Raw genomic sequence first — 122,811 nt, 5'->3', positions numbered from 1 at the left:
ACTATTTCCAGGACAAGAGGCAGCATGCTTCTAAAAACCAGCAGCTGGAAAACAGCAGCAAGAGAGGGGCATTGTGCTCATGCCCCACCTGTAGACATCCCAAAATTGTCTGGCTGGCCACCAACAAGGCAGTTGTATTATGTTCAATCCTAGCTCCCTGACAAGCATAGCCAAACAGGCATTTGCTAGACCTACATTTTTTGGCATGCATTGAAAGCACCGTCAGGACATGCCTCTAAACAAATGCAATGTGCGATACCTCCCTCTGTCCTGCTGCAGCACAGGTCAGCCAGACCCAGGTTATTCTGGCAACGCGCTGGAAGGGGTAAGAGAGGAGTCACATATGCTTATCTCCTCTTCATCACTAATTGGGGCTACAGAGAGCACAGTCGGCACCCAAGCTCCATCTGCTGAGTGCCGACAGTGCCTGGAGCCATCTCCACAGCTCCAGTGCTTTATGCATCATGCAGCAACCTAGGACTGAATGCATCAAGCTGGGGAGAAAGGAAGAGCAGCGCACTTGCCTCTGCGGGCAGTAAGCTCTCTGTGCTGTGCAGAACAGTGCAGCTTTCAGTATCCAATCTGCATCCTACTTGGAGAGGCTAAATAAATAGGGGAAAGGAGCAGAGGATAAGTGCCAACCAACAGCTGCTGGCCCTCAGAATCACACTAAGACATAGGGATCTAATGTGTCTTAAAAGGGGTGCAAGTCAGATCCCCAGGGGTGAAGAACCTGTGGCTCTGTAGATGTTGTTAGACTCCCAAATCCCAGCTGCCACAGCCTGCATGACAAATGGTCAAGGATGATGGGAGAATTGTAGTAAAAAGGTAAAGGTATAGGACCTCTGGATGGTTAAGTCCAGTCAAAGGAGACTATGGGCTGCGGTGCTCATCTCGCTTCAGGACAAGGGAGCTGGTGTTTCTCCACTTCAGCTTTCTGGGTCATGTGGCCAGCATGACTAAACCGCTTCTGGCACAACTGAACACCATGACAGAAGCAAGGGCACACAGTAATGTTGTTTACCTTCCTGCCACAGCAGTACCTATTTATCTACTTGCGCTGGTGTGCTTTCGAACTGCTAGGCTGGCAAGTTCAAGAGGCTCAGTGGCTTAGACCACAGCGCCACCCGCACAATATATGGCACAGAACCACCTGTCGCCTACCACAGCATTACAACTTCCAGTCTTTTTGTCGCTATGTGCCTCAGCCACTTAAGAGGTCCATAGGTTGTTCTTACCTGGGGATACTGGAATGTGGCTCAAAGAGCAGGGTTGGGAACAAAGCGCTGTTATTGCCAGACCTAATTAAGCTTTGTTAAGATGACGAATTCCCTTGGCCTTCTTCTACTGCCCAATTAGCGCCTTGTCCAGACGCACCTCTCATGCAAGCCACACAGTAGGGTGTAGATAAATGTTGGCAGCCATAGCGTAGGGACAACACCTGTGTTTGAGACACCGCTTCCTCATGCTCTGTTTGAGACAGAACAGGGCTGCCGATTCCAGGGACTGAACCTGGGACCTTCTGTATGTAAGGCGGAGGCTCTAACACTGGTCCATCCCCCTATGTAGGTTTATAGTACCATTTGCCTCATACAATAAAGGGACTCAGTCTTAAGTCCTGTAGCTTCCCACTGCACTTTGTACCACAGCAAGATACTACATAGGAGAAAGTGGATCTACACAATTTGGACATCAAATTCCTTAAAGTCTAGCAACAGAAGCAACTTGCTGCGACATGGACTACCCCTGCTCACTCAACTATGCTAGGTTGGCACCTATTGAAAATGAGAATACGTCTCTCTCTCTCTCTCTCTCTCTCTCTCTGGAAACTGTTAACTAAAAATGGTTCAATACGCCACATTTGAGGGACATTTTAAATAACAGCACTGTACAAAACCGTTTAGCCCTCTCAGTCATTTTCCCAACAGAGCGAACATGGAGGATGTACGGTAAATCCGAAGTCACATGACACACTTTGAAAAGGGACTGGCGCTTCAGGAACGAGCAACACCTGCTTTTCACAATTACTTTATTGTCATGATTACAAAAGTGCTGATTTAGTTGCTCTGGCTCTTTGACCCCGCAGAGTCATTACCATCTGGAATGACGCTTCACACCCGGGGGGGGTTACTGGTGGGGGGGCACCACATGCCGGCAAAACAAAGGCCAGCAGAAACAAGGGACAAATGGCCGATACGACAATCATTTCATTAGGCGTGGGCCGGATCCAGAGGCATTTTTTTAAAAAAAAAAATCAGTGCTATAGAACCGGGCCTTGACAACATCACAGAAAAAGCAAGGCAATGCGGAAAGATTTCACAGCCATCTAGGCTCCCTCCAAAGCCGCCAAGAGGCTCAGAGGAACTGCCAGAGGATAAATCGGGCAGGGAGTAGGGAAAGTTTGGCAGCTTAAGAGGCACACAATGTCCATTTGTGACACCTACTCTAGAGTAAACCTAGTAAACAGAGGGCCTCCCCCTGCCCATGCCACGGGTCTAAATATGGACCATGTTCTCCCTGTCCCAGATCCTCCGTGAAGGCCTTGCCAACTTACGACAGCCCCCCCCCCCATCATATGCCAAGAGGCCTGCTCACTTGGGGTACATGAGAAGCGGAGGAGGTGTCACAAGGGATTCAAATGTTCTCTCCCCCTGGCTGAGCTAACTTGGCTCTTGCTAGTTAGAGGAATACCTCAGAAATCTATTCTCTGCTCTCATTAGTGCCCCTCCCCCAGGAGGCCCTTTGGTTTCAGGAGGCTTTGGCTGAACAAGGTTAAAGTGAGAAGCAAAATGAAGGAGGCAAGGCTTGCTAGGCCTTCCGTAGACTGCGGTGTTGCTTGCCCTATGCTACCACTACTACCAGTCACAGTTAAATACAAGGGGCCATCTGTGCCTCATACAGCAGACCTGAGGGTTAAGAAGAGACTGAGGTAGGATAAAGGGAGGAGGCCGGACGCAGTGAGGGAAACCTTGTGTTCGTAGAAACATTTAAAAATATGGGACGCTGAAGGGTAAGAAGGAAAAGGTGCCTGCCAGGTGTATTGCTATCGACAGCCCCACCATTAACTAATAGAACCCCTCTCCAGTTCACTTGTAAACATTTAAAAATGGACAGAGAACCTTATTATTATTATTAAGTTTCTACCTCCCTGCATGGAGATGCACGTCTGCTCCAGAAGAGCAGGGGAGAAAGCAGTGCTCAGCATGGCAAGGTGACTGGGAGATGGGAGGCCGTGGCACCCAACTCCCCCCCCCCTCCCCAAAGAAACAACAAAGGAGACTGAGAGGACAGAGAAAGATGGTGGTATTGCAGAAGAGGCAAGTTACTGCCCATGGCACAGCGCAGGAGCAACTTCAGTCTTGCAGAGCTCCCATAGTGAGTGGTAGGAAATGTTGCAATGCCGACGGGCAAGACAAGGGCATTCGTGGGGCTGTTGGGCATTGAGAGGAGATGCTGTGGGGTCAGCAGGGTTACTACTGCACGGCAGACAGTATTGTGGTGCTGCTGATAACGGCAAGGAATGGAGGCTCCAGTGAACTGCTGGGCATAGGAGAAAGGCATTGTGGGAAGAGGTTGGCCGCTCACTGCTACTGGGCACTAAAGGAGAGAGTTCTGATTGGCTGTCTGTCATACCATCAGGCACCAAGCAATGCCAAAGGGTTGGCTAGCAGCTGTGAGAAACTGTCAGGCACTGAAAGGGGGCATTCTGCGAGAGTTCAGCTGGTGCCGCAGCACTAAAAAGGGCACTGTTAATAATGCCTCACCTTGGCAAAGGAATATTGTGTGATACCCGGGCATTGTGGGGGTCGTAGTGTCCAAGCCCTCCCCGCCCCCGGTCCTCCAGGTTTATGCTTCTGACTAAGGCAGGCCCTCTTCTCCCTCAGGCCAACACTTTGATCCCAAAATATTTGCGCAGCTGCTCCAGGAAAACAAAGGTGAGCACCGTATGAGGGACCAAGCGGACGCCAGCAGGAACAAGGCCCTGGAAGAGGAAATTGGTTATGGTCAGCTTCTGTCAATCCTGGAATCGTGGCCGCAAGCAGCACAGCTAGATGAAGGAGGGAAGGTGGGGCTTGAAAACGAGGCAGCTGGCAAAGGGTCCCAGTGGAGAGAAGCCCAGATTTTGATCCCATGCGTCTACTCCAGTATCTGGAGTCATATGAGGCTTTTTCACTCACCTGGCATCACCTAAAGGCCAGGTAGCCTAGCATGCAGCTGTAGCACTTGAGCAGGGGGAGGGATGCAATGGAGGCAGTGGAGCCATCTTGGGAATAGGGAGGCAAGCTGGAGAAGCACAGTGGCTGGGGACCAAAAGGGCAGGAATGCAGGACTAGGAAGGGCTAGGAGTTGTGCTGTCTGCATTGTGTGCCTGGTCTACTTGGTGCAATCACCCATCGATGCTTCTGCTGCATCTGCATTACCTTATAAAATGCCAGTGGCCCAAGCTTGGCTGTTTCCATTGCACAGTGCACGACACCCTGAGAGAGAATGAGAAAGAAGTCAGCCCATGCCCAGGCAGATCCCATTCCTCTCCTTACAAGGCTCAATCTCTGCCAGTCACAAACTGATGAAGCGCTGCAGCAGCCAGTATGATGCTCAGGGGCATGGCACCAAGCAGCAGCAAAAGAAAAAACAGAAAGCTGGCCAGAAGGCCAGTGATATCTATAGGATGATGCTTAGTTCAAGCAACCAATGAATCAAGAGACTGGAAATCAGGACAGCCATTGACAGGGATCAGATCACTCACCCGATACTCCCCCTGGGAGTTCATAAGGCGTGTCTTCAGCACATCCAAGGGCTGACACAGGAATGTGGCACATCCTCCCTGCAATGAAAAGGGGTGTGTGGGTGTGTGTGATGGCAGCAGAGCCTTTTTGAAATCCTGGGTTACAGGGCATGGCGTGAATGTCACTACAAGCATGCCCACTTGATAAGCTAGTTATCAACTGACATACTGCTACGTGGTAGTTGGAGGAAAGGGCGATATCTCACCCCACCGCTGTGTTAAGAGTAGAAATCCAGTGATGAAGCAGGGGAGTGGCAAGGCATTTCTCTCTAGTTGCAGACCACTGGTTTACCAAACAGTTACTGGTACCTAAAATTAGTGTGTGGCGTGTGCTGTGTTTTTAAGCCATGGAGCAGAATAAATGGGTAGAGGCCACAAAATCATCTTGCATGATCTGCACTGGAATATATAGTTCCCTGAAGCACCTCCTTCATAGTGCCCCAGACCTTAAAGAACGCCATCCCTCTATCCAGCTAATTCTCTTTCTCACCAACCTTTCAAAGCCTTCTATAAAACCAACTTCTTGGGCAAAACTGTTTCAGAATCACAACAGCCTCTTCTACACTGCAGTGCCTGCTATTAGCCCTACCTTCCCTTTTACCTTTTCCCCTTTGTCAAACCTTGCTCTCTCCATTAGTCCTCAATCCAGAGGCTCATGGTCTTATTCATTCCAAACAGCACCCAGGTCCAAGCAGATGCTCAGTAATGTAACAGCTTTACAAAGGAGCTACAAAGCAGTCATGAGCCTAGTACAGGCTTAAACAGTTTATGGTCCTCACCAAGCCCAAAACAAGCCCCAGTCAAGTATGGTAGATACTTCACCACCTACCACCCTCCCCCATATTTTTACAATCTCAGGCAGGTCAAACATTGTGTTTATATTGGAACATTACCACTTGTGCAGGTCTGGTTAACATAAGAGATAACTCTTATGGCTCAATTGCCAGACAATCCAACTTTAAATGATGAGCTTTCTGGGTTTGAAATGCTATCTTTGCAGGGAAGGACTAGGACCTTCATAACAATCCATTCTTGGTAGCTCCATGGACTTTGACTTTGGACCTCCATCTCCCAAGAAGGTGGAACAAGCATCATGGCTTTAACCCCAATGAATACAAACACACAAACAAAATAAAATCCTTGACTTTGCACCCACAGCCAGGTATCCACTTACAGCAATAAAGCTGGCCAAGAAATGGGTGAGAATATTGTCGGAGAGGAAACCGGTCCCAAGAACCAACTGCTTAGCCTGGTCGTAGCAGGAGAGCTGCAGAGAAGCAGAAAGATATGAGACTGGCCCCAAATCTCCCAGCACTCATGAGCAAGCAGAGAGACTGGCCCTGAAACGGAGTGTCCATTCTCTGTTGAACCACAAGGGATCAGGCAAGACAGCGACACCAGCCCCTGCAGTGTATCAGGAGGACAAGTGGCAAAAGTGTGACTAATCCTCAGCCCTCTCGGACAAATCTCCTGTCTCATCAGTACTGCCAGGGAGACAAGGAAGTTGTAGGCCTAATCCGGGGAAACTTGGGGCTCTCTAGACCAGTGTTTCCCAACCTTGTGCCTCCAGATGTTTTTGGCCTACAACTCCCATCATCCCTAGCTAGCAAGACCAGTGGTCAGGGATGATGGGAGTTGTAGGCCAAAAACATCTGGAGGCACAAGGTTGGGAAACACTGCTCTAGACTACCAACCCTTGTTATTATCTTTGCTGGCTGGGAGTGATGAGAGTCCAATAGCATCTGGAGGGCTGCAGGTTCCCTACCCCTGTCCTAACCCATCTTTAAAAGCTCTAAGCCAATATGCTGAGGACACAGGTGGACTGGGAAATATAGGATCTCATTCTCCAGCCTACACTGGGTCACTTGTGCCTTTACACCCTTTTGCACAAATCTCTCACCTTGAGAAAACAATTGCTACAGAGCCTGACCTCTCCTCTCACCCCCACCCCCTTGCAGCCCCAGAGACAGGAGAGACAGTACGAAGGAACCTACAAACTAACCTGTTAAACTTGGGCCCAGAGACTAAGAGAAGCCTTCAAACATTTTAACATTTTGAGTCAAAAGCTATTAGTGCTGTCTGCAGGTTTTGCAAATACATGCTGCCTTCTGCATCCTGCTGTCTGAACGCAGCTGCCTATAGCCTCCCAGTGGGAAGACTGGCTCTTGTGGGGAGGTTATGCCTGGACTAGAAATCTTACCTCGCATCAACTGCAGAGCGGGTGTCTCTTCCATTACATCTGACTGTAACAGGACAGGATTTCTACTAAATCCTATTTTCCCTCCCCAGGTGGCTAGAGAACATGTCAATTGATTTCATGCCTGGGGTGAAATCAATATGCACACATGTAGGCTGGATTTAGGTGCACAGACATAAGCAACTATGGATCTTTTTTGTATCACTACCTGTCCAACAGTAACCAGGGCCCCTCGACTTGCTGCCATTGAAGCTCCCGAAAACAATTTCTTCACACCCTCTGCAAAGACAAAAGGGATTCAAGGCATGGGGGTATACACTAGGTTGCACAGTCTACAAACAGCAGTGCTTTTCTGCTCGTCAACTCTTCAGAAACCACAGCCTCCCAGCCCCTAAGACACTGCACAGGAATAGATATTCTCTATTGCTCCCAAAGATACAGGAATGATGTTATAATCTACTAGGTGCTTAGAAAGCAGAGCCAATCCATAAAAGACTTCACTGTATTCTAGCACAGGTTGGTTTTAAAAGGTTATGGAATAGCTCCTCATTTAGCCAAAGCCAGACGATCAGAAGCTCTGATAGGGCAGAGATACTGATGCCCCATCACAATAAAGTATCTGTGGTTGGAAGATTAAAATATAAATCTGTGGTTAGAAATCAAAGCATCAGAGCAGATAAGATCTCCAATTAGATGCCTGTGGAAGAGAGAACACTGCTCAAACTAATCAGGGACAGAGGACAGGGGCAGTTGCTCAGACTGGGTCTCTCTGCTCTTGCACAGTTTCACTTTTTGAAACCCAGTCCAGCTGCCAATCTATGAGCACTTGCCTGGGGGCAAGCCACAGTGGAGCTGAACCAATGAAGGCTGCATGACTTGTAGACTCTGCTCCTTGCCTTTTCTCCTCAATTTCCAGAGCAACATGGAGCAGGAAGCTACCATTCCTCATCCTTCCACTGGACTTTAAAGGCAGGAGGGGTGGGTCTTATTTTCTCCACTTGCCAATCTCCCTCTCCCCCCATTGCCCCCCTCTAACACACACAAAGGAACAACCCTTTTAGTCTCCTCTCTTCCTTTTCCCTGGGCCCCATATGCTTGTTCTCTGTGACGCTCTAGAAGCCAAGTATGTGGTCAACTCTGAATTCTACCCGTGTGAACTCCAGGTCACCATATTCCTCTGCACTTCCCATCAGCTTACTCACCCCTCTCCCTTCCAAACGTTCAGCGGCTGCCAGACTCAAGAGGAGCTTGCAAGTGGCTCCCATCACTGATCCCAAAGAGCCGCTAAACAAAGGCTGTACCTGCAACTTTCGCAAGCTCTCATCATGCCACCAGCTTTACTTCCAGGTAGTTTGCCTTGGGTGGTGTTGCCCCTTCTCCTGGCACTGGTTTTGCCAGCTTCCTGGCACCGGGACTGGCCTGTAACCTAACAGCTACCCCTTCCGTATAGAAAAGGTGGCAGAGGCTGCAGCAGATTCTTCCCAAGGCCAATTTCTTTCATTCAGGGTGAGCTCCCTGTGGCCTCTCAGAAGCTCAAACTAGCCACACTGCGCGCTGGCCAAATCCTTACCTTCACGAAGCACCCGATACAACCCATCCAGAGCATGTGAGTAGCTAGAAAGCAAAGAGAGACCATATTAGACACCTAAACCCATCTTGCTGCAGCTGCTACTTCTGCTGGCCACACCAGACAGAAGGCTGCAACTATAGACTCTTCCAGATCTAGTAGGGACTTATAGAACCCTGGGCTTTGGTCGCCAGGGGGTGCTGTCCTGATTCAGAAAGGTGTCTTTGAGCTTCAAACAATTGGAATTTGAGGATCCATGCTGCCCCTCTGTGGCCATGCAGCTTCAATACAACTCTTTTCGGAGGGATAAAGGCTTTCACTGGGTCCGCCTCCTTAATACTATTATTTGCCTCTCCCGCACTTGTGCATCTCCTGTGCAATCCCCCTCTGCAATCTGGACACTCACTTGCGCCGCAGATGCACCGGCTGCTTCATGTCATTCTGCATCCTGTGGAGGGAAAAGCATCACAGCGTTAAGGACACTTTCATGAGGGCAGGGAGACAAAAGCCTTTCCCAAATCACACACACCCCCGCCACCATAGGATGCTGAGTTTGCCCCAGAGCAAGGCGAACCACAGAGACAATGGGCTAAATTCTGTGTAGCTGTTCAGAATTTTGTGATCATATACCTGAAGGAGCATCTCCACCCCATCGTTCAGCCCAGACACTGAGATCCAGCGCCGAGGGCCTTTTGGCGGTTCCCTCCCTGTGAGAAGTGAGGTTACAGGGAACCAGGTAGAGGGCCTTCTCGGTAGTGGCGCCCGCCCTGTGGAATGCCCTCCCATCAGATGTCAAGGAAATGACCAACTATCTGACTTTTAGAAGACATCTGAAGGGAAGTTTTTAATGTTTGGTGTTTTTAATATTCTGTTGGGAGCCACCCAAAGTTGCTTGGTGAACCCAGCCAGATGGGAGGGGTATAAATAGTACATCATCATCATTATTGAGTTGGAAGGAGCCCCATGGATAATCTAATCCAGCCCCCTGCAACACAGGAATATGCAGCTGGGATCAAACCTGCAGCCTTGGCATTTTCAGCACCATGCTCTAACTCACTGAGCTATCCAGCTAGCACTAAGCAGATTTCTCTGTCAGCAGAAGCATTTCTGATGGTGAAATGATCAGCCCCCCCTCCCCCCGCATGCTGCTGCAGGGACTCTCCAAACCCCCCTGCCCCCCCCAGCCAATTTAAGGGGGCACGAAGAGGGAAAACACCACTGAACTGGCGGAAGTCCTTGTGTGGGCTTATCCAGCCCCATGGAATGTCCCCGAGTTCAGTAGGGGTGTGAAGAGTCAAGTGAACAGGTCACAGGGAGCTGAACTGGGCAAGATTGAAGCACAGCCATAGGGAAAGGGGAAGGAGACCACTGACCTGACATTCACCATGTCCGCTGGGGTCCCCACGAACCCACCGGTGAAACCTGCAACCAGAGAACAGCAGGTGAAAGGGGACTGTGCAGCCTGCACTGGCGTGGCCCGTCATCCTGCGCTTGCCAAGCCCCAGCTCACCTCCTACTGCACCTAGCAGCACCTTCTGGTAGAAGGGCATTGGCCCCTGGGCACCCTGGCTCAAGTGGTCCCGCACAGTCTCATAGATGGCAAAGCGGGTGAGGGAGTACGTCATCTGGAGAAGCAGAAAGAGTCAGAGCAGGTTGGCAGCACGCTCTCAGGCCCTGGTCCTGCCCAGCACAGGGCAATCGCTCATCAGAATCACCGTTCAGCCATGGCATCAGCTTGGCAATGCCGCAGCCCCTGCGCTGGCATGGCCACAGCCTTTGCATTATGGCGTTTGTGCCCTTAAAAGCCATGGCAGCAGTGTCCTTTTCGCCAATCAACAGGCACCACCCGGTATATATGCAAGAGGTGCGGCCCCAAGTGAAGCCCTCTTCTTCCCCGAACCCTGCTTGCCATAGCAGAGGCCAACCCTAACACCCAACTATTCAGGAATCATAGATTCTGCAAGCAGAATGATATTCAAGCAGGGCTTATGGTGGCTGCAGAAATCAATGTGACGTTATTACAGAGCATTATTGCAAGCGTTATTGCAAGGATTGAGAATTCCCTTGCAGAGTGGTGGGAGAAGCAACAGTGTGCCGGGAGTGGAGGGAGCCATTGTGAGTGTCAGTGTGCTGCTAATAAACAAGATATTAAGAAGGAAGAGGGATACAATTCAAGAAGCTGTCGCTTTTCTCAGCTTCTCCTCATCTGAACAAGATGCCTGACTCATCAAAGTCTTGGGGAGGACATAGCTTAGAAGCACATGCCTAATTTCAGAAATTCCTAGTCTAAAAACCTGCTTGACCTTCTCAGATGGCAAGGGCTATTGGATCCTTATATTCTATTGACAATATTCTGTGGGATTTTTGCCGTTAACTGTGACCAAATGGCCTCTCAGTTTCAGAGACTGCAACTCGACCTAATTTACAAAGCTCTGTCCGTGAAGCCAAACAGAGTCTCAGTGTTAAATCTGTGGAATACGCTTTGAAGGGTGCTGGAAGAAGCTGCAGAACTCTCACGGGTAGTGTGACGGAACCAAAAAGCTGGCATGGGAAGCCAGACGAAAGGAGCAGGACTGAACAGACAGGGGTAAAGCAATCGTTGCAGCGGCCCAACAACTCACCTGCCGGCAGAGGGAGGCACTAAGCCCACTGTAGAGGGCCAGGAAGCCATCGTTGCGAATCACACGCAAGGCCATGCCCGTCATGCGCATCTTCACTTCCTGCTGGGTTTGCAGGTGGACCTAGAGGCAAGGAAAGCAGGTAGCAAACAGGTCAGGCTGGATTTGCCAGGCTCTTCGTTCTCCGAGGGATATTCCAGGGGGGCCAGGGCAAGGAAAAGATTAAGCAGCCATGGCCCATGCACCTCTGATAGAGCAAACAAATGAAACTGCAACTCCACGTCAACAAGATCTCAGGAATTCATTGTAAACATCCACTTTGAATCTTCTACTCCAAGAATACTGCCCACCAGAGCTTAAGAAGAGATTCTTTCTATTTTTAAAGCTATGACTGATTTTTTTTCCCCTAGAGACAATCCCTTTGCATAAGAATTTATATTTTGCTATCCTGCTCCACTCTCCCCCATAAAATGTGGGAAAGGATTCCTAACTTCTGGTTTCCTTGCTTTTACAAAACCCTTTCCCCTCCATCGGTACATGTGGCTTGCCCAACAAAACCTACTCCTTCCAGAAATACAAGCCTTACCTCCCAGCTATCTCCCCCAATTCCTCCCAGATATTACCCCCCCCCCAGTGAGCTGTAAGAAGATTCCTGCATTCTTCACCCCATAACCTAATGGGTGCTATTTTATTTTGGATGTTTTTGCAATCACAGCTGCGAGGCACTTGTTCCAGCCATGGCAAGGGGCTCCCCTGAACAGTCTGGTGCCTGCATCCACAGACGAATGCGGACCCATCTGCTTCTGTAGTTTAGAAATGCAGGTCAACATTGGTTTCCCAGATTACTATCCCACCTGCAAGCACCCTGACCTCGCAGTGGAGCAGCTCGTGTTTATAGTACTGTACAGCCAACTTGGTGAGAATTTAGGTGAAAGGCTGCCACGTTGATAAAAATAAAAAATAAAACTTTGGCAGGGCCATTGGCCAACCAGCCCTTATCCCGACGAAGGGGAGAGGTCAATTCAAGCAACAAGAGGATGTAGCCTACACAAGTTCTGAATTGGACCCAGAAATGAAATAGTACAAAACACTTGCACTTCTCAACACTGGCCTTCTCCCATCCTGCATGATATTACTGTAAGGAACAAGGAGTCCAAGCAATTATCTGACTGGAGGTTCTTGAATGCAAATGTACCAATGTTTTATAGGCAGCTGGGGATAGCTTAGTTGGTAGAGCAAGAGACTCTTAAATCTCCGGGTTGTGGGTTCTAGCCTCACATTGGGCGAAATATCCCTGCATTGCAAGGGATTGGACGAGGTGACTCTTGTGGTCCCTTCCAACTCTATAGTGATTCTATGTTGGTTAGAGTGTTGGATTAGCAGCTGGGAGACCAGGGTTCAAATCCTCACTTGGCCGCAGAGCCAGGCACTACCCTCACAGGGTTGTCCTGGGCATTAAATGAGCAGGGAAACCATGTACTTGAGTTTTTGGGAGAAAAGCAATAAATAAAATAAAATATATTATATATATAAATTTAAATACATTTAATTTAAATAAATAAAAGCAATCAATCAATCAATCAATCAATCAATCCAAGAGCCTTCTAGGAGCAGGGGTTAGAGTTCAACAACAACAAGACCCACAGCTTCGCCATTTTTGGTAAGACCCACCCTTTTAAGAAGCAAGTGGACTGAAGCAGCCCCCGGTGGAAACACACATCAGCTGAGGCTGCAGAAGTACCAGTAGCCAGGAGAGGGCAGTGAAGCGGAGGACAGCAGCTGAGATGGGCAGTGTTCCCAGGCAGCCAGTGACAGCTCAAAGATCCCATTGTGAAGGATGAAGCTGGAATGTGCTCATCAAGCAGCTGGCAGGCCCAGCAGTGACACAGGGAAAGCAAACGATGGAGGCTCAAATCTGCAGGAATCTCCAGGGTTAGCAGCTTCATGCTGGCATTAGTGTGCCCCTGCCAGACCATAACAAGGGAAAAGAATGTTCCCACCCCATTAGGGACCAGGGCTAAGTATGCAGAATGCTCAGGGAGAGGCGGGTGGAGTGGGTGAGAATCTCAGAACAGGCCTTGCCTGGTAACTTGTCAGTGGCTGGGCAGAAAAACTTCACAGCCCCACAAACTCCCCTCCTAAGAAAGCTATCTTTCAAATTTATTGAGTTTGACCAGTCCATCCCCTTTCTGTCAGATCTAAAGTAGCCTGTGGGGCAGACTTGGGCCATGTACACACCATACATTCCCACCCCCACAGAATCCTGGGAATTGCAGTTTGATAAGGGTGCTGAGAACTGTAAGTCTGTGAGGGAGTAAACTAGGGTTCCCAGGATTCTCTAAGGTGTGTAAGTGTGTTTCAGATGTATGTTGTGTATGCAGCCTTTGACATTTGACTTTGAAGAGCAAGGACCAAAGCTGGGGACACCTTGGTGCCATGATGAGTAACACCTCAGAGACCACTTTTGCTGGAGTGGGCAACCTTATGCCCCGAGGACTGCATGCATCTTTTGGCCTAAGTTCATGCAGGTGACAAAGGGATGGGGAAAGGGGCAGGGGCCGGGCCAGGCAGAAAGAAAGGTGGAAACAGGATGTAGCCTCACTTATCACCAATGTGTGGCCCCTGACAGATACCCCTGAGAAATAGGCCCTAGACAGAGAAAGGCAGTTGGCAGATCTCTTGTCTAGGTACACAAAAAATAAATGCAGGACAGTTGGGTAATAAAAGGGCTTAGAAAAGTTATCATTAAAATCCCAAGCAGGCTTCTGTGTGGAGCTCTAGACAGCAGCCAGGAGAGGTCTGTTGACACTGGTCTCTTCCTGGATTATAGGACAAATTTGACTAACTGGCACAGCTCGAAAAAGCCCACATGAGGACTGCTACTAGTGCAATGGGGCTTTCTCCCCTCTCCTCACCTCACGTTCCCCAAATTGGCTTGTGGGGAAAATCAGGAGAACCCTTAGAACAGCACATGGGGGAGGAAAGGGAGGACTGTTCCCTTGAGCAAACAAAAATGCTTGCCTTGCCAGAATGTTTGTTTTAGTGCGACATTTGAATTCTTCCTCATGTTTTGGCCTCCCTCTTCCTTCCTTTCTGATTGGCTTGCCCCATGTCAAGGACGAATGTGTTTCGCGTACATTTGAGGAACCTTGGATTCTGTTTTTAAAACAGAAAACAAAAAAACTTAAGAACACCCACTATGACGACTAATGTATCTGAGAAATAACAGCAATAAAGATTACAAGGCAAAAGAAAATAATTTAAGTGTATCCATTCAACAGAGTACAGGAAAACACTGCATCTGCTGATCAGGGCTGCATGCCAGAGATCATTAAGAAAAACTCTTAATGGCCCCACTGACCTTGGACATGCCGCTTTCCCTCTGTGTGCTTGCCTTTCAAGGCAGAAACTACGGTATTTGGCCACTTGTGAGGGGTCTGCACAATGCCAGAAGTTCAGAATCGTGGCTGAATGGGGCCTCTGCTTTTTGCAGGCCTCCATTCATACCAGGAGATACTGCCACTGAATTCAAGCTGTTATCTTGGAAGTCCTCACTTCCAAACCAACACAATTAGGCCTCAGTCTCTCAAACCAAGAAAACGCTGTGCAAATTCTGTATCACTTGACACATAGTAGAAGCTAGAAACCAGACAGGCTATACCTGTTTTACAAGTACAGTACAGTAATATTTAACAGAGCAGGGGCCCAACTACTGTGATGATAATTATGCCTTGATCTGTGCTCTCTAATTCGTAGTGGAGAATGCTAGCTGGTCAAATTATACTACACATAATGGAGTTAACTGTTCAGGGGTCCTTTACCTTTACCTTACATAGAATGAACTGGAAATGAGGGGGAGGTGTCTGTTCTCGTTTTTGTATTTTTATGTTTCGAACTTGCCCTGTGATCTTCAGCTGAATACAAATTTAATCAATCAATCAATCTGAACAGACTCAAGACTGTTGCCTTCAGTTAGCTCCTTGGGCACTGCTTCCTGGAAGGCAGCCAACGGCCGTCTGGCCAGAGGGAGCCACTACAGGGCATACAGCGGCAGCAGATGCCAGTCTGCTGTGCCCAGGAAACGAGACACCAAGGGGTGCCAGCCAGGGCCAGAATACCAACCGCAGGCCACGTCTCTTGCCTGGGAAACGGGGTACATCTGTGCACCACGGTGGTGGTGGTGGTGCCCAGGCAGTTCCAACTTCCTAGTTATCAACGGAGCCAAAATGGCAGATAGAAATCATTGTAAAGGGGGGGGGAGAGGAGAAAAGGGAAATGCCGCGCCACTGTCAACCCCCTATAGTCTCCAACCCAGAGTGGGGGTGGGCTAAGGAAGTGTCTCCTCGCCTTGCCGTCGCTCGCGCTGCCTTAGACGTAAATGGTAGGTTAGAGGTGAAGAACCTCTCCTTAGAGCACTTTGCTGTTCAGCCACCTTTGCCTGCAGCCAAGCGGGGAAAGGAAGCGGCGCAAGGAATTCCCAAGCTGCAAAGGAAACACGCGGCAATATTGAAGCGGAGGGGGCGGCGAGAGACAAATAGCAGGGATGGGGCCAGCAGAGATCAGCGCAGGGGAGCCCAGGGGGAAGAAGGGAGGCAGAGGGCCGGAGAGGGATTTTAGGGGCCAGGTCCCCCCATCCGTCGCCGGGGAAAGGAGTGCCCCGTCTTCTTTCCTGGCGGGTTTCTCTAACGCAAAGACGCACCTTGAGCAGGTCTAGCGGGTGGGTGCAGCAGGCTGCCCCGCACGAGGCCAGGCCTCCGAAGTACCAGCGGGACACGCGTTTCTCCACCATCGCGCCGCCGGCTCTGCGTGGCTGCTGCTGCTGCTCCTCACCTCCCCGCTGCACGGACCCGGGAAGCCCGGCCGCCGCCTCCTCCTGCTCACCGCCGCCGCTCCCTGCACTGAACCGACGAGGCCTTAAAGGGGCAACGCCCGCCATGGGAGGGACGCCTTAAAAGAGCAACGCGGAGGCCCGGCTGGGTGTACCGGGGAGGGAGAGTAACCGGGAGAGGGTACGCAGCCTTTCTCCGCTCAGGGGAGCCCCCGTCTTTGTCCGCCCCCGCGCATTCCGGCTTCTGGACAATCACCTTTCGACGACGGATTCTGCAGCGTCGGGCGCCGCTGATCTCCGCTGCCCGCCAAGATCATGGCTAATCTGGAAGGAAATCCCAGCTCTGTTTAAATCGAGCAGCCAAGCTGCTGCTGACTCCTTCGTTGAAAATTCACACACAGTTCCTCGCCCCCCCCCCACTCCTTTTTTGGGTTTTGTGGTACAGTACAGATAGGGAGGAGGAATTAAAGAACCTTTTAATGAGGGTGAAAGAGGAGAGCGCGAAATATGGTCTGAAGCTCAACATAAAAAAAAAAACACTGGTCCCATCGCCTCCTGGCAAATAGAAGGGGAAGAAATGGAGGCAGTGAGAGATTTTACTTTCTTGGGTTCCATGGTCACTGCAGATGGTGACAGCAGTCACAAAATTAAAAGATGCCTGCTTCTTGGGAGAAAAGCAATGACAAACCTAGACAGCATCTTAAAAAGCAGAGATCGCCTTGCCGACAAAGGTCGGTATAGTTAAAGCTATGGTTTTCCCAGTAGTGATGTATGGAAGTGAGAGCTGGAGCATAAAGAAGGCTGATCACTGAAGAATTGATGCTTTTGAATTATGGTGCTGGAGGAGACTCTTGAGAGTCCCATGGACTGCAAGAAGATCAAACCGATCCATTCTGAAGGAAATCAGCCCTGGGTGCTCACTGGAAGGACAGGTCCTGAAGCTGAGACTCCAATACTTTGGCCGCCTCATGAGAAGAGAAGACTCCCTGGAAAAGACCCTGATGTTGGGAAAGATGGAGGGCACAAGGAGAAGGGGACGACAGAGGACAAGATGGTTGGACAGTGTTCTCGAAGCTACGAACATGAGTCTGACCAAACTGCAGGAGGCAGTGGAAGACAGGAGTGCCTGGCGTGCTCTGGTCCAGGGGGTCATGAAGTGTTGGACATGACTAAACAACAACAAATAGATAGGTCAAACACAATTGCAAAAGGAGAAGAGTGCACTAGCGGGCAACAACAACTCCCTGTCAAGTGTATATTTGGCGGCAAACCTGGATTTGTTCTTGCGTTACATCAGCCAAACACTTATTGTACATAACGCCATTGTAGTTTCTTGTTCTACATATGACTTTCGGAGTGCTGAGAGAAATGTTTATTGTGAAAATGTGTGTTCCTAGCGCAGGTGGATATTTTTGCAGCCTTGTAACAGACATGATTGGCATCAAAATACCAGCCCTTATGTCTCTTGCCCCCTCCTTCCTCCTCATTTAAGAACTTACCCTTTCCAGGTAAGTTCTTGAAGAAGTGTGCATGCACACGAAAGCTCATACCAAGAACTGACTTAGTTGGTCTTTAAGGTGCTACTGGAAGGAATTTTTTTTGTTTTGACTATGGCAGACCAACACGGCTACCTATCTGTTTCCAGGGAATGTTTGTTAAGAAAAAACTGTTGGCAGTGACTGTTTGCAATATCTGAAAAACCTGTTTACAATATTAAGCCCACATCTCAAAGCCGTGTCATATTGCCTCAATCACACTATCTTTCATTGGCAACAGTCCTTGTATTCATAGGCCAGGTCTATGGATATTTACTCAGATGCAAGTCCTACTGTGTTTATTGACGTTTAGGATTGCAGGGAGCTGAATGCCAGAGAAGATGGCATCCCCTTGGCAAATTCTATACACAGTGAAGGGCAACCATCACACTGGGTATCCTCATCATATGGAGCAGAAATATTCACTAATATGATGGCACTAGATAAGAACTGTTGAAGGCACAGGCCAGCATCATTCAGCCCAAAAGCATAATCTGTTTCCACTCTTGGCTGCAAGCTATCAAGTGGCTTGCACGTGCGCATAAACTGGTCCTCAAAATTCAATAGGATCCTAGAGATTTGCTCCCTTCAGGAAAAACAAAAAACAAAACAACCCACCACATTCCCAAGCAGGCATGTGTTTGTTATAGACATCTTGTCTCTAACTCCAGGATAGCAAAGAGATCAAACTCCACTGTTAGGCTGAACTCCCATTCTTGGTGAGTCACACTTGTCCAAAACAGGAAATGGTGGACCTTAGGGTGAAGGGTGGGAATTGATTAATAATTTTTATAACATATAATTCTTAACTAGCACCAAAGTGTGCTCTGACAAAATATTACTTACCTTGAGCCAACACCTGAATTATCAAAGCACTGTTGTACCAGCGCCAGCTCTAGCTCAAAATCTGCTCTCTATCAGTGTTCACTTTCTTAACACATCAAAGCGCAAACAGTATGATCCTCCTATCCCTGAGCTACGTGCTTTCTGGCCAGCGATAAGATGGTTCCTAATTTCCCTTGCACTGACAGAGACTGAAGATACAACAGTCTAGTGAAACCAAGCAGACTTGTAGGCTTTGTGGGGGCCCACAGTTGTCAGAGTGAGACCATTAGCCCTTGAATTACGTATGTGATCTGACAGAGCACCACACTGTATTGTCCTATGAGTCTGCTGGTTTCTCATCTTCTCAGCTAGGAGTGTGATAGCTGGGATCCAGGCCGGTTCATGTGCTAATCCTATGCTGGTGCAGTGAGCAATGGCTTTACCTAGAACAGGAGTGGCTAATGTAGTGCTCTCATGGCCAAGGATGATGGTTGTTGTGGTCCAACTTTGAGCACCCCTGACCTAGATTTCTGGGTTCATGTTGAGTAGGAAAAAGGCATAGTGGGCCAGGCCTCTGGGAGACAAGGGTCCAGTTATAGAGCTCTTTGGATCAGATCCTGCCACTTTTCTTCCAGTCCTGTGGTCACTGGCTTTGCCTGAGATGAGGATCAAATTTACTGGCTTTGCCCGAGATGAGGGTCAACATTTTTCTCATTGCTTTACACTTTCCCTGAGCTACTATAGTTTGTTGACCTGCCTCTTGAAAGCTTCCTGGCAGTGTTTATTTGCCCACACTCTCTGTCCCCATCCACTTACCCTCACCTCTCGCAATAAACTTCTCTTCTCCCACTGCACCTTGAAACCAACACAAACATATTCTGTATTGTGATCTGAATGTTATCAGCTGCTCTACCCTAGCCAACCTCTTCTCTTGGGGAGCCTGTGGCCTAACATTCCATATATGGACCTTCTGCTATGTACTGGGCCGTGGATTCAGATGGCTCTGGCAACCAGAATGGCACTCCCACTTTCCTTGTCTAAATGGTAGCCTGAATGCTGCTGATGTTCCTTCATGCTGTTGTTCTAATGCTGGCTGTTTGGGCTGGCAGGGGATTTGAGTTCCTTTGGATGAAAAACCTTGGGAGCGCTTGTATGTTGGAGTACTTGTTGTTGATGGGCCTTGACCTATTCCAGTGGAAGTGCTGGCTACCTCATAGTTTTGTCTGTTGCATGTAGAGAGAACATATGAAACCACCTTACATGAAGTCAGAACATTAGTCCATCCAGTTCAGTACTGTCTTGTTTGGACTGGCCGTGGCTCTCCAGTATTTCTGATATCCCAGAGATTGAAGCTAGGACCTGTATGTGGGAGGGGCAGGAGTGGGGTGTTCTGTGACATTTGTACCATTGCTGCAGGTTGATGTGCCCACCATGCACGGCTAGTGTCAGTTGGCAGAGATGCAAGTGAAACACCCACAGGCTACTGGATCTTGTTTCTGTAACTCTTCTTGAATTTAGGATTGTAAACAGTAGTCTTGCCATAGCAGCCACTGCCACAGTGGCACTACAGCACCTTTAGTAGAAAGGAGCACCTAAATATGTGCCTGACTACAATTGCACTATGCAGCATCTCAGAGATGTCTGAAGCTGAAGGCAATGTAGAAAACTGTGGAAATTTAATTTTGTGTGTTTCTAGCCCCCAGTGTGCAAAAGCATGGAAATACATGGGCAGGGTCAAATAAATGTTTCTAAACATTTCCTTCATTTTGTATTATTTGTTGCATTTAAAAAACAAAAAACCCAGAAATCAAAGCTGATTGAAAGTCGAATGTTAGCATCATGCTCTTCTCTGAGCTGGCCAGGGACACTGTTTATTGTTCAACCTTCTCTTCAAAAGCATCCCTTCCCACTCCACTCCCCGCAAACTGCTTTAAGAGCACACACCTTGATGGATGTACTAACAAGAGCGATGCAATAGAGTTCTTTACTTCACTGGACACAGGAAGCAGGAAACCACATATTTTTGTTTAAAACAAAACGGCATTTAGACACACAGTATGGTTACGAGGGAGGAATTTGGAGTGCTTTAGCCATTTTAATATTTTCTCCCCACTATTAATACACCTGCCAACTTTGGAGGATGCAGCTGCCTCCCTCCACACTCACGGCCTCCTATAAGTGATGTATGTGACCGCAGAAAGTAATCAGGGCTTCCTAGTATGTGGAATTTCTTGCAAGAGGGCATGGCTGTATCCACAGAGGACTACATCATAGCACAGGTTCTGTGCACAACCGCTGTGATGCATAGGACAAAAATATCCTAAACTAGTTCCTTCACTGGGAATATTTGGCATTTTGTAGTGAACTGATTTAATGGAAAATGCCTAATAAGAGACATTCAAGAAAGAAAGAAAAACCAAACTCCATGCTTTTTAGCAAAAGGCCTATGCAATTGGCCACTTCCAGGATAGACTGCTTGGAACAAACTAGCTTTTATGAGGCTGAGGAAGGCAAGAAAGCAAAAGTGGTCAAATATGGCATTACTTTCCATACCCCCCCACCTGCCAAATAGAACTCAGGAACAAGTCAAGGTGAAAGGTGTGACAATATGGCCTTTGGACTAATAACCCAGCTTGTTTCACTGGGTGTCTTATCTAAAACCAACTGAGAAGATCAATTCTGGCCACTTCAAAACGGTGTAGCGAAAAGGAACACACTGTCATTTATGAAGAGAACATGGAACAGGCTGAAAGAGGTTCACTGTGTCCCAGAGGCCCTTCCCTTTGTGCTCCACTCCTTCTAAGAACGGTCTCTTCCAAGCACTGACTCCCCTCATCCCTTGAAACAGGAGCTCCTGTTTGGATAGATTTAGCTGCCCAATTTTCATTTGGTGAAGCTACAAGCCAGCGAGGGCCCGGCAGTAAGAAAAGCCGAGTTGCCTATAAATCACATCCGATGGGGTTGAGGGAAGGAGTGTAAAACTGATCCACTTGTAACAGAGAACAGCCAGGAGTTCTGGAAGATGGCCAGAGAGATTTTCCCACGAGCTCAGGTTCTTGGTGCAGAAAACAGGTGGAAAGAAACAGGGCAACTAGTATTACTCAGGGTATCTATGCATGGTGCGGACCTACACAATGCATTGTCCCTGCCCAGGATTACCTGGTGCAGAAAAACCTGTCATATAAGTTAATATCCTGAGGAGAAAAGAGATCAGGCTTTTTCACATTCAATCTCTTTCATGGGGAGGAACAGCTCATGATGTGGAAAGCTGCCTGCAATGCAAGGCAGGTCCCTGGACCACTACACTTCTATGTTGAGTGGTTAGTCATCACCATGCTTCGTCAACATGCTTCTCCCCAACCCGGGCTACAATTCCCATCACAGTATCAAAGAACTGAAGAGTCTGAAGGGACTCAGAGGGACATCTAGCCTAACCCCCTTCAATGCAGGAATCTCAACTAAAGCACCCGTGACAGATGGCCATCCAACCTCTGCTTAAAAACCTCCAAGGAAGGAGAGTCCACAGCCTCCCAGTCAACTGGGAAGGCTGTCCTTGTGGGTCATGTTAGAAACTGCAGCTAAGAGAGTGGCCCTGAATACCACCAAGAGACCCTAAGATGAGTGGCTAGCAGGATCTGGTGCAAAAACGCACAAACCAGGGAGCCCTTCCAGGTGAGGAGGGACACTGGTATGCAAGAAAGTCTGCTCACACAACACTTGTTCTAAAGGCATTTGCCCCCGTGTATACTCTTTATAGATTCAGTTCCTTGCAGTGTTGGTACAAACAACAGACCCCCATTGTGCCGAAGACATTCATCCCACACTGGGCCATCTCAGTGGACAACCACATTGCAGAGAAAACAAGGCGGGGCACAGCTTCATGGAACTGCACAGCATCCCACCACCACCAGTCAGCAGGCAAATAAAAGCTTCAGGTGGGTGACAGAGCGCAGGACTTTCCCCTGCTCTGCTTTAGTCCTTTGGCTGCCGATGCCAACCGTTACTCCAGAACGACAGTCCCTCCTGCTGCCTCCAGAGCAGCTTTGATTTTCTCCGCTTCCTCTTTAGAGATGTGTGCCTTGATCTCTTGAGGAAGAGACTCTACCAACTTTTTCGCCTGCAAGAGATAAGAGAGCCACTCCAGTTAGCCACGGAAAGGGATAACGCTGAACCCAAGAAGCTGCTGCCTGCTCCCACTAGTATGGGACCCTCTGTGACTTCGCCCTTATCTCCCCACTTGGCAGATCACGCAGCCTAGAAGATGAGCCAAGCAGAAGCGTTTCCTAGGCTGAAGCGGCAGTATTAATTTTCAGCTGGCCAAGTTCCTGGCAAGAAACAGTAAGCCATTTCTGACCAGAGTCCAAATGCTTAGAAGAATCCTCTTTGGAGCATCATGATTCACAAGGGACTTGCCACACTAGCTGGTACTATCTCAAAGGATGCAAATTCGCTTCTACTAACTCTGCATTAGCTCCTCACTTTCCTCATGTGAACGTTCCTTTGGCAGCTCATCTCTTTGTAATTTGCTGCCCCCAAGTGGTATGACCAAGGGCTCATCCACTCTTCACCTGACCTGTATTGTGTACCGATTCATTTCCCCTGATTACCATGTACTGATTAAAGGTCCATGGGCTTTCCTCATTGTTCTGCAACTATGCCTTGTGAAAATTTGATCTTTCCCACTGAATCAGATCTTTTTTGATGGATGTGCAGAAAATCCAAAGAGAGATTTTGCTTAATGGAGCTTCAATTCAGCAGGTAGGATCAGATTTTCGGAAGGCACAGCCACAAAAAAGAAAAGCTCCCGGACCCAGGGGAATAAATTGGTACACAATACAATCAAAGAACAGGTCAAGCAAAATGTGCATTTGCTCTAAGTACTGACTGCAGACCTCTTGTGGATATATCAGACAAGAGGCAGAGAGCAAGGAGGTACCACCATTAAATGCACAAAAGTAGCCCAAGTAGATGGGGCAACTTGATAATTAAGTTCTGTATGGCATAAGTAAAAGGAAACATGCCTCCCTCAAGCCTTTAGCACATTCACCTGTTAAGTCAGCCTTGAGCACCATCTGCTTACCTGGACAAGGTTTAAGCCTTGCATACAATTCTTCACCTCCTTGATAAGTTTCACCTTATCTGCAGCATTCAATTCAGTCAACTTGACTGTAAAATTTATCTTCTCCGGCTTCTTGGGGACAAAATCCTCTTCAGCTTCCTAGCAAAAAAGATAAAAACCCACTCACAATTGGCAACAGGAGCCTGACCCTCACATCCCTGAAGTTTCATTAGCCAATGGTAGTACCAAAGTACCAAATACAGAGGGAAGATCTAACAAAACTTGCACCAGCTACTCCATTATTTCCCCTAAATTCTTGTGTTGGGCTGCAAGACCATTGCTGAATCTTTATTTTTACTTAACCATAATGTATATAGCACTTGACTGCAACAAAACCGTTATGCAGTTTACAAGAAATGAAAACCATCAATGAAAAGTTAGAAGCAAGTAGTTAAAACATTTAAGAGTTGATCAAAATCAACAGTAAGCTAGAAAGAAGATTAAAACATCTCACCATCTATGCTAGTTCTCCTTTAATGATGAAGGAATAGAGACAGTAGGTCAGCCCAAAAGCCTTGCCTTAACTGAACACCAGCTTTTTATTACTGGAAGTGGCCCAATGAGCATATCTAATCAGTTACTGGAAGTAATAGCAGGCAAATTGTTATTGACTTTAAAGGCCCAGCATATGGACCAGAAACTTCTGATTGTCCATAATGGGAAATAGGTGGCGTGCCAAATGGACATTTCATCTGCTCCACAAATGCTCAAGATCTTAACCAATGTAATACAAGCAGGCAATTTTCACTAACCTGCTGCTGTCCAGATGTTTTGGACTACAGCTCCAGATGGCAGTTGCAGTCGAAGACATCTGGAGGGCACCAGGTTGGCAAACGCTGATCTAAGGCTACAAGGGAGAAGTATCATAATGTTGTATAAGTAACCTCCTTTGAGAAAGGAGACTTGGATGGGGAAATCTTCACATTTAAGGAGCACTTGCCTGCAGCTTTGGAAGTGTTTGCATGCAGTTTACGCAAATCCCTGCATTTTTTTTGTGATGGGAAGTTGATCTCAAAACAGAGCTACTATAAAGACTGTCTTGACATGGTACTTAGAAAATCTTAATAAGGGGAATGGGTCACAGAAAGGTGTGGCCCCAAGGGGCAACGTATAGTGGGAAGAAAAGAGGGAGGGGATGGGAGGGGGGGTGTGGGATGGTAAAGTGCGTGTTCTTTGACATAGCGTGTGCGCGGGGTTGTTTCTGCGTCACTTGGACAGGTTCTCTTTCTATTTGCTTGTTATGTTTCCTTGGTGGTGTGAGAGGCTGGGGTGGCCTAGGATGTGGTTGACTGTCTTTGGTTGGCTGCAGTGGGATTTGTTTGTGCGTGTGTGACGGGCCAAGGGGCAACGTATTAATGCCAAATCAACTGTCAACAAAACATCTACCACTGAGTATTTAATTCTAGTGAACGCTACTGACCAGGAATATAGAACTAAGAACTCAGTGCATAATTCAAGCTGACCTGTTTTGATCCAACAGCTCCCATCTTGATTCTTGATGTAGTATCAGCCCTGAGATGTCAACTGCAGTAAGAGTTATTACAACTATCTGCCCAATCTTAGGTAAAGGGTTTTAACATCCATGTCCAGGCTTCCCTATCACCTGCAGCTCAGGTCTTTGTGATGTCCACAATAATGGCAGGGTTATCCTTGGTTATTGCAGGCCCAACACATCATGTGCTAGATTTAAATTGTTGCAGTGGCCTGAAAATATGTGATGCAATGGCACCCTCTTTTTCAGGGACAAACTACTCATGATTTTGCCTTTACACATGGACCCCTGGAACTGAACCTCACATAAGTGGCAGGCCCACTGCACTGGTGTTAGTGCTATTTACTCTTTAGATAGCTTAATGGCTTTGTGTGGCTTTTATATACAGTAAATGGTATTTTGGTTCTGAACATCTTATTTCTTAAGAGTTCATAAGACAGGGTATGTAAATAAATAAATGTGGCAAGATGATTGCGATACCAAGCACAACCACAACCCCTATTAGCAGAGAACTTTTCTCACCCCTGCATTCCCATCTCCAGTTCCTGAGTTTGTTATACACCAGTAACATCCAGGAAAATGTCATCTGACGAGTTAGCAACACTGAAACAACCTTTTCCATGACACTGCAGCAGAACTAACAGGCTGGCTGCATGCTTAGTCCAACAACCTCAAGCAACCAACATGCCTGTTATGTAATACTTTGGTGCCTTCACACACAACTCTCTCAACAGAATGCTCATTTGTAGGGCTGCTGAAGTTTTTCATTCAGACATTTGCCCAGCTACAGCTGCTACTCAGCCCTGTCGGAAATCAAGCCTTTATCAGAAGCTGGCAACTCTCCCAGGCACCCGGCATGATTCCCTGTTGACCTCCCTGGCTGCATTCCCCAGCAAGATCCAGGCAAGGTCGCAATAGGCGATCCTTCTCAGCGTGAGAAGAACACACCCCTCTTTCCTGCCCCCTGGCAGGGGAAAGAGATAGACAGAAACGTATTTACATGCCTTTATTTCTGTCTTTGCAGCGTTACAAAAAACATGACTGCTCTCTTCAAACTCCAGCAGTCTAGAAGCAAACACTTCCTGGACAGGAACAAACGGAAGAGCTCATATTACACTCTGAGCTAATTCCGGTGCTTCGCACTGTGAATTGACTGTCCCTCTGTTTCCCACGGGCAGTCCCAACATTCCCATCATGTTTACTTTTCAAGCTAGCACTTTGCAGCTGCATTGCATCCATATCGTAACAAGCCCAAATAAACAGCAAGTGAAAAGGACGATCCCTTACGGGAGTTGCTGCTTGTGCTGGTGGCATCATCCCAGCCATTGGCATGAGTCCCATATCTTGGATCTTGAGGGTTTTCTGAAGAAAAAGACAGTGTTAGAGAAATATTAAGCCTTCTTATATATCGTATGCATCACAGAAGTTGGGGAAGGAATTCTAAAGCACCCCATCCCACTGTTACAGAAAAAGAGAAAGACATGACCAACAATGAGCTGTCTGCTGCCCCATCTTTCCCTAGTACAGCAATCACTCTGCTTCCCATGCAAACATTGGCACCTTCAGCAGTTCATTGAGGTCAGAAATCTCCAGTAGGGTGAGGCTGGCAATGTCTTGAACTAGCTGCTGAATCTTGGGCGAGTACTCCTTGGGAACATTATCAAGAGGCGGAGTTGCCAAGGCTTCACTTCGCTGTGAGCTGGTAGTCTTCAGCATCCTAACAGCACATGCTCGTGGCTGATGCTGCCTGTAAAAAAATCAACAAAGAGTTTGTCAGCACTTCATTGTTCACAACATAAAGACCTGTGCAAGCAGCAAATGAACGAAAAAATGAGAACAGATGTGCTTCAGGAGAAACAGCAAGGCCAACCAAGTGAGAAGAAAGGGTGATATAAACATGGTTTGGTGTAGGTGCTGTGGAAAAGGGGAAGAAGCAACACCTCTCGGCAGAGACAAAACTGTAGTGTAATTTTAAAAACAAATGTAAGGAGATGTCCATTTTATTGTTGTTGTTTAGTCGTGTCCGAATCTTCGTGACCCCATGGACCAGAGCACGCCAGGCACTCCTGTCTTCCACTGCCTCCCGCAGTTTGGTCAAACTCATGCTGGTAGCTTCGAGAACACTGTCCAACCATTTTGTCCTCTTCTCCTTGTGCCCTCCATCTTTCCCAACATCAGGGTCTTTTCCAGGGAGTCTTCTCTTCTCATGAGGTGGCCAAAGTATTGGAGCCTCAGCTTCAGGATCTGTCCTTTCAGTGAGCACTCAGGGCTGATTTCCTTCAGAATGTCCATATTACTAAAAGGCATTTTTAAAAGCTTGAAGTGTTTTCCAACGTGAGGAATAGAGAAATTTGTTTTTGCACTATTGAGCTCCACAGTGGGATAACTCAAGAGCAGATAGTTGTCAACAGAGCAGGTGAAGTGCAGGGTGGACTGGCTTCAATCTTGCATGGTCTACTCTAATTTTCAAAAAGGAAGTCCTCTGCTCCACAAAGCAAGAATGTATATTCATATCTTAATAAGGCTTAAGTAATCTCAAATGTGCCTTCTTATTTATAAACATAAAAATTATCTTGGAACAGATCAAGAGCCAGCTAATCCAGTGTTTCCCAACCTTGTGCCTCCAGATGTTTTTGGCCTACAACTCCCATCATCCCTAGCTAGCAAGACCAGTGGTCAGGGATGATGGGAGTTGTAGGCCAAAAACATCTGGAGGCACAAGGTTGGGAATCTACCATTTTTTGTCAAAAACGGTCCAGACAGTTCACAGCTTCTATCTTCCGGTTCTACCCGGACTATTTCTCAAACTTGCTGTTTGTGACTGAAAACTGGATATTGAGGGGGGGGGGAGCGACACCTGCAGAGATAGCACTAGGTTGTCCAGCAGAAACTGGCCAGTGGCTGACCTTCTCTTGGTGTTGCAGGGGGTTGGACTAGATGACCCTTGGGAACCCCATCCTTCGTTCAGTTTTAAGCTCCTACCCACTCCTAGCCTACTGACTAAAAGCAGGAGCCAGGAAGCAGGACGTTTCTGGTTTTAAGTCTCGCCTCAGCCATAAAAACCAGCAGGTCGGCCTTTGGCAAACTTGCCACTACCAGCTTCGCGCCCTCGATGGTGATATGGGGTTAGCCTTTCAGAGCTGTTGCGGGCACCACCAAACGGGAAGCACCCGAAGCAGCTTTGAACATTCCACGGCGGAGTAAGCGCGCGTGGGCGCCTCATCCCTCACGCGGGAGAGGCGGGATTCCGCTGGGAGTTTGGCACGTGAACTCGCCTAACCTCGACCTCTTTCGGGCCCCTCGGCGCCCCGAGGAACCGCCCAGCCCACCTCCCGCCTCTTGCATACCGCAGCAGCAGGCGGATAGCGGTCCCGAGCCGGCCCGCGGGCAACATGGCCATGGCGGCAGCTCCAGGAGGCGGGCAGGACGGAGACACACCGGCGCTCTCCTCTGTCTCCGGCGTGCGAGCGGCAGAGGACGCCGAGGGAACGCTCTGCCCGCTCCGTCTCTCTGATCCAGCGGGGTGCACCTATCGCGGCCGAGTTTGATCGATGGCGCTCTAGGCGGCCCACCTTGCATCTCCGTGATTGACGGAGGTGACGTTCGGGCCGCTTCCCACCCTTACACAATGCCGCGCTAGGGATGAAGACTCTATGGCAGGCGTTGCTGCGCTCAGCGGCGGCTGCAGACGCGTTTGTTAGCAACGGCGGAGGTCGCGCGGGATTTGGGAGCGTGTTTTCTTTGCGCGGGAAGAGGAAGGAGCGTTTGGAGCCCGTGGAATGGAGGCGGTGTAAACTGTAAAATGGGTGTAAAATGGTGTTCCCGGAACGTGCCGCTAAGCTCTTCAGAGGTGGTTGTTTGATTCGTTTAGCAAGGAGACCGGTGGGATTAAAAAGCTGGGAAGGCATAATTTGATATTACCAAGTGCACATGCTAACAGCACGGCCTCGGGGCCGCTGACAATTAAAATTCGGCCTAGCAAATCACGGGTTGTTTACAAAGCTGATAATTAAGCTAAGGCTGCAGCCTTGAAACACTTGGGAGCAAGCCCTATTGGATTCAGTGGGACCTACTACTGAGTAAACAATAATTTCCAAAAGGATTTTGGTGATGTACAGAATTAGTCTTGACTTACATTTTTTTTGTAATTTGATATATACCAGCGTGCTGGATATGTACAGAACACAAAGATGTGCAACCTAACTTGGCTTGAATCCAGAATTAGCTTTGTGTTTCACCCAGTCTGCCTTCTTGAAACAAAGGGCTTTTTGTGTGGGAGAGATGCAGAGACAAGGATTTGCATTAGTTTGATTTTAGCCAATGCTGATAAGAACTGAAAGTTTTTAGAAACAGACTTGCCCACCAGACACCACAAATGAAGAACTCCATGGGAAAAGCTCCCAAAGAATGCTGCATACCAGAAGCCCCACAGCAGAGCTCATCCTGCCCCCTGAAGGCTTTATCAGTATTATTAACAAGGTGCCTTTTTGTATTGTTTTTCAATGCCTGCTAAAACCTTTTTCTTTAGACAAGCATGCATTAATGTGATCCTTCACAATAAAATGAAGTTGTACTTTTTAGTTTCAGCAGTTCCATTTCTTGACCTCTTATACAGTGAGTGATGGTCGCAAGTCTCAGCACTGTTGATTTAGAACACATTCCTGATTCAGGAGCATTGCAGCCAGCCTAGTACCGACAGCTGGCACTGATCTTAATAGCCCACAAAACAAACTCCTAGACGAAAGTGATCTTGTATAATAATGCTGTTCAAGTTATGTATTACTGTATTGCATTTGCATATAAATAAAATCTAACAAAAAACCCAACAGAAACAAGATCCCAAAGGCAACATGTTTCTGAATAAAAACAACAGGATTCTGTGGCCCCTTAAAAGGCAACCATCTTATTGCAGCATGATGAGTATTTGATCAGCCTACTTTGTAGAATAGATCATCAGGTGTATGAAGCAAGCACGCAGCTCAGAGGTCTGTACAAAATATCCCAGTGAAAACATTGTGTTGAATCTTGCAGCAGGATTGTCTGAGCTGCAGGTGCAAGGGCAACACGTGCCTTTCCTGCTGTAGCCAAGTGCATCTTAGTGTAATCTCCTTTGCTTTAATAAATCTAGCTTAGGGCATCATTGTAGGGCTGGAGATATCAGAAAGCAAACAGAATCCCGGGAGAAGAGAACAGAGCCTATCTCCAGAAAAGATGCTAGTTTCACCAATGGCTGAGAGAAACAAGGAAACCATCCTCGAGGTGTTGGCTGACTATGTGGATGACACAAGCTCAGCTTTTGGGCTTGAACTGGGATCTGGCACAGGACAGCATGTGGTGCACTTTGCCCAGGCCTTGCCCACAGTCATCTGGCAACCCTCAGAGATCAGCCCAGCTTCTCAGCGGAGGTACACTAGGGCCTGTGGTGACAGCAAGGGATGGGTGTTGTAGTGGCGTGTAGACCATGCTTTGCCTTGGCCCCAGCAGAATGTTGGCACAAAATCTGCACTAAAAAGAACTGGCTCTTAGTCCTTGTTTATAGTCAGCCAAAAGGGACTGTCAAAAACCATATGGCAGCTTGTGTTCAGTAGACTGAAAATGCCTTTCCAAGAAATAGCTAGACTGTTCTGCATTGGACAGATCCTAGCTGTGCATATATTCTTGGTAAGCAAGAAAGGCTGAAGCAGTAACGACATGTGCACATTTAAACGGAATAATGAGAACTTCTTGGTGGCAACCTGTGTTGGACTATAGAATAATCTGGCAATAAAACAGTATATGCCAAGGTAGATGCATTTTTTAAAAACTTGGTTTTAATAACTGGTGTTGCTTTGACTGCTTAGCCTGGGTCTGTGGATTGTGGGTAGATTAAAATTATCATGGTTAATGTGCACTAGATTACAGTATGAGAAATGAGGATTTTTTTTTAGAGTTGTTGTATGATAAACATGAACAAACGGTTGACGAGCGTCCAAGGGCTTTTCCAGACGTTCCTTCATTACATTTTATTTTATTGTTAGCTATTCCTGAAATTTACAATTTGCAAAACATGCGCAAGGGTGAGGATAAAATTGTAACAGCATTTCGTAGGTGGCATCTTGGCCTGTGCAAAAATCATCTGGCACAAACAGCTTAAGTCAACAGATGGAGTAAAGAGGGTGTTGTGTGGGGTATTCCTTTTCAAATAGCAATAACATTTCTAATAGTCATTGCTCACCAAGAGGTGTTGGGAGGGATGAGGACAGAAACTGAAGGGCATAAAATGGCATGGGATATTGTGCCAGTGTGCTGTATTGCTTGTTGCTAGCGTCACATACACATGTGATTGAGTGCCTGTGTCATTTACACTGACCATAATTCATAGAGCAGTCACATCTGAAATCTTAGCGCTGTCACTTGGAAAAATCAAAATGTGTCCACCCCTTTAACTTGGAGAATCAATGTTGGATGCATATATCATACCCTTGCCTAGCCTTTCTCTGGTTCAGCATCCCACTATATTGCCTGACTGTATTTCAAACCCAGTGCTGCTTTTTTGTGGGGCCAGAGGGAAGGAAACTGGAGAAAGTAGTTATCCCCTTTTTTATTATGGCTTTACACACAAAAATAAGAATCTTCCATCTTCTCCCACAGCATCTCTGCTTACATCCAAGCCACCAAGGTGACCAATGTCCGAGAACCCCTTGCCATAGATGTAACACAGCCATGGGACCAGTGGGCTGGCTTGAGTCAAGGCTGTTGTGACTTCATCATTATTATTAACCTGCTGCATATGACTGATCAAGGCCTGGAGGTATGACAAAGCACTTAGGTCAATATTACGGAAACTGACCTCTGCAAAGGAACTTATTCAACAGAGAACCTTTTGTGTTACAGGGAATGTTTAAAGGCATAGGGCAACTGCTGAAACCTGGAGGCATTTGCTTGGCCTATGGGGTGAGTATAGGAAAACCATCCATTACAGCTTAAGCTCAGTGGGAAGGCAATCACAGGCAAAGTCCGGGCTTGCCAGGATTCCCCATCTGACCTGCAAGGTCATATTTCATTACATCTAGGTATGGGTGGGGTATGCCAGAAGTCTTGATTTGTGCAGCTCTCAAAGTGCCCGACCACCAGCTTGTTGTTGGGAGCCTTTGAATTGATGTGCAAAACAGTAGCCCCAAGTATCACTCTCCTCCACATCAGCCAACAGGAAGGCCGAGTGCTTCTGCGTATTGCTCTGTTCGGATGCCCAAGCCCAGCACTAAGCAGTATCCACCAACGCCCCTGCATCAACTTGATGGAAAGGGAGAACCTTAAGGTTGGAAAGCAGCTCATATTTTGATCCAGTTCTGCCACAAGACTTCTTGCTCTTCCGTGACCGTGCTCATGAGTCTTACAGCACAATGCCTCCTCAGAAGTAAATCCTACTGAATTCAATGGGGCTTGCTCAAGGATCACTGATGTTAGGCTTGTTGCCTTCATTCTAGACCTTTGGCCTAAGAGCCCCATAGAATGCTGGCCCGGAGTTAATTCCCACTCTGCTTCCACTCCACAGCCCTTCGCCGTTAATGGGATCATCCTTCCAGAGTGCAATGTGCAACTGAATAACATGCTCCAGGCCAGGTATGTTAGAGCTGAAGGACATCTCTTGTCTTCCTTGTGGTGACCACCAAAGGCCTAGTGAAATCAAGGCAGGGTGGGGGAAGGCTACTCGGAAAGCTCCCATTGATTTATTTCCTCACTATTTACTTGTTGTGTAATAGCATGGAAGATGGACAACAGGGCAAGATTGTGTTAGGTGATGAAGATGAGCTACAGGCAGAGGCCGTGTTTAGCCTTTAGCCTACTGTTTTTCCTCCCTCGGGAAAGGCTCTAAAGATTTTGTTGTGACGAGGCCATGTTCTATTTTAACACATTATACTTTTTAAACGGCAGAAATCCTGAGTGGGGACTGAGGGATGTGGAGGAGCTTCGTCAACTGGCAAACACTAATGCACTGCGGCTCGAGCGCATGGTAAGAGGCTGAGGTCAGCCTACAATATTGTAGGGGGCAATGAAATAGAACTGCAGAAACCACAACCACCACTTCCCACTCTTGCTCTTTGTTTCCTGGGGAGGGGGATCCCACCAGCTCTGCAGTTTCTCCCATAGGCTTCCATTTTGCTCATCCTCCCTCATGCAATGACTCGGCGCCTATTTTTCTTCCTCAGCTGGAGATGCCTGAATACACCAAATGTTTGATCTTTCGGCGGAGGGAGTTATGATCTCTGGTTACGGAAAAGTCAAAGGAGGACTGCCCTATTTATATGTATGGGTGTGGAAATTAAATTAAGAAAAAGAAATGGATGTTTCTGCAGCTTCTTTGGGGAAGGGGGGGGGGAGAGAACGTTTTCAGAATGGCTTCAAAAAATTCTATTCTCTGTGCTGCCCCAGGATGACAAATGCCTCCTGTACCCAGTTGCATACACTGGTGGTCACAACCCACCAACTAGTTCTGCAGAGACAGAAACTTTTAACCCAAGGCCTATGAGGAAGCACAGACTGAAAAAAGTTTTAAATACTTTATTGTCACTGGTTCCATTCTGTCTACACCAGCACTAAACACAAGAGATGAGTCTTCAAAAGCAGCGAGCATAAGTAGGGAAGAGGAAGGGGAGAAGAAACGCAGGCCTGGAGCAGGCTGTGTTCAATGTCGTGGGTTCTTCAAAGGGACTGAGAAGAGACATGGAGGGCTGTGAGATCATGGAGGGGGAGGGGGCAGTGGTGTTCGAGGTGAAGGCCACTTGATTGGCAAGATGCAACCATAGAATGTACTAAAGGGGAGGTGGGGAGAAGGATGTTGGCCCAGATCATGCTGTGGGCTGGACCCATTTACTCTGGCTTTGGAGCATGCTTAAATGCAGTTTCCAATGAGAAGAGCAGCTCTCCAACCTGTAACGGCGCACATAGGAGGCACTCCTTGAGAATTCTGCTCTGCTACCCAGCCAACACAAAGCTAGGAGGATCAGGCAGTGGGCTACTCTCTCCACAGCCAAGGAACAGTGTATAAGGTTATTTGAGCACAGGTGTCTCTCGCTCCTCCCAGAAGGCTCACTTAGTGAGGGATGGAGGGGGGAGGTACAGGTAGCCAACAGGAAACTACCTAGGACAGCGGGGGCTCAGCTCTCCGTTCCCCAGGGTGGGGATGGCGCAAGGTAATAGCAATGGTGTAGCGAGTACAGCAGTGACCAACAGATGGTAGTGTTACAATGTCTTAGAAACCCACCCCTCCCTTTCCTCACAAGCCAAGAGATTAGTCAAAGGAGATCAGCTGAGCCTCTCCGCTGCCGCCTTGTGCCTGTTGCACCTGCACTGGAGCCTGCTGAGGCTGCTGCTGCTGCTGGGGAGGTCCTCCAGGAGGTGCCATCTGTAAGGAGGCAAACAGGGAAGCGAGTAAGGAGGCCATGTTTAAAAAGGCACCCTCCTCCCCCATTTAAAGCTACTGTAGATAACGGTCCTCCAACCCATGGATTGGCACAGAGGCTAAAAAGCCAAACAATGTTGAGCTGAAGCAAATCAGGGCATCAGCCTAACATAAAATGAAGAAGTTGCCAAAACAGTTGCCCCCATAGTGGCTGGTCGAAGACTCACCTGCTGATACATAGGCTGCTGTCCTGACAGGTAAGGCTGCTGGGGTGGCAGGTTACTCAAACCCTGTTCCTGGCCAGGGAGGGTTGACATGAGGTTCTGGCAGGAAAAGAAGAGGGCATATGACTTTCCGCCAATCCACATGGCTCCATTCATAACAGGAGTCAGCCTGGAGCTTAGGGGTGGCTTTGCTGCCTCTATGCACATACAAGAATTCCCCTTCAGTCCTGTCTGCTGGCTGCCCTCACACTGGACACTGGAGAAGGGGCACAGCGCAACAGTTTCAAGGAGTCTCTCACCTGCATATTGTAGGGCTGGTAGCCCATGGAGACCGACTGATTGCCCATGTAACCCTGTGGTGCTTGTGTCATGGCTGGGATCGCCTGGGTCTGGGAAGGGGCAGCTGCGTTCTGAAAGGTAAAGGAGGCAGGAATGGGTGAGAAGTCTAGACAAACTTCAACACACAGGCAAGAACACACAGGGAGAAACTTTTGCTACTTGCAAGCTGGCAAAGACTATTTATATTCCACTCTTCTTCCAAGGAGATCAAGGCGGCATGTACAGTCCTCTCCACTTTATTAACATAGGTGCTATAGGTAAGACGGAGAGCTTGCTACTTGCACTGTGCTTGATGGCTATGAGAAGACTTGAACCTGGACTTCCCGGGTCCAAATCCAAATGCTTGAACCACAGCACACATAATGTGATGAACTGGACTGTAGTCCATTGAAGCTGATGCAATGATTATTATTTTTTGTCTTTTATGTTGCCACAAGGCTCCGTTATTTTTGCTGCAATAGACTTAATTTGGCTACCCTTCCGAAAATGGTTTAAAATAGGTGCTTCAGCTAAATAATAACAGAAGCATCACCACTAGAATGATTCGAATTTGGATCTTCTCCGTCCTAGTCAAACACTAAAGACATCACCACACTGGCTTGAACTCTCCCCCCTCCACTTTCACAGCAGCACATATAATCTGCTGGGATTTAATCCCCTGATTTGGGGCAGTGGAAATTTAGGCTGTGGGTCAAACTTGCCTGGTAGCCTTGGGTGGGTGTAGGTTGGTAGGAAGAGTAGGCAGGATTCGTGGTGGGCACAGCCTGCCCTTGCGGAGCTGCCTGGGCATTATTAGTGCTTGCTGAGTACATGTAGGTGCTCACCATGTTGGGATCTGAAATACAGATGAAATAGGAGAAAAGGACAGCCTTCTGAGACCAGGCCAGGTAGCCCAGTATCCCGTTTCAGGTGCTTTCAGCTAACACATTCCCCCTCCATCCTATTGCTCTTACCTGTTCCTGCCACAGGCATTGCAGTGTATGGTCCGGTGCTGCCCTGGGCAGGCTGGCTCATGTACACTGTGTGCATAGGTGAGCCCTCCACAGAGCCTGCTGGGCTGAAGGTGCCTGGGAAGCTTGTGGGGCCTGATGGCTGGTAGATCACCCCGCCAGCAGGAGGCATGGCCTGCAGCTAGAGAGACAGGAAGCAGGTTAAGAGAGGGACGGTGACTTGGCTGATGTATTTGCAAAGAGAACAGCCACAGAAGGGAAGAGGAGGAGGGATTCTCGGCCTCTCCACCCGTCATACCTGAGCATACGGCAAGGAGAAAGCAGGCATCTGGGCCCGCATTTGGATCGTTTGCTTCTGCTGCTCCAGCCGCAGCTGGCGCTCCTTCTCTTGCTCCTGAAGGCGCTGGATCGCCAACTGCCGTTGCATCTCCAGGTATTCCTACAAGTTGGAGAAGCACATGGGATGCGTTACAACACAGGAGCCATGGGGCTTCATGCTTTACTAGGCTGCACCACTTGCAAACCCATTTTGCAGAGGGTAGGTGTAGCTTTTGTACCGGACACACTTGGCACCGGCCACCTCACCTGTTTCTTCTGCCGCATAATCTCAAGCTTCTGGGCTAGCTGGATCTGGCGCTGGCGCTCGGCCTCCTCGGCAGCGCGGCGCAGCTTCTCCCTGTGTTCCTCCCGCAGAGCGTTCAGGGCTCCCCGCGCATCCCGGATCTGGGCAAGTTTATCTTGAAGTCCCTCATAGTACACTAGGCAGGGGGAAGGGGCGAAAAAAGGCGCTGTCAGAAGCCCCACCCCCGTGAGATCCACAGAAGGTATAGCTCCCACCTCGAGGAAAGCAGGCCAGACTCCTCAGCGTGGGCCAAAGGCATCACGCCATCTTCCCTTCCTTCCCACCCCAAAAAGTGGAAAGGAAGCCCCAATGCCCATTTTGGTTCAACGCAAGGAAGCCAATTAACCGCCTATGATTTAATGGGGAGAGAGGTGATCCCAACCGTGCTACAAGCTCCTCCCGCAGGTCTCTACCCCCATTAAGGGCCGGGGCCCTGGGAACTTACAGCGGCGCTCATCCAACTGGTTCAGCAGCTCCAGGAGCTGAGGGTGCATGCTGTTGATGGACTGGAAGAGCGAGAGCACGGCGGAGTCATTGGTGATGCTCCGGCCCCGCAGGTGGTTGCTCTTCATGCGGTTGACGAAGGTGGTGACGGCGTTCTGCAGAGCCTTCAGGAACTGGTCGTGGCTCTCGTCTGTCTCACCGTTTTGGTATTGCTGCTGGGGAGACCATCAGAGAGAGATGGGGAGACCATTAACTGGAAGCCGCAATTCCAACTAAGTTAAAGCTCAACAGAGTTCATTTTTCAATGTGGCTTCAGCTGCCTTGGGTTACCCCTGTCCTGTTTCCCTGCAAAGCGATGCATCTCCTGTAAAAACCTTAAACCTCCAGACTGTTCAAATGCAGCACAGAAAGCTTGCCGCACTCTGTGCCCGGCCTCCTTTAATCCCGCTGCTCACATTGGAGAAAGAAACAGCAGTTGGCAACCATTTCAGGGAAAAACCAAACAAACCCAGCGGCTGAGTCTAATTCTGCCTTACTGTGGAGCATCCTAAGAACACACAGAAAGGGAAGGCTGCTCTTACCTCCACCACACTGAGCGGGGCAGGCTGGACCTCAGTGTTCTGGGTTGCTGGCTCCCCCATGGATAGCGGGGCTGAAGGGGTGGGGCTCTTGCGCACCTCCTCCTGCTTCTTCTCCCAGTAGTTGCGGTTCAGGTACCGAGCCAACTGCAAGGAGATGTTGGGAAACAGGAAGCAAGCTGGTTGTCACTAGCCAGGGTGTTGCTGATACCAGCGAACTACAAAATGGCTTATGGGGATGGGGGGGTCTTACCTCAGGGTCAATGTCCTCGGCCAGAGGTGCAGAGGAGTTCTGAAATAAGACACATATCACAGGATTAAGCACCCATGCAAAGATGGGTGCCCCCACTGCCTCCCCTTCTCTTAGGAGATCAAGCTTGAAACGCTGCCTGTTTCAAGCTTCAAGGCATGAGGGGACTCGTGAGCAGAAGGAGCTGCTGAAGCAAGGTGAGAGGAAAAGCCAACACACATTCTCTTCCTCTCCCATGGACATTGTTGGACTTACCAAAGAACCAAAGAATGTTCATGACACAGGAGAAGTGTCTAAATGGCAAAAGGGGAAATCTCTCCAGGCGGGTGGGCACTTACCACAGGTGAGGAATAGAGGGTGTTGACTGGTGGAGCCGATGAGGTGACTGGTGTCGGCTCAGCCTTGGGGTATGTGGAATACGTGCTTTTCTGTCTCTGCAGAGGAAAAGCAAGAGGGAGAACGATATAGGAATGCTTCACCGATTCCTGAACTTGCACAGCAAGCCAGGAACCACTTTTGCAGTCGGCCAGCAAGCCAGAAGCTGATCGGGAATGAAGCATGAAGCATGCCTCCTGACAGTTACCAGCCACATCTGGGCATCTCAGAATGGCACAAACAAGTGTGCAGTTAGTGATGAAATTAAGATTCACCCAGAATCAGCATGGTCTTTATCTGCTCTTAATTAGACAACAAAATGGGAAAGTTAGTGCAGCATTTTAATTAACTGAACACGACATAACGTGTATGTTTCCTGGAATCGCTTCTGGTAGTTACAAAACCCAATTGGCAAAGTACCCCAAAATTAAAATGCCTCCTTTTGGCAGGGGGAAGACGACATCAGCACAAGTTTCCCATATTTGAGGGCTAGGCTGTTGCAGTGAAAGAGGGAGTTTATGCAGAACACTGAGCTACCTAAGCTCTTTGGGCGCTACAAGGCAGTCAACCCTGCGGGGTACCTTTGAGTATTAATGTCACAGGAATCCCCCCCTAATTCTCAAGACACAAACCATCCTTTCCTTCTCCTCTGCCTCTGACTGGGAGAGTGCAATGGCCAGCTGCAGCTCCTCCTCCTCCTGCAGGGCAGTTTCATCACGCTTGGGAGGCAGCTGAGGGCAGAAGAAACAGCAGTCACTGTAACCTGGGTGAAGAGGTGACAGGTGAAGCAGGAGCCCCTTCCCTTGCCATCACAGCCAAGTGCTCACCTGGGACTGCTGGGAAAGAGGGCTGGTCAGGTACTCAGGAGGAAGCTCCGTGGTTGCAGTTCCTTTCCCTTCTGCTTTCCTGTGTATACAGAGAAGCCAGGATCATGACCACAGCTGAACTGTAATCTGGTGGTTGGCCAGGGGTTTGGGGGAAAGAGAGGACCGCTCAACACCTGCTCTATTGTAGCATCTGTTGAACTGCAATAAGCCAATTAGCTCTTTCTCTTTAAGCTGCAACTTGCCAGACTACAGTGGAACCTTGGTTCTCAAACTTAATCCGTTCAACTCCCGAAACAGTTCGAAAACCAAGGCACAGCTTCCTATTGGCTGCAGGAGCTTCCTGAACTCAAGCAGAAACAGGGTTGGACGTTCGGCTTCTGGAAAACGTTCAAAACCGGAACACTTACTTCCGAGCTTTCGGCATTCGGGAGCCAAAACGTACTAGTATCAAGGCATTCAAGAACCAAGGTACGACTGTATTCAGTTTACTGTTAGAAGAATAACAACTCTTTCCCTCCAGAGTCTGTACATGTAGAAAGAAAGGCTGCCAAACCCCCCCCCCCCAATCCTTCCCCAACCTTTCCGTGCCAATGACCCTCTTCATTAGCTGAGCTCCGATACTTACTTGTTGAGATGCTCGTAGCAGGGCTCACACACTCGTACTTCCTTCTCTATGCCGAACTTGGGAATGGTGGAATACTTGGAGGAGCACTTCCCACAGAAAATCTGCCCGCATGCCCGGCAGTGGTGCTGCGAACACAGGGAGAGGTTGAGAATAGAAGCCCACTAGAATTTAAATCTCACGGCCACCACCTCCTCTTGCTGCCATTATAACATGGCTCTGTGTCATGTCAGCTGCCACAGGAAAGAAGCTGCAGGTTGGGACAGGGAGCTGCACCACTCACCTTACGAGTCACCACCCCAAACTGGACTCTGCACCGGTGACACTCCTCTGCGTCCACCCAGTCTGGGGCCTGCCGCACAGAAACAAAGCAAGTATTGGGTAACAAAAAGGCCGTCACAAAGCCTGGAAGTATGTAGGGTGTGGTTGTGTGAGAGAGAGACCCGTGTGAGGGCCTTCTCAGTTGTGGCACCCTCCATGTGGAATTTCCCTGCCTCTGGAAATCTACCAGGTGTCCTTCCTACTTCAGTTACATAGGTTGCTTAAAATGCACTAAGGCAGGCATGTCCAAAGTCCATCTCAGGAGCCTAGTCTGGCCCCTGTGGCAGTATATGTCCTGGGGCAAAATCCTTTAAAAAGCTCAACAATTCTGGGTGGCCCTCATGCATGTTCACTACATCAAATCTGGCCCTCTTTGGAAAAAAGTTTGGGCACCCCTGGGGTATGAGCAATCTGATTCCGTAACAATCTATTAGAAGGATTTACTTTCTGCTGTTGCTTTTAATGTTGGCTTTAGTTCTGCGCATTTTTTTACCTTTTGTGAACCGCTCTGGGATGCTGTTGTGAAGAACATTATAAAAACGAGATAAGCAAGTAAGTAACACAATTAGCTTCTCTTACTTCCCACAGCCCACAATGTACAAATCAAATGGGATACTTTCTATTTTTGCTATCACCCACCCCCAGGCAGCTGGATTTTCACTGGAGACTGATTCAGCCCAAACTCAGCAACAGAAGTACCAAGACATATGTGAGGCGTGCCCCTTTCCCAACTGGGACACTCACCCTTTCCGCTGCAAACATGGCATCACTCTCCTTGAATTCTGGGAAAACGTGACCTGCAGGAAGATCAACAATGTCACTCTGTTGGGCTCTTCAACCACTGGCACCTGCTGGTACTTGGGATGGGGGCACCAAGTGACAGACCTGAGAAGCTGTGCACACAAGCCATTCACTTGCTCACCACGTTCCCTTTCCCAACCAAAGAAAACATGACATCCCCACAAGGGACTGAAGGGATGAGGCTAGAGCGATTGGCCTAGACTGGCCTTCCAGAATTAAGTCCAACAAACCGCCTGACCCATAGTCCAACATACCATAATATCACAAGTGACAAAGATCACAGGAATTCTTCTCGGCTCTGGAAGCTACGGTGTTCTGTTAGGGCTTATACCTAAAACACTGACATGCTACATGGAAGCTGGTCATTGCTGTTTCTTAAAACAAATGCACCAGTGTGCTTTCTCCAGATCCCCAACTGAACATACTAAGTCTTCCTCCCCGTCCCCCTCCCTTCTTCACAGCACAGGTCACTCATCCTTACCTTCAACCTTCATGATCTGGTAAGTGTCCTGCACCACCTTGTACTTGGGTTCATTGCGGAAGGCATGAGCCCATGCCTGGATCAAGTACAGGATCTTGTTGCGAACATTGGCTTCAACTTGTCTCTGTAGAAATGTGCAGAGCCAGGATCAGGCAATATGCCCAATGGAAACGAACCCACAATCTTCCAAGGGAACAGCGTAAGTGCAGTTTAATTGGGAAATGACATTTGGAGCAATGTCCCTTGCCATCTAGTATCAGAAACCCAACCTCAGTTATTCCCTCTGCTCGCTACCTGCATATTCATCTTCTACTAGGGGTGGGAAGGACAGAAAGAGTGGTTTTCCTTGTAAATTTTCTCCTGCTGGAAAGGAACTCAATGTTTGGCCTATGAGGGTGCTTCACTGTTTATAAATTTGGATTTCTTTTTCTTTAAACAGCTGTTTACAGAGAGGAGAAACAACCCAAAAGCTCCTACCTTCAGCAATTCCTTCAACTCCTCCATGGTCTGTTTGTTAGCTACTTCATCGTGAACTGTTTGACCACAGTTCTTTACCACAGATTCCAAGACCTACAAGGAAAATATATTCATGAACATGAACTGCCCCTGAACAAATATCCAAAGAGGTGCCTTGCTGGATCAGGCCAAAGGCCTATATAGTCAAGTATCCTGTTTCCCCCAGTAGCCAACCAGATGTCCATGGAAATACCACCAGCGACAAATACAAATGCAACAGCCCTTTCCCCCAGTTTTCCCCCAGAGGACTGATATTGAGAGGCATACCGCCTCTGGTATTAGAGGAACTGATAGCTTTATCCTCCAGGAATCGGTCTAATCCCCTTTTAATGTTGCCCTAGTTCAGGGGTCAGCAACCCGCGGCTCCGGAGCCGCATGTGGCTCTTTTACACCTTTGCTGCGGCTCCGGGGCGGATACTAGCGAGGGGAGGAGGCGCATTGTGCGCCCCGACACTCCCCACTGTGGCGGGCGCCGTACTGGCTGTGACGCCGCATGGTGGCGATGCGTGCGTTAGTCACACACCGTCCCGCCCGCTGTCAGATCGGAGGGCAGCGGCGCGCATGCAATGGTTTTGCGGCTCCCACTTTTTTTTCTTCGGAAACGGGTCCAAGTGGCTCTTTTTGTCTTAAAGGTTGCAGACCCCTGCCCTAGTTAAAAGTAATTAGCAGCAGAAGTTCTGGTCCTCCTTTGAACAAAAAGTGAGCTGGCTGCACATCTCCCTCGCAAGGTTAGGGAAAGAAAGCTTCTCTCATTGACCTGGGAGAGTGACTACACCCTGAGGAAGTTGTGTTCACTTTAGCTTACCTCTAGTGCGTAGAGAGCCACATGTGGATTCTTGTCGTTGACTTTCTTCTTTATTGCACCAACAGCATATTTAGCCCTGGACAACAAAATGCGAAGAATAACAACTCAGTCTAACGGCAGCATACAAGGACCAGTTGTCATTCTGAAGCCACCCCCAAATCCCTGCTCTCATGAAATATAATAGCAGCACTTATAATGGAAGACGAAAAGGTGTCAATATGTGTCAAGATTCGAAGCTAAATTATTTGACTAATCTACGATAACTATTCCATTTACCAATCAAAATCACTGATGTGTGAGGCAGTGAATATCTTGCACGTCTGAGTTACTACGTAATGCAGAAACTGCTGTGTGATGAAAGAATATGCTTCATTTTCTTAAGTATCAGTAGTTGTAGAAAACACTTGGAAATACATGCAGTGCCTTCTCTACCTATTCTTTTCTACAGATACCTTCCTTGTCAAATATTTTCAGACAATTTCGTTATTAAAACAGAACACACAGAACCAAGCCAATATAAGCAAACATAATTGTCACATTATTATTATTATTTTCCTTTTGCACAAGAGCTGGAACTTCTTTGTTGACAGCATGTCTCTAGTTTCACAGGACAAGAAACCCACAAAACAATTTCCTCATCTCCTTCAGCAGAGGACATATAACTAGAAAAGCAGATCTTGTATGGAGTTTTAACAGTTGTTCTGTTAGCAAATACACTAATAAATACACTGGGATGAGATGGAATTTTAATATCCAAAAAGACTGACTTTAATAGATGACTTAATTGACTATCCTGAAAATCCATTTTTCTGAAGAAAATTTACAGCTACTCAGAAGATATACCTTCCACACACTAAGCTGAACCAATGCTCACACCAGTATAACACGACAGTGCTCAGCAACACCAAGTCCTTCTCAGTAAACAATGACAGCAGCCAAATTGTTGGGGGCCACCAGAAATCACCTGGTGGGGGGGGGGTCCACACATGGCACACATGTTTTCTACCTCTGCATTAGTTTCATAGACACAGAGCATGCCATAGTAGCAACAATGTTGGCTTTGGATGTGGAAACCCCCAGGTTCAAATTTTTGCTCACCCTTGAGGCTCAAAGGATGAACCTGGGCAACCACAAATACTCAACTTACTCTACCGCAAAGGGCAGTTGCGAGGTTAAAATGTGGGACAGCTCAGTGTCCTAAACCTATCAATAAACCTTGATGCTTATGGAGTGAAGAAAGATTGATGCAGGCATCAGCACTTACTGGGTGTCACCCTGACGAATCATATCGCAAATCTGGAGGATGGACTCCCAGTCTGTCTCCAGCAGCAGCTGACTGGTAGCTTTATCTGAAATACATTGAAATAACCATGAACCATTCAGGTCAAATGCTAATATAGTTATTTGCTTTGGGAGTCTGTTGAACAAATAAGCCATACTTGGTATTTGTTGGCAGAGTACACCAGAAATTTGAGAACCTAGAGCATTTTGTTTTGTGACCTACTGTTCACCTAACAGTATCTTGCAAAATATCTTACATGTCTATGCTTGGCATCAGCCCTTTGTATGTGGATTATAATTTTATTGAGTAATTTAATTTATTGAGTTGCATGGAATGGATGGTGAGTGGGATTGGGTGAGTGGTTGTATGAATGATGTGCATTATTTTGGTTGAAATTTTATGTTGTACTATATTGTCTTGTAACATTCTCTGGCTTTATAATTGATATTATGTTTATGATGTATGATATATAGAAATGGATATTGTTTATGAATTTGTTTTGTTTATATAAAAATCATTTTATATGGTTTTTATTTTAAATATTGTGTTTCTAAATTTATTTTTATCTATTGCAAACTGTTGAGATTTTCATATAGTTTGCAATCTGTAAATGGAAACAACTGTTATGTTGCTGCTAAATGGTGGCCCCTTACGGAGAGCATTTCTAACCCCCAATAGCACAGTCAATATTACTTGCAGAGCACACTTGCTGTCTAGTGACCCTGCCCATGTCCAACTCTGCCATCCACAAAGCCTAATTATTTGCAACTGCTTCTGTGAATTTTCATCGTCTCACTTAATTGCCAAAAATTTTACTGTAAGCTTCTTTGACTTATTTCTCTTTCTTTTGCTTATGTTACTTTAAAGTTCATTGTTCATGGACAGCACTATATAAAAATTGGCAAAGGAGCTCATAATCTAATGACAATTGTGTGCCCATCCCCCATACCCTTTTCTTGTTTTCTGGTAAGCAATGTTATTGCCACCCCCACAGCAGCTGACACATTTCAAACTCCTTCCCCATGTGACATCTGCCCTAAATGCACCACTGTGTGCTCTCTTGACTCAGTCAGCTGAGAGTTTTGTTCTTGCCCTGTCACTTCCTGGATTGTTAGTCACCTTGCAGAGCCTGATTTTAGTAATAGCGGTGAGATCAGCAGTGTTGTACTGCAAAAGCATAAAGCTTTTCATTTCTCAAAAGACTGTTAAGTTTCCCCCAGAATTCAAAAAGGGCCAGATTAGTCAGTTAAACAAACACCAGTGATAACCCCTTCATTCGTCACTGAATATGTGCTTTTGTGTGTGTGTGTGTGTGTGTGTGACTTGTTTATTTTTCTAAGGGTTGTATCCAATGCTATTTGTGTTCAGAGTATATCCACTGAGCTTTCTGAACGTGGCTTAGATCCAATGCACCCACACCGAGTAGGGCGAACACTGGTTAAAACCCCAAACTCCCATTTTCGAGATCAAAGGGCAGCAAAAGGAATGTTGTTATCTTGTCTGTGTCTGGCAGAGGAAGTCGGTTACAGCTGCTAGGCCCAAACACGGTTTTGTTTTTACGTTGGGAGCTTCAATCTGGGCGTATGTGGGGCGACCATAGTAAATAACCATAGGGAAATTAATAGGGGCGGGATGGGGGATGGGCAGCGAACAGAGAAGCAGCTTTCAGATAGAAAAAACCTATTTGGCTTCCAGCGTAATGGGAGCTGAAAAGGGAGGTCCTCCGCGGAGGAGCTCCGGGCTTCCACGTTCCCCACAGGAGCTCAGCCCGAAGAAGCGCAGCATCGGGCGAAGGTGCGAGGGGAGCGAAGCTGGGGAAGGGTCAGAACACCCCACCCAGGTATTTGGGGTCACAGGTCAAGAGTGCAGGTCGCTGCCGGGACTCCCTCCCGCGCCCAGTACCTAGAAGCCGCTCGAAGGTGCCGCCGCCTCGCCCCATGGCGATCTCCGTCCAAGAGCAGGTAGCACCGACCGCTGGATCTGGTTCGCCTCGGAAACCCGCTTCCGCAGCCTAGGCCCCGCTTCCGGCTTCCGCGGAGCGCCGAGGCGGGACTTCCGGCGGCAGCCATTTGGCGATTGGCGGACGTGGCGACCGGAGCGGCTTGTCGGTCCAGAAACGGATGGTTTCGTGGCGGGGAGGAAGCGGCCGCCTCTGGTTGCTATGGTGATGGCCAGCGGCGGCGGCGGCGGCTCCACTTACTTGCTTCTGGGGGGTTCGGGCGCGGGCAAGACCCTGCTGGTGAAGCGGCTGCAGAATATCCCCTCGTGGCTGGATGGAGGGCCAGGGATGGGGGGGCAGGTGGTCGGTCTAGCCGGGCCGAAAAGGCGGAGGAGGAAGCGGGGAGGCTGCCTAGGGTGGTGGGTGAGCTGTATCTCTCTGGCCTGTGTGGTGTAGTGGTTAAGAGCGGTGGACTCCTAATCTGGTGAACTGGGTTTGATTCCCCGCTCCTCCACATGCAGCTGCTGGGTGACCTTGGGCCAGTCACACTTCTCTGAAGTCTCTCAACCCCACTCACCTCACAGAGTGTTTGTTGTGGGGGAGGGAGGGAAAGGAGATTGTTAGCCGCTTTGAGACTCCTTCGGGTAGTGATAAAGCAGGATATCAAATCCAAACTCCTCCTCTTCTTCTTGTGCCCCTCTTGCTGGTCATCCATGCCTGCCTGGCAGTGCGACTGGGCACGAGTTGGGGCAAAAGCCGTGGAGGGAGGGAGAGGAGATAGTTCCTGGTGACAGAAAGTTAAGTATGGTGGGAGGCTGGCTTCATGACAACAGACCCTTCCCGTGAGGGTTGCTGTATTTTGAAAAGCAAAACTTTAGTGACTTCCACTTTTAACTATGGATCACTATGATGACTACCAATGAAAAAAAGAGGACATGTGGTGGGAAAAGAGGACATATGGCAACCCCACTCCAATCCTCTCTCCTGGGGGTTGAAGGGAACCCCTTGCACCTGTTTGGGCTCTGACTGTGCTGTGTTGTACCGAACCTTTCTCCATTCCATTCCCACCACTTTCCTTAACAGTCTCTGCACAGCTGAGTTCCAAAGATGGTGCCAAAGACCTTGGGGAGCCACCAGCTACTCTGCCTACGGTATGGCCTTTCTTGTCTTTGGTTTGGTTCTTGTGGCTCAGCAGATGGGGCTCAGCTGTAGAGCATGTGCTCTTCAAGTAGAAGGTGCCAGCAGGTTTGCTCCTGAACATCTTGTTCAAAGGATCTTGAGTAGCATCAATAGGAAAGAATCACTGTCAGCCTGAGTAAATATTGCCCAGCTAGCCCACCAACAGTATGACTTGGCATAAAGCAGTTTCTTGTATTCCGATTGGTACAGGATGTTGTGGTACCCAGATTAGAGATGATATACTGCTCCTGAAGGGAAGACGTGGCAAAATCTTTGACAGAAGCAAATTGTGGTAAAGATAAGGGCATTGCTGTGGTCACACTAGCTAATGTTTTACACTTCTGTCGTCAATGAAATCAAAATTCATTGAGCAAAATTCGTCAATGAAATTGAACACTGTATATACAGATTGGTTTATTTCAGAGTGGTTTTTGCTTGTGTGATAATGGCCTGTAGGTGGCTCTCAGGGAGTTGTTGTTCTAAGACAGGCCCCAACCTCTTCCTATAGTTTCTGCTGTGATTACCTTTGTTGCATTTTGTCGCTCTTCTTGGTACAAAGGATACACTTCTTATATACCGTATTTTTCGCCCTATAGGACGCCCTTTTTCCCCTCCAAAAATGAAGGGGAAATGTGTGTGCGTCCTATGGGGCGAATGCAGGCTTTCACTGAAGCCTGGAGAGTGAGAGGGGTCGGTGCGCACCGACCCCTCGCTCTCCAGGCTTCAGGAAGCTGTCCGCAAGCCGTGGGAGGGCAGCTCTCCCACGGCTTGTGGAGAGCTGCCTGCACCCTGAAGCCTGGGGGCGCGCTGAGCCATGTGTATAGCTTACACATGGCTGTGTGTTGTAGTCGGCTTACAGTTCGTTGCACACTGCAAAACTATTATCACGTTACCCTGTCCCCAGCCTCCTGCAAGTATTAATATTGCTCCAAATATTTTCAAAATAAGCTTGGAGAAGCTCAGCAACTTTGGGAAAAGAAGCAATTGTACACAAGGAGAGGACATAGTTCAGTGGTATGTTTAAGGCAAGACCACATTCAGCATTTTGGGGTTTCTGGGCAACACACCATCAATAAAAACAACCAAGAAACTTTTAGTGCTCTTAAGACACTGGTTAAAACTATTGAAACTATTAAGCACAGTGGTTTTGATCACACAAACATTCCTAGAGCCCTCTGCCCAGATGAGTCATGTAAATACAGTGGTACCTCAGGTTACATACGCTTCAGGTTACAGACTCCGCTAACCCAGAAATAGTGCTTCAGGTTAAGAACTTTGCTTAAGGATGAGAACAGAAATTGTGCTCTGGCGGCGTGTCGGCAGCAGGAGGCCCCATTATCTAAACTGGTGCTTCAGGTTAAGAACAGTTTCAGGTTAAGTACGGACCTCCAGAATGAATTAAGTACTTAACCTGAGGTACCACTGTAAACTAAACCTCAAACCAAATTAGTTTGTTTTAAAACAACACTTTGACCAACTCTCTGTGATGTAGCTAAAGGGTAGCTTCACCATTCTCTATACCAGTACTCCCTGGGAACACTGTTATTTCATACCCCACAGCTCTTAGGTTACCTACACAAAATGACACTTTTACAGTCTGCATTAGTCCACAGCAGGCTGCTTGATCCATGAGATGTGTACAGTGTGACCCCATAAATGTCTACTGAGAAGCAAATCCCATTGAATTCAGTGGAACTTGCTGCCAGTAGAAGACTTCAAACCTATGCACGTATTTGGGAGTAAGACACATTGAGTTCTTTAACTTCCAACTAAGTATGCACAGGATTGCACTGTCATTATAAGGCAGCAGTAGCTTGTTTTGAGAATTGTAACAGCATCTCCAGCTTATCAGGCCTTTTAAGTGAATGGAAGAGCTCCAATCAGATTCTTCTAGTGCCAAAAGTTGAGTCATGCTTGACAGAAGTACCTGGACCAATCCCTTTGCCTGTGTTGTGAATAACAGCTCAGTTACCCACCAGCGTACAAGTCTAATTGGTGGTTGTCCCTTTGCAGGTTGGCACAAACCTTACTGACCTTCAAATACGAAAGAAAATCACAATTCGTGAACTGGGAGGATGCATGGGCCCCATCTGGTCTAGTTATTACAGTGACTGTTGCTGCGTCCTGGTAAGGGAAATCTGTCCACTCCTGTGGCTGTTTGCTGCTCTTAATTACTTACTTTCATTAAAAATGAAAGCATAGGGTCTGAAGAGCCTGGAACATCAGCACGTCCTGCACCTGCTTCTTGGCAGCCCTATGTACTATACTTCCACTTAGAAAAAATAACTCAAATTTCTAGAAAATCTTGCTCTGACCAGAGAATAACTAGGCAGTTCGTATGCTGCAGCACCTCAGTGGTTCATGCATATTTCCAAATTCTTCTGGCTATGCTGTGTTGGAAAACTCTGGAACTTTAGTTTTTCACTTTGGGGCTCCCTTTGAATCATTCTCTTTTTCTTTCTGTCCCTCCTGCAGTACATGATTGATGCTGCTAAGCCTACGCAAATCTCCTCATCCTGCATTCAGCTTCTGTCACTTCTTTCTGCTGAGCAGCTAGCATCAGTCCCTGTACTCATCATTTTCAACAAGATGTAAGTGATATTTAACTTTAATCTCTGTGCAGGGGACTCTGGAAGAGGGGGAGCAGAATTTGATGGGCTTCAGTGACTATTAGTAGCCAATGGCAAGGCAGTGGGATGATGAGAGTTATAAGAATGGGGATATTTTAATTTTCAGTTGATTTGCAACCTGCTCACAATGTTCCACTGCAGGGCTTTTTATTGGAAAGTTCAGCAGGCAGTAAAAAGTGTGTGACTACTGTTTTCTCTCTCTACTTGGACTTTAGTGACCTACCCTGCTATATGTCCCTTGTGGAGATGAAGTCATTGTTCCGAATCCAGGATATCATTGCCTGTGCCAAGCAGCCCATCACTGTTGTAGAGACCAGTGCGCGTGATGGCAATGGCTTATCCAATGTGATGCAGTGGTTTCATTCTACAACCCAATGTGATTGAAGCTGGAGATTGCTCTCACCTCAGGTACCTTGGTTGGACATGGAGCAGCAGAAAGAGACCTAGGCAACAGTCCTAGTCTTATCACTTAGGAAGCGGCAGCTAGCAAAATTTATAGCCAGCAAAACTTAATAGTTCCCTGCAGGCAGTGGGAACAACATTGCTGCTATGGACTTTGGATGTAGTTTGAACCCAAAAGTAAATATTTTCCTATTTAAATCATTCAGTATATTGCCTCTTCTGTTCTGCATGTGCTACTAGGATGCCGGAAGAGAATGCTTCTATGGAAGGGAAGGACAAACTACATGTCTGTCTCATCCATTTATTTTAATTAAGGTCTTCATTTCTCACAGTCCAAGTTCCCATGGCGTCTGTGCCAGTTCTAAATTCCTTCTGTGGCTTAGAGCCTCTTTGCAGGATACTTTGTTCATGCAATGAATGCAGAGTTGTTAACAAAGAATCCAAAAGGTACCTCTTGGTTTCAGGGATATTGTAACTTTTACACAATATAATATAAAATAAATTTCTCCCTTCAGGTATTCACACAACAGCAGTTGCAACTGGCCTGTGGAATGTGGTTGTATGTCGAGGGCACCTATTTGATTATATGTGGCGTGAAACTTACCTTCTGCCATATCCTTTTGTGACATTATTAGCTGCATGTCATTCTCACTAACCATTGTCGCTTACACCAAACCCCATGCCCCTTGCTTCATCTGCTACAATGGCAAGATCTTGGATTAACAGAATGGTGAAAAGGCAAAAGATCCATTTGTCCATCCATCCTGTACATCAGTGAAGAAGCGACTTGCTTGGACCAATTTTCTGTGCCGAGCCCTGCCTCCTTTTGCCCAGAATCAATCACAGACTTTGGGCCATGTGAAGGAGGTGACACTTTGAAAGTTTAAAAATAGCCACCCCTCTCATCCTTTAAAAACCTGATGGAATAAAAGCAGTGTGACTAATTTTTAGACGGTTAGGACAGAACCAATCTGGGTAGTTTCCTTGGGAAGGTATTTTGAGCTAAGTAGTGTAACACTGCCAGGAAAAGAGCTTTAAATGTTCAGGAAATGGTCCAGAAGCAATTGGGGGGAGGGGAATCAAACAAAGATACATTTAAGCATAAAAGTACATTTAAACTAAGGAATCTTGAAAAAGATGATGGTGATCTGTTATATTATCATCAGCTATAATCTATGCTATTTTTCTGACAATTATTGTCTCTCAAAGCTACTCAGATCAATAATAATGAAAAGATGTACTGCCACCAGGCTCACAAACAAGGGGAACAGCAAAAGAGGAAAGGATGGGGCAGGGGAGAAGGTGAAGGGGCGAAACCAAATCTTCACAAGTAGAATCACAGAATTGTAGTGTTGGGAGGGACCCTGAGGTTCATTTAGTCCAACTCCTGCAATGCAGGAATATGCAATGCAGGAATATGCTGCTGTCCCATACAGGGATCGAACCTGTCACCTTGGCGTTATCAGCACCAAACTCTAACCAACTGAGCTATCCAGGCTTCATGAACAGCTGTAATTGGGTAGTTTTTCAAAAGAAAATGTTTTTAATAACATCAAATCAAGATGTCCTGGTAAAAACGGCATCCTGCCAACAAATGTCTTACAATCCTCTTATTGTGCTTCAATGGCCCTATAAATCCACTGTGCAAAGCCCAAAAGGAAGGGCCATTACAATTCTTAAAAATTCAGTGTTTGGTCCTTCTCTTTTAAATATCATTAGTTTCTGTATGCTTCAAGTACTTGGGTCCAGCTCAAGGAACATTTCAATTTGCCTGTTCATGGAAGCTGGAACTGCCAGCCAATATTAAGAAGGGATGTTATTGGGCTGAAGATGGATGAGATTCTCATGATCTTCTGAACGCAGAAAAGCTTGAAGGCAGACAAGAGGAGACCGACATTTCCAGCAGCATGGGCTATTCCTCAGAGCATTCCTAGAGCAGCCGACATCAATCCTCCATCTCACAAGGAGCATTTCAGGCAAAGGTTCATCTTGCCCATCCACTGATATACTGCTGGATTGAAAGGGAAATTTCAGCTGCCATTGTTATTAGAGAACTGGTTTTATTTTTGCAATCAGAATAATGGTCCTAAATATGCACCACTCAGCAACAACACCTATATTTTTCAGTCCTTCCTTTTAGCGCTCTTTTACATTCCTCACTTACCAGAATGGCTGTTAGTAACACACCCTCCACCTCTAATCTTGCTTGTAAATTATTGCCTTGGGAGTGTGCTGGGAAGTGAACAGAAGAGCTAAGAGATTGCCAGCATCCAAGGACAAACAAGATGCAACAGTGGCACAATCCTGTGTTAGCGGATCATGCCAAATTCCTATTAAGCAGAGTTGTGGTCATTTAAAATGAAACCTAGGCGAGACAGCAGTACTAAGCCCTTCTCCCACCTGCTCTCCCCCCAATTTATTTTTGGCAGGCACTGTTTCTGATGGAAGAAAAAAACAACTTGGAGAAAAGTACAGGCAGAGCAAAAGTTCAGCACCCCTCCCACTTTCCTGTGCTGCACTTTAAATTGCTCCCCTGCCCTGTTTCATAGGAAATTGATAGCAATCTGATTCCCTCCAATCTGCTACCATCATATCTTGCTTGCCCCCAAGGTCCTGCAATTTACTTCCATCAATTTGATTTCCTAGTGAAATACATTTTCAAAAATGGACTGCATTTCCTTTCTCTCTGTGTGTACATATGCATACATTAAGCAGTAACAGGAGAGAGCGCTGCAACACAGCCAAGCTTGTCTCGTTACCAGTCTCTGCAGATGTTTTGCTTATATAAAATCCACACATAAGCAGGGTGAGTGGGGGGGGGGAGTATGCAAAGCTCTTGCCATCCTCATCACCTCCCAGAAACTGCAGGGCCAGTCTCCTGTATTCATGGAGGCTCCCTGCACAATTCAGGACAAGGGAAGACTCAAGGTGCTTTGATGCATCATTCAAAAGCACCCAGTCTGCCAGGCACAAACTGCACAGGCAAGAAGCCACAAGCTATGTGGGCTTAGGGGTCATCGGGTAAGCAGGAAGCAAAGGGAGAGGAGAAAAAGTTTCCTAATAACCAGCATGTTTTGGACCTCTTGGGTCCTTCATCAGGAAGTTACAAACTTTTGTTATACTGTCTCCACTTTCCTTTTACAGTACCTTTTTCTCCTACCTTTTTGCTTCCTCTAGCCCACCCCATTAGCCTCCGCTGCACCTGGATGGGCTCAGTGTAAGGTGTACACTAGCTTTGGCTAAGGCACCAGTCCATTATATATGTGCTACCCAGCCAAGCAGCTTGGCAGCAGCATCTTGTCAGTTCCATGGAGCTCCTCAATAGTCTTACCTCACCTTCAACTGCCCCCAAAGCCTTACCTCATCTTCAGTTGCTGCATTCTCATTTCCCATATATAGTATGAAGCTTCTGAATGAGAAACATCTTGTCTTCCCCTTCCTGGAACGTTAGAGACATTAAGGTGAGTTGCGGGAAAGTGGCTTTCTTGAACAAATGCTAGTGATGTTAGGAATCTATATAAAAGGTTGAAACAAATGTGATCTGTGCTCACTTCATCCAGCTCAAGGAAACGTTTCCATTTGCCTTTCCATGGAAGCTGGGATTGCTTGCAATTGGTAAGAATGGACATTCTGGGACTGAAGGTGGATGAGATTACTGTGAAATTTCCTGAACAGGAAGAAGCTTGAAGGGAGGCAACAAGAGACTGACATTTTCAGCAGCATGGGCTTGTTTGCCATTCCTGGAGGGCTTAAAATCTATTCTGCCACCTTCCAAGAAGCATTTCAGGCAGATAATAAAAGTTTGTAATGCTCATTGCTTTTTCCTAACTGCTGTAGGCATTTACTGCAAGTTTAATCTATTTATTGTTAGTGAAGTGTCCTGCCATTATGACTAGCATTATTCATGCAGACAAAGGGACTGTTCACAGCAGGAACCTAATGTGGAAGATGCATCTGTAGAATTTTGTATACAAGCACTTTGTGTGAGCACACACATATACACAGCCGTCTTCAGAAATATCTTTCAATGGAAGCTGAGAAACCAAGTATGCTTCTATTGCACTGCATTTCACCACAGGGGAAATAATCCTCCATTCATTCATTCATGGAAAGAAACAGACTGCAGCCCATTTGCTTTGGTTCCAATAAATTCCAAGAACTAAGGGCCCAGTTCTTAAGACCCACTCAGCATGGTACTCATATTCTCTGACAAAGCAGGAATTAGCAGCACTTTCAGGTCTCGGAACTACGCCGGAGAAAGCAGACTCCACTCACATTGGCAATCTGCTCCTTCAGCAGGGTAATGATTTTCCGCTGACCTTTCACCACTTGGAAGTTGAGGTAGATCACAGCTCTGCAAAATCACAAAGGAATGGGACAGAATGAGCACACAGAGATGTTAAGTGAGAAATGTGCAGAAGAGTAATATGCACACCAGGGATGTGGAACAGATTGGTGACAGAACTGATCCATCATGCTCTTGTGATCCATTGCGCAGTCAGAAATCCTGGGTGTTGGCGCATCTAAAATACTCCTTCCCATGAGTATGTTGGTGCCTCAGCCTCTGACAGCTTTGAGATGCACATTCCATTAGGTATGGATAGCTGGACACAGAAACACCCCCAAATTTCCTTCTCTGGATTGCATCGTAACTGGATTACGTAACACAGGGGTAACTAATGTGGTGCCCCTCCAAATGTTGTGCAACTTCCATCAGCCCCAGCCAGGTGGCCAGTTGCCGCAGATGTTGGAAATGGGAATCCAGCAACAAATGAAGGCCACCAAATAGGAAATTGTGGTGGCGTTGGAACAGCATATGGCATCAACAGTGGTAAAGAAAAACTTGAAATGTGCAGGTTATATTTACAGGTTTAGTAAGTTGCATTAGTGCTAGCTTAAGAGGTACCCCAGCTTGATAAGGGGAGGTGTCCCACAGTGGAAGCCATCAACCTTTTACAGAAGAGAACAGCTGATGCTACTGAAGCTGAACTATGCTGAGAACAGGGCACACACTCAGCCTTCCTTCCAATTATATCACAGGTTGAGGTATATGCCATTCCTGGTAAACCCTGTACGGTATTCACCAAACCACTTTGATTTTTTTGGGTTGGAAAGGGAGAAACCATCTATGGCTTTCTAAGCATAGATAAATAATGGAGTCTTTCCAACTTACAGCAAAATTCCAGCAATCAAAAACAGGAAGAAGCTATTTTGGATCAGGTGCTGGTGGATCCAGGTAAACCAGGTGAGGTTTGGGTTGGATTTCTCCAGCTTCAGAACCCAGGTCTTCCCAGACTCATAGATGGTCTCGTGGTCTCGGAAGGGTCCACATATCTTAGATGGTTTAACTCTGGATGGACAAAGAGCAGCTCAGCATCAAAGAGCTATTCAAAGGACTGTTGCTCTACTTGGCATACAAAAGCTACACACCTAATCATTTTGTTTTTACAACATTTATACACCATTTCTTGATAATTTACAAAGCCATTGGTAGCATAAAAATGTAAGTTCAAAGGTGAGCGTCACTGATTATTTGGCCAAAATGACACCACAAGAGGGAGATACCAGCAGGCTCAAAAAAACCTAAAGGTTTGCAGAAATGCAAAAACGAAACAACCTTTAGACAGAAACCAAAACAAAAGATAGAAGAATAAGAACTGATTGTGCTCAGCAGCCATGGAATGCTGACTGACTGTCTGAGTTAAAGAAAACAATAGAAAAATGGGTGGGAGGGGAATGGAATATCATGCAGAAGACCATGGCTGACTGAACAGGAGTACTCCACTGTGCAACCTTTTACTGCAGGCCCCACATGGGTTTAACTAATAACTGATTGTGTAAATGTCTGAATATTCAGCTGCCTGCAGTAGCTAGAGGCCCCTTTTCAACTACAGGCAACTCCCCATTTATGTACATTCAAGGCACCCGCCACCGCACATGCACGCATTACAGCAAACCCAGAAGTGGCCCAAAAAGGGGCAAAAACAGCAAACATGGCGCAAGAACAGAATCTAGCATGGGCCTTGGCAATTGCAATCCCAGAAACACTTGCACTGACCTCTGTGGCCTATGGAGAGTTTGAGCATGGAGGTTTAGAGGGTCTTTGCAGACTTTTCAATGGTGTTCCCAATATTCAAGATTTCACTTAAGCGTGCAGACCCACATAAATGGGGAGTTGCCTGCACTTCTCTTATATGCCAATTTGCACAAAGACAAGTTTTTAATATGTTACCTATTCTGTACCATACCATAATTTATTTAGCAGTATCAAAACAGGTGCACATGTCTGCCAGAATGAAAGCAAAAATCCTTAATTATGTTTGACCCCCGCCCCCATATGGAAAGAGTGGTTTACAGTATGTCCTATGAGCAGGATTGCCACATGCAAGACTTCTGACACATTCTTCAAAGGAACAGCAAGAAATTGTATGTTTAAAAAAAGCAGCACATCAGAGGCTGCAAAGGCAGCATGCTCACCAGCATCAGAGAAGTCATTCAGACTTTAGTGCCTTGATGGTAGACTAGTGTGGCTGCACTCGCACTAGGTGGAAGATGAGCTTTTATGAGCGAGGGAGCAGTGGAGACTAGTAACAAGGTGCCTTTCAGGTGGGCATGGGGACAAGTTTTGCAGAAGAATGGGACAGAGAAGCCCAAACGGGCAGGATGTTTTGATATCAGATATCATGGGTGAGAGAACTGGAATTAAGAGAATAGTGGCAAAAGATCCAGCAGTCACAGCATTCCTCTAACACCTGGAATGTAACTGCAGTCAGTTACAACTGAACAGAAAATCTACTCACGCCCAGATGGTGTAGGAGAGGAATATGGAGGCACCCAGGAAAGAAGGGAAGCACAGCAAGGTGATGAAAATGGTGCTCATGTGAGATGCACGCCAGGGTTTACTGGGAGACTGGCAATTTCTCATCAAGCTGGTCTAGGAGGGTGGAAAAAATACAGAGTTTAAACTAGCTTACTCACTCTCCTAACAACAGCAACTTCTGAGTGGGACTCAGCCATACAGAACTTAATCCATTCTGGAGGTCTGTTCTTAACCTGAAACTGTTCTTAACCTGAAGCACCACTTTAGCTAATGGGGCCTCCCACTGTGCCACTGCTGCGCGATTTCTGTCCTCATCCTGAAGCAAAGTTCTTAACCCGAGGTACTATTTCTGGGTTAGCGGAGTCTGTAACCTGAAGCGTATGTAACCCGAGGTACCACTGTATACTGAAGAAGACTGACCGCAGCAAGCACTTTAAAGGGCAACGTGCTTCTAGAATCTTGCAGAAAGAAAAGCAACCCAGTGGGGAAATGGCCAATGGGAAAAGCAATAAGCACCCCTTCTCTCCCACTGCTTTTCTGCTCAGAATTGCACCTCCCAAAGCTATTTTTCATTTAAAAACGGGAGTGGGGATTATAATATAATACACTTCTATACACATGCATTTGACTCTCAGCTTCTCATGACTGATAAAAGTACAATCTAGGTTACTTCCCGCTGGTCAAGGACCTCTGTCAGGTTTCCATTTCCTTTAATTGTCTTCGGGACAGAGCGAAGGCAGTCTGGGAGGCAAGTCCACTCAGTGTGCTTTGCTAGCTTGTCTCCACCTCAATTTCTCTGTCCACAAAACTTCCATAAGCCAACCCTCTGCTAATGCATGTCGCCTCAGTGCAGTGGAAAGTGTATTAGTGCCCGTTGGAGATGGGCAGATAAATTACCTTCTTAATATAGAACAGGAGCAGCAACTTGAAGATTTGGACAACAGGGAGGAGTGGGGCAAAGAAGACTCCCAGCCTGGGCGGGGGGGACAAAAAGGAGAGATCAGTAGTTTACTTAAGCTGAGCTTGTAAACCCCTGCACATTTTTGCACCAGAATCTCAAATTATGCAACCAGAATCCTGTGAAGTATTTTACATTATTCAATCTAGTTTCTGGCTTTTAAAGGAGGTGGAATTCTTTAGCAGAGTCTGAAAGAAATGAATGCACAGAAAGACTGAAGGTGGAGATGGATGGGCTGCAAAGGGGTCCATGATAAGGAGCTGTGCTTGACCTAGAGGCTCCACCCCATTGCATGTTTTTGTGGTGTGGCAATCCTATTTTAAAAGTTTGAATGATATAAAATAGGGTAAAAATACTGCAAATAAACAACCAACAACAGGGTGCAGATGTGCAGCAGTACCTGAAAGACTGTGGCAGCGGAGATTTAAAGGAAATTTAAAGCTTTCCTGCTTCAAAGTGGTTAATTAGGATTGTTTAATTTACTGCTGGTCTTGATATTTGTTTTAATAGGATTGCTATTTGCAAAACCTGCAGCTCGAAGGTAGAACAAGATGCTTTGCATGCATAAGTCCCAGGCTTTTTCAGGTAAGGCTGTGAAAACCTTAGAAAGCCCCTGCCGGTCAGTGTAGACAATATCAAGTAGGTGGTCCAGTGGCCTAATTCAGTACAAGGCAGCTTCCTCTGTTAACATATGTCATTGCACTAAAAGCCACCCTGAGCAGCTCACATGAGACAGGGTGTAGATGTTTTAAATAAAATGCATGAGATCTAAAGATCCTCTGCCTTCTTCAAAAACAGATTAGTGCTCTTATCTGCAGGGTGAACAGAATGTAAGACTATAACATGAATATGGAAAGGGAAAAGAAGTGACCCAGCAAAAAAAATGGAAGCGGGCATCTCTCACCAGGTCAAGGTTTGTCCATAAATGAGCTCCAGAACATTTCGAGCAATGTCAAACTCAGGCCTCCGCTTACTCTGTAGCTTCTTCTCCAAAATAACCCTGAGTTAGTCAGAGAGAGAGAGAGAGAAATAGATTGGGTTGTATCCCATGAAGTCATCGCACAAGGGGGACAAGTTCTGCTCACATCTGCTCTGAGGATTCCCCAACCCTCTGGAGCAGATTCTGTGGGGTGTAGGGGAAGGAGATGCTCCATTGTGCCCATTGAAGTAGTTCTATTTATGCAATGACTTTACTGGATTCAACCCAGGACACAGCTATACAGCTGCAGATACAATGTTATAAGTGCATTATACAAATGTGACAGTAGATGGTGCTGGTGAGCTTATGGCAAATTCAATATATTTTTCAAAACGCTTTTTTAAAAAGCATTTTTGTATGTGTCTAGATTCCACCCCAGTCAGTCCAAATTGCAAAGCAGAGCTTTGCCAGAGTAAGTTTTGGCATTTGGGAAAGGGATTGGCCTGATAATTACCTCCACATCAGCTCTGCGAAGAAGGTGTCCAAGAGACAGAAGATGAAATCCATCACCACCAAGCGGTAGAGCTCTTGCCCCACAAAGTTCTCCCAGCACTGTGGAAAAATGGGCAAAATGGAGAGGTGTTTCTCTTTCTGGAGTTTTTGGCCAACCAGTTTCTTCTATCTGCTGTTGCTTCAGACAACCCTAGCAACAGAGGTTGAGTCCATCCCTGCTATGTGCAACGTGCCAGCAAAAAGATGACATTTTGCCTCTTGCTTTTGAAGGGGCAGGGCTCTATTTGCTGCAGGTTAAAACAAGGGAAAGCAACGCCAGCCTGCCTTTGCTGCAGCCGGTCAACTCTCCTCCTGTTCCACAAGATACTTTGCATTGTTCCAGTTTTAGCATGCCCAATGAACGGATTTAAGAAACTAATATTTGGCATAAATAAAGTTTAAAAGGTTATTCAAAGTACCAGAAAAGGTTTCCTGCTGCAAAGACCTTTCCCATTTCTCATGAGCTATTTGCTGGAAATTATGAACCATCCGAGTGGGGGGCCACTTTGTTCCAAGTACACAAAGCCACCTTTTTTGTGCCTGGCTTGGTTCAGTATGATAAAACCACAGAAGACCAGCAGTTGCTGGAAATGTCCCAGCAGCAGCTTCACTTGCCCTCCATTCACACTGACCTCCATTTCCGAAGTCGTCTCTTTCCTGCTCAGCCAGTGATAACACAGCAACCCTAAGATAACCATCTTCAGAATTAAGTTCCTGAAGACAAAAAGAAAAAGAAAGAAAAAGAGGAAAGGAATTTCCTAAGAAACAATATTCTGAGGAAGAAAATTGTTTCCAAGTTAGATCAACTAAACCCACCCACTCCACCTCCAATTGCCAGAATGTTACCTGGAGAATCTGGTCACATCCACAGCATGCATTTAAAGCACATGGCTCCCCCCGCCCAAGATTCCTGGGAGATGAATTTGTTTAAATGGGTGCTGGGAATTGTAGCTCTGTAAGAGGTACGCTAGAGTTCCCAGGATTCTTTGGCGGAACCCATGTGCTTTAAGTGTGACCCACTTAGTTCTCTTGTTCTTCTGCTTGGCAGGAGTAAAGAGGTAGGAAAAAAGCTATCACCAGCACATTCAGGCATGGAGGACCAACGCCAATACCTGGACACAAAATGCAGAGGAAGCAACATGCTCCTCTGTTTCAGCTGCTAGGCTCTGTGTTACCTGCAGATGGCGACATACACCTCTAGGACGGGAGATTCCTGCTTCTCCCAGGCAGCCAGGAGGTTGTACATGTAGGGGATGAGCAAGTTAATCAAAGACACAAGCAGAGGCAGGGCCAGGAGCAGGGCTTCTTTGCCCAGGTAGTTGCTTGTCAAGAGCTTCTCATGATGAACCTGCGGAAGTGGTGCACCGTGGGTTACCTGTTCAACTCTTATCAAGTCCCCACATTTAATGTAAACAGAGCTCTAGATTCTAGGAACGGGATAGAAGCATCGCAGCGCCTCCTTTATGACTATCACTGAAATCGCAACTTTCAGGCTGGGAAATTGCAGGAGATAATAATCTTCATCTGTCTGTTTAATACAGTGAAAAGTGGCCATCTTTCATGGAAGAAACAACTGGAAAGCTGGCACTGTTGTACTACAACTCCCATCACCCCAGGCCAGCAGGGGATGATGGGGATTGTAGTCTAATAACATCTGGGGACCCAAAGCTGGAGAAGGCAGGCCTCATGTGAGCCCAGTGATGGCCTCTTTCCCCAAAGAGACTAAGGAGTCCCTGCCACAGACCCAGAAAATCAGAGATAATGCTTGCTGCCAAGAACACAGCAGGCCCTTGGATGGCAATGTAGTAGCCATCTCACCTGGTAAATGTATACAGAGAAGTAGTGAACTCCTAGGACACACCCCAGAACAATGCCCAGAGACAGAGTCCAGGCTATCAGTAGGATTGCCAGCCGCTGCAGTCTCTTGCACAGGTTTAATGGGCGAGACCTGGATCGCCGCTCAGCCAGACACTCCTGATAAAGGAAAAGAAGAAAAACAACCACCTGAGTGATACATGAGGACAGGGGCTGCAACATGACTTCCTAGTTACGTGGCCAATCTGCATTTCTTAGGGGTAGGCAATATACCCAATGCAAAAGGAGCCAGCACTAAATCTGTGGGAGAGGCACCTGGGAGTTCAAAGGAATCAAAGAGTGTGACTGTAATCTGCTCTGTAATACGGAGAGGTTATCTGTACAAAAGAGCAGATCAGACCTGTTGTCATCATAGGATTGTAGAGAAGAAGAAGAAGAAGAAGAGTTTGGATTTGATATCCCGCCTTTCACTCCCTTTAAGGAGTCTCAAAGCGGCTAACATTCTCCTTTCCCTTCCTCCCCCACAACAAACACTCTGTGAGGTGAGTGGGGCTGAGAGACTTCAAAGAAGTGTGACTGGCCCAAGGTCACCCAGCAGCTGCATGTGGAGGAGCGGAGACGCGAACCTGGTTACCCAGATTACGAGACTGCCGCTCTTAACCACTACACCACACTGGCTCTCCAGTTGGAAGGGACCCCCAAGGGTAATCTAGTCCACCGCCCTGCAATGCAGGAATCACAGCTAAACGATCCCTGACAAATGGCCATCCTATCTCTGCTTAAAAACCTCCAATGGAGTCCACCACCTCCTGAGGGAGTCCATTCCACTGTTGGAACAGCTCTTACTGTCAGAAAGTTCTTCCTGACGTTTAATTGGAATCTCCTTTCTTGTAACTCGAAGCCATTGGTTTGGTCCTACCCTCTGAGCAGCAGAAAGCAAGCAAACTCTATCTTCCATGAGGCATCTCTCAGGATAAGTTTATACAGTTTGGAGAGGTATGAGCATCATGGCATAGATATCGCTGCTGTACAGAATGCCTTGTTACCTTCTCATTTCTAGCTACCCAGAGTGGCTGTGGCAACCCAGTCAGATGAGTGGAGTAGAAATAATAATAATAATAATAATAATAATAATAATAATAATAATAATCCTGCTGCATCAGATCTCAAGTGTCCCATCACTCAGCCTTCCCAGGGAGACCGGTTTACCCACCAATCTTGTCGCATTTTCACAGCCTGAATTGGCACATTCAGTACTTGCCTTCAGGTGAGTGCAGATGTTTTCACTCTGAAGTCGGACGGAGCGTTTCTGGATCACCTTGTAGTCCCAGGCACAGAAGACTTTGATTGCCAGGTCCCCTGATGCACTGTCCACACGGTAGCTCTCCCCAAAGGAGTGGGACATGCTGCGAAGGAGGGAGAAGATACCGTCAATCAAGATTGCTTGTGTTAGAAATACTTTATTTAAATCAAGTCCTCCAAGCAAGACCCTTCATGATTTTTTTTTTTCCATTTCTTAAAGTTATTTGAACTCTTTCTGATACCAGATTGTTGACCATCTGGCAAAAAAGAAAGGGGAAAAAAAGAGAGAAGAGATTCTGACACTGCCTGAGTTAAGTAAGTCCAATCATGTTCCATGGCGCTTACTCCCAGATAAATGCGCATTGGATTGCAGACCTTAAAACAGATATTATTAGTGTTCACATGTCATAATAAACCATAAGGGCTTGCGACCAGTTTACTTGCAGGATCATCTTACTTTATATGCCTACTCAACTACTCTGACACTGTTGTAGCTGCCACGTAATACTCTTTCTGCAGTTCTGAGAAATCCATCTTATAACACGGTAGCAACAACGCTTTCAAACTCCCTGCCTATTGACACCAGACTGGCACCTTTGCTGTGCTCTTTTTGCTGCTTGCTTAAATCATTTTTGTAAAATGGTGACATGTTTAAATCTTTTTACCTTTTTTTTTAAAAAAAATATCTTTAAAAATATGTTTTAACTATTCTATTATAATTTTTAACATTTCTTGTAAACTGCTTACAAGACTGCAGATTTAACAAAATATGTTACTACTTAGACTTGCAATATATGCTATCACATTTGAATGGCAATTATGAACCCCTTCTTGATTGCTTTGTTGCTGTTGCTGCAATCCTTCCCCATCCTGGAGGCCTCAAAATGCTGCTGGATTGCAATTTCCACAATCCCTTACCATCAGCTCTGCCTCCTGGGAATGATGGGGAGCTGAATTTATAATTATATGGGAGGATACCAGGTTGGAGAAGGTTGGGTGTACCAGACTGCAGCAAAAAAAGCAGTAAGAAATACTGATGGGAATGAGGAAGTGTTATTTGGAGCCCAGCACCTCTGTTTTCCCCAGAGTGGTTGGGGAAACCCAGCCAGATGGGTGAAGTATAAATAATAAAATTAATATTATTTTCAGGGAATTGTAAAAAATCAGGAAGGATGCAGAATATGGAAGATACCTAGACATTTTCTAAATGCAACCAAGAAGGAAAGACAAAATGAAAAGGTTGAGGACAGGTCCTGTGTAAGAGAAAAAGCAAAGAAAACTCCTGAAACCCGTATCATCTCACCTGTACACCAGCAGAAGGCAGGTCACAAAGAAGGAGACGCCGGAGGCTAACACGTAAGCCAGTGGCATATTGTATGGCAGATGGACAGGCCTGGCCTGCCTGCAAGTTGTGCTGCTGTTAGGGCTGAATGTGCAGGGGTCATTCAGTGTGAAGTTACTGTAGTAGCCGTAATACATCAATGTGTGATTGAAGTAGCCCTGCAAGGAGAAGAGAGAAATGGTTTCCAGTCCTTCAAGTGCTTTACTCTTTGCCCAAGGAACTTGGGCACAGCAACATGGGGATGGCTCGCGCATGCATGCTTGACACAACCACTGATGACACTGATGACCTTGGGTTAAGTACTTAATTTGTTCCGGAGGTCCGTTCTTAACCTGAAACTGTTCTTAACCTGAAGCACCACTTTAGCTAATGGGGCCTCCGCTGTCGCTGTGCTGCCGCCACGCGATTTCTGTTCTCATCCTGAAGCAAAGTTCTTAACCCAAGGTACTATTTCTGGGTTAGCAGAGTTTGTAACCTGAAATGTCTGTAACCTGAAGCATATGTAACCCAAGGTACCACTGTACTCACAATTCCCCCATTTCTTCTCAGAGGAGTCGGGTTTTTAAAAACCCTCATGGGCTAAGCAAACACCTCTGCTGTGCAATTGTTTCCAGAAGTAGTGTTGGAATAAGGAGAAAGGCATATTTTACGTTGTGATGGGGGATTTGTGGCCCTCCCAATCTTGCTGGACTACAGCTCCTATCGTGCCTGACCACTGCCTGTGCTGTCTGGGCCTGATGGGAATCAAACTCCTAGGAAATCTGAATGGCCACAGTTTAAAGGTAAAGGTAAAGGTACCCCTGCCCGTACGGGCCAGTCTTGACAGACTCTGGGGTTGTGCACCCATCTCACTCAAGAGGCCAGGGGCCAGCGCTGTCCGGAGACACTTCCGGGTCACGTGGCCAGCGTGACATCGCTGCTCTGGCGAGCCAGAGCCGCACACGGAAACGCCGTTTACCTTCCCGCTGGTAAGCGGTCCCTATTTATCTACTTGCACCCGGGGGTGCTTTCGAACTGCTAGGTTGGCAGGCGCTGGGACCGAACGATGGGAGCGCACCCCGCCGCAGGGATTCAAACCGCCGACCTTTCGATCGGCAAGTCCTAGGCACTGAGGCTTTAACCCACAGCGCCACCTGTGTCCCTCGGCCACAGTTTATTCACCCCCATTTTTAATATCACTCCACACATGCCACGATTAGAAGTACGCTGCTTTATTCCAATGGCAGCAAAGGGACATCAGATGTATTCGACAAATGCTTACCGCTCCAGTGAGGGGCTCAAGCCCCGTGAAGGCTTTGCTGTTGGGTGTGGTAGGAGGGTAAGCAGCCTGCACGGCAACCACGAAGACCAGCAGGAGCAGGAACAAGAAGAGATTGAACATGAGCAAAGTCTTGAGGAACAGGAAGTAGGAGAGGATGCTGGACCCAAAGCGACCGCTGATCTGCTTGAGGGAATAATGCCAGGGCTGGAGGGTGTGACGGAGGGACAGAAGGCTGTACCAGAGATTCCGGAACCCCTGCAGGGAAAGCAGCCTTTGATCAGAAAAGCCCTTCAGCTGAAGAGATGGTAGCTTTCAGCAAGCCATTGGTTGGGGTCCTACAGGTGTGTTTCACCAACACACAGTTAAGCAGATTGTTCCATGTCCTGGTGAGGGTCCAGGTCATGTGCAAGAGAAGGAGAGGGAGGAAATCCCCTTGCATTAGTGCAACTATTTAGTTGACCACCCAAGCACCTGAGCTACACTGGACTAAGCATCCAACCACCCTGCTGGACTCCTTCCCGTTGGCCTTGGCAGGATAAGTAAAACCACTGAAATCCATTGTGTCAGGGGTTCCCAAACTGTGGTCTGCTAGTTTCATTCAGGGGGTCTGCTGAGCATCTGTGAATTTGTGGTTGAAGATGGGAGATGCCACATCAATCACATTGGATATTTGTATTAAATTTTAATCGTATTTTCATTGCTTATTTCTTATATTGTGTTTTATCGTATCGCCCTTTGAATTCTATGGAACTACAGCTGCCACAACAGGCAGAAAATCCATTAAGTGGTCCCACCAAGACCCTCAGCCATTTTTAAGTGGTCTGTGGCGGAGAAAGAAGTTTGGGAGCTGCTACATTATGTGAAACATGCAGTCACCGCCTGTTTTGAGCAAACCACTGGGCCACAATCTCTGAAGAGTGAATTACAATGTTCTAGCTCACTGGGGTGCGGCACAAAATGAGTAAATATTTGCTTTGCATGTGGCACAGTAAGAATGTCATAAGAATATTAATTGCCTCCTCTCCAAGACTAGCTTGGAGCCTAACATGGTGTCTTCTCAAAATGCGAGCAAAGCCAAAAATGAACTTGTGTTGAAGAGAAAGCTGACATAAGTCTTCCATTATCTATTTACTTCATTTCTATCCCACCTTTCCTTGAAGGAGGTCAAGGTAATGTACATGATTCTCCCCCCCCCAAAAAAAAATCTCATCCCACAACAATCCTGCGAGGTAGGTCAAGCTACTGGCCCAAAGTCACCCAGAGAGCTTCATGTCTGAGTGCGAATTTGAAGCCAGGCCTTGAATACAACACTCCAACGGCACTAGAAGAAACTTAGAAAGAGGCTCCAAAAACATTTTAATGCCTTGATGGCATTAACACAAACTCCGTAACTGGCAAAAGTTGGGCCGAAGCCTTCAACAATTACTATCTCAAATCCTTAAATACCCCACAGATTTCTTAGAAGGATTCTGATAGATATTTCCACAGCTATGTAAGGAAGATTCTGGAGGCCACACTTCTTCCCAGAGAGGCCTCTGAGTCTGTTTTTCTCCTCACAATATAGATATACTAATGGAGTGCTTGGGAAGCTGTTGTATGGACAAATGAGGGATTTCATTAGTTGTATGAAAGGAATTGGCCTCAGTTAGGCAACCTTGCTGATAAAGGGGAAAGGAGCCTATATAGAAAGGGTGTTGGTAAAGTTATGCCCTCATTTAGCAGCACCTTCAATGGGTAGAAGCAGAGATTCTTCTCTCTTTCTGGGGGCAGCTGGTGGTGCCAAAGCAGGCTGCCCTTTCCAGGGCTACTTCTACAGCATACATTTAAATCAGTAGTATACAACTTTAATAGTCACAGCTACCTCCAAACAAATCCTGGGAACTGTAGTTGGTTAAGGGTGCTGCAGGTTGCTAGGAGACCCCTATTTGCTTCACAGAGCTGCAATTCCCAGAGTTCACCAAGAAGAGGGATTGATTGTTAAGCCACTACTGTGGCTCTGTGAGGGGAACTGAGATGTCCTAATACCAGTCAGCACCCTTAACAAACTACAGTTCCCAGGATTCTTTGCAGGAAGCCATGAACCGCTGCTTGGGTTCTGAGATATTCAGGGGAGGCCTTTCTCTCAGTCCCGCCATCCTCACAGGCACGTTTGGAAGGGACGCGGGAGAAAGCCTTCTCCCAGACCTTGGCACTCTCTCCCTAGAGAACCTAGGCCTGCTCCCTCCTTGTTGTCCTTCTGCCTGAAGGTGAAGTCTTTTTTATTGCAACAGGCTTTCAGGAACTGACTGTGTTTAAGGAAAGGGCTGGTGCTGTGCTGTTTTTGTTATGTACTGAGGTTCTCACCCTGGGCCAGCAGGGGGATACTGTAGATAGTTATGCAAATGAAGGATCGAAAGTGACGTTCATTGATTGGATAGTTTTTATGCAAATGAAGGATCGAAAGTGACGTTCAGTGATTGGATAGTTTTAGAAAGTTGCTACAGTAACGTTGTACTGGAGCTCTATATAAGCACGCTGACTGAGCCCTTCAGTTCAGTTCTGTTCTGGCCTCTGAATAAAGAGGAGCTGTTTGAATCATCGCTGTGTTGTCTGATATGTTCACCCACAACTTAACAGATTTATTGTAATTAATAATAATAATGATAATAATAATAATAATGGGGTATTAAAGTGTTTTAAAGGTATGGCACAGATGCGGCCCAGGACTATGCAGGGCAGGTGAAGCTGACTTACTATGATGATGTGGTATTTAAGACGGCTGCAATGTGACAAAGGAGCTCTTGTCTTGGGTTTCATCAAGGTGCCCGAATACCCACTTGATTCCTGCCTACAAAGGGACAGACAGAAGGATTTTTATAGAATCATTGCAAAAGGGTGCTTTTTAGATGAAAAGTACAAGCTCCTCATGTCGTTCAGCACACTCACCAACTGCTCCCTTGATTGCAATTATTATTATTATTATTATTTATTACTTATACCCCGCACATCTGGCTGGGCCTCCCCAGCCATTCTGGGCAGCTTCCAACAGAATATTAAAAACACAATAAAAGATCAAACATTAAAAACTTCCCTAAAGAGGGCTGCTTTCAGATGTCTTCTAAAAGTCAGGTAGTTGTTTATTTCTTTGACATCTGGTGGGAGGGTGTTCCACAGGGCGAGTGCCACTGAATATCATTCCTGCCCATTTTAGTAGTGCTGAAATGGCTTAAAGGCACTGACCTCAGCTTGCACTTCTCGCCCAGGCTTAGAGGCATTGTTCTCAGCATGCTGATGCGCTGGCTGGCTGGCAGGCTCCGGAGTTCTTTCACCAGGAGGCTGCGTTTGTCTAGGGAGGGAAGTATACAGGATGTTTAAAGGCCACTCCTGGAGGAGGTAAACCCAGCTGCATTTCCAATGGCAGGCATTTTGGCGAGAGAGAGAAAATGTCAAAAAAAGAAAAAAGTACCTCCTTGGCTCCCCTTCCTTACACATTTTGAACTGGGTATTAAAACAAACAAGTCACACAGAAAACAAGAAATAAACCACACACTGGATTCTGCAGCTCTGGAAAAGTATTTGTTCCATGGCCGTTCCTGGCAAGGCTGACCCTGTGCATTTTCTTGAGACAGGGCCATAACATGATAATGCCACCTTGAAGGGCTACAGTAGTTGGTCTTCTGAGCAGTCATTGGCCTGGAAAGGTATTCTGACCCACCTGCTCTGGTGAAAAAGTCCAATTGTTCTAATGATGCAAATATTTGGAAGGGTGAACCATATGCACAGAACAGTGACCATAAATTATTATTATTGGAAGCTTTTAATGTTTAATGGATTACTATACTTTAATATTTTGTTGGAAGCCACCCAGAGTGGCTGGGGAAGCCCAGCCAGATGGGTGGGGTGTGTGTGTGTGTGTGTGTGTGTGTGTGTGTGTGTGTATATAACATATTATTATTATTATTATTTCCCTAAAATGCTCATCACTCAGACAGCTGCACAATGAGTACACGGCCCCTTCCAATTTTTTGCCAGAGTATGCATCTCCCCAAGCTTTCCATAGCGGACTTACTATCCTCTTCCTCATGGCTGGAATCCAGGTCTAGATCAAGCTGCCGAATGCTGGGCCGCGCGGAGCGGGACACTTCTTGAAGAGGAGCGCGGGTGCTCTTCCGGCGCAGCCGGGCAGTGCGGTTACAATACTGGGAGATGACAGCTCCTCTGCTGCGGCCTGCAAGTGGATGAGAAAGAAGATGAGAGGAAGGCTCCTGGTCTGATACCATGGAGAACTTTCAGTCCCTATCATTTGTGCCCCATGCTGAAAAGCCTTAACTCTGAGACCCTGACTCTTGCAAAGGGACTTCCTCGCAGGCTTGCTCCAACTCACCAATAGTTCGGCTGGGCATGCTGGCCAGGATGCGCAGAGTGGCTGAGGAGAAGTCCGGATGTTCTGCCATTTGCCCTGGTGCCTCCCAAGCCTCAGTCCGGCGTGGAGGAGAAACCGTGTAGGCCAGATTCTCTGGAGGGAAGGGAGGAACAAAATTATTTTTACTGCATAGTCTTGGGTAGGGAGGTGGAAGGGGTGTTGCCCCTTTGGAGCAGGGATCCTCCTTACCTACTTTTCATTTTCAGTTCCGTGCATGCTCCCTCGTTTTAAATAAAAGCCGTGCTTCTCGAACTTTTAAATACTTTGCTACCACTTTTGAACTTATTGTGCCTTCTCTCCCCAACCTCAACTCAGGACCAACCTTTCGTTCCACAGCAGACTTAAGAACAAACGTTGAATCAGGCATACGACCCATCTGGTCCAGCATTAAATATGAAAATCTTTAATGAACAATAGCATTTTCTGTGAGTATTGCAACACTCCAGTTCTGCTAGTGCCAACAGACTTCAATTTGCACAATGGAACTTCCTTCTTCTCTCCCCTGAAGGCCCCAACCACTTGCCAGAGATGGCAAAAATTAGGTGCACTAATAGAATGTACTTATTCATAGATATGTGAAACTTGTATGCATGGTACAGCAATTATGCTGCCTTCCTGATGGTCTGAGACATTGCATTGTTGTGGAAACCCATCCTTGCACTGATATATGTGTGTGTGTCCAGGTTCTTTGGTTTCTACACCTTTTGAGTTATCCACAGCTTCAATGCTGTTAACAAAGGAAGCTTCAAGGAGCCCTTGGGAGATTATTATAAACTAAATTAAATTAAATGGCACATTTTGTCATCTAGGCTGAGTCGTCTATACCCCTGGGAAATCTCCCCCAGTGTTTCTTGCCAGAGGCTTCCGAAAACACATGAAGAGTGAAATTAATATTCAGCACAACAAAAAAGCAAAACAACAACAACCCAAAAACATCTCAACTTTAATCACATCTGAGAATCTCACAAGTTCACTGCCAAATCTGTCTCTTAATCTGCAAGCACATCAAGTTACTTAAAATACAATAATTACTGTCACAATTACAACTGGTGTTTTATATAAATCATTTTGCAAATAAACAAGAAAACAAAACAGCTGAAATATGTGGAAATTCTTAAAGCACACAATTCCAAAATTCTCTTATCACTATGTCTTGGAGACATCTAAAGTTTCTGAGTAAACAGAACAAAACCAATAGTATATAACTTACATAGGGACACTTTCGATATACCGTAGATTCCGGCGTATAAGACGACTTTTTAACCCCGGAAAAGAGGTTAAAAAGTCGGGGGTTGTCTTATATGCTGGGTATTGGCGGCGCAGTGCAGAGTGGAGCCCACCCCCACCGCCGGCTGCTGCAGCAGGGGCGGCGTGCTCCACTCCGCACGGCTTTCTCCCAGCGTGGAGCTGCCCAGCGTATTAGGCAACTGGGCTTAGAAGACGAACCCCCAAATTGCAGCTGCCATTTTTGGGGGTTGTCTAATACTCCCAGTTGCCTAATACGCCGCAATCTACGGTACACCTCAGACCATTTGAAGGTCTTTGTCATGGTAGCAATGCTCTCGTCTTTGAGTGCTGTAGCAATGTTAGCTGTATAGTCTCCCTTGGAAAGAATATTATACAGTATTATCCAAAGAACAGACAGAGCTGTTTCTACTGTATTTGCCAAAGTAACTGAATTTTGCTTTGGGTAAAATTCACCGGCTTCTGCAAGCCAGTGTGGTGCAGTTGTTAAGAGGCCCAGGCTAGGGCTAGGGACACCAAGGTTCAAATATCCACTCAGTCATTAAGGTCACTGTCACCATGTCTTAGCCTAACCTACTTTGCAGGGTTCTTGTAGAAGAAAGAACTGGCTGAAAATAGAATAAAAAAAGATGTGAAAATATAACAGTTTGTTTTCATTCTACTTTCTCTACATACAGATCAGATTGCAAAATCAGCTTCTCTGAAATAAAACAACTCTGATTAGCTGTAGCACTCCTGCATTTTAGTGGAGGCTAAAATGTTCTGAAATTAGGACGCTGTGCATTTAGCAATATCTGTCAACCCTGACTTTCTAAGTGAAAACTTAGAAGCTACATCAGAACACTTCCCCAGGTTTTTCTCCTGCTCTACAACCACATTGGTCTCTGAGGAAAAGCAGAATCAAGAAAAATTACTTTCACCACACAAATCACACTCCATCACAGCTATTTCCCTGCAGCAATCAGAGGGATGATATCCACCCAGCAGTTCTCAACACTGAGTCACATTGTCTCACCTCTGCCTCTGGGAGCCAGATTCTGCATCTCCACCTCCTCCTGTTCAGCCAGCCAGCTCTGCTCCTCGATGAGCTGGTGGAAGGAATCGTGAACAGCACCTTCATCATAAGGACTTATGTCCTGGCTGTGGGGGAACAGAGAACCAGGATCCAGAATTATTCATAGAATCATCGAATGGTAGAGTTGGAAGGGATCCCGAGGGCCATCTAGTCCACCCCCTTGCAATGCAGGAATTTCAACTAAAGCATTAAGCTGGTGCATTGCCTAAGAAGACAGCATCCTAACTCCCAACTGGATCCATGTATAGGATAATGCTAGGAGTCAGGTGTATATAGAGCCTAAGAATAGAGATGTCCCACAAGGCAGTGTTTATTATCAGTCATCAAAGCAGTAACCGTGGACCACCAGTTTTAGACACAGGTCCTCCACCACAGGGACGTGGGTGGCGCTGTGGGTTAAACCACAGAGCCTAGGAGTTGCTGATCAGGTCAGCGGTTCGAATCCCCACAATGGGGTGACCTCCCATTGCTCGGTCCCTGCTCCTGCCAACCTAGCAGTTCGAAAGCACGTCAAAGTGCAAGTAGATAAATAGGTACTGCTCCGGCGGGAAGGTAAACGGAATTTCCGTCCGCTGCTCTGGTTCGCCAGAAGCGGCTTAGTCATGCTGGCCACATGACCCGGAAGCTGTATGCCAGCTCCCTCGGCCAGTAAAGCGAGATGAGCCCGCAACCCCAGAGTTGGTCACGACTGGACCTAATGGTCAGGGGTCCCTTTACCTCCACCACACCTAAGGCAACAGACCTAAGAGAGGGCCTATGACAACAGTGAGGAATGGCTAGGGGAGGGGAAGCTCAAGAGGAGCAGGGAGCTGCTGCTGCCCCCAGCACCTGTCACCTGAGGGGGCTGCCTCACTCTATCTAATGAAAAGGATTTTGAGAAGTGCCTTAGTTCAGAGGCAAGATTAATGAAATCTATGTGTACCATTTCCCTTTGCTTGCAGAGCCCATAGGTGCATAAATCCTGTACCTCTAGTTTCCCAGTTCCAAGCTTTGCCATTTGTACTACAAGGAACTGTGGAACTCATTGCCACATGGTTCAACCATGGGAAGTAGAATATCTTTCATCAAAAGATCAGACAATTCTTATGAAAGGAAAGGAACATTTTAAAAGTTTAGGTAGGGTGATTGGCATCCTTCTGTTGTTTTGAAACATGCTGGGGATGAATGCAAATTACATATGTGGTGGAGTAATCTATTATTGCTCTGTGCAGTTAGCCGTAGGCTTCTCTCAACTTGTGCACAGCTGAATAAATTTTGGAGCCAAGGACTAAAATAGACCACCTGCCTGTCCCAGTAAGTTTTTTCTCGTGCCATTAAAGAAAGCTTGCATTCTGCAAACGTAGATGAATCAGAAGAACTTTCCAATATTCCATCACATGTGTGGTCTGCTTCACTGTGCGCTGGAATCTATCCTCTACAATGAAGTAAATCCCTCAGGCCCCATCTTTTGAACAAAAATGTCCAATTTCCAGGTATTTCTAATAGTTGGCATGTCCAGAACTTTGTGCATGCCAAAGTTCAGCTTTCGGGGGGGCCTGGAAGTATCCTTGTGGTACATTTATTTGCCCCCTGCTTCCAGGGAGAGCCTTGGAAGCGCCCCCTTCGGACTTCTGTGGTTATCAGGATACCACATTTCAACTTCCTAGTTACCAAGGAAGTGGTGTAACCAGCTGGGTTCTGTTTTGCGCACAAGAGAGAACAATCATGTCCTCTTTCAGACTTTCCCCGTTGCCAGGTTAGTGCTTCTAGATTTCTGGAAATATCTGTTGAGTCTTCCATTTGAAGGGAAATAAGGCATGAGTGACTAGGATGCCTTGGAACAGGAACACAGGAAATTGCCTTATACTGACTAAAGTCACCAAACCACCTGTCCATCTAGATCAGTTTTGTCTGGGACCCTCCCAGCCCTACCTGAAGATGCTGGGGACTGAACATGGGACCTTCTGTATGCAAATCAGGTCCTCTACCTATTGAGTTACGTAATCCCTTCTCTAAAGCATTACACAGATACCAAATTTCAGGATGAAGACAATTTAGGGCAACAAAACAAAACTAAAACCCATATTGGCAATTTCAATACCCCCAACACTATGGAGTTAATGAGGCCCAAGTGTATTTTCATTAATTTACATCATTTAAAATACTGTCACTCACCTGGCAGCCTCCCTGCTCTCAGTGGCAGGAAAGGTGAAGGCCACTGTGTGAGACATGTTGTCCTCCCTCAACAGCACCAATCGCTTGCCTACTGGTTTGCTTGCCTCTTCATGGCTCAGTCCGACGGCGTTTCTAAATGCAAGTTAGAGAAGGATCCTGTCACCGATGAGTTGCTTCTGCTGAGGTGGCCCCACTTTGGGGCTCAGCGCTGCTACACACGAGATCACAAGACTTTTGAGGTTAGGACGACTGATCTGGCTTAATCCTTTTGACTCCCACAGACAGCAAAGCTAGGTCTGGAGTTATGAGCTGTCTCTGTGCTACAAGGAGGACCACAAGACCAGGAACACAAAGCTACCTTCAACTCCCGCTGCAAGACTCTTTTAAACAGAAGGCAAATGTCTACCGCCACAGCAGCCCAGTCAGCTAGGAGCAAAACACTGCGAAGAGGAAGGAAACGGAGGTCGAGACAAAGGCTGCAATTCAGCATGGTGCAGTGACCTTGCTCTGCATTTCACCACTGAGATAACACACACAGAGCAGCAGATTCCAGGACAGTCAGAACTCCACCCGCTCAGGGGCGAACAAGAGTGGCTTTCTCCATTCTCTTGACTGAAAGGGCAGGGGAGTGCTTCTCATGAACCCACCCACATGCAGGTGCTTCTCATACATCCGCCCGCTCTGCTCTGGGAGCAGACAAACTCACTAAAGTTTATTTTGACTGCCTCGGCCTTCATCAGACTACACCAGCTGTCGCCACATGTTGCCAGGGAGATAAGGGTTTTTCTTTGCAGTTCAGTGCACAAAGGCTGCTTGGCTTCCAAGGGATAAGGAGAGCCCAACCCTGACATTCTTAAGGGTGGAGAGGAACAGAAGTCCCTCATCATCACTCGGAATTTAGGGGTCAGCAAATTTTTTCAGCAGGGGGCTGGTCCATTGTCCCTCAGACCTTGTGGGGGGCTGGACTATATTTTTTGGGGGGGGAAGAATATGTACGAATTCCTATGCCCCACAATTAACCCAGAGATGCATTTTAAATAAAAGGACACATTCTACTCATGTAAAAACACGCTGATTCGCAGACCGGCCGCGGGCTGGATTTAGAAGGCAACTGGGCCGAATCCAGCCCCTGGGCCTTAGTTTGCCTACCCATGGATTAAATAGTTCCCTCACAAAATGCCTCACTTGCTTCAGTGCACTGAGAACTACAGCAAACAAAGCAGCTGGTGCTTCCTGCCTGACAGGAAACACCAGGAACTCCTGCTTCAGGTTCCAGGAAAAGTCTGAAGCTTTTAGGGCACATGGGAGAATGAAGGAAATAAATGACTGGATGCCTGAAGTGTGTTTTACACACAAGATAAAAGCTGAGCATGGTTGCCCATAGTTCTGACGTCCATAGCCAGGAAATCACTTTGTTCATCCTGTGTCGCTCAGTTCAGGAGGAGTTGCAACATATTTTTTGCTTTGAAGGAGGTCTCAAATTTTAGAGCCTGGTGCAAGGGACACCCGTTATTTCACAAGCCTACATCAATACTGCAGAAGAAAAACAACAACAGTGTAGTGCCCTTACTTCTTGAAACCGTAACCCGGTTGTTCTAGGTAAGGGCGAGGGAACTTGTGGCCCTCCAGCCTTAGCCAGCATGAAATACGGGCAGGGACAATGGGAGCTGGGGTTCAGTAACATCTGGAGGACCAGAGGTGCCTCAATGCTAGACCAAAACTACTATTATCCCCAACCAGGGACCATGATGGCAGGTGCCAGCTACAGGTTACCCAAACTTGTTCGGAGATGCTGGGGACTGAACCTGGGACTTTCTCCATGCAAGGCAGACATTCTACCACTGGGCTATGGCCCCTCCTCAGACCATCTGTGAGAGAGATTTATTATGGGAATGCAGCACTCCCATGGGAACTTTTGTTAGTGACTCATCTCACAGTTAGGAAGCCTTGCTTAAATACTGAAATTATTCTAGAGCTTTCTTTATTATATGCTGACCCAACTTATTTCTCCTCACTCTGTTGACATTTTGGGCTCTTTCAGGCTTTTTCTATGTGGCAAAAGTTGTTCTGTCTTCTTTTCATTTCGGCCTTCCATAGGCCGGAACCATCTTACCATGCCTCCACCCAGAGCTTCCACGCTTCCCTCACAGTTACAGCTCCCTGAACCCTTGGGCCTTTCTTTTGACCTTGCTTAACATTATTCATCAACTTCTCTCTTTTGGCTAAAGCGGGAATTGTATTAGGAGTACTGATGGAGGCAGGTCTTACAGCAAAACGCTCTACTCCTCTCCTTCAAGCAGCCCTGAAAGAGATTTCAGCTAAAATGTCCAGGAGCTGCGTTTTAATGATTAAGCCTGCAGAAAGGAAGTCAACTGGCTGACCTGAAACCTATTGCGAAGATAACGTGAAACTTAACAACGTCCCATACTACTGCCCTGGCTGCCTCCAACAACAAGCCTGAGGAAACCTTGGCCCCAAGTTCATGCTTGCTAGGAACAACCACTGATCTTCTGAATTCCTTATCAGAGCAAGCAGAAAGGTTTAGTCCTGTACAGTAGCTCAGCAATGGCGTCTGATGCAGACTGGTATTGTTGGAACACTTAGAACTCTGCCTCTGTACACACTACAGTCATACCTCGGGTTGAATACGCTTCGAATTGAGCGCGTTCAAGTTGCACTCCACGGCAACCCGGAAGTAACGGAGCGCGTTACTTGCAGGTTTTGCCACTTGCGCATGTGCAGACACTCAAAATGACGTCATGCGCATGTGCAGAAGCGGCGAAAAGCGGCGCGTGCGCAGACATGCCGTTGCTAGTTACGTTTGCTTCCAGATGCGAACAGGGCTCCGGAACGGATCCCTTTCGTATTTAGAGGTACCACTGTATTTATTTAAAGTACATCCCACCCCTGCCAAGAATTCTGGGAACTGTCGTTTATCCCTCACAGAACTACAATTCCCAGGTCCCTTAACAAACTATAGTTCCAGGGATTCATAGGGAACTTTAAATGTGTGGCATGTAAGCTGCCTGTATGTAAACCCCAAGCTTTACGCTCTCTTGCTTCTCACCAGAATGCAGGGGGCCAGGCAGCTGGTACAGCAACGATGCAACAAAAGGCATTTGTTTGCCCAGTCGTGGCTGCCAACCCTTTTTCTGCACCCATATAAATTAGCATGCTTTCTCCTAGCATGCTTTAACATCAGCCTAATAGAATGCCAGAATGCCAGGCCTTTGCTACAGCCTTTGTCCAAGCAAAGAGTCACACCCGTCTCCTGCAGTTTGGTTTTTAGAGCATCTATATATCCCAAACATTCACGTACCTCCCCAGCCATACTTTATGCATTCCCCCATTTTTAATAGGACTATTCTCTTTGGGCTGAAGTAGACTTGCACCATGGCCAGTTTTCATTTAACATCTGCAAAATTAGGCAGCAGGCACCGGTCAAATTTATGCATGTGTAAATGAACTCTTAACTATGCAAATGGCCGGAGGCAGTATTCTTTCCCCCTTCTTAGAATAAATGCCAAATCACAGAGAAACAATGATTTTGCACAGTATGGGGGCACACACAGACTCTCATTACTACAGCGTGCACAGGGTTATGTTGGGGAGCAGCTGCATCCACTTCTAACTTAACACAAATCTCAGTGGCGGCTTAATTATCGCTTCTTGGCAGCCACACAGGAGAAGAATAATTACAACAGGCATGGCCACCACTGGACATAGAAGAGTTAATCGCAGTACATTCAGGCCTCTCCTCCCAGCCCCCAGCAACAGGAATTTCAGTGTTTTGCTCACCCAGCCTGTGGGCATGTTTGGACAGATAATGGGTTGGGCTGCACACCCATTCCTATACATTCACCAGAACAGGAACAGTTCTATGTAGGGAAAAGGATGAAACTCATGTGCAGATTGTTACATGTGATGTCTGCATGCATCTGTTTCACTGGGTATATATTAGGATGAAACGGAGATGTGTAAAATTGTCATATGATGCACCCGCGCTTTCTTCCATATGGAAGTATGCTTTCCTGTAAGAATTCTTAAGAACCAAGAAGCCCATATTCAACACCAGAACTGCTAAAGCTACTGTTGCTCAGTTAGAGTGAAACCTCCTACACTAGGTTACATGCAGGGGACAATGGGCAGGTCAGGACCATCCTGTGGGAATCCTAGAACATTGGAGGGGGGTACATGTGGCCCTCCAGATGTAGCTAGACTACAAGTCTCATCATCCCTGACCATTGGCCATGCTGGCTGGGGCTGCTAGGAGTTGGGAGTCCAATATCTGGAGGGAAATAGGTTTACCGCCTCCTGTCCTAAATGAAACATCAAAGCAGTCTCAGGATGGTCACCCATGAGAGCCAGGATTGGCTAAGCAGTTAGGAGCACTGCTCTGGTGCCTTTGTGCTGCTGCATTCCAGATGTAGTGGGGTTTTTGGACTGAACTGATCACCTGCCAGTTAACAAGGGCAGGGCAGGGCAGGGCAGGGCTCACATCTGGCTTCCTGCAGTGAGTAGGGTGGTGCCCCCAGAGAAACAGTGCCTCTTTCAAAAACACTTTTTGCACTGCCAATTCAGCACCCAAATAGGAATGCAGAAAGAAAGCTGGCAGGATGTGCCCTTAGTGCAATTGGTAATTCTCATCCCCAAACCAGATAGCTTACTTACCAGTGTAAGGACACCCAGAAGACCTCTGAACTCCATGAAATTCCTCACGCTTCCAGGGCTAGAGAGAGCCTAGCCCAGCGCATCCTACTTCCCTGGCAGAAGGCAAAGGCATGCTTCCATCCTGACATACCTTTGCATTCTTACTTTCTCTCCACAGCAGCTTCTGAAATAATGGAAAGAATAGAACTGCTGCATGCCCAAGGCTTGCCTGCAGGGCCAAGAAAGTGTTCCAAAGATCTCTGCTTCTGCTGTGCCAAGAAGCACAGGCTGCAGCCTCATCCTCCACCCTCCCCCTATTCCTTTTCTGCAGACAGCTCTTTCATATTACGGTATCTGGTCTGATACAGCAGGACAGCCCAGGAGGAGTCAGAGAAGCACAGCGGTAAATTCTGAAGTGCAGGAGTTAACCAAAACAGCCTTCACAGCCTCACTCGAAGGAGAGTACAACACACCCACACCTAGCAAGCGGCACCACTTAGCAGAATATCCAATTTATTAGGATCATCCCAACTAAAATCATATACAGTACAGTATATAATTACCTAGGGGTATAGGTTTAATTTGTAAAGCACACTGGCATTTAACAAAATATCTCTAGTCAGCTGAAAAACAACCTTTAACTTTTAATGAAAAGTTTCCATTTAAACTGCCACTGTGAAACAAGGACCACATCAAAGAAAAGGAAAGCAGTACCCAGCTTTGCTCATTTTTCTCAACCCCAAACACCTCATTTACTTGCCAGAACAAGGAGACTGTCAATCACACTGGCACTCTGGCAGAAGAGACTACTTTTGAAAAAAAAAGTCCAGGCACCACTTCAGTTTACCACAACCCACTACCCAATTCCCCTTTCTTACATTGGCGCTTAACATCTCGGGCTACTTGGAAACAACTCAACCAAGGTCACTGGCACTTTCTTGCAAGTAAACTTGCTTGTGACCCTAGCATTACTTTTCATTGTTTGAAAGTGCTTCAGTAGGGTACGTGGAATATGAAAGGTGGGGCCCAGCTAACCCTACTAACTAGAAAAATTCCACACACACCAAGTCACAGGGGCTGACTTTAAAATCATGTTATAGTGAAAATAAAAGGTTTCAGAGCTTTCTTGCATCCAAAATTTCCGTATAATTACTGCAGCTATGTTATATTTCTCATAATGAACTATATTTAGCAATGTCTTGGGCATTTTGCTACAAGTAAATAAAACAATACTTCGGTTGAGGCAAGGGAAGCTTTCCTGTGTGCAGCAGTGACTTAGAACTTCTAAAAGGAATAGCTGCAGATCTAATAACTTCACATCACCTTGTCCCACTGGATAACCTTTTGCCCATCACGCCAAGAATACCCCATTTCTGCTTTTAGCCCAGCCCCTCTTTGAAGGCTTTCAATAGAAAGGCAGATTTATTCATTTTTACTAAAAAAAAAAATCAAAACAAAACATACCTGATTCCAGCCCACAACTCCTGGCGAGGCACTAGTTTTAGGACCCTGCAGCAAACTAAGCTGCTCCTATTGCCTTTCTCTCTTTATTTCCCCTTGCTGCCTGGAGGGAGAGAATGAGGAAGGGAGCAAAGGCAGCTGCTTCTGTATACATGCACGCCGTGGGCATCTTATTCCCTTTCTCTCTTGAACCATAAAGGATGGGCCAGAAAGCGTTTTGGCCAAACAAGTTAGAGTATCTAAGAGGCCGTACTTCTCCTACATATACAACCGAGTGGGTGTGAGAAGAAGGGACGGTCACGGGTCTTCCAGAGCAGTTTTGTTACCTTCCCACGCTGAGACTATTGAGAATCAGAACGATAACGCATCGGGGACACAAGAAAAGTCCTCAGTTTGTAGCCCATCCCCGCTCAGAACACAGCGGCAGATCATCAGAGGCAATAACAATGTAAGAAAATGTTTCAGTACTTACAAAACAAGGGGAACTGAGTTATTTCTCAGTCCAGCAAGTCACAAGCAGCCTTTCTGCTGTATCTTACTCACTAACCTAGTGGGATCCTGTAGTTTTGATCAGTAGAATCTTAGCCACAAGATTCAGAAAACTTTTTCCCCCCTCCAAGGTCTCCTTTGTCCCGTCTCGGCAGTCTCAGACCACACCCTGCGCCTCACCTGTTATACAAAGGACGCTGGGAGATGTAGTCCTCCCCCACTCCAGCATCTACCTGGAGCAAACTCCTAGGTTAGGTTTGTATTGAACGGCGGCTTGCAAAGAAGTCAACATCTTCATTTATTCAAAGGGGCCACGTTCGGACCAAATAAGCACAAGTCTCCCGAATTATCGGAGAGGACAACTGTATTATGGTATGGCTTACTGTGTGTGCATATTTCCACTTGCACTGTTAGATGACCGCTCTCAGGAAGGAGAGCCTTGTATAATGGGAAAAGATGTACTGATCACTCTTTTCCCATCATCATCATACTCTCAAAGGCTACATTTGCTCTATACATTGAAAGCACTAGGACACCAGTTAAACATTCATGTCTTCCCCCAAAGCATTCTGGGAACTGTGGCTTCTTAATGGTGTTGAGAGTTGTTAGGAAACCCCTATTCCCCTCAAAGAGCTACAATTTCCAGAATTCACTGGGTGAAGGGAGCGGTTGTTAAATCCCTCTAGGAATTGTAGCTTTGTGAGGGAAATAGGGTTCTCCTATCAACTTAGCACCCTTAACTTCCCAGGATGCCTTGGGGGAAGCCATTACTGTTTAAAGCTGCATGATACCATACCCTCCAACATTTCTCAAATGAAAATAAGGACATCCCATTCCACAGTGGTAATTGTACTATTTATACCCCACACATCTTAATATCTGGGTATCTTCCAACATATAAAAAATAATAATTAAACATTTATTTTTTAAAAAACTTCCCTATACAGGATTGCCTTTACATGGCTCGGGGGTTGGATAACTCCATACCCTCCAACATTTCTCCATTGAAAATAGGGACATCCTAAGGAAAAGTAGGACATTCCAGGATCAACCAGTAACTGAGATGGCTTTTCTGAAACAGGGTCGTCCCTGGAAAATAAGGACACTTGGAAGGTCTGTGATAATGCTTTAGATGTAAAGTTCAGATAGGGTCTGAGTTGCCTAAAACGTAGGTTTCTGCATAGCTACACTTTACAAGAAACTTCACTCTACATATGCTTGCCTCACTAACAGGATATACTACACTGCAACCTATATCAGATTTATACTAGAGTAACAAGCTTCTATTTCCCCAAAGAATCTTGGGAACTGTAGTTTGGTGAGACAGCACTAACAACTCTGTAAAATAACCTATTCTCCCCCAGGACTATTAACAGGTTCCCTGGGAAGAGGAAATGTCTGTTGAACCAATTTAAAACTGAAACCTTATATTTGCTAACCTAGGAGTGAACCCCATTGAACTCAGTGGGATCTCCTTCCAAGTAAACATATTTATGACTGCACTGTGCAGTCTGCGAGCTTGGACCTGCTACATCAGCCCTCCCCAACCTGTGGCTCTGCAGCGTGTTGCTGGACTCCAACTCCCATCAGCCCCAGCCAGAATGGCCAATGGTCAGGAGCGATGGGAGTAGTAGTCCAATAACATCTGGAGGGGCCCCAGGTTCCCTATTCCTGATGTAAACAAAATGCTGATTCCCAGGGAAACATGAGGGGATGGGAAATGGTAGAAAGGGGAAAGAAAGTGGAATTATACTTCAAATAAGCTTTTTAAATACTGTAATGGAAAATTAAGCAGTTCTAACATAGCATTGAGACATGGGTGGTGCTGTGGGTTAAACCACAGAGCCTAAGACTTGCCGATCAGAAGGTTGGCGGTTCGAATCCCCGTGACGGAGCCAGCTCCTGTTGCTCGGTCCCTGCTCCTGCCAACCTAGCAGTTCGAAAGCAAGTCAAAGTGCAAGTAGATAAATAGGTACCGCTCCGGAGGAAGGTAAACGGCGTTTCCGTGCGCTGCTCTGGTTCGCCAGAAGCGGCTTAGTCATGCTGGCCACATGACCGGAAGCTGTACACTGGCCAATAAAGCGAGATGAGCGCCGCAGCCCCTAAGTCGGTCACGACTGGAGCTAATGGTCAGGGGTCCCTTTACCTTTAACATAGCATTGGCCTGGCAGTTAAAAAGAACTAGAAAAAGAAATGCAAAAATGTATTCATATCTACCATCTCCCACAAGTGCAATCTACCAAGTGCAACGTATGAACCCAACACGATGACTTGGTGCGATACAGGAAATTGCGTCTTCCTGTCACATGGGCTTGCCACTAGCATCTCCACAGATAAGCGAGCAAAAACCCACAGCTAGGATGAAGACGCTGTACTTCCGTTTGGTTCTCTAATGCACAGGAGAGCTGTATCGCCGTACTTCAGGTTGACTGGATTTGGTGTGGTGCTGTAGTAGTGATACGTGATAAGAAGCTAAAAGGACAAGGGGTGAGTTGCTTCCTTTTTCAGAGGCCGCATGCAACACCATACATTTAAATCACATTTAAAGCACATGACGTGCCCCAAAGCATCCTGGGAACGGTATGGTAGAAACTGTAGCTTGTCAAGGGGTGCTGAGAATTGCAGCTCTATGAAGGGTGAACTATAGTTCCCAGGATTTTGGGGGAGGAAGCCTTGTGCTTGTGTATGGTGTGTATACATGCAAGAGTACAAAGTGAACATGTAGCCTTTATTTCAGCAGGAATAGCACAGACAGGGGTGAACAGTTGTTCTTCTGTGCCCAACTGACCCACGTAGATGTGTGAAAATCCTGTGAGAGGGAACAGCCACCTAGGGAAAAAACAAAAAGTAAAATTAAGTACCAGTGATACTGTTTTCTCTCTCTTCCATTTCCTCTCAGTGGTGGTGACTCAGCAGACAGCTGACCTGAGGACTGGGGCTGTCTGTGTAAACTGGAACGTGAACAGAACTGCACCCAATAGCTTCAAATTGGCTCTAACTGGTGTGCATTGTTTATCACAACACAGGATTAGGATAATAGTAAACTGAAGGCCTATTGATGCCATACCCTGCCATACTAAAATTTGCCCCATCTTATTTCAAAAAATGGGCTGTTCAAGATTCTGTGGTTGTTGTCTATTTAAACGCTTCACCACAATATGCACCTTTAAATGTGAAACAGTCATTTCATCATTTTACTGGCAGATGTTGAAATCCTAATTTACTTTAGCTATCTTCCCAATTTCCAGTCAAACATGAAGCGGAACAAATTAGAATTTAGGCTGTGGTTGCAGCCTAAAAGGCAGTCATGGTACATTAGAAGTGTTGTGTGGTATTTTTTTGTGGTCTGCAGTTAACAGATACATTCAAATTATAATGGAGGTATAAGGTATTCAGGTTGAGGGATAATTTTTTAGTTCAGACCTGGGGGCTAAATTCAGCCTTCCAGGCCTCTCTTTATGGCCCCTGGTATTCTTCCTAGGCCATATTCTTCACCAACCCTGTTCTGCACCCCCATAGGGTTTTAGCATGGCTCAGAAAGTGTCCTTTAATAATAATAATAATAATAATAATAATAATAATAATTTATTTATACCCCGCCCATCTGGCTGAGTTTCCCCAGCCACTCTGGGCAGCTTCCAATCAAGTGTTAAAAACAACACAGCATTAAATATTAAAAACTTCTCTAAACAGGGCTGCCTTCAGATGTCTTTTTAAAAAGACAATAGCTGCTTATTTCCTTCACATCTGAAGGGAGGGCGTTCCACAGGGCGGGCGCCACTACCAAGAAGGCTCTCTGTCCGGTTCCTGTACCCTTACTTCTCTCAATGAGGGAACCGTCAGAAGGCCCTCGGTGCTGGACCTCAGTGTCCGGGCTGAACGATGGGGGTGGAGACGCTCCTTCAGATATACTGGACCGAGGCCATTTAGGGCTTTAAAGGTCACCACCAACACTTTGAATTGTGCTCGGAAACGTACTGGGAGCCAATGCAGATCTCTCAGGACCGGTGTTATGCGGTCCTGGAGGCCACTCCCAATGTAGAGAAAACATTGTTTGTTTGCCTGGATAGAGAGGTGTGCATCTGTATGTAGAAGCCTTTGAGTTTTGTGTGGCTGGAATGCAGCCTATTATATAAAGGCAAAGCTGTGTACACATTACCATTTACTCTGGCACCAGTGTGCTTCCACTGCTGGTGTTTGAAGCCGTCCATGTACAAATGTTGGCCACAATCAACATCTATCCTGAAGTTCAGGCTTGGGAAACTCAGCCCTCCAGATGTTTTGAGACTACAATTCCCATCATCCTTGACCACTGGTCCTGTTAGCTAGGGATGATGGGAGTTGTAGTCCCAAAACATCTGGAGGGCTGAGTTTGCCTATGCCTACTGTAGTTTCTTGAGAAATATTGCTGTTGGATGCATGTCCTCTCAAACCAGCTTCTATCTGATTTGAAAACGTAAGCCACATTCTCAAAAATTTGTATTTATTTGGTTATAATTTGTTTAAAAATTATGGAAAATCAATAAAATAATTTGGCAAAAAAGAGAGAGAGAAAACGTAAACCACATTCACTTCACAGTTAAGCTGAGGTGAGTGCATTTAAGACATCCGCTGCGCATGCACAGATGACAGCTTCATGAATAGGAGTTTGGGGTGGTGGTAGCTGTGGTCACAAGGGAAACAAATAAAGTAATGTTCTGTGGGTGAAGACATGCCCGCTCCCTCTCTGGTGTGCAAATGTGACTTAAAATGCAGCAAGGGGGAAACAACCTCACTGCTTTATAAGCCACTGATTTTTACATAGCCCAAGAGTCACATCTACTTTTGCCTCTGGCCCTGCTCACCTTCCGTCCTCCAGAGGGTTCTGACCTCAGGCTGAAAAAGGTTTCCCACATCTGGTTTATTCTGTACCCAGGTCCTCACACCTTAACACGTGCACACTTGTTGTTTCAGGGATCTCAAGCGATGGATGGCACCCCGGTCCTGAGGCACAGACTTGCCCAGCACGATGCTATCTCTGATTCCAGCACAGAAGACTCCTTGGAGGAGCTGGGTAGCCAGGAATTGCTGCTCAGGGACTTGCCCTGCTCCATGAAGGAGAAGCGCCTCCTCAGGTCTGGAGCAAGGTCACATGGGAAAACATCTTTAGTATGTACAGTGGTATCTCAGGTTACATACGCTTCAGGTTACATACGCTTCAGGTTACAGACTCCTCTAACCCAGAAATAGTACCTCAGGTTAAGAACTTTGCTTCAGGATGAGAACAGAAATCGTGCTCCGGTGGCGCAGCAGCAGCAGGAGGTTCCATTAGCTAAAGTGGTGTTTCAGGTTAAGAACAGTTTCAGGTTAAGAATGGACATCTGGAACAAATTAAGTACTTAACCCGAGGTACCACTGTAATTGATTGTAATTGTGCAGGCTGGTTGCTAAAACCACGCAGTACTTGGCAAGAAAAAGGACACAATTTTTGTTCCTTCCCACAACAGAGCTGGTTTGTTTCTACTTTAGATAGATTGCTTTAACCCAACCAAGTGGTGTAAAAACCTGTGGATTTTTGATGGCCAACTGTACAAAGGGACGAGGCGCAGTCATTGTTGCCCTTGGCCCCGCCTACAAGAAGATTGCGCATGCATGAATGTAGCCCCTCTGAACTGAAAAAGCTCCCCCATCCCACTAAAATAAAGGATTAGTGGGGCTTGGCAGGGCAGAGGAACCTGCTGACTAAAAATAGAAGAGTATCAAAAGGGAGGCTTTGTCCCAGCATGAGGCAGGTAATTGCAGATATTCAACCGGAAGATGGGGTGGGACGTGTGGTCCTCCCCTAACCTCATCTCCCAAAGCCTCACTGATTCAGAAGGCCCATTCTAAACTCAACCCATTCTCCCTTGCACAGGCAGCTGAGAGCATCCACAGGGAGAGATGTGTCCTACTGGGTGGTCTGGAGACAGAGACAATCCAGGGCCCTGAATCAGTTTCAGGAAGGAATCTGGAACCTTGTCAGGATCTTCCAACTCTGGAAGCCTCCCCTGGATGAGATTGGAGGTAACACTAGGAAATGGTTTTTCACCTTCAAAAGTTTGTCTACCCAAGGAATGTCACTGGGGTATCAGTTTGGTCCAGTGGCAGCAAACAAGGTGGGGCTACTTCTAAAGGGAAAATGGGTGGGATCAGAGGCAGATTTAGGCAAGCACAACTGGTTCAGTCACACTGGGTGCAGAATCTCAGGGGCAACACAGGGGACACTGCAATTATGCTTTAGAATGGAGTGCAAGAGGCTGGGGCTGCCAAATTTTGGCATTGCCCAGGGCACCCCTGGTATTTCAAACCCAGGGTCCACCCCTTGCAGGACGTCAGATCAGCAGCTGCACTTGAATAAAATATAAAGTTCTCTCTGTGTTGAGAAGGGACTTGGTTTTATAAATGTCAGGGGCTGCTGGTTATATATACTAAGTACAACAACTGAACTACTGATAACCTATCTCTAACTGGTGTGAGGCAAGGGAGACCTCTGCAGGCTGGTTGACCACATGGTTTGTGGAGAACACAAATAAATCTTGCTTTCCTCTAGCGGAGGGTAACCATGGAGTTGTGGATTTGTTGTGTACATTAGGAAGGGGAGGCAGCTTTCAGTTCTTTCTCCTAAAGAAACTACCCACTTTGGTTATTATCCTCTTTGATATGTGTGAACAGTTTCAAAATGCAAGATAACCTCTGCTTGACTGGCACTGAAGTAGACACAGCAGGCGGAATCCCCTGTCAGACCAGATAGGAACCAGCCACAGTTAGCAATACTACATGTGAATGAAGAAAGGGCTGTGGATCTGGGACAGAATTTATCCTGTGTGTCACTTTCATCCTCCCCATCCCCTCTGATGCCTGTTTGCATGCCTTCCTGTGTTTCCCACTTTTGCTATCCTCTTCAACATACTGTACAGGGAACTTTGGTCCTGGCATCCAGTCCTACTTTACCTTCCTGAGATTCCTGCTCTTCATCAACTTCCTGGCTGTGTTGCTGGCCCCAGGCTTCATACTGTTGCCTGTTATCATTTCTCAAAATACGACGATATTTCCTACAGGTCTGAGTGCAGGTGAGTCTCTGCTGGTACTTCCAAGAGCATTTGTGCTTTCCCCAACATCCCATCTGGATTAGATCCTATACTGACATCTAAGTGTCAGAGTGTCTAGTGCTATAAAGCTACCCAGTCTTTCCCCCCAGATCCTGAATGCATAAAGTACAGCAGTAACATCAGTTATCGATCTGCCTGGCAACGATTCCAAGATATCTTCACCGGGGAGGTGAGTCTGCTGGAAATAGAGACTGGAGTTTACTGTGCTGGAGAGGAGAGGCTGATGGAGGGGGAAATGCTGCCTAAGCAAGTGGTTATAGATGGAGTGAAGAAGAATGGACAAAAATGGAGCAGTTGGGAAGACAAATATAGCTTGGAGTTGAGCAGGAAGGACAATGTCGGATTAATGAGTGATGGTTCTTATCCAAACTTTGTACTTACGGCATTCTATGATTCAGACTTAGAAAGTCCTTAGAAAAGCATTATGGCAGTGGACAGGAAGCAGTGGCCCTCCACTGTTGTTGGGCAGTGACTCCAAGAGGCCCAGCCAGCATGGTCAATCAGTGGTTAGAGGTGAGAGGAGTTGGAGTCTTGCAAACATCTGGAGGACCCACAGGTCCCATGCTCCTCTGTTATGAGTTGGGTTAATCTGCAAGCATAAGGCTGGCTTGTAATTTCCTCTTATGTTCCATCCTTAGGGCTCCCTGGAGTATTCGTACCTGTTTTATGGTGCTTATCATGTGACACAGGATAGCAAGAACCACTACAATGTACACTTAGCATACCTGCTTAGCATCCTGGGATACTTCTTTGCCTGCCTCATTTGGATCCTCCGGCGGTAAGGGCCCTGCTGATGGCTGAGACCCAAGCCTTTCTAGGCTTGACAGCAGGGGTTTGGAGAAAGGAGCCGGAGAGAAGCAAGGAGTTGTAGGGCAAGGGAGTGGATTCATGAATAGGGATTTACATACACAATGGCATATGATGACCCACTTAAAATGCTGACTCTTTCCTGTAGTAATTCAGTAGGTTATATACTCCCATATCTTACATACAGTCAGAATAACATTTCTCTAACCCAAGGATGGGGAGCCTGTGGTCCTCCAAGTGTTACTGAACTTCAGCTGCCATTGGCCCCCATTGGAAGCTGTAATTCAGCAACATCTGGAGGGTTGCAAGTTCCCCAACTTCTGCTCAAACCTATTCCTGGCATGTTCAAATTCCCTGGGAATGGAAATTATACACTTTCTGTTGGGAGCATATTCCAGTGCCCAATCATTCTCACAGAGTGTTTGATCTAATCAAACACTGATGGGCAAAAATCTATTCTTCTTCCTTCTTCACTCCCTACCTTTTCTCCAATAAGTCTAGCATTTATTCATGTTACAACAACATTCTGTGTGTTGAGATCCTGCCATAGTAGATCAGTTCAGTCTTCTTCTTTTTTTAAAAAAATAATCTTTATTAAATTTTTCAAAAGGTTACAAATCACAGAACAGAAAAAGAAAAAAAAAGAAATAAGAAAAAAGTAAAAAAGAGAAAGAAAAAGACAAAAAACAGCAAAAAAGGTTCCCACCTTTTAAACTCATTTTCTGTAACTTCTTTTCAAGACTTCCCCACGCCTCCCCTTATTGTATTCCATCTTCAATTGTTTATTCAAGCAAGTTTTCCACTTAATATCCTAAAACATAGTTTGTTTAAAATCACTTAACCCTAGTTTAATTAAGATAATTTTTTATGGTAGAATTAAACTTTAGTTCATTGTTGTACCTTACCCATCTATTTAAAATATATACCTTAGCCCTATGTATAAAAAAGAAGGAGAAAAGAGAAAAAGATAAAAAACAAAATAATATGCCCTTCCTAAGGTTGCCACTATTTTCCCTCCACCGATTCCCCATTTTTATAATAATATTAATACTAAAACAGAACAAAAAAGAAACCCCTAATTTTTATGCTCCTAAAGCAAAAAAAGAAAAAAGAACAGACCCCCTTCGGACTGTTAAATCCCACCCTTCCCTCCCCGGTTTCCATCCCTATCCAAAGTCCATTTGGTCCATCTTTTTAGCCTGGTGATCTTACATCCAAAGCACGCAAGTCTCTTTCAGTCCCTTTCAGCCGGTTTCTTCGAAAGTCTCTCTTACTTAACACCCTGGGTCGAAGATACTTTTTCTCGGTGCTGACCATGATTGTTCCAATAAATCCTACTTGTTTACACGTGGTGCTCCAACACTGCTTCCAAGAACTATATGTCCCCATTAGTCCGACTTTCATCTTGGTCAATTTAAGATTCTTCTTAACAAATCTCCAGTTCTCTTTTCTCTTCTGTAGCATCTCAGCCGTCCCTTCTTTCAGCTCCTCCTGCTTGGCAGATATCTCCTTCTCCTCAATCTTTGGTTCTTTTTCCTGTCCAGCTGCCTGTGTTTTGAGCAACGAGTCTTTTTCCAGTTCAATTGGTGTGTCTTCAGATAACTTCAGGTTTGAGGGGCTCGTAGACAAAACAAAGCCTTTCTCATTCATCTCTAGCAACTTTCCCACGAGAGAGATCAGCTTTTTCAAGTCAGCACGTATTTCCTGTATTCCCTGTTTTAGTTCCATTCTTGTAATGTCCAAGGATCCCCTCTAGAGGGATTCTGGTTACTTAGTGTTCTTTTCCCCTCCGACCCAAAAGTCAGATTTAGTTGTAACAATCTTTCTTTGTTTTCAATATTTTGTAACGATATAACCGGTTAAAGTTTCAACTTTCGATTCTTCCAACTTTGACAGCTAGTTTGACAGCTGTCAAAGGTTTCTATAAATCCTCAGCAGGCTCTTGTCTCGGGATATTCCCGGGCTTGAGAAGAATGGTATTTAATTCAAATAAAGTAGACTCCAATCCTCCAGCACATTAGCTTAGTCCTTTTAAATCCTTTTAAATCCGTGGAATTTGTATCTATATCCAGTCCCAGCAACTCTTCCCGCGACCTTAGTTAACAGGTCCTTGCTTTGAGCTGTTTACAATAGGGGGGAGACGGACTTCCTTTTTTTTTCAGCTCCCCCGCTCGTGCCGAAGCGAAAACCAAATATATTGTAATCCAATTTTCAAATTACTCACGGGTTGTTGTTCTTGCTTTTAAGTCCGAATTTGGTAGAAAGAAGTCAGCGCTGACCGGAGAATGGCTTGCGGCTTCGCTCGGCAGGGGAAGCGAAGGACTCACAGCACCACGCCACTCCATGGCACCCGATCCGTAGCCTTTAAAAAGGCTCCTTCACGAGTCGGGAGGGCACTTATGGTGCCCGCCGAGTCACCATGTCCACGGGCTCCGTACCCGTGGTTTTTAAGGGTCCCCGTGTCGCCGGCACGGCAAGACCCAATCCCCTGCTAAGCCGATTCACTCCAGAGCTCGGAGGGAATCCGCCATTAACCAGTCGCGCCAACCCGGAAGTCGATCAGCTCAGTCTTCTTGAGACTCTGCATCCCTAACTCATTCCCATCAAATTTTCCTACCATTCCCAGAAAACATTCCTACTCTGAAGCATCACTAGATAATCCTCCATCAGTGGACCAAGCTAATATTCCTAAACTGCTGCATCTTTTCTGCCCTCATCACCCCCTGCAACTGTTTTGCACACTTTCACACCATACCATATATCCCTGTGCAGACTTGCAATCTCCTTCTTTCTGGAAACTGAGTGTTACTCCCATGTTGATTCACATATCTTGGGCTGGACCCGCTGCAGCGACACAGTGGAACTTCTTATGCAACACACTGAGTTCTATATACTGCTCAGGGCAAAGGAATTAATTTGCTAGGAGAAAAGTCTTGCTTGCCTGTGACAATCTTCACTCCTATTCCAATATTCAGGATTGTAGCCAGCATGGCCCGGTGGCAGATGCTGCGGTGGGAATTCAAACCATGTATCAGTGCCAGGATCTTCACAGAGTGGGATTTCTGCATCCAAAGCCCAGAGGCAGCCACCCTCAAACAGAGGAATATTTACAATCACCTAAAGGTACATGAAAATTGCCTATAGGGTTTCATGATAATTTGCTCAGGTCCTCAAAAGTCCCACCTCTTTCACTGCGTCATCCTTTCAAGTATGTATACACATCCATTCATTTAAAAAATATTTTTGTATGAAACCTCAGCCATTGCCTAAATTTGGCTGAACTGAAAAAGCAAACAAACCAGGGTTGAATCCAATGTTGCACAAGCGGCGTTCTGCTTGCATAATGAAGCTTCCTTTTCTTGTCCTCCCACTGTGTATCCCCCCCCAAATCTGCTCTGGAAGGTCTCTCAACCCTTTGGAGCTGATTTTGAGGGGAGAGGGAGGGAAAGTTCTGTTGAGTACATAGAAGTCTATTGCACAAGTGGAGCTGCAGAATTTGATACAGACAACATTATTTTCTTTTTTTCAGGCCCTGTGTCACTTCCTTGCTTATTTCACTTGCAAGTCAACAATTAACAATACCTGTCTTGGGTGAAAGCAAAGAGAACAAGCATTGTAGGTGTTATGTATTGAAGTTCTCACCCTGGCCACCAGGGGTATTGTGTACAGTACAGTGGTACCTCGGTTTACATACACTTCAGGTCACAGTCTCCGCTAACCCAGAAATAGTACCTCGGGTTAAGAACTTTGCTTCAGGATGAGAACAGAAATCGTGCTCCGGCGGTGCGGCAGCAGCGGGAGGCCCCATTAGCTAAAGTGGTGCTTCAGGTTAAGAACAGTTTCAGGTTAAGAACTGACCTCCGGAATTAATTAAGTACTTAACCTGAGGTACCACTGTATATAGTTTTCACTCAGGTCCACATCAGTTAATTTAGGCGGGAAACCCTGGGCTGTTGTTGTTACAATGTTGACAGCCGGCTGCCTATAAAAACAGACTGGCTGAGCTGTTCAATTCAGTTCCAGCTTACTTATAAAGAACTACTTGGAGACATCTCTGTGTCGTCTGATATGTCCACCCACTATTTAATAGTAGGGGCAACAAGCAAAGGGAAACAGGAATCATACCCTTTAATTCCTGTTCCCACCTCAAAGGACATTTCCCAAGGCAACAAGGGATTGCTTTGCTTTGTTTCAGTCATTCTTTCTAGCCTCAGATTATTATGTCCCTTCTGTGCTCAAGGTGTTATGGCTCTCCTGGGCCGTGCACGCCTACTAGATTGGCTGGGTCTTCCTTCTCCTTTGCATGCTGAAGCCTGGAAGCAAACCTCTCCTCTGCATGCTCAACTGCACAAATAGCAAGTGACCAACTTGGTTTCTCTTCACAGATAGACCTAGCGGAGCAGATCCGGCATCTGCAGAACCAACAGCGCACACGGAAGCAGCTTGCTAAGCTCTACCTGCTACGCCTGCTGATCAATGGTGTCATCTTGCTGCTGACAGGGGCTGCTTTCTACTGTATCTACGCAGCCACAGAGTTTTCCCAGGGGCACAGTCAAGTAGGCCAACCCTTCATCCTTTGCCAGGGTCAGAGTGGGGCTGTGGGGGGCTGTACCTCAATCCGGAACTCAGCTGTGTGCTCTTGGAGAACAGCTGCTGCAGCTGGACCAGGAATCTGGGCTAGGGTGAGGGATTAAGCCTGACATGTACTGCTCTGAAAATTCAGTAAGTTTGATGGTCCTGACCGTGTTTTGGTACTGAGTGGTCAGGAAAGATTCCTCTGTGTTTTGATTCTAGGCACAAATGTGCCTCCCCGTAACAAATCCATCTCTGTACTCCCAGAAAAATGCTGCCAGCCTTGATGTACTGAGCCAGTACCTGCCACCAGTGGTCATCTCCATTGTGAATGTCATCCTGCCTTTACTTTTTCATGTCTTGACCCAGTTGGAAGGCTACTCTCCTAATACTGAAGTCAACCTCACCCTAGTCAGGTAGCTGTTTTCATCTTGGTGGGGAACCTGGGGCAGATATATTTCCCATGGTATAAGGAGTTTGCAGGCCTTAAATTACTTTGAGCTGCAAGCAGAGTTTTTTATGCTTTGTTTTAGTTTCACTGTTCTCTCTTTCTAAGTTGGGAAGCACTAGTTGCTCCAGTCGGTCATCAAGCCCAATATCCTTTAGTGTAAATATGGCAGTGAAAGTATGAGGGAAGAAGCAGAACAATCAAGAAGGGATTGATACCCCTTACAATGGCACAATGATTCAAGCGGGCAAACGGGAATGCAATAAAATCAATACCCGAGACAGGTAGATGCTGACAGCAACAATATATACTTTTAAAATGTGTATTTTATCGATTCCCGTTGACAAATAGTAAACACAAAGAAAACTTGAGGAGTGCAATTCAAAAAAGATTATTATATTTTCATGGGGAATACAGTCTTGTAATGTATGTGTTTATGAACATCATCAATGCATTTCTAATATAGTTTAGTTCTTTTACTGTCAAAATTCCCCATTCCTTTGTCTTCCTAAAATAATAGGATAGCGGTCGACTAAATTGTGCTCACAGTAAACCCTTCAAAATAAATGGCTCATTTATTTAAATAGATATACTCTGAGTAAAACATAGTTGAATGCCACCCATAATAATTACAATTATAATGCCATAACCCAAAGAACAACCAAATATATACAGATTTAATGGTTCCTCTTCATCCTGGAGAAGAGTGACTAGTGGGGTGCCACAGGGTTCTGTCTTGGGCCCGGTCTTATTCAACATCTTTATCAATGACTTGGATGATGGACTCAAGGGCATCCTGATCAAATTCGCAGATGACACCAAACTGGGAGGGGTGGCTAACACCCCAGAGGACAGGATCACACTTCAAAACGACCTTGACAGATTAGAGAACTGGGCCAAAACAAACAAGATGAATTTTAACAGGGAGAAATGTAAAGTATTGCACTTTGGCAAAAAAAATGAGAGGCACAAATACAAGATGGGTGACACCTGGCTTGAGAGCAGTACATGTGAAAAGGATCTAGGAGTCTTGGTTGACCACAAACTTGACATGAGCCAACAGTGTGACGCAGCAGCTAAAAAAGCCAATGCAATTCTGGGCTGCATCAATAGGAGTATAGCATCTAGATCAAGGGAAGTAATAGTGCCACTGTATTCTGCTCTGGTCAGACCTCACCTGGAGTACTGTGTCCAGTTCTGGGCACCACAGTTCAAGAAGGACACTGACAAACTGGAACGTGTCCAGAGGAGGGCAACCAAAATGGTCAAAAGCCTGGAAACGATGCCTTATGAGGAACGGCTAAGGGAGCTGGGCATGTTTAGCCTGGAGAAGAGGAGGTTAAGGGGTGATATGATAGCCATGTTCAAATATATAAAAGGATGTCACATAGAAGAGGGAGAAAGGTTGTTTTCTGCTGCTCCAGAGAAGCGGACACAGAGCAATGGTTCCAAACTACAAGAAAGAAGATTCCACCTAAACATTAGGAAGAACTTCCTGACAGTAAGAGCTGTTCAACAGTGGGATTTGCTGCCAAGGAGCGTGGTGGAGTCTCCTTCTTTGGAGGTCTTTAAGCAGAGGCTTAACAACCATATGTCAGGAGTGCTCTGATGGTGTTTCCTGCTTGGCAGGGGGTTGGACTCGATGGCCCTTGTGGTCTCTTCCAACTCTATGATTCTATGATTCTAAGATATGCAATGCAGTAGCTGTTATAAAAATATATTGTGGAGTGTTAAAAAGATCCAGATCTTTCAGAAGTTTTGAAGTGCAAAGTGCATCAGGACCAAGCAACACCCCACTTTAGGGACAGATGTGTGTGGAAATGTGTGGTAAGATGGATATTTGGATCCATTCATGGTCAGGTGGTAATCTCAAGCAGTGGCTTATATGGTAGGATTAGTGGGGTGGAAACCAAGTGTAAGGTGCAGGCCCAGTCTCTCTTGTGGTCTCTCGCAGGTGTGTCATCCTGAAACTGGCCAGCCTGGGAATGTTCATGTTCTTCTTGGGACGCAGAGTGCTATGCATAGGGAGCGGCGGTGCTCCTCAGTGCCACCAATGCGGTTACAACAAACTCTATCAGGTGACATGGATGGGATATTTCAGCTGAACTTTTCCTCTTTAGAGCAAATGTGGCCCAGACATAATGTGTTCGGGTATGAAGTTTTCTAAAGCAAGGTATGATTAGCTGGCAAGGCAAAGAGCTAGTTAGCCTTGACTTGGTGCAGTGACAAAAGTATATTTCACCTTTAAGCACCCAGCTGCGTAACTTGGTTTTCAATTTCTAGAATGGCTCTTCGGCTGTCTAGACATCTTTGAGTATTCCTTTTCCCGGTACTTATTTTGTCTGCGTGTCAATGTATCATTTCCCCCTTATTTTGTAGATTCCCACTCCCCACCCCACCCCCGTCAACACACACCTTGTTTGATCCCAATTCCAGCAATGAGGAAAGCCTGGTTGATCATTAGCAATTAAAGTCCCCCAGATTTGGGGTTACTAATGTGTTAGAAATTTGCAACTTATACAACAATTCTCCATACATTCTATTACCTATATAATGTTGTATTGTGCATGCTTAATGTGAACTTAGCTTTTTCTTTTTCTTTTTTGCATTTAACACCATATACCTACAAGATACTATGCTTATAATAATGTGCCTGACATGTCTAGGATTCCCTTTTTTCCCTTCTCTTTCTTTTTTCCTTCCATATACTCACCATAAGACATTATCTCTCTCCTGATTGTGCATGCAGTGCTGGGAAACCCACATTGGACAAGAGATGTACAAGATGACCCTCTTCAGTTTCTTGACCACCTTGGGATCTGCTTTCCTTATCAGCCTGCCCCGGAGGTGAGGCATGAGATCATAACTAATACCAGTCTACCCTACTCTTCTGATCTCCTTGATTCCTGGCCTAACCCAGGGCTTTTCCATACTTACCTTTTGCCCACTCTTTCCAGGCACAGGTCTGCACTCCAAAGCTCTGTGTCTGAGCACACCTTTTTTGTACCAGAGCTTTCCCTGTGAAATCTTTAAAGCTGTATCCGAGCAAATGGCTATTCAGGTTTTCCATGGATTGTCGTGTGCTCCAATTGAGCTTTAAAGAGTGGGTTTTGCTGGGAAAGCTTGAACACAAAAAAGGGTGCTTGGATGCAGAGCTTTAAAGTGTGGACAGTCCCTGGAAAGCATGGAGGGAATTTAAGTGTGGTTAAGCCCTCATTCAGCCTTTTATTTCCACAAATGGGCAGACCACTCCTTCCTTGGGAAAGTATTATGTATGGCAGGGATAGCCACCATGATGCACGCCATACATTGTTAGACTATAACTCTCATTGTTGCTGACCACTGGCTAGATTGGCTGGAGGTGATAGGAACTGGAGCCAAAAAACACACATAGCCCAAAAGCACACATTGACTACCCCTGATCTACAGGTATTTTTATCTCATCTTCCTGCCTCCCAGTAGTGATGCCAGGTGGTCCAGTTGCAGGGTAGCTGTCATTGGGCAGATGCATGCTCTGCATTCAAAGCATATTCAACACTCATGACCTCCCTCAAAAAATTTCTGGGAACTTTGCTTTGTTAAGGATGCTGGAAATGGTAGTTCTGTGAGGGGGAAGCTTGACTTCTTTGGGCGAAGTCATATGCTTTAAATGTGCAGATCTGCCCATTGTATCATTGTTGACTGCAGGGTGTTTTTAGTAAGGGAGAATAAGCATATGTGCTCCCTATGCAAAAGAGGCAGAATTCAGTGGCATGGTACCCAGCTGCAGTTATTGGAAGAGGTTATGCCTGCGGCCTCTGAATTAATTCTCTCTCTCTCTCTCTCTCAGACTGATTGCTAAGCATTCCTCCTGTGGACTGGCTCAGTGGCTTGGCAAAGAAGAGTTCTTGGTGCCTCACAATGTACTGGATATTGTAGCAGCTCAAACAGTCATATGGATCGGGATTTTCTTCTGCCCACTTCTGCCTTTGCTTGCCTGCGTTTTCGTCTTCTTCACATTCTATATAAAAAAGGTCAGTGGCATGCGGTCATTGGACTAAGGGAACTAGGCTAGTCCCCTTAATGTTCCTCTGGCGCCTCATTCCCAAAGCCTGGGAAGCTTTTGCCCAGCTTAGGTAAGGAGGCATGATGTTCATGGGTGTGACATCAGCCCCGCCCCCAATAGCCCTTGCAAGCTGGTGTCTCTCGCCCTAACTGTTCCCCTATGAAAAAATTCACTGCACGTTATTGAAAAAGGTAAAGGTTGTGTATACATGTGTGTATGTGTGGGTGTTTGAGAGTACACACAAAGAGTACCTATCATGCCCATCATGACGTGGGTTGTGGATCTGGCCCTCTTTTGAGCCCCTCATCCTCTTGGCTTGTACCGTGCCAGGGAAAATGGCCCTGATCCTGGCTAAGAGACTGTAGAGGAGTCTGGGAGTTACAAACTCCCAAACCAGAGAAATTGCTGGTAGTAGCAAGCAACCCACACAGGAAGACCAGAGGCGGAGGGTAAGGAACTTGCTTCTCTGAACTCACCTCTCTTGGAGGCAGTCCCACCCAGACTCAGACCTTCACTTTGGTGGTTACTGACCTCATCCTGCCCACAGCTGTTGCTAGCATGTATGCATTTGAAGCAATTGAACCTGGCTGTAGCAGGTTGGGTGCAACCTAGCCCTAAGTACTGTGAACAACTGGACTGCATATAAATCATAATTTAAAGCACCCCCACAAAAAAGTAATAATGGGCACTGTCATTTCTTAAGTGTGCTGGGAATTGTAGTTGTGTGAGGGGTAAACTGCAGTTCCCATGATTCTTCAGGGGGTGTTTCAATATATGTTTGCAGCTCTGATGTGAAGGCTTTAGCAATATATTTGAAAGCGGTATTGAGCTGTTCACCTTTGGGGTCAAGGAGGGGGGACTGAAGTTGCTGTCTGAATCCCAGGACGTATGGTATAAAAGCAACTGCTTCCTAATGAAGGCCCTTCACTCTCTCTCTCTCTCTCTCTCTCTCTCTCTCTCTCTCTCTCTCTCTCTCCCCACCCCACCCCACCCCAAGGCAGTCATCCTTCTGCAAAGCCTCATGGGTTTTATATCTCTGGGAATGTGTGAGGGTTCAGGAGGCATGCTCACTCTGTCTCCTTTTCTCACCCACAGTACACCTTGTTCCAGAACTGCCAGCCTTCAACTCAGCTGTTTCGAGCATCCCGTTCTAAATTCCTCTTCCAGATCATGCTGCTCTTAGGCCTTTTCCAGGCCTACATCCCTCTGGGCTATGTCATCAGTAGGTGAGCTGAGAGGTGGTTGAGCATCTTAAGAGTACCGGGTTGATGAAGCCTATATTCTGAAAGTCATTCTTTTTTCCTTCCAGGGTCTCTCCATCCCAAGCTTGTGGGCTCTTTACTAACTATTCAACTCCATGGGAGGCCGTACCTAAGGCTTTGTCCCGTTTGCCCATGTCAACACAACGTGCCTTGAGCTATGCGACATCCAATGTCTTTTGTTTCTTACTTCTGATGGTACTCAGGTGGGTACTTTGGGAGGGACATGGATGGAGGAATACCAAAGGAGGGAGGGATGGTCATATGTTGTTGAATTATTTGCAAGGCAAGCAACCTCCTTGTTTCTTGGCCTGGACCCTGTTAGAAAAGTGGCGTGTTACCGTCTTTGGCCTTACCAGCCACAGAACAGCCTCCATGGCTCCTTTCAAGCAAAATCTGACTATCTGCCTTACCACTCAGGGCCACTTGAGCAAGAGACCTTGAGCAAGAGACCTGTCCTCTATAAACACTACTTCTTATCTTCTACTGCTTCACCCCAAAAGGAAGGTGGCTCAAGCACACCTCAGTGTTGGATTGTGATAATTTCAATGGAAACTTTGCCACTAATGAAAAAGGAGTGTAGCTTCCCCCCCTTTTTTTTTAGTTAATGAAAGTCCCATAGTTCTGGCAAATGAAGAGTCACATTTGAAAAAATTACTGTACCAATATTTTAGGAAATGTCAGAGTCCTGGCAGGCCTCTGACATGATAGTGTAGCTGTGTATCCATTGAGTGGTCCGGAAGCAGATGCTGCAGCTGAACTAAGCAGGTGTGGAGCTGGTCAATCCCTTGTATGGGAGACCAGTATAAGAGTCAAGGATGGAATTTTTTAATAGCATCAGCATCAGACATTTGCTAGCACACCTCATCATCACTTTGATGCCTTGATGTTACTAGCAGGAAAAAGAGGCTCCTGGTGAGTGACCCAACTACAAATGCTCTAAAACAGATTGCTATTTCTCAGTTTAACCTTGATTAAATTTAACCTAGCAGATGGTTTTGAACTCACCCAGCCTTTTGCAGGTGGCATCCCGTTTCCCTGTCTGGCCTGGTGTGTAAGTGGGAAACCAATATTCCACAAACTATTGGTGTGATGGCCTCTTTTTTTCTTCCATAGCCTCATCCTTACAGTGTACGTTTCTCAGGTGCAAGCAAACAGACACATCATTGAAAGGCTCAAGAGGCAACGTGTGCAGGTAAAGTGGTCCTGCAATGTTACAGAAGGATGCCAGATGGCGTGCAATAATCATGCACCTCCGGTAACCTGCGACTGTGTGATGATCTGTTCTCTGGCTCATGTAATGTTAGGTTATGTAACCTGTTTCTCCTTTTGTTCCTCTGTCCAGTGTGTCAAGGAGAAATGGTGTTTGGTGAGGAAGCTGGCTCAGCGGCTGGTGAAACAACTGTGAGTTCAGTTGCGGGGGGGAAAGGCCTCCCAGAGGATGAAAACTTCTGGTGGCAGGGCAACAGCCAGGAAAAAATGGTCTTGCTCCTGAGGAAAGCAAAGACCACAGAATGGTCAAAGCATACCTGGATTAAAGAAGGAAGAGAAGCTCCCCGAGTGTGATTTGAACATGATATTCTGGAAGACCTCATTTTCCTGTGAACACAAGTTGGCTCATAGAACTACCCTATCATACCCTTTATCTTTTAGATAGGTACAATACCTACTTTTTCACTGTGCATACAGGTCCCTGGGATGTACGTTTGGTACCTGATATCATATCTTCCCTGTGAGCTGCTGTACCTTATTTGGCCAACTTCATGTTAGAACAAGTTTCTGCAGGCCTGAAAATGTTTTGGGTAAAGAACAAGGTGTATGGCAAGAATATATACATCCTTATCATGCCAAGGTAAAGGTACCCATGACCATTAGGTCCAGTAGCAGACGACTCTGGGGTTGCAGCACTCATCTCGCTTTAATGGGCGAGGGAGACGGTGTTTGTCCACAGACAGCTTCCGGGTCATGTGGCCAGCATGACCAAGCCGCTTCTGGTGAACCAGAGCAGTGCACGGAAACGCTGTTTACCTTCCCGCCGGAGTGGTACCTATTTATCTATTTGCACATGATGTGCTTTCGAACTGCTAGGTTGGCAGGAGCTGGGACCGAGCAACGGGAGCTCACCCCGTCGCGGGGATTTGAACCGCCGACCTTCTGATCGGCAAGCCCTAGGCTCTGTGGTTTAGACCACAGCGCCACCCACGTCCAAAGTAATTCTAATTCAACAAAAAAATTAAACTGAGTATGTCACCAGTCCTCACTGAGGTGGATTGCTTACTAAGTGGATCATGATCTTTTGGTATTGCAAAATAAAACAAATGCTTTGTCTAATAAATGTCAAGAGGGCATGGGTATATGAGTCGTGTGTTGTGCACAATGTGGATCAGATTGACAATCACATGAAGAGTTCTGCATAACTTGGAAGCTTGCATAGTCCTAAACCAACATACCTCAATCCGTCAAAACAGTGGTTTTCAACCAGTGTGCCCTGGGGTGCCTTGAATGATGGTCAGGGGTGCCATGGGCAACACTGCCCCGCTTTCCTTCACTCCCTCCTCTGATGCCCTCTCACATTGTGGCTGTTGGTTGCAGTAGGCCTGGCTACAAGCTCCCCAGGGGATTGGTGCCTCTGGGGCTGGCCAGGGTGTGTTTCCCAGGCTCCTGTAGGGCAGTGTGAGGAGGCATCTCTCTTTAGGACAGGGGAGGCAGCTCAGAGACCGGGGTAGCAGCTGCGGCTTCCAGGAGGACTCCCAAGGAGAGGGGTGAAGAGAGGAGGCTGAGGAAACACTCCAGAAGGGGTGGTGTTTGGAAAGGGGTGAGGGGCTGCCAGTTCTGCAGGAAAGGGGGACATAACTGGACATCTGAGCCCCACAGGGGTGCTGCAGAAAGAATGTAGGAAGCCATGGACCCAAAAAGGTTGAAAACCTGTGTGTTAAAACATACACTCCCACCATGTTGCACCTCTCTGTGTCAGAAACAAACTTGGAAACTGCGGTCCAAACCTTTCATACCTTCCCGTGTTCCGTATCTATTAGCAACACTCTCCCCACTTAAGACTGTAAACGGCAGATATCTTCATACTAAGTGTACGCACAGTCTTGCCTCTGGCTAGATGTGAATTCATGCTGTTGTCTAAGATTCAAGTCTCGTGTTCTCTTCTTGCTGCATGTTGTGTACAACTCGGGGTTCCTGCAAGTTCGTCCAGTAACTACAGAATGTAATGCATTGTTTATAATGTGGCACTCTCAGACTCTCTGAACAGATATCTGACATGTTCTTTACAAAGAAACAGAACAGTATGGGCAATGTCTGGAGAGGGCTTAGTTAGGCACAGATTCCAGCAGTTAGAGGGACTGGGTGTTCTATACAGCTAAACCATTTGTTGCACCTCTCTCTTAAGAACTCTTATACAATGTCTTTCCCTCTGCATTTTAAATTCACATTTGCAGTGCTTATAGTTTGCCCTGCAACAAACTACTAGGTGGTAACCTCATGTGCTCTCAGACCATTTCAAGAACCAGGGCTTTAAATGGTTTTGCCTCCAGAAAAGCCAGCCCAGTGAACCCAGAGATGTCCTAGGGGAATGTACTAGCAAAAATGACTTAGAGGCACTAAGTTACATCTTACAAAGAAAATTAAATCAGCCTTTCAGGAAACAGCTGCAGAGCATGTGGGCTGAGGTTTTTTCACATGACAGCTGACCGTATCCTTATGGGTGTCTTTCAACTGTCAAGAGGTGTGAAGGAGAATTGGGTATATAAACTAAGAGAAAAACCCATAATCTTCTTTTCCACCACAGGAAATTATATGGGGGACGGCCTCACTTGGCCACCCTGAGCCTGGTCTTGGCTGGGGAGGGCGGGGTATAAATAAAAAATTATTATTATTATTATTATTATTATTATTATTATTATTAGTGCAGTGTTCTACCAATATAGTGCCCCGTTACCTCTGACCTGGCTGGTTTCCATGCCAAGAGAAGAAGAGGAGGAGTTTGGATTTGATATCCCGCTTTATCACTACCCTAAGGAGTCTCAAAGTGGCTAACAATCTCCTTTTCCCTTCCTCCCCCACAACAAACACTCTGTGAGGTGAGTGGGGCTGAGAGACTTCAGAGAAGTGTGACTAGCCACCCAAGGTCACCCAGCAGCTGCATGTGGAGGAGTGGAGACGCGAACCTGGTTCACCAAATTACGAGTCTACCGCTCTTAACCACTACACCACACTGGCTCTCAAGAAGGTCAAGAAGGCAGCAATGGCTCTGAGGAGGTGAATGGGCTTAGGGAGTCTGGGTTATGGCAACCTCTGGCACTAGCCATGTTTCTACTGAGAGACCAGGCTGGGCTACTCTATACTGAATGGTTATTCTTTGCTCCCTGTACTGGGCCAGTGCTAGATAAAGCTTCTTGTTCCTCCTCACCAAATGAGATTTCTGGCCTTCTGTCAAAGGTGGGGGAACTACAACTCCCATCATCCCTGTTGTGACACTAGACCTGGATGGAGTGATGGGAGTCAGAGTCCAACAACAGGTTCCTCACTGCTGTTTTATATGCATCGTTCAGACATTACTTACGTTGATTCTGTTTCCTAGGGCAGCTAAGACCATATTTCGTCTCCCTCTGGAATTTTAGGTGGGACATAAATATTTCAACAAACAAACAAATGGGTCAGGACTGTGCAGATAAAACATCACTTCTGAGAGCTGAATAGCACATTCAGCTCCTCTTCTCTGATTTAGGATGGATTTAGGACAGTGATGATTGTTGTCTCCGTTGTTGTTTTTGGACAAAGCTGTGGCAAAAAATTGGATTTCCTGGGTGTTTTCCATCCATTGTACTAATCCCACCCAATTATCACCCCATCTTCTTTTTCTCTCCAAGGAATTCATATGGAATACTTCCTCCTTTTGTCACTCTAGTTCAGGGGACTGTAGCTCATTAAGAGATTCTAAGTTTCAATTTTTAATTTAAAAATAAAATAAAAATTAGATCTGTTTTATCCTTCACAGAGCAAACCTCTCAACAGCTTGGTTTTTACAATGAATCTATGCTAGTTTCAGCTACCTTTGTGGTGCAAAAAAAAAAAAAAAGGTGCAGCATAATCATAATACAGTTGTACCTCGGGTTAAGTACTTAATTTGTTCCGGAGGTCCGTTCTTAATCTGAAACTGTTCTTAACCTGAAGCACCACTTTAGCTAATGGGGCCTCCTGCTGCCACCACTGCACGATTTCTGCTCTCATCCTGAAGCAAAGTTCTTAACCTGAAGCACTATTTCTGGGTTAGTGGAGTCTGTAACCTGAAGCGTATGTAACCTGAAGCATATGTAACCTGAGGTACCACTGTAAAGTCTTCCTGTGGTCTACTCGGATTTTGTTTGGGGAGGGGTTGTTTTTTATAGTATAACCCCAACACTCTCTTAACAGGGATCCTACTGCCCTGCGTAAAAGTGCATGCCTGAAGTCCTTTGGGGTCTCCCCATCAAGTGAACTAAATAACCATAAATCAGACAAGTTCAAAACGATTTTGAAATGGTATTAATCTACAAACACAAAGAAAATAAAAAGCAACACTTACAAAGCTACTTGTTTTTATGTGAAATGGTCTCTTAGCTTGCAAGCATGGGTGATGTCTGATTGCCTCAAGAATTCCACTCGGGGTGGAATTCAACACTGCACTATTACAAACATTCTGTCGGAGAAAGCATTTCAGCTTCCCAGAAACAATTCATCCTGTGCACTGTTTTAAGAATTCTCCCCCCACCCTCGAGACAATTTGAGAGGGCCCATCAATGGGAAGAGATTAGGAAGAGTAGCTTTGTGCAACACTTCCACTGACATGGGTTTTGGGGGGAATCCCACTGTCTGGTTCTGGTTTCTCTTCCTGCTTCTATGATCTCTTCCAGCCTTTCTCCATATGTTGTTGAACTACTGCAGAAATCCCCCCATGTCACTTCTGCCTTTGAAATCCCATAATGTCAGGGAAAATCTGGACGTATGGCAGCCCTACATAATTCTCTAGGGGAAGCCATATGCTTAAAATGTATGGGGTTGCATTGTGTTAGCAGAAGGATTACTGCCAGTGCAAAGGGACTTCATTCCCTTCCCTCTCCTCCCTTGTGCACTACCTAAATCTGTCCTAGGTGTTTCCCCAACCTTCCAGAGCAGATTTGGGGAGGGTACAAGACGGGGGGGGGGTAAAGTTCGCCTCGTTTCTTAAATGAATGTGCCTGCAACAAGACTCACTGCATGCAGTATGAGATTTAAGCTGATGTCCAGATCCTTCAGTCTTTTATTTAGCATGGAACAGTATAAATGAGGAACTGACGTTTTCATGCCTTTGTACACCAAAATAAGATCTAAGGCAGAAACAAGATGAAATACGGTTTTCTATTTTTTTCCTTTGTACGGTAGACTAGTTTCTACTTGCGCACACCGCACTCTGACCCCACCTGCGTTATTCGTGTAAAGTAGCGCCATAGCACTTTAAGCAGTCGTGGCTTTCACCCAAAGAATCCTGGGAACTGTAGTCCGTTAAAGATGCCGCGCACTATTAGGAGACCTCCTCTTCCTATCACAAAGTTACAATCCCCATTCAAACTCTATTCTAGGGGATGCTAGGAATTATAGCTCTCTGGTGGGGAAAGGGGGTCTCCTAACCTCCCTCATCACTCTTAATCTACAGTTCCCAGGATTTTTTTTTGGGGGGGGGGGTTCTTTAGTGGCATACAGCTTTAAACGTATAGCGCTGATGGGGTCTCTGTCCTCCACCCAGAGAAGCAAAGAGGCATTGTCAAAGTTGAAAGAGCGAGCAAAAAACAAATATCTAAGAGGATATGAAACGGCGCTGGTGAGGAGGGGTGTACCCTGGGCTGGGTTGTAGGTTGGGAAAAGCTCCGGGCCCGCCCGAGACTCTCTAGCCCTGAAGTACGTCTTGCACCTTAGTTCCAAGCGGCCATAAATCTGAAACCCAGCCTGCGAAGTGCGCTGCAGCCGGCGCGGAAGCATGAGAAGCCGTCGCAGCTCTCCAGGAAGGAAACCCGGCGGGCGCGACCCTCGTGGCTTCCCTGGTCCTGGGTCGGCTCTCCTCCCCTGGGGGCGGAGTGGAAAGGCGGGGCTTGCGGACGCGCAAACACAAGTCGGGGCGAGGCGGGCACCGCGAGTTCCGGGCCGGGAGCGGGGCAGCAAAGCGCGGCGCCTGAGTCATGGAGAGCGGCGACGGCGGCGGCGGTGCCTACGGAGCTGCCAAGGCGGGCGGCACCTTCGACCCGTGGCGCTTCTTGCAGCAGCCGCAGGTCATCGCGCGCATTCTGAGTGCGGTGAGTGGCGTCGGGCCGGGGCTCCCGGAACGCAGCGCGGAAGTTGGGCTCTGAACTTTTGCAGAGGCCGCCCGGCTCCTTCCTAACCCCGGGCAAGTCGGCGCGCGCGCGCCCCCACGCTGCGCTTGGTCGCGAAGAGGGGCGAGCTAGTGGCCAGGGTGCCACTAGCTAGTGGCCCAGGTGAGGCTGGCGTAGCTGAGGCGGGGCCGTTAGGCACCTGGGCCGTGCCTCCTGCCATCAACAGTAGCACCCTAGGAGGGGAAGTAGTTGAGGCGGAGCAATGCAGTGTCACGCAGCGCCGTCGGGAATGGAGACACCTGCTGGAGGCCCCGGGCCTCGGCTAGGAGGAGTCTCTCCTTGCTGTTCCGCTTCTGAAGAAGACGCGTGGCCAAGTCCTCTGGAAATGATCCACTTCGGGCCAGTGGCGGGTCCCTCCGCTCTCGGCTCCCGAGGCCGCATATAGATGGCAGGTGCGCCCTGGCAGCGCGTCTCCCGCGCTGCGCCCCGTCTCTCTCGGCCGGTGGGGAGCCCCGCGCGTGGGAACCGGGCAGGGGCCGCTTCTGGCTGTTGGCCCGCCTTCGGCCGCTGCCTCGCTCCCATTCACTTGCTTAGGATTGGGCAACTCCGCCGAATAAAGTCCATCGCTTTGTATTGCGGGTTGTTTGAGGAGAAGCAGCCTGGTCATATGGCTGTCAGCTGATAGGCCTTGAGCGGAGCTAGGCTGCTGCCTTCCTAGCCTTTTGACCAGCTGGGTGCTCAAGGCTTCTGGGTCTGTAACACAAAGAGGAACGCCCTTCCCTATGGGCAGCGTTTGTAGATGGAGAGAAACTCTTCAGATATATGGAGTATTTGCTTGGCAGTAAGGAAAAGCGAAACTGCTTAGGAAGCAGCTGGCTCCCGAGTTTTGCTAGATCCAGTAAGACAGATCCTTTCATGGCTGGTTCCTCCAAAAGAGCCTTTCCCAAGCTTGGGTCTTCAGCTGTTTTGGACTACAGTTCCCATCATTCCTGACCACTAGTCCTGATAACTACAGGTGATGGGAGTTGTAGTCCAAAACCAGCTGGAGACCCAAGTTTGGGAATCTCTGCTCCAAACATTCTGAGGGAGAGTTATGCTTCTAGTCTTCTGGTTTTCAGGGAGGGTTCTAGGAGCATCTTCCAGAGCTGATGTGAAATTCTGTCAATAATGGCACTCCTTAAGGACAATCTAAAAGTATTATCAGGTACTTATAATGGGAGGGGGCAGACACGGAGGGTAGGAGTTATGTAGGAGTTATGTCATGTTAGCAGTGGTTAACATGCCTGAGTCCTGCTTGCCTCATGTGAAAGACATTTTCTTGAGAGATGAGAAAGTGCACTTCAGGCTTGCTTGATTTTTGACCTGTGGCTGAGAGCAGCTTGTTACTGGTGAGGAGAAAATGACAGCTTTAAAATTAGTTGGGGAGGTGGAGAGATCTGTCTGAACCCTGAAGCGGCTTTGTCTGAAAAGTCAAGAGGGAAGGCTCCTCAGCCATTTGTATGGTTCTCTTTCTAGGATGCACCGATCTCCAGTGCCAGGTGGTCTCAAACAAAACTCCTTATCTTAGCTGGCATGATGTCCAGCACCCAGCTATAATTATTGCTCCTCTTTTCCTTAGGGTGAGGTTTGAACTATTGAGGCCTCTGCTGCTCCGTACTTTGTTCAGAATGAATGCAATGCATTTCTCAGCTCTGCATAAAGATGCAGGTTGGGACCTTGCAAGGGTAATGTTTTGCATAGAGGTGGGATTTCGGGATTTAGTGGTCCCAAGTTATGATGTTAAAAGCACATGAGGCCACCATCTTGCTGTAGCTAAGCAGGTCTGGTCAGTAACTGGATGGGTGACCACCTCAGAACATGTACACTTGTGGGTTCCATGATTGCAGAGAGATGGGATGTAAATGAAATCATGGTTGATTTGTGCCTTAACGGAAGCACCTCACTACTTTGGAAGATGGTGGGTAGCATTGTACTTTTTTGTTGTTGTTGCAGATTTTTGCACTCATTGTTTTCTCCTGCATCATTGGTGAAGGCTACACCAACCATTCTTCATCCGACAAGCTGTACTGTGTCTTCAACCACAGTGAAGATGCTTGTCGTTACGGCATTGGCATCGGAGTGATTGCCTTCCTGGCTTGTGTATTCTTCTTGATGGTGGATATCTACTTCCCACAGATTAGCAATGCCACTGATCGCAAGTACCTCGTTATGGCCGACCTGGGCTTCTCAGGTATTTCTTTTTGGGAGGTGTGACATGAAACAAGTCCTTGTGGGGAGGGAGGGCAAGGCTCCGTACATGTTCTCTTCCTCCTCTCTCTTTTCCCCACCCCCTTTGCAGAGCTGGACAATGCCTTCCCTTGTTTTGCTCTCAGTATGATGTGAGTCTGGAACAGCTCAGCTCCCCTGGCATGCTGCCTGCGAGGGCTTGTTTTGTCTGAATGAAAGTGTCTTCCAGGAGAGACTGCCTGTGTTCCTAAAAACACTGGGATGCTATATTATTGGTAAAGATTAGTACTGGGCAAGGAGGAGACACCATTGAATGGGTGCCCCTTTGTTCCCTGACGTAAACGCCACATGCCTTAATACCTTGAAAAAAATGTCACACGTTTCTTTAAGGGGGCTTCTAGATAGTGTTTGTTCTACTTTGAGAAACAGGAGATTCTGGACTCCCATTCCAGGCCTTGGCCTAGATTAACTAATACTGTAATCAAAACTTGGCCCACACATCCTTCTGAGACGGTTGCAGAATATGCCCATTTTGTTCAGTGTAAGGTCTCCTCCAGACTGACAATACTTTGTGGGAGGGATTCAGGTGCATACCAGAAATTCAAAGCACTTTAAATCTACAAATCTAAAGTGCTTCGCTGCCCTAGAACAATAAATCCATTAAACAAATTATGTAGTTTGGAAAGCGATGGGGAAAAAGTGTGATGCATTGAAAAGGGTGAGATAAACAAATGACTAACAGGAAGACGTGGAACATCCCACAGGCAAATCAGGATGAATGCTCATAGTTACATAACTGCCCCCCAAAATTATAAATGAATGCTCAGTAACGATAAGACAAAAAGCCGGGTAGCTTTTGTGCGAGCAAGCTGGAAAGAATGCTCATTAAACAAGTTGCCTGGAGGAGCCGTAGAATTTCCTGATAACCAGAGCACCAGTGGCAGGTATTTTATCATACAGTTGTAGCCCCAGTTGATAGCAGGAGCAGAATGGTAGTGCTCTGTACTGCAGGCTTCCCCAGCCTGGTGCCCTCCAGATATTGCCAACTATCTGCGACCATGGGCCATTCTGGCTGCGGTTAGTGGGAGGTGTCCCAGCACACCTGGAGGACACCAGGTCGGGGTAAGTTGTTCTCTTGTAACTTCAGCTGAAGGGTGCTTCTGTTAAATTTGAAGAGACTGGCAGAATAACCAGCAGGTAAGCAAAAAGGAAGAGACCTACAGTTGTATTCAATGCTGTGCAAACAGACGGGATGTTCCCCTCCACCTGCAGCATACCCCAAAATCAGCTCGAGGGTCCCCAAGCCTCAGGAGCTGGGAGTATTGCCTGCCTAAAAGTCTGTTTTAGCACTGAAGCTGCGGCATCAGAAAGAGCCCTTAGAACAGGGCTTATCGTAGGCCTTCATATTCTGTTAATAAGTCACCCAGTCCCTTCCACTCTTGCTAAATATATTTTTTTCTCTTTGTGCAGCTCTCTGGGCCTTTCTGTGGTTTATTGGGTTCTGTGTTCTAACAAACCAGTGGGCATCAACACCTCCCAAAGATGTATCGATTGGAGCCGACTCTGCCCGTGCTTCAATTGCCTTCAGCTTTTTCTCCATCTTCTCATGGGTGAGTGAGGGTTTCTCTCTGGCCCAAGGAAGTCCAAGGCTGAAGTCAGACAGGCTGCCAGCTGCCAGCCCTGAACTGGGGATTGGCTATGAAACTGATAATTAGTTTGCCAACACCTGTTAAACTGAGCTCAAAACAAGTAACCAGCTCAGATCTCTCTGGCGTAGCCTCACAAGGTGGCCATAGAATTTCCCTGGCCTTCCCATCCGAAACAAAGCAATGCTACTAAACTACCTTACAGAGGAATGGCTGTATAAATGACTGTTGCATGTGACCAGCTCTTCACAGACCCATCCTGGTCCTTGCCAGCCAGAGCTAATAGCTTGTTTCTGTCCACAGGGGCTCCTGATCACCTTTGCACTTCAGCGCTACCGCATGGGGGTGCAAGATTTTGACCACAGCTACATTGACCCAGCTCCAGGTCCCGTGCCCCCCTACTCAAGCTACCCCAATGTTGGTCATGAGAGCTACCAGCAGCCACCCTTCACTCCTCGCACCGGAGAGGACTCTGAGGGCTACCAGCCTCCCCCTGTGTACTGATTGCTACTAGCACTGTTTAAAGCAGCTCGTGGGGAATAGCCACCTAAGTGCAATTGATTCACTTGCTCGGGTTGGGGAAAGGCATCTACTGTGAAGAGTAAGAATGCCACAGCTTAACTTTTGTGTGTGCGTGTGCATTGGGTTCTGGGGTATCCTTGCTGTTTTCTACCCTTGCAGAAAATACTTCACTCCCCCCTCAGGGGTGTGAGAGGCTTTCTTTCTGGCCTGTGTGTGACGTGCAAGGCATAATATTTGCCAAAAAAATACGCAGAGGATATTCAGCTAACTCTATAACAGGAGCTAGAGATTTCATCCAGCAGTTAAGGCAAGCGTCCCATTACGTTGCTTCCTACTGCAGTTATCGTAGCGGGACCCTTGCTGCTGCTGGCCAAAGTACTTTGTGCCTTTTGTGCAGATGCTGTTACATCCTTGACTCATACCAGCCACTGAGTGGGGTGGGGGGTTAGTTCCCATGGCTCCTATGGTGCTGCCTTTCTAGATAGGATAGTGCGGATGCAGTGCTTTCCTTACAGCTTTTCACTTGCTGCTGGATGGACATAATGCCAAAGCTTAGGCCTAAAGGCCCCCTCATTTCTTTTTTTTAAATAACAATTTGTATATAAAGTGCTGGACTGAGCAATGTTGAATTTTTCCTGTGTGCCTTGTCTTGTTTCCCTCCCTCAATTCAGTCCTAGTTCAAGATGGAAGGGGACCAGCTCCCTATCTGCACAGATATACTAATAGTGAAGAAACAAAGTTGGGGTGGGGTGCAGGTACTACTGTTTGCTTCTTGGGGTAGGAAGCCCACTTGCACAAAACTTATAAACTGCCACACTTTCTTGGGTACCCAACAAGCCTTTCTGGGAAAGATCTAACTTCTTAGGTTGGTTTCCCAACTGTACCTGTTGTGTGTTGGGGGAACAGGAGACAACCCACCCACATGGGAAGCTATTTGAGGGTTTGGGAAGTGTTCTAAATCTGTATCATGGCAGAAATAAACCTCGTCACTCCCATCACTTGGAATGCGAGATTTTATTATACATCCTTCCCATGGCTTCAGGGGAGATGTTTATGTGTGAACCCAGCTATGTGACCGAGGGCTAGCTGTGGGAAAATAATTATGCTGGCTGTAGCAAAGCAGTGGTGTAAGGTCTTGGCACCTACAGAAACAAGTACCATAAGCCTTATCTCAGCTCCTTTTTTTAGGCCGCGCTTTTCACCTCCTGCTGTTCTGGGTTTTGGCCAACCAAGCACTCTAAACAGCTGATGCTGTTTCTCCCAGTGCAGCTCTTAATATGAAAGGGAGAAGGAGTATGGGCATTTTCAGTGGTGGTCCTACAACAAAAGTTTCCAAGCAAGAGGCCGGTCATCTTCAACACTTCTGATGGGGAGGGGACTGAGAGCTGGATGTCTCCTACAAATCTAAGTGGGTAGCCTTTAAAAACAAAATAGACACCTTGCTCTGAAGCCTGGTGAAATGATGGTGGAAATCAATAAAAAAGGTCAAAGAAGACATTCAGTACTAAGTTATTTATTAAAATAGCCTGATGAATAAAACATTTTTCTCTTAATTGATCACTATGGGAGAAGACAGCAAATATTCATGGGAAACAGAAGTGGCAGCAGAGCAGTCTTAGGGCATGTTTTAAGTGCAAAACTGATGGTTTGCTGAATCAAATGCAGAAATAGCTACTACCATTCATCATGCAGAAGACAGTAAGATCGAACTGCCAGAAGTTATACGACAGGTACATGCCCCAAGTTTCATATATAATGAACATGATTGACGCTCTCGGCCATCCTGAATAAATTAGGAAAGTAAAGGCCTGACAGGACACAAAATCTTAAAGCCAAGACTACAAAGAACATAAGAATTGCTTATTGCCCACTTCTGGAGACACATTATATCCATCAAACCCTTCTACAGAAAAGCAGAGGCCTCATAAATTACGCAGGATTAGTAATAATTTTGTTAGTTTGGAAGCCTCACAGAACTATGCTATATAACCAACACGTAGCTAGATGTTAGATCAGAGAGATACACATAGAATTGAGGAAATGATGTTTTGCTCAGGCAGTTAGTCTAGAGTTGAACATTATGTTCCATATTCCATGTTCAAGAAGGGTGAAAGACTGGGAAAGAGACTAGCCCTTCCAAGGTAAACTGTTTAACAAGGACACTGGTGTTTGCTGAAATAAGAGACAATGGCTTTAAGATATAAATAATGTTCTAGTTTGACTAGGAAACAGGTTCTGCTAGTGAACATAGAGGAAACTCCCAATTCTATGAGACAGTAGGAAGTCTTTCCTCATAAATGTGAAGCCACTAAGAGGCGAGCTTTCGGTTTTTAGCACACCTAAATTATTAGCCTTTTGCAACATGCCCCAGCCTCATTTCCTCCTTTAAAAGCAGTTCACTCTTTCTAGTGCTTTCACTAGTATTGTCCTTTGATCCGCACACCTTTTTAACGGTATAAAGTTGGAATGAAGAACAGCACATCAATTAACCCCACAGAAGAAAAGGGCTGTCACTTTCCTAGTTCAGTGTGATGGGCTCCACTGCATGATTTGACGAGCAGCCAAAGCCTTTCGGGAACCAGCGATATCTAGCTGCTTATTTCCTCCCGGCAGATTCTCTTTGTCGTCAGTTGCCTGCTGCTGCGGCCGCTTCTTGAAGTAGCAGACACGGCAGACTGAATGGTACTTGTCTGCTCCTCCTATCACTTCCACCTAAAGGAGAGAAGTGTTAATTACTCAACAGGTAAAAAACACTTTTCTGCTGTCAGACTGATAGCAGGCACATCTCTGCCTCAGAGATGGAAAGGAACCTTTCTGAGAAGGAAAGTACAGTGGACTCTTACCTCCTTCTCTGTTCCCAGCCGCTTTGTGTAAGAGGCTTCACGGTAACACTCCATGCAGACGGCGTTTAGTTTCACCACACTCTCTGCTAAAGGGACCAGCTGCAAGATGTTGCCAAAGGCCTGCAGTGAAACAACCAGATGCAACGTTGGGTTGGGACACAGACCAGCCGGAAGAGAAAATTAAGAATTTAGAGAGGTTTACCTTTCTCTGGAAGGTTGCATCAAGGGCGGCCACAATGACAGTCTTCCCCGCATTGGCCATTGCCTCACAGAACTCTACAATGTCTGGAAACTAGACAGGAACAGAGGGGAAAAGTTATGTTCCTCCACAGTGGACAAGTCATATCTCTTAGAAATTCATAGGACTACATGTGACACAACCAGTTCTTTGGTTGTGAGGAGACGGTGACATTCTTAAGAGTATTTGCATGGTACTCTTACAGTGAAAGCCTATGGGGTGGGGAGAATAGCCAATGTGGTGTGGTCTCTTGCGGTTGCTGAACTACAGTTGCCATCAGCTTCAGCCAACATAGCCAATGGTCAGGATGACAGAAGCTGTAGCCCACCCTCATTGGCTAACTACGGCCCACACATACCCATTCAGAAATAAGCATTCATTAAGACTTGCTCCCAGGGTAATAGTATAGGACTGTACCTTAACCCACTTATGTTTAAAGCGAAATTAAGGGAGCCAACAGGTCTCACGTTCTCTAACTGAATACTTTAAGGTATTCCCTGATGGGAACCCTATCTGCTACTGCTAGAAAAGTCTCAATTATGGGAGGAAAGGATGGTGGCTTGGTGATAGATCACATGCTCTTTCTCTCTCTCTTTTTTGCAGAAGGCCCCAAGATCAATACAGTGGTACCTTGGGTTAAGTACTTAATTCGTTCCGGAGGTCCGTACTTAACTTAAAACTGTTCTTAACCTGAAACACCACTTTAGCTTATGGGGCCTCCTGCTGCTGCCGCGCCGCCGGAGCACGATTTCTGTTCTCATCCTGAAGCAAAGTTCTTAACCGAAGGTAATATTTCTAGGTTAGCGGAGACTGTAACCTGAAGCGTATGTAACCCGAGGTACCACTATACCTGGCAAGCCTGCTGCTACCACCATCACATCACCTGAATTTCCAAAAAGTCTTTAAAGGGGTGGGCCAGCTGTAGTGTGGGCTTCTCATGGTCCAAGACAGGCAATTATCGCCCAATAAGCTTTTAAATGAAAATTGTTCCTTGCTCATCCATCTCCACATACTCAACATGGGTGAGCCGAGATCAGTCTTGTATATATGAGTTTCTTCGTTTTCGTTAAAACTCCCAAGGTCTACTAATGCATTTTACATGTACAAAGCAAGAGTACATCCTCAGGTTCTCTTAACAGCTATTAGACAGCTAATTTTTGTAACAATCTGAAACACGTACTTGTTCTTAGGGAGACAAGTAACACTATATCAGATCAATCTCCACCTACTCCTGCATTCTTGACAAGAATACCAGCAGCCACAGTGCAGTCCACACCAAGAACTGACCAGTGGATTGTTCATTTACGTTTACACCCCTTTAAATTAATGTCTCTCCTAACCTTTCAGCAATACATTGTCCAAGTTCAGCTAACACTGCCAACACGGTCAAGAAAATAACTTCCAGAGAACCCACTAGCAGCAACCTGTGTGTGTTCTAGATAAAGATGTACTCCAATTACTGTAGGAATGTTGTTAGAATTGAACTACATTCTATTTAGATCTAGTCCAACATCCTATTTTCACAGCGGCCAACCAGATGCTTGCTGGAAACCCACAAAGAGGACATCAGCACAACAGCACTCTAGACACCTGCGATTCCCAGTATTTGGTATTCATAGCAACCCCTTCCATGTTCCTTTATACAGTGGTACCTCAGGTTAAGTACTTAATTCATTCCGGAGGTCCGTTCTTAACTTGAAACTGTTCTTAACCTGAAGCACCACTTTACCTAATGGGGCCTCCTGCTGCTGCCGCGCCACCGGAACACGATTTCTGTTCTCATCCTGAAGCAAAGTTCTTAACCCGAGGTACTATTTCTGGATTAGCGGAGTCTGTAACCTGAAGCGTATGTAACCTGAGGTACCACTGTACTGTTCTGTGTAAAAGAGGACTGCAATCCTACATCTACTCAGAAGTCCCAAGGAGTTCAATGGGGCTTATTCTAGGAGAATAAAATGGCAGCCCAAGTCCCCATAGAGCTGTGAAACAGACTTATGTGGTAGTAATAATAATAATAATAATAATTATTATTATTATTATTATTATTATTATTATTATTATTATTTATACCCCGCCCATCTGGCTGGGCCTCCCCAGCCACTCTGGGCAGCTTCCATAAAAACCAAAAATACAGTAAAATATCACATGTTAAAAACTTCCCTGAACAGGGCTGCCTTAAGATGTCTTCTGAATGTCAGGTAGTTGTTTATCGCTTTGACATCTGCTGGAAGGGCGTTCCAAAGGGTGGGCGCCACTACCGAGAAGGCCCTCTGCCTGGTTCCCTGTAGCTTTGCTTCTCGCAATGAGGGAACCGCCAGAAGGCCCTCGGCGCTGGACCTCAGCGTCCGGGCAGAATGATGGGGGTGGAGACGCTCCTTCAGGTATACTGGACCGAGGGCGTTTAGGGCTTTAAAGGTCAGCACCAACACTTTGAATTGTGCTCGGAAACATACTGGGAGCCAATGTAGGTCTTTCAAGACCAGTGTTATATGGTCTCAGCGGCCGCTCCCAGTCACCAGTCTAGCTGCTGCATTCTGGATTAGTTGTAGTTTCCGAGTCACCTTCAAAGGTAGCCCCACGTAGAGTGCATTGCAGTAGTCCAAGCGGGAGATAACCAGAGCATACACCACTCTGGCAAGACAGTCCGCAGGCAGATAGGGTCTCAGCCTACGTACCAGATGGAGCTGGTAAACAGCTGCCCTGGACACAGATTTGACCTGTGCCTCCATGGACAGCTGTGAGTCCAAAATGACTGTTGACCCAAGCAAGATTTATTTTATTTATATATTGTTTATTCAAGTATGCCAAGATTTCTCATGTCATGTATCACCAAAATAGCATAATGTGGGAAAAATATCTACAACATATGTTTCATTATTCAGAGAAGATAAAAGAACTTACAAACTGGCCTTCATCAATGCCAATCACAGCAGCGTTAAGGGCCTCCTGATGCACATCTTTGAGACAACAAGCTGAATAGGCTTCCATGGTATTCCTACATAGAAACAGAAATATTTGTGATAATTGGATTGCTTTGGTTATAAGCCTACTCCATGGCAAAGCGTTCATTTTCCAGTGGCACTTGCAGAATGCTCTCGAATCTAAATAGCAGCTACGTGAGAGAAGACTTAAGACAGGGAAGATGCTTGAATCCCCAGACTGAATCCCCTGAGGTCATATATTATAAAAGCATTACAGTGCCAACAGTTTAAGATAACAGTTTGTGAAAAATGGTGTGCCTGCTTGAAATTTCCCAAGCATATACACTATATAGATTGGCCCTGACATTTTAGCAATTTACCTGTCATGTGTGGAGACGCCATTGACGCAGTAGCGTGTGTCCTTGGAATACTTGATCAGCAGACATTTGTACTGTGCAATTTGGAACCGACGGACCCGGCGCATGAGTTCAGTGCTGCAAAACAAGAATGGAGATGTCCAGTGGCAAGCATAACCCAGGAAATTGTGTTTCTGGTCAGAGAGAAACAAGCTCTTTTACTAGAAGGGTACATGTGGCTCTATTGCGAGTCAAAAAAGCTGCAGCTGCTACATGAGGGAAATTACAAAAGCACAAGACTGACTGCTTTAGTCACTTCATTACTAAAGATAACACCTATAATCATGCAAAACACATTTCCCTTCCAGCTCTGGCAGAGACAATGCATTTTAAGAAATTGGTTTTTGTTCTACAGAAGGCAACACTATAATTTTAGAGGTGAAGAATAAAGAAATGGCAATTGCCTCTATTCAGTCCATGGGATCTACTCCTTGCCCTACAGTCTTGATTGGCTAGGGCATGGCAAGGTTTCATTTGATTTGTCAGCCAAGTGGCATGACCCATTACTTGCTCTGGTAAGAGCAAATGAAGGCCAGAGCCTATTTTATAGAAAGCAAACTTTTTTGGGTAAGCAAGGTGCAAATCCAGCATAGGAGACAGTGCCACTTTTGCACTCATTGAAGGATCTGCAGCCCATTAGCCCATGCCTTGATATATTTTCACCTCTAGCTTACTGACTGAGGAAGGAAGAAGTAGCGTAGTGATCAAGCAGGTAAAACTCCAGCCATTTGTGCCTCTTGTAGTAGCCATGTTACATACAGATCAGCCACGCCGGTTACCGGTAACAAAACTGGTGTGCTAGGCCCAACATCCAGATTACCATTACAAATAATAGCAGCACTTATTTCAAATCTGCAGTGTACATACCTTTTCCCGGAGAACATGGGTCCGAAGATGACCTATAGAGGTTGGAGGGGAAAATGGATTTAGGAATGTTCTCTTCTTAAAGCTAAGTACCAAATATACAGGTTGCAAGATAAATGGCTGCAGTCAGAAACACGTTGTTGAACTAGATTGAGCTCCTTTTAAGCCAGCAATTCCTACAAGAGCCCGTCCGTTATCAGAGGCCGTTCTCTAAATGCCACATCCTAGGAATCCCAAGAGGGGAGATGGCGGTTGTGCCCATGCCCTTCCCATCTGCATCGTGAGAACAGGATGGTGGGCTAGCGGGGGCCTTTGGTCAGATCCAGCTGTGCCCTTCCAGCGCCCTCACGCAGCCTTTACTCCCATTCGGAGCCGGAGAGGCGAATATCGCTTTCGCACCCCCAGTTCCGCAATCGAGGTTGCTACCCCAAACCTCTCCCTCGCTCTCCTCTCCAGTACCCCGCAAAGCCAAGGGCCCCGAAAACATCACTATAAAGGCGAACCTCCAGCCTCAGAACTATCGGCCGCTCCCCTTAATAAACCCCTCCAGCTCAAAGCCCTGTCACATACAATGGCACCAACTTCTACGTGCCTGGATCTGGCCGCGGGCCTTAAGGGGCGACCCCGGCTGCACTCCCGGCATCATCAGGCAGTTCATGGCTCCGATTCCAAGTCCTTGCCTGGGCAGATCCACCTAACGCCGGCCTTTCTTTCCCTTCGCGCGCCCGGCTCCGGCAGTTTTTATACCCGGGGCAAGCACTGTCCAATCAGAACAGATCGCGCCGTTCCACAGACCATCAAAAGGAAACCCCCTCCGCCCCTTGGCCAATCAGAGTCAAGGCGGGAAAAAACTTTCTTGAAAGTGTTTGGCAAGGGCGGCGTAGGCGCTTAAGCTATCTCCCGGCATGCTCTGCGAAAGTGAGGATTTTAATTTTTTTTAAGGGGCTGGGGAGGCGCTCGCGTCCGGTCTCCCGTCATAGTTCCTCTTTCCTGACTTTTTTTTCCTGCTTGGCAGTCGGAGAGCAGCGCCTAAAATCAGTTCTCCAGCTTTGCTTGTGCAAAGGTTGCCATGTTTTCCTTTCATCATTTCTGACCTCTCATTAACCGAGGAACCCGCGCGTATTCGCTCAAGGTTGTGTAAAATGGGTGTGAGTGGGTTTCAGCCACAGCTTCTTTGTCCCAGAACTTGTGGCCTGCAGCAGCACCCAGCAGAGACTCATCCAGTCCATTGCCAGAGTTGCAATAGTCTGGGTTGCAAGCAAAAGCGAAGATTGGCACCATTTATTGTGCTATCGCTATTAAGCTTTAACATGCCTCAAGGCTCTTTTGTTTAACCCTGTTCAGTCTGCCATCTCCATCTTGAGAGGGAGTCTAGATGCATATATTACAGTACAGCAACATGTCCAATCCCTTCAACCTTTCCTCATAGGACATTTATTTGTGTTCAGGTGCTCAGAAAGTAATATACAGGTGTGTCCTGTAGGTAAATATTCCATGTGATGCAAACTGCTGAATGTGAAATATCTGAATCGGCACATTCCTTTCCTGTTAAAATAAAAGTGTGTATTAGTCTAGAGCAGGGTAGCCCAACATCTGGCTTGAGGGCCACATGCGGCCCTAATGCCTTTTTTGGTAGCCCTTGGTAACATTTGACACACACACACCTCTCTTGCTGCCTTCCCAAAGCCCATGAGGCTTGATGGCTCTGACAGGGTCCCAGAGTCCTCCCTACTTCTTCCCAAAGCCAATAAGTGCTTTCCCAGCTTTGGGGAGGTGGGGACCCTGCCAGAGCCTCATGCCTCCTTCCCAAAGCTTGGTGCCTCTTAACTAGTTTTGGAAAGTCAGTGCGAGGGCTGGGCAGGGGCATTACATTTTGGTCTCGCTCCCAACCCCACCCCTGCCCCGTACAACAAAGCAGTGTGCAGCCTGTGGGTTCTGGTATGAAAAGTTGGACCACCCTGGTCTAGAGAGTCATTCTTCCTCAATAACTCAATTTCTTTCTACTTGTTACTCAGACACCTCCACTTACGCATCAGGGACATACAGTGGTACCTCGGGTTAAGAACTTAATTCGTTCCGGAGGTCCGTTCTTAACCTGAAACTGTTCTTAACCTGAAGCACCACTTTAGCTAATGGGCCTCCTGCTGTCGCCGTGCCACTGCTGCGCGATTTCTGTTTTCATCCCGAAGCAAAGTTCTTAAACCGAGGTACTATTTCTGGGTTAGCGGAGTCTGTAACCTGAAGCGTCTGTAACCCGAGGTACCACTGTACATACTTGATCTTCATGGATAATTTCATCCTAGGACATCTCATTTGGCCACATCATACCTGTATGATACATCTACTTTTCTTTGGTCTTTCTCTAAAATTTCCTTCACACAGCCTCCCTTATACAAATAGAAAATTGACTTCCAATGATATGTTTTTTTAGATACTGGGGGTTGTGTTTCTTTTTTTAAAATAATGTATCAATTTACAACTGACACTGAATACTGCAGGAAAGTAGCAAAATTGATCACCATGTTCTAGTTCTTTATTATTTCTTGTATAGGCTGCATTAGAGTGTTAAACGTATTAAGACTAGATCCCCCCCCCAAAAAAAACATTCAACCCACACACTATCTACCGGTTGCTGATTATCCAGCAGCTGCCATAGTACGATAGTACTGCATGCTAACTAATTTTCTTTTTCACATTTTCCCCCTTTTTTCAAGATGTGATTAAACAGCTGTCCCATTTGAATCATAAAATGGGAAAACAGCACCTAACAAGGATTTGCAATGTGAAATCTATTATAAATTACTGATGTGTTCGTTTATAAGGGAAAAAATTGGAGTGTTTCACAGTGAGGCTTGGCATATTTCTTGGTATATTTGCATATTAAGCTCACTAGCACAACATTGTTGTTAATGTTATCAAATATAACCTTCTGGCCTTTGGGGAATCTTCTTGGTAGCAAGGATAATTGCTCCTCTCATAAGGTTTGTTTAAGGGGTGTCTTACCTGTCACCTTCTTAGATTTATTCTCAGATGAGATCTCCCACCCCCGCTCACAGTGAACTAGCTCATTTCACAGCATAACAATCTTGAAAGCTTTGCTGAGTGAAAAATGTTATAATGAGTTGATTATATTGTGACTGGAACACATCAGCAAAGGTGGGAAGGGTCAGATGAGGGATTTTAGCTGAGATCTGAAGAAGGAAGGAATAAGAACAGAGTGATGAATAGTGGCAGCAAAACAGCAGAGAATTGGGGGGGGGCAGGATAGGAGAGGTTTTATGCCATAGTTTCACAGAACCAAAGCCCCATCAAACTGCCTTAGCTATTTGTGGGGAAATTTAATCAGACACTTTGTTCTTTTAAATACCTGGATTTAGTAGGTTAGGGACAGGGGATTTGCGGCCCTCTGGATGTAACTAGAGGACAGTCACATAACCCTCACCAGTGCCACGGTACCTGGGGCTGAAAGAAGTTGCAGACCAGCAACATTAGAGGGGGGGGGCATATTTCTCATCCCTGTAGCAGGTAGGTAGACACCCAATACTAATAGTTCATTCATTCCTGAGTGCCTGTCTTGATGCAGCCAAAACTGCACCAACCACAAAACAAGAGGAAGCTATCAGCAGGCTTGGAGGAAGACACAAGGTTTGCAGAAGTACCAAAAAGGGTGTAGGACACCAAAACCAACCCAGTGGGGATTGCAAATGCTTGGTGGGTATGGAATGCTAACTGATGGGAGGAGAAATGTAGGAAAGCTTGGTGGGATGGAATGGAGTACCCTTGGAGAAGGGGTGGCTGAGTGGAACACCATGCAGTGTTATGTACTGAGTTGAATAGGATCCAAAGGGCAGCAGTCTGATTGGTCCTAGAACAATAGGGTCCAGAATGCAGCAGTTTGATTGGTCCACAGGAGCCACCCAATCCAGCTCCAGGTGGAAGTGAATTCGCAACCAGATTGGCCTACAGGTGAATCCCGGAATTAGCCAATCACGTGGGGCCCATTGTGTAAATAATGTATATAAAGCAGACATTCTGGGGGAACTTCCATTCCTCCTCACCACTATGAGCTGAATAAAGAGCATGAAATCCACTCTTGACTCCAAGACTGTTTTGTTGCAGGCCCCACCTTGTATACTTAATGTCTAGGAGTGGTCAGTGTGATGCAGCAGCACTGTAGATCAGCCCTCTTGACACAGGCCGGGTAGGGTGGCAGTGAAGTTGGGGCTGCCTGGACCCACCAGCAGAGCCATTCAGGCACTTCCGCTGGTATGTCTGCACAAACCTGACCACCACCACAACCCCCATTTGCAGGAGCAAAATTCACTCCATTTTCAAAGGAGCCGCATTATGCAAATATGTGTGAGGAAGTACTTTCTCAGACTCACTCTGCATTTTTACAACAGCAGGAGAAAAGTGCATTTGAATCTAAGGAGAAGGGAGGGATTGCAGAGTTGTTTCGCAGCACACCGCCGTCATAACTAAAAAGAGCAATGAGAAACTATGGAAACCGGAGCTATTCAGGAGTTATGTTCCTTTCTAAGTGGGTTATGCTGCTTAAAGCATATCTGAGGTTGCTTTGATCTTACATACTTTGGCAGCCAGGACACAGGTCCAAAAATAGTATCCTCGAACTGAGCTGAGAGTCTGCATCAATGGTTGTTGTTTTTTAAGTGCATTGGAAAATACAATAATTGCTACATTGGGTAAATCTTTTTCTGAGTATAATAATAATAATAAATTATATCCCACCCATCTGGCTGGGTTTCCCTAGTGTGAGCAAAATTTAAAGATCACTTCTCAAAAAGAGTTTGTTTGTTTGTTTTTGGCCGGGATGGGGGGAATTACCTGGCTACAAAAATAGCTTCCCCTGAATTTGTGAACGGATTTGAGCTTGTGTCTTGTAACTGGACGATATCAGTTGCCTTGGGACAGCTGTTCTGGAGTCAGTGCTGAGAGTGAATATGACTGCCCTCCACCTAAATCCCAGCACGGATTTGTTTATTTGCAGAGAGCATAGTTCCCTATGTCAGGGTTTGCTGACCCCCCACCCCGCCCCAGCTCATGGAGCAACCAGTGGCCAAGGAGGAACACTTGATCTGTTCTACACTTTGTACCCAGAGGCTGAATTTGGTCACATGGCTGGCTCTTCTAACTAGTTGCTC

At 46.5% G+C, this 122,811-nt stretch overlaps 10 protein-coding genes and 1 long non-coding RNA gene across 28 annotated transcripts in view; 5 read left to right on the top strand and 6 right to left on the bottom strand.

The window, feature by feature from the left end:
• Positions 1-2,015: 2,015 nt before the first annotated feature.
• On the bottom strand, positions 2,016-16,224 carry SLC25A10 (solute carrier family 25 member 10). Its single transcript, XM_083727786.1, has 11 exons — positions 15,868-16,224; positions 11,172-11,291; positions 10,061-10,175; positions 9,924-9,972; positions 8,957-8,998; positions 8,554-8,597; positions 7,192-7,262; positions 5,961-6,053; positions 4,748-4,825; positions 4,422-4,478; positions 2,016-3,982 (listed from the first exon to the last, which is right to left on the bottom strand). Exons 1-11 carry the CDS (start codon positions 16,102-16,104, stop codon positions 3,881-3,883), a joined length of 1,008 nt encoding a protein of 335 aa, XP_083583912.1. The 5' UTR covers positions 16,105-16,224; the 3' UTR covers positions 2,016-3,880.
• Positions 16,225-22,073: 5,849 nt separating this feature from the next.
• MRPL12 (mitochondrial ribosomal protein L12) lies at positions 22,074-28,478 on the bottom strand. The gene is made up of 5 exons (XM_083727858.1): positions 28,315-28,478; positions 26,528-26,714; positions 26,255-26,329; positions 23,437-23,574; positions 22,074-22,473 (listed from the first exon to the last, which is right to left on the bottom strand). Exons 1-5 carry the CDS (start codon positions 28,365-28,367, stop codon positions 22,357-22,359), a joined length of 570 nt encoding a protein of 189 aa, XP_083583984.1. The 5' UTR covers positions 28,368-28,478; the 3' UTR covers positions 22,074-22,356.
• Positions 28,479-28,630: 152 nt separating this feature from the next.
• LOC310839248 (methyltransferase-like 26 B) lies at positions 28,631-33,783 on the top strand. The gene is made up of 7 exons (XM_083727836.1): positions 28,631-28,817; positions 30,114-30,372; positions 31,598-31,757; positions 31,841-31,900; positions 32,502-32,569; positions 32,882-32,960; positions 33,157-33,783. Exons 1-7 carry the CDS (start codon positions 28,781-28,783, stop codon positions 33,208-33,210), a joined length of 717 nt encoding a protein of 238 aa, XP_083583962.1. The 5' UTR covers positions 28,631-28,780; the 3' UTR covers positions 33,211-33,783.
• On the bottom strand, positions 33,494-45,835 carry HGS (hepatocyte growth factor-regulated tyrosine kinase substrate). Of its 2 annotated transcripts, none has more exons than XM_083727516.1 (21): positions 45,689-45,835; positions 43,769-43,853; positions 42,505-42,580; positions 41,661-41,753; positions 41,184-41,307; positions 40,646-40,698; positions 39,864-39,932; positions 39,584-39,708; positions 38,959-39,037; positions 38,764-38,862; positions 38,095-38,190; positions 37,760-37,798; positions 37,510-37,653; positions 36,930-37,143; positions 36,448-36,620; positions 36,161-36,301; positions 35,866-36,043; positions 35,614-35,747; positions 34,873-34,983; positions 34,577-34,672; positions 33,494-34,352 (listed from the first exon to the last, which is right to left on the bottom strand). In XM_083727516.1, exons 1-21 carry the CDS (start codon positions 45,723-45,725, stop codon positions 34,239-34,241), a joined length of 2,280 nt encoding a protein of 759 aa, XP_083583642.1. In that variant the 5' UTR covers positions 45,726-45,835; the 3' UTR covers positions 33,494-34,238. The 2 variants fall into 2 exon arrangements, with proteins under 2 accessions (XP_083583642.1, XP_083583643.1); XM_083727517.1 differs by having other exon boundaries at positions 36,930-37,140.
• Positions 45,836-45,846: 11 nt separating this feature from the next.
• ARL16 (ARF like GTPase 16) lies at positions 45,847-50,134 on the top strand. Its single transcript, XM_083727886.1, has 5 exons — positions 45,847-46,043; positions 46,820-46,876; positions 48,918-49,031; positions 49,380-49,495; positions 49,750-50,134. The coding sequence occupies exons 1-5, from the start codon at positions 45,948-45,950 to the stop codon at positions 49,916-49,918; spliced, it is 552 nt and encodes a 183-aa protein (XP_083584012.1). The 5' UTR covers positions 45,847-45,947; the 3' UTR covers positions 49,919-50,134.
• A 1,322-nt stretch (positions 50,135-51,456) lies between these two features.
• On the bottom strand, positions 51,457-80,574 carry TMC6 (transmembrane channel like 6). Of its 10 annotated transcripts, none has more exons than XM_083727501.1 (22): positions 80,440-80,558; positions 78,453-78,615; positions 73,782-73,913; positions 71,568-71,692; positions 69,269-69,400; positions 68,954-69,112; positions 68,125-68,230; positions 67,639-67,732; positions 64,906-65,160; positions 63,606-63,802; positions 62,262-62,406; positions 61,004-61,159; positions 60,361-60,533; positions 59,818-59,899; positions 59,148-59,245; positions 58,619-58,714; positions 57,654-57,729; positions 56,737-56,870; positions 55,110-55,286; positions 54,212-54,290; positions 53,297-53,375; positions 51,457-51,947 (listed from the first exon to the last, which is right to left on the bottom strand). In XM_083727501.1, the coding sequence occupies exons 3-21, from the start codon at positions 73,835-73,837 to the stop codon at positions 53,319-53,321; spliced, it is 2,397 nt and encodes a 798-aa protein (XP_083583627.1). In that variant the 5' UTR covers positions 73,838-73,913; positions 78,453-78,615; positions 80,440-80,558; the 3' UTR covers positions 51,457-51,947; positions 53,297-53,318. The 10 variants fall into 10 exon arrangements, with proteins under 10 accessions (XP_083583627.1, XP_083583628.1, XP_083583634.1 ...); XM_083727502.1 differs by having other exon boundaries at positions 80,365-80,513; XM_083727508.1 differs by lacking the exon at positions 80,440-80,558 and adding an exon at positions 79,896-80,317 and having other exon boundaries at positions 51,457-51,944.
• A 2,006-nt stretch (positions 80,575-82,580) lies between these two features.
• TMC8 (transmembrane channel like 8) lies at positions 82,581-100,985 on the top strand. 3 transcript variants are annotated; one of them, XM_083727546.1, is made up of 17 exons: positions 82,581-82,868; positions 83,281-83,382; positions 85,335-85,495; positions 86,275-86,423; positions 87,317-87,469; positions 87,598-87,677; positions 88,147-88,286; positions 91,291-91,438; positions 92,701-92,871; positions 93,155-93,303; positions 95,290-95,413; positions 96,085-96,182; positions 97,165-97,348; positions 98,476-98,606; positions 98,690-98,845; positions 99,756-99,834; positions 99,985-100,985. In XM_083727546.1, exons 3-17 carry the CDS (start codon positions 85,347-85,349, stop codon positions 100,045-100,047), a joined length of 1,974 nt encoding a protein of 657 aa, XP_083583672.1. In that variant the 5' UTR covers positions 82,581-82,868; positions 83,281-83,382; positions 85,335-85,346; the 3' UTR covers positions 100,048-100,985. The 3 variants fall into 3 exon arrangements, with proteins under 3 accessions (XP_083583672.1, XP_083583671.1, XP_083583673.1); XM_083727545.1 differs by lacking the exon at positions 83,281-83,382; XM_083727547.1 differs by lacking the exons at positions 82,581-82,868; positions 83,281-83,382 and adding an exon at positions 82,950-83,017.
• On the bottom strand, positions 83,091-85,326 carry LOC310839334. The gene is made up of 2 exons (XR_014561446.1): positions 84,541-85,326; positions 83,091-83,210 (listed from the first exon to the last, which is right to left on the bottom strand). It is a non-coding gene; the product is annotated as an uncharacterized lncRNA (long non-coding RNA).
• Positions 100,986-105,584: 4,599 nt separating the features above from the next.
• On the top strand, positions 105,585-111,362 carry SYNGR2 (synaptogyrin 2). The gene is made up of 4 exons (XM_083727842.1): positions 105,585-105,955; positions 107,966-108,203; positions 109,670-109,809; positions 110,149-111,362. The coding sequence occupies exons 1-4, from the start codon at positions 105,842-105,844 to the stop codon at positions 110,347-110,349; spliced, it is 693 nt and encodes a 230-aa protein (XP_083583968.1). The 5' UTR covers positions 105,585-105,841; the 3' UTR covers positions 110,350-111,362.
• A 502-nt stretch (positions 111,363-111,864) lies between these two features.
• TK1 (thymidine kinase 1) overlaps positions 111,865-122,811 on the bottom strand; it is a 20,501-nt gene continuing 9,554 nt past the window's right edge. Inside the window, exons 1-7 of one of the 3 annotated variants that reach the window (XM_083727837.1) lie at positions 118,242-118,536; positions 117,653-117,684; positions 116,750-116,863; positions 116,350-116,443; positions 113,413-113,502; positions 113,211-113,330; positions 111,865-113,079 (exon numbers count right to left, since the gene is read on the bottom strand). In XM_083727837.1, coding sequence (XP_083583963.1) covers positions 112,891-113,079; positions 113,211-113,330; positions 113,413-113,502; positions 116,350-116,443; positions 116,750-116,863; positions 117,653-117,684; positions 118,242-118,307 — 705 coding nt within the window. In that variant the 5' untranslated portion in view covers positions 118,308-118,536 and the 3' untranslated portion in view covers positions 111,865-112,890. Of the gene's footprint in view, positions 113,080-113,210; positions 113,331-113,412; positions 113,503-116,349; positions 116,444-116,749; positions 116,864-117,652; positions 117,685-118,219; positions 118,537-122,811 lie in introns of those variants that run through there. The other 2 variants (XM_083727839.1, XM_083727838.1) reach the window with 2 other exon arrangements.
• AFMID (arylformamidase) overlaps positions 122,392-122,811 on the top strand; it is a 7,767-nt gene continuing 7,347 nt past the window's right edge. For 3 of the 4 annotated variants that reach the window (XM_083727816.1, XM_083727815.1, XM_083727813.1), the window contains exon 1: positions 122,392-122,811. This exon is cut by the window's right edge and continues 90 nt beyond it. The gene's annotated coding sequence lies outside the window, so the exon portion shown is untranslated. The other variant, XM_083727814.1, reaches the window with a different exon arrangement.

This window comes from Podarcis gaigeae (genome assembly GCF_964106915.1).
Source record: "Podarcis gaigeae genome assembly, chromosome: 2".
NCBI classification, from domain to species: Eukaryota; Metazoa; Chordata; class Lepidosauria; order Squamata; family Lacertidae; genus Podarcis; species Podarcis gaigeae.
The sequence above is the reverse complement of the archived record's forward strand: the minus strand, read 5'-3'. Positions and strand labels throughout refer to the sequence as shown.

What these genes read in the sequence shown, in the direction of transcription:
- TMC8 (XM_083727545.1), top strand. Translation starts at nt 85,347, where the DNA reads ATGGATGGCACCCCGGTCCTGAGGCACAGACTTGCCCAGCACGATGCT. An exon ending in TCCTACAGGTCTGAGTGCAG is followed by an intron (nt 87,470 to 87,597) that starts GTGAGTCTCTGC and finishes CTTTCCCCCCAG; the next exon opens with ATCCTGAATGCATAAAGTAC. An exon ending in GTTACAACAAACTCTATCAG is followed by an intron (nt 95,414 to 96,084) that starts GTGACATGGATG and finishes TTGTGCATGCAG; the next exon opens with TGCTGGGAAACCCACATTGG.
- TMC6 (XM_083727499.1), bottom strand. Translation starts at nt 73,837, where the DNA reads ATGTCTCACACAGTGGCCTTCACCTTTCCTGCCACTGAGAGCAGGGAG. An exon ending in CATGCCCAGCCGAACTATTG is followed by an intron (nt 69,113 to 69,268) that starts GTGAGTTGGAGC and finishes ATCCACTTGCAG; the next exon opens with GCCGCAGCAGAGGAGCTGTC. An exon ending in TATGGACAAACCTTGACCTG is followed by an intron (nt 57,730 to 58,618) that starts GTGAGAGATGCC and finishes CCCCCCGCCCAG; the next exon opens with GCTGGGAGTCTTCTTTGCCC.
- SYNGR2 (XM_083727842.1), top strand. Translation starts at nt 105,842, where the DNA reads ATGGAGAGCGGCGACGGCGGCGGCGGTGCCTACGGAGCTGCCAAGGCG. An exon ending in TCGCGCGCATTCTGAGTGCG is followed by an intron (nt 105,956 to 107,965) that starts GTGAGTGGCGTC and finishes TTGTTGTTGCAG; the next exon opens with ATTTTTGCACTCATTGTTTT. An exon ending in GGCCGACCTGGGCTTCTCAG is followed by an intron (nt 108,204 to 109,669) that starts GTATTTCTTTTT and finishes CTCTTTGTGCAG; the next exon opens with CTCTCTGGGCCTTTCTGTGG.
- SLC25A10 (XM_083727786.1), bottom strand. Translation starts at nt 16,104, where the DNA reads ATGGCGGGCGTTGCCCCTTTAAGGCCTCGTCGGTTCAGTGCAGGGAGC. An exon ending in ACCCGCTAGACCTGCTCAAG is followed by an intron (nt 11,292 to 15,867) that starts GTGCGTCTTTGC and finishes CCTTGCCTCTAG; the next exon opens with GTCCACCTGCAAACCCAGCA. An exon ending in GTGCCTCCCTCTGCCGGCAG is followed by an intron (nt 10,176 to 11,171) that starts GTGAGTTGTTGG and finishes CTGCTTCTCCAG; the next exon opens with ATGACGTACTCCCTCACCCG.
- ARL16 (XM_083727886.1), top strand. Translation starts at nt 45,948, where the DNA reads ATGGTGATGGCCAGCGGCGGCGGCGGCGGCTCCACTTACTTGCTTCTG. An exon ending in CACCAGCTACTCTGCCTACG is followed by an intron (nt 46,877 to 48,917) that starts GTATGGCCTTTC and finishes GTCCCTTTGCAG; the next exon opens with GTTGGCACAAACCTTACTGA. An exon ending in CTCATCATTTTCAACAAGAT is followed by an intron (nt 49,496 to 49,749) that starts GTAAGTGATATT and finishes CTTGGACTTTAG; the next exon opens with TGACCTACCCTGCTATATGT.
- MRPL12 (XM_083727858.1), bottom strand. Translation starts at nt 28,367, where the DNA reads ATGGCCATGTTGCCCGCGGGCCGGCTCGGGACCGCTATCCGCCTGCTG. An exon ending in ACCTCAATGAACTGCTGAAG is followed by an intron (nt 26,330 to 26,527) that starts GTGCCAATGTTT and finishes CTTTTTCTTCAG; the next exon opens with AAAACCCTCAAGATCCAAGA. An exon ending in AAGGCTTAAACCTTGTCCAG is followed by an intron (nt 22,474 to 23,436) that starts GTAAGCAGATGG and finishes TATCTCTTGCAG; the next exon opens with GCGAAAAAGTTGGTAGAGTC.
- HGS (XM_083727516.1), bottom strand. Translation starts at nt 45,725, where the DNA reads ATGGGGCGAGGCGGCGGCACCTTCGAGCGGCTTCTAG. An exon ending in CACCTTCGAGCGGCTTCTAG is followed by an intron (nt 43,854 to 45,688) that starts GTACTGGGCGCG and finishes AATGTATTTCAG; the next exon opens with ATAAAGCTACCAGTCAGCTG. An exon ending in TGCTACGAGCATCTCAACAA is followed by an intron (nt 39,038 to 39,583) that starts GTAAGTATCGGA and finishes CTGTATACACAG; the next exon opens with GAAAGCAGAAGGGAAAGGAA.
- LOC310839248 (XM_083727836.1), top strand. Translation starts at nt 28,781, where the DNA reads ATGGTGTTCCCGGAACGTGCCGCTAAGCTCTTCAGAG. An exon ending in GCATTTGCTTGGCCTATGGG is followed by an intron (nt 31,901 to 32,501) that starts GTGAGTATAGGA and finishes TCCACTCCACAG; the next exon opens with CCCTTCGCCGTTAATGGGAT. An exon ending in CACTGCGGCTCGAGCGCATG is followed by an intron (nt 32,961 to 33,156) that starts GTAAGAGGCTGA and finishes TTTCTTCCTCAG; the next exon opens with CTGGAGATGCCTGAATACAC.